Consider the following 132292-nt stretch of genomic DNA (forward strand, 5'->3'; position numbering starts at 1 on the left):
CTAGGCAATGTGGGTGAAGTGTCTTGCCTAAGGACACAACAACAGTTTTTTTTGCAACTGGCGCCCCACTGTGGCACCTGGAATTCCTAGTGGTCTCCCATCCAAGTACTACCCAGGCCCAGCCTGCTTAGCTTCTGAGATCTGACGGGATCAGGCTTTGACAAGCTGGTATGGCCTCAGAAGAGAACTGTGTCAGGAGACTAGAAAGAAAATGATAGACAAGCAGATTAAAGATAAAGGCAATAAGACCGTCTCCAAGCAGCTTGATGTTCCTGTGATTACAGTTGCACATGTTATTCAGAAGTTTAAGGTCCACAGGACTGTAGCCAACCTCCCTGGATGTGGCTGCAAGAAGAAAATTTATGACAACTTGAAGAGATGGATCATAGGAATGGTAACCAAAGAGCCCAGAACAACCTCCAAAGAAATGAAATGTGTACACTGTGTAACTTGTCCGCTGGAAGGTCCGTCACTTGCTTGTCTCATAAACTTAAGAATGTCCATGGAGACTTACAAGTCAAATTACAGGTTAGATTTGTGGAGAACGACTCCACTAACAGCAAGGATGTACAGTGGGGCAAAAAAGTATTTAGTCAGCCACCAATTGTGCAAGATCTCCCACTTAAAAAGATGAAAGAGGCCTGTAATTTTCATCATAGGTACACCTCAACTATGAGAAACAAAATGGGGGGAAAGAATCCAGGAAATCACATTGTAGGATTTTTAATCAATTAATTGGTAAATTCCTCGGTAAAGTAAGAATTTGGTCACCTACAAACATGCAAGATTTGTGGCTCTCACAGACCTGGAACTTCTTCTTTAAGAGGATCCTCTGTCCTCCACTCATTCCCTGTATTAATGGAACCTTTTTGAATTGGTTATCAGCATAAAAGACACCTGTCCACAACCTCAAACAGTCACACTCCAAACTCCACTATGGCCAAGACCAAAGGGCTGTCAAAGGACACCACAAACTAAACTGTAGGGGAAGGCTGAATCTGCAATAGGTAAGCAGCTTGGTGTGAAGAAATCAGCTGTGGGAGTAATTATTAGAAAATGGAAGACATACAAGATCACTGATAATCTCCCTTGATCTGGGGCTCCATGCAAGATCTCACCCCGTGGGATCAAAATGATGACAAGAACGGTGAGCAAAAATCCCAGAACCACACGGGTGGACCTAGTGAATGCAGTGCAGAGAGCTGGGACCAAAGTAACAAAGGGTACCATCAGTAACACACTACGCCGCCAGGGCTTCAAATCCTGCAGTGCCAGACATGTCCCTCTGCTTAAGCCAGGACAGGTCCAGGCCTGCGTGAAGTCTGCTAGAGAGCATTTGGATGATCCATAAGAGGATTGGGAGAATGTCCTATGGTCAGATGAAACCAAAATAGAACTTTTTGATAAAAACTCAACTCATCGTATTTGGAGGAGAAAGAATGCTGAGTTGCATCCAAAGAACACCAGACCTACTGTGCAGCATGGGGGTGGAAACATCATGCTTTGGCGCTGTTTTTCTGCAAAAGGATCAGGACAACTGATCCGTGTAAAGGAAAGAATGAATGGGGCCATGTATTGTGAGATTTTGAGTGAAAACCTCCTTCCATCAGCAAGGGCACTGAAGATGAAACATGGCTTGGTCTTTCAGCATGATAATGATCCCAAACACATCGCCCAGGCAACCAAGGACCATTTCAAGGTCCTGGAGTGGCCTAGCCAGTTTCCAGATCTCAACCCCATAGAAAATCTTTGGAGGGAGCTGAAAGTCCGTGTTGGCCAGTGACAGCCCTAAAACGTCACTGCTCTAGGGGAGATCTGCATGGAGGAATGGGCCAAAATACCAGCAAGTGTGTGAAAACATTGTGAAGACTTACAGAAAACGTTTGACCTCTGTCACTGCCAAAAAAAGATATATAACAAAGTATTGAGATGAACTTTTTTATTGACCAAATACTTATTTTTCTTGTTTTCTCTCATAGTTGAAATGTACCTATGGTGAAAATTATAGGCCTCTCTCATCTTTTTAAGTGGAAGAACTTGCACAATTGGTGGCTGACTAAAATGTTCCACAGTAGGGCCATAAACTTAAAAATGTCCATGGAGACTTGCGAGCCAAATTACAGGTTAGATTTGTGGAGAGGCGACCCCATTCACAGTAAGAATTTGTTTTGTTTTGTTTTTCTACCTTATTTTTGAGCAGTAAATAACAGCTGTAGTTGAATATAGATTAGTTTAATGTCATACTGTGAACAATTTAAACCAAAGCATTAACATCTCCGTGGAATTGTCAACCCTCTCCAGAAAAGTTACACAGTGCACCTTTAACATTATCTGTTGCCAGTTGACGTGGTTTAAAATTGTGCTTTGTAACTTTTCTGGAAGAGGGTTCATCATCTACTTGTGTTCGTGGAGTAGAATGCTCCACAGTGTGGTATTAAACTTTTTTCATGGAGACAAGTAGATGACGCCACCAGGCAATGTAATAGGTCAGAATGCAGTAAGAATATATGTTTTTCAAGGTATTTGAGCATTAAAACACCTATAATAGATAAGTTAATGACATATTTTGGAGCATTCTGGGCCGAGCATGAACAGCTCTATGGAGATCACACAAGTTACATACGTTTTTTGGTCGAAACGGTTAAAGTTTTTATTCATTTTGGCCTTTCATCCACACGGAGCCAGCGTTTCAGGTGGGCAAAAAAGTCTGAGAACTGAAATCTGAGAACCCTGACATTGCATTGTCGTGTGGACAAGCAAACCGCAGCTTTTGGAAATGATGATATCGCGACCCTGTATATTTGTTTGTTGCGGAGGAGGAAGGACTTTATGCGCACTCTTTGTAGTATTGTGTGTCCAGTGACTCTGGCTGTATCCTGCTTACAGCCCCACATACAGGTGTGGCATATGTATTACATAGTTTTCAGTCAGTGCTCCGTTGTCGTCTGGACGTGAATATTTATTGATCCGACATGTGTGTGGACGCAAATTTTTTTCAACCCGCAAAAAACAAAAAATCCAGCAGCGTTGTCGTGTGGATGTAGCCATAGTAGTGTGTATGCATGTACTGCAGTGAAGGTTTTAGAGAAGACTACAGCGCCTTTACCAGTGACATCAAAAAACAAGTTTTAGGATGGGTCGTACATATTTAATAATCTGACCAAAAATAAGTAGTCTTTGTGATTTGGGTGGAGCTCAGAGTAGAGTTGCTGCTTTGTCACAATGAAATTAAGCAGTTGGATCGGGTGTGAGGTCTCAGGGGAAGTGTTGGGGAGTTGGAGTCTGGAGAACTGAATATCTTTGCTTTCTCTTGACTCAGCTCTGGGTAATGTGGTTTGGTTAAGGTTTGGTTAAGTCTGCTCACAGTTAGAAGGAACATTTTTTTTAGGCATCTCATAACACCTGCTATGAAATAAGTGCTAGATATCAACATGTTTAATGCCATACTATGGAGCATTCCAGAAAACACACAGTAATAAGTAATACAACACTTAAATCATACAAAGCTAAACATTAACAGCTGCATCTATTAAATCTTCATCTTTTTGGTCATTCAGTCTTTATTGATATTTTGTAGTGGCATCACTCTGGGGGTGTTCTACATGTAGCCTATGTCTATACAGTGGAATGATCGGTAGTTACCATGGTGACACAATACACAAATTGGCAAACACTGTCAAAACATTTTATGTTGTTTGAAAACTCAATTAAAATATAAAATGGATTTAAACAACACATTTTCAAGAGTTTGTGATGAATACGAGTGAACATGGTCCTGTTTAGGAGTTTGAATTTCAACAAAAAGTGTGACAAACCGTGAAACTGCTGGATAACGCTAGATAAGTTTGTGACTATAATTTTATGTGTAAGGTTTAGCAGCACAAATCAGTTGTAGTTCCAGTTTAGTCAGCTCCTTTCAGTCAGGTTACAATAAAACAACACTGTGGTTAAACTAACTTGAGTAAGAGTGTTTCCGAGAGAACAGTGTCTACAGTTAGCGTCACACCCCCAGGGAAAAATGAATGCACTGTTGCCAATCAACAATTCAAAAGAAATTATTTGGAGATGAAACCCTATCGCAATAGCTTTTCTATGTAACATGGGGTATTTGTGTTTGGATTTCCTCTGAATGCCGCTCGAATTAATTTGAAAGACGGTGACACATGTGCTCGCTCTGGCCCAGTGTCTGCGCTCAGATTTATATCCGAATAATGAGTGTGGGACATAAATATTACACTTAATATCAGACTCTCATGTCTTTCCTCCATGTGTTGGAGCAGCTGTGTGTGCGTTTGGCTGCTGGAATGAGGAATGTCTTACAGAAAAAAATCCAAACCAAAAAGGAGCTATGTACTTCCATGTGAGTATTATTAGGTTGAATGACTCATACTAATCCAAGATGTAAAATATGCTTAAATTATTTTCAAGTTACAAAGTCCATAAACTAAAAAAAACAAGAAATAGTATTCTAACTACTTTGAATACATTTAAGGTGCAACTTTTCTGCTGAACTACCACGGATATATTATTACATTGCCCGTAACGATTCACAGTAGCATTCAATTTATCTTTATCTTACATTTATTGAATTACAATAAAGTAAGATGGATAAGTGTCAGTGGTTTGTCTACATGAAGATAAAACTTTAATGTCATACTGTGGAATATTTCGGACAAAGTACTAAAAACATCTTCATGGAGACAAGCTGGTGGTGAAAAATCCACCAGAAAAAGATACATAGCTTAAGTTTTAAGTTACACTATAATATATATGTAAACACAGCAGAGGATTAAACCGCTTTATTTCATGCATTTAGTTTTCATTAATCATAGAAAGAAAAATCGCACATTTTCTGTTTGTCTCTCTAATTACAGTTTGAACCCAAAATTGTGTGATCAAATGCCGCCATTTATTCTTTAGACCAGTGTTTCCCAAACTTTTTTTCTGCAGATCCATATTTTAAAAGTGACAAACCTTCGTGACCCAAGACAATGGACGTTATTCGTGAATATAAATCTAAACTAAAGGTGGTGACCATTATTGAACATTAATGAGAATATTTTATTATTAACTGAGTGATTGTGTCTCTGAATAATTAGTATTACTCAAGTTTTAAACAATGAAAAACAGTCACTGCACCAGCAATGAAAGGATCCATAAGTCGCCTATTTGGACATTAAATGTAGCCCATTTCTTTTTCTTTTCAGCATTCAATTGAACCAGCCATATTGGAACAAAATTGTCAAGAGCTCTTTCATGTGTCAGAGCTATATATATTGCAGATCTACATGCAGATCACTGCGACCCAAAAAAATCTCTTGCAACCCACCTGAGGGTCACGACTCAGTCTTTGGGAAACTTTAAGACTTTTGGAAAGTAACTGTATACAACCAAATGAAAGAGTAACTTTACCAGAATAGAGATAGTCAAATTTGTATTGTGAAGAGGCCTCCGTATCTCCAGTACATGTGTTTTGTTACTTCTCAACACTTTCTACTACAACTCTACTTCAATCACTGCTCTAAAAATGTACTACCCAGAAATTTCACTTACGAACTTTTCCACTTTTTGCTTCCAGTATTCTTTTCTGAGCCTGAATCAGCTGAGCGATCCTGATCATTACACAATATTCCAGTAAAAATGATGAGTAAGAGGTGACTAAATATAAAAAAGCTCTAAGTGTCTGTGCATGTCTGCTACAGTTTCCCATAAAGATACAAGACCTCATTGGTAACAGACACTTAAACACCTGGTTTGTCGCAAATAATATGTTTTTTGGTTTTGTTTTTTGGAGATAACAGAACTATGTTGATTTCAGGCATTAGAAAGCAGCTGTACAACTACTATGAGCTGTAATACAAACTAAAATACCTTCTTTTTTCAGATCAGGAGTTTGTTTCCATACCTGACAGTTTCGTCTGCTCACTAGTGGCCCTCCTTAGAGTGGTCACGTGATGTTGTTGTGACGTGTCCGCTCAGCTGATTTAAACAGGTTTTGGCGCTGTCTTCCTACTGATGGAGACAACACGACAGCGCCATCTGCAGTCCAACTTCCTCAGGACAGTATCCCAGGTGTGTGAGAGCAAAAAAGCTCCTTCGTCCTGGTTTATAGTCCTGTGGGCACGTTTCCGTATTTCATTTGCCTCTTTAATCCAGCGACGGTGTTTGTTTTCCTCTGTCCCAATAATGTTGGCTCCGTCCCAGTCCATAATGTGGTTTTGTCTTTTACAGTGGTCAGAGATGGCCAACTGGAGTTGTTCCTGTTCTGCTTTGTGTTTTGTTGCTTGTGTTTTGCCTTCGCTGTTTCCTTCTCGCATTCTGTTCTATGTTCCTTTTTTCGTGGACTGAATGGGCTCCCTGTTTCCCCGATGTGTGTTTTATTGCAGGGTTCATATGTGACATTAAATTCATGCTCTGGTTCTATTTTGTATAAATCAGCTGACCGGACACATCACTGCAACATCACGTGACCACTCTGAGGAAGACCGCTAGTCCATCCATCCATTTTCTTCCGCTTATCCAAGGTCGGGTCGCGGAGGCAACAGTCTGAGGAGGGCCTCCCAGACTTCCCTCTCCACACACACGTCCTCCAGCTCTTCCAGGGGGATCCCGAGACGTTCCCATGCCAGTCGAGAGACATAGTCCCTCCAGCGTGTCCAGGAGGCATCCGAAACAGATGCCCGAGCCACCTCAACTGGCTCCTCTCAACGTGGAGGCAGCGGCTCTACTCCGAGCTCCTCCGGTGTGACTGAGCTCCTCACCCTATCTCTAAGGGAGCGCCCAGCCACGCTGCGGAGGAAACTCATTTCGAGCGCTTGTATCCACGATCTTGTCCTTTCGGTCATTACCCAGAGCTCAAGACCACTAGTGAGCACTCGAAACTGTCATGTATGAAAACAAACACTTGGTCTGAAAAAAAATAACCTAATAAGATAACACATTTTTATTGATCCATACATGTTTGAACTGTCCTGTGTTACCCTATATTTGGATCTTGAGAGGTCTGTACATGTTGTTTTCATCTACTGTCCCCTGTCCACAGCCCTTATGTCAAAAAAATGTCAAAAATAAAAACCCTATAAATCAAAATCTGAATCAATTGGAACAGGAACTGGACCGATTTCTGGCTTATGTTAAATGTAAAGTGATTTCCCATCCATTCATCCATCCATCTTCTTCCGCTTATCCGGGACCAGACACTTCCTCCAGCTCCTCTGGGGGCTTCATGAGGCGTTCCCAGGCCAGCCAAGAGACATTCAGTCCCTTCAGCATGTCCTGGGTCTTCTCCAGGACCTCCTACTGTTTTTTTTCTTCTTCTTTTTTTAAGACCACCACTCCAGGGAACAGATGGTCTCGACCTCGACCTGGAGGAGCAGTGGCTCTACTCTGAATTCCTCTCATGTGACTGAGCTCCTCATCCTAACAGAACACCCAGCCACTGCACACCAAAAGGAGCTATGTACTTCCCTGTGAGTATTATTAGGTTTTTAGGTATTAATCCAAGATGTAAAATATTCTTAAATTGTTTTCAAGTTACAAAGTACAAAAAGTAAAGAAGCAAAGAAAAAGTATTGTGACTACTGTAATACATTTACAGTGCAGTATGCAACTTTTCAGGGGAACTACTATGGAGATGTTATTGCATTGCCCGTAATGATTCACAGTGACATTCAATTTATCTTTATCTTACCTTTATTGAATTACATCCATCCATCCATCCATCCATTTTCATCCGCTTATCCGGGGCTGGGTCGCGGGGGCAGCAGCCTAAGCAGGGACTCCCAGACTTCCCTCATCCCAGACACGTCCTCCAGCTCCTCCAGGGGAATCCCGAGACGTTCCCAGGCCAGCCGAGAGACATAGTCCTTCCAGCGTGTCCTGGGTCTTCCCCGGGGCCTCCTCCCGGTGGGACATGCCCGGAACACCTCCCGAGGTGAATTACAATAAAGTAAAATAGATAAGTGTCATCTTTTCATGGAACACATGGCCTCAACCTCGACCTGGAGGAGCAGTGGCTCTACTCTGAACTCCTATCATGTGACTGAGCTCCTCATCCTGAAAGAACATCCAGCCACTATGTGAAGGAAACTAATTTCAACCCACTTCAACCCACAGTCTTGTCCTTTTGATTATAGCCAAAGGTCATGATCATAGGTATAGTGAGTTTAAAAAAATATATATTCAAGATGCAAACTGTGGCCTTGATCACATGCACCAAAATCTGATTAAAATCTGCTTTCTGGACCTTTAAGATTATTTACGTGACAAGTAAACTGCTAAATGTGATGCGAGTAATTAGAAATGATCAGAAAGAAATGATAGATATGTAGGTTATGTTTGCTTTGCTTTTGAAAAGATTTTGAGTGTGCATTTAACTGTGAGATCGTGATAGCATTGTAACTTGCTCCACAGCCTTGTAATCTATTGTAAATTAGAATCTCAAATCAGGTAGCTAGCCCTCTTTTGTACTAAATTTCATGGAGTGTACAAACATTTTCTCTATCTGCTCATCCAAGCATCTCACCCATTTACCTAGTCTACCCTCACAAACGCCGCATACATGTCTTATGAAGGTCACATGAAGTAGATTGAACTAATGCAGGTCCAGTGACTCCAATCACAACTCACTCCTCCTCTTTAGTCACGGATGTCCCCTCGCGTCTCTCACTTCAGTAACAAAAACAACAAATCTTTTCTAGGCTCATCCCACTTTCAGACTCCTAAGCCCTCCACTTTGAACTGAGTTAGTAAAGGTTAAGCCCCACCACTTGGTCCGTAACAGCTGTGATCTTATCTGTGCAGGAGGAAGGGCATCAGGTTTAAAGTGAGCGGAGCAGGTCAGGCCAACAATGGCGAACTGTTGGTGCAGGACTCAGGGTGAAGTTATTACAAGTGCATTCTTTTGTGGGCGAGTTGTAACCATTTAATTAGGCACCACTAGCCTGTTGTCACATGCTTACAAAAACAGTTACAATTGTTTACTATACAAGAGTCTGCAGGCTTGTCACAATAAAGACTTTTTGAGGGTCAATTCATTGTATTATTATTTTTTGTGCATTAGTTGGAAATCTTTGGTTATTTTTCTGTTCTGTTCTGAGATTTAAGCTGTAGAGGGTTGAAATATTAACTTCTATGACTCATTATAGATACTAAAGAACTACTAAAGAGTTGCATGCTGTTTATTTATTGCAGCTCATATTTTTTTTCTTTTTAAATATTGCACATTTAGAATAGATTTTGGGGTAATTCTGCTTTATGGTTTGGTTTCAGTACTGTGTTTTGTTTTTTTGCAGTGCTGCAAAATGACAGAATAGACTACTATTAAGAATATTTAATCATATTTCTATATATTTACTTGAAAATACTGCAAGAGTCAGAAAAGCAATTTAATAATGTCTAACAAAATCAACCAAAAATATATTATAACTCAAGTTATTGTTGTGACTGAAGTAATTTGATATAGTAATTTGAATAAAGTATATAAAAATAAATGGCAAGAGCATAAACCTTTGTGCTGTATATGAGGAGGCTCTGGACTCATGCACAATGAAAATTAGGTCTGTAATTATTTAATGCAAACGTGTCAAACTCAGGCCCGGGGAGCAAATTTGGCCCACGATACAATTATATTTGGGCCACGAGATCATATCACATGTGTATTAGAGCTGGCCCGCTGGCTACAGATAGACTATAGAGACATTATTTATTTAAAATGTTATTATTTTATATTATGCTTGTTCTAGATTCAAAGAAGCAAAACTATTATTAAACATTTATTTTAATAAGAAAAGGTTTAACATTACATTTCTCGAAAGAACAGAAAACATGCAGATGTTGTTGAAATTTTTCAATAAATACTCAGTTTGGCCCACGACTTAGTCCCAGTTTTTAATTTTGCCCTGTGTGAATTTGAGTTTGACACCCCTGACTTTATAGTTTCAAAGATTCAGGTTTAATTATATTTATTTTAGTAGTTTGTTGTGCTATATCATCTGAGTTTTCTAAGATATTGTTGTTGTTTTTTTTAGAAATTAAACGAAACAAAAAAAGCAACAACAACAACAGATTAAATACAATGTAAATGTAAAAATATAAATAAACCTCAATTAAATTTGCAAGCCCTACTTAGGGAACTATAACAATTACATGATTTATTTACATAGAATTTAATAATATGGAATTGTTGTTTATTTTTAGATGACATTTGCTTAAAATACTGCTCTCAAAGGCTAGTCTCATTGTCACAGTGTTGTTGTATCGTACTGCCCTCTGCTGGTGACTAACAGTAAAAGCAAAAACAAACGTCCCAGTGTAGTCTTTCTATTTTGGCAGATCATCCGTCAAAAAGTATAATGATGGAAACCAATATTTAGATTTTTAAATGAATAAGACTTTGATCAAATAATAACGTACTAACAATGCACACATTCTAAATAAGGACAAGAGGCGTTTGGTATGTTTGCGTCATTATGTACAGCTGTTTATTTGTGATTTCCCAGAACATTAGTAATTTACTACATACGTACAATGTAATCAACAAACAATGAATCAACAGAAGAGCTAAAGACAGAGAGACAGACAGGCGGCGGATCTGAGCACGCACAAACTTATAAGGTACGCTTTAATACTATTGGTGTTGTATGGAGCTGCTAATACTTTACTACATCAACAGCGACGCCATGGCAACGGTATATAATGAGTAATAGCTTTTGTACTGCATGGTGGTGTAGGGAAGGGGTCTTATCTTGGGACTCAACTTAATATTTTTTTTTGACATTTTTTGAATATTTCTGAGCAGTAGTTTGAGATTCATGAGGCCACAGCAGCTGCAACTTAAAACAGATTTAGAAAAAAAATGTACTTTTAGTTTTTAGAATGAGCCTACTGATACTGGCTGTGTTCACATGCACAAAATATCTGATCGCTATCTGATTTCCTGAAATTTCGTGTCAGCAGTTATGTCTAACGTGTAATATGATTTCTTTCTGACTGGTCACACCTGCACAAAAAAACTAATGCAGCAAAGGAAACTGAAAAAGAAAATGTTACAGATTAAAATTCATTAGCCTATGTAACAGTTTCTCTAAAAAAATGCTAATTTTGATGATCAGATTTCTCTTGTGTATTTGCCTGGCAGATCCAGAATTATCTCTCTGTATTTTTATACTGATTTATAGCAGTCAGGTCCCCACTTCCTCTGTTGCGTCTCAAGGCCGGTCAAATGTAATTGTCCAATCAAATTCGATTTTCTCAGAGGAGCTCACTGGTCACTGAGGATTTACAAGTAAAATCTCATCTCAGATTAATAGAATTTAGTGTTTTGCTCATTATTGCTGCAGAAATCCAAATTTTTTCTCAGCCTCTTGTGATATACTTCTACTGGACTAAGTTTGTCCCTGACTGGCTAATCCACCTGTCAATCATGCCCATCTTCGTAAAGGAATCAAAACATTCTGGATCCCAGGCAACTTGTGCATGTAAACACACCAAAAATAAGATCTATTTTTCTGATTATTCTAATATCCGAGTTTTACTGGTAAATATATTCATTATCCATTTGAATTTTATAGTTACAAAAAATAAACATTGGATAATTACTGTCAAAATGAAAAATAAAATATACTGATGTTTAAATTTCTATTGAGTAATACATCTTTACATTAACATTAGTAGGCTTATTTACAGCACATGACCTGCCATGCACAAACTACTACACCCATACAAAAGCTGAAGAGTCTAACAAATGTATGGATCTGAAGAGGAGCAAACAGCGAAAAGCTGAAATGTCAAATGACTCTCTTCACAACAGTAGCACGAGCACAGAGCGCCCCCTACTGTGTGACCCCTGATATTGTCCCAAAATAAGGCTGTTGGTTATAGGCACACCAAGGTACAACTGAGCTGAGCAAAATATGTGCATTTCCATAAGTTTTACAAACGTGACGGATGGTTGCATGAGTTACTACTAATACCAGAGATTATTATCACAAAAATGTTAAATAAAATACAAAAAAAAAATAAAATCATAAAATTAGGATGTAGCAGAGACAAAACGCAAATGCATCATTGGCAAAGAACTGCTGGTGAGAGAGGAGTGCACGTAGGACTGGTGCACGAGCTGTAGTGTGTGTGTGGTTGTGAGTGTGAATGAGCAAGCGAGGTAGCAGAGAAAAAAAAAAGAAACAGATAATAAGCAAAACAAAACAGAATTACACTGCAGTAGAGATGCAACAATCCTGGCATAAAACGAAATACATAAAAGTTCAGTATATAGTTTAATATAGTCTTTAAAATGTTGTACCTGTGTTAAAAGTCCTATAGTACACACAATAGACTCTTATGAGCTTTAAGTAATTTTAAAATGTTTTTCACCTCATCAAAAACATATGTCTGAGTAATTTTGAATTATTTGTCTGTCTACATTTCCAAAGGTCAAAAAGCTCTGTTCCACCTCATGATGTCACGCAGCAGTTGTGTGTTAATCGTGTGACTGAAACAAAACACAACTCCAGGCATGTTTTTGATGAGGAAACAACATTTTAACGATCAGAAAATAGCATAACATGGGCTCTTTAAAGGTGAATTATGTAACTTTTCTGACGGAGTGTCCTCCATCTGCTCTGTGGAGATGCTGTTGTTTTGTATCCGTCTCCGTGGAGACAAGCAGGGCAAGTTGCGGGTTACATCTGTGCATTCTCACCGAACGCATGTTTCAGCAATAAAAAATAACTATGACTGAATAAATGCAACAGGTTATACAATAAATGGCAATAAATGACAGGCAAAGCAATGACATCTCCATGGAGACAAGCGGGGTGTGGACCCTCCTCCAGAAATATTACATAATGCAATGTTACTTTCACCTGAAGCAGCTGACATACTTCAAGCTAGATATAACTGTATACGCCATACTTAAAAATATGCTTTTGTTTTACTACTTTGCTAGGTTAAAAATAAGTAATGTTTACATTTTTTATTCTGAGTCCAGTAATCCCTTATAGTCCAGGAGTGGTCATTGGTAGAAGAAGTGTCAAAGGTAGAACTGGACAATGTTAATTAAGATGTATAATGCTCTGAGTGATATAGGTCCTCGAGTTTACAACTGAAATTGCCCTGCTTTTGATTTCTAACACAGTGTCCATATGACTAGCCTACATTTGAAAGCTTCTCAACCTAACTAGTTTTGATTCTTAAGCTACAGAAAGCTGAATAAACTCCTGGCTTTACGTCGCAAGATTTGACAACTAATGGCAGTATGTGATAGTAGAATTTTTGACATCTCTACTGCAACTGCTCTTATAATCTGCTGACTCCACACTTACATCTGCATTAAGCATCACAGCCCATTGCTTTGTCGAGAACAGAAAAGCACTGAAAGCGCGGCAGCCACACAACATTAAGAAGATGTATTATAGTTGAAAAGTCAGAAGGCTCGCTGTGTTGCTTCTGTAGCGCACATACATATCTGAAGAATTGAGCATATTTGCCAAAGAGAAACAGAGGAAGAATGCAGAAGCGTGTGGGATTTGGACAAACAACATTACACGTACGTTTAGAATCTAAGCTGGGATCCCAATGTTACGAGTCCTGTCAGATAGAAAGGTGAGATGGCACAAAGGCAGTTGTGAAAGAGTTACTGTGTTGTTTGTGGCTAATCCTTACGTAGGCTTTGTTGCACTTTAAAAGAAATCGTCACTTACATTTGTGTCTAGTTTTGCCCCGAAGTGTGAACAGACAGAGGGTCATAGATCTTTAGAAGACTGAAGTTTGTGGACGATTAATGTACTCATCTGAAAAAGCCTCGTTTAAGACCATGTTTAAGGCATATGTTTAAAATAAGGGCTGCACAATAGATGGCAAAATTGACAAAAAATGACATTACAAGAACATTTATAGCAACACAAAGTTTAAAGTTTTCTTAAAATATTAATCACATTTTATTCATGATTTCCTTATTATTGTAGTTCCAAATTTAGCCTTGTTTTGGTCCTAGTATATTCTATATCTTTGTACATCAAGATGTTTACATTTTTGTTTTAATTTAACCAAGCTTAGGGTGACCAGACTTCTCTATTTATCTTTGACAGTCAAACTTTTGTCCCAGCAGATTTATCCAAAACCAGTCCCAGTCCCATGTGTCCCTATTTTCTGACCAATTTGATCCCTGCTAGAGTAAAGAAGGGAATTCATTGTCATTTTTTCAGCCAAAATACATAAAAAAGGAGCTTGAAAATTCCCAAATGGACTGAGTACATAACAATTTTTCTTAATCACGCACTCTTTTAACAATTTTATTATTACCAACCACCCCAAACTGAGATTGTCCCAGTTTTTGATTTTGAAAAACTGGTCACGCTAACCAAGCTTATAGTTTTAAAAAGTACATAAAATATCACAATAGTATTATCTGAACGCAAAACATCAGTATCCCAGTTATGATCGGGTTTTTTGAGTATCCTGAATACTGCCATAACCAGAATTTGCCTGATAACTGGGATACTGATGTACACATATACGCACTCACTGTTATGAAATATCATTTAAAAAATATATATATACTGTATATATTATGCAGCCCTAAATAAAATCAATCTAGAATTCTTTCACTGGAATTTCTACTTTCAACTTTTCAACTTAACTAGAAACACTGCTAAAATGTAAGCTACACTAATAGAAAATAGCAGCAAGAAATATGCAGGCTATTTCTTCGTCAAAATGCAAACACGGTACTCCAAACTGCAAATGTCTTCTTTTCTTTAACCATGTCTTGTCCACACTTCCGTAAAGACAACCCTAGCGATGGCTAATTGTAATGCTAACCCAGAGTTGAGGTAAAATTGTCCAGCATCTGAAGAAAGAACCAGAGAGTTAAAACTGTACATAAACGACAAAAAATAGTGTTAAAATATATAACCAACTGTATCCTATTTAACAATCAAGCTGCAACAAAAATATATATGTTTATACTGACTGAGTATGTGCTGAGGGAGAGGTAGTATGTTGGGGTAACTGCAGCGCTGAGTTGAATAGAGTTTAAGAAATGAGGCAGAGAGAGGAGCTAGTGAGTAAAGAAGTTAACATAAAAAAAACAAAAAACATTGGGATCCACTCCTTACACCGACTGCTCTGATGGAAACTGAAATGTAGTTTGAGCTAAAATCAACACTGCAAAGGTTTCGTCAGTATGTATGAGTGTCTGTGTATTGGCTTGTTATGTTTGGTTCCCTTGAAGGCTATTGTACATCCTGTAAATGAGGTATTTGATTCCAGCTGTTTTTGTAATAAGGCTACTGAGGTGGAGCTGCTGACCTGGGTCGATGGCAGGGCGGAGTTAGGGAAACTGAAAGTGAGTTTTAAGGGTTTAAATCATCACGACGTTGATAATACTGTAGAAATTCTTATTGTAAAGGAGAAGTAAGTGCGTACTTTTGGTTATGTCTTTGTGGTTGGTTCACCTAGCCTTGTTTGGAAAGAGCAAGGGGTTTCAGATTGTGCAGTACTATTTTTTCATCACCATGGTTTAAAAGGTGCACTGCGTAACTTTCCCAAAGGAGTGTTCGCCACCTGCTCATCTCCGTGGAGATGTTAATGCTTTGCCCAGCATGTTCCACAACATAGCATTAAACTCTTCTAACTTCATAGAGGCAAGAAAGGCAACTGCACCAAGTTACAAGTAAGGTCTGTGGAGAGTAAGATAGCATTATTTACTCCAAGATATTTATATTTTTGAACTGTAAATATGTAGAAATAAATGTAAAATAAGTTTGTCGCCATACAGTGAAACATTTTAGGCAAAGCAATAACAATCAATGCAACAGAGACAAGAAGGTAGTGGACCCCGCACCAAAAAAAGTTACATACTGCACCGTTAATTAGTTTAGTATTATATAAAAAATGATGTGTATTTTGTATGGTAGCATTTGTACTGAATAAAGTTTGTGATCGGAACCACTTTCAGCCCTTAAAATTATGTCTGAAATTCACACATATTTTCTAGGCTGACAATATCGAATAAAAATCTATATTTTGTAGTGCATAAATACAAGGTAATACTAGTAAATACAAAGAATATATAGTATCAGATAATACTTTTGCCACATTAGCATTAATGTACCATGTATCATCATGGTTACATTTCTGAAACTCTCTTCAAGAAAGTCTAAGAATCCTTTTGTAATTTGATACAAATTATAACTAGTCTCACAATAAGCAAAAACATAGAGTCCATCTATGTTGATGCTTCTAAAATACATCATTGGAAAAGTGCAATATAATTGGGTCTTTTGGTTTTAAGGGTTATTTTAAATTGTGTTTTTGAAGCCAAATGCTGCCAGCTTTATCTAGTGCTGGCAACGTGTCTCATACATACTTCTCTTTCACAAATGATGCAAAATACAAACCCTTAAAACACCATTCTGTTTCCCCGTCTCCATCCTGCTTCCATTTGTTCAAACAGAAATTGCAGATGCTGTTTGAAAGTCCACTTGCTAATCTAAAAATGTTCCGATAAAACAGAACCAGAGGAGCTGCGATGTATGATCGTGACAATGGTACACTTTGGGTTTTAGGAGGCGATATTTTTGTCAGTCTCTGCACTCTACATCCGCCTGTGGCAACATGTCCTTTTTGAAAAGAAAAACAAAAAACTCTGTACAGACTTACAGAACAGACATTGCTTTCTGGAGTCCAAAGTTTGTTTCTGAAAATCCATTCCTGCTTTTGACTACTTCAGTTTCCAGAGTCTGAAGTCCTATCCGACCCCATCAGCCCTTGGTGTGCCACGGTCGATTCCAGAAAAGCAGAGCTGTTGAAGTTAAAGCTATGAATCCTGCTGTACATTGCTATTGCAGAACAAAGAGGTGGTTAGATGGTCAATGGTCAAATAGGCACGCACATGCTGTTGCTATACGAGTCAATATAGGCAGTGTTAGTTTGTTTGATTGTGTCTGACATAGCTTCATAGTTACACAGCTGGGGACCGTCCAAAGACTCTCCTCCAAAGTGTCCCATATCAGTCTCAGAAGAATCTAGTGAAACTATCCGAGTGAAGCTGGAACAAAGTCTCCAAGGTCCACTGCTCTTCTCTGCTTCATTAGAAAACAACGTCTCAGCGCAAGCATAGTAAGACAGCAAACTCTAATAACAGAACAATCTTGTGGGAAAAAACACAATTGAAAAATATGGATTTTCTATATAATTGTCCAGAGCTTATTGATTGACATGAAAAAGAAGAAAGCCGTACATCCATAAGCTGGGAATGGACAGAAGGGCGGCCCTTGTCACGTGATCCGGCCAATAGGGACACACTTGAGGCAGACGGAATGCTTAACCACCAATGGGAATGTCATGTGAGAGAAGTGACCAGTGACTTTAAAGGACCTTCTCTTGTAGCTTATAAATATATTATGTTAAAGTTTACAGATCTACACCCATACCATCTTGGCATCATTTTAATTGTGAAGCCCTTCCTTCGTCCTGTACCAGGTGCTTTTTCTTCCCACAACTTTCCAAATGCTCTGATTTACTGTATTTTTCCACACATCAACAACATTAGGCCAAAACTTTGAGTAATCTGGCCTTGCCAAAAAAGTAGTATCATACATTTAGAAATGTATCATATAAGTGCTAAACGTTGAAAAACAATATTATATTAAGTATTTTAATTATTTACTGATACAATTTATTAATTACCAATATTGTCCTTTCTTTGTTTCCAAGGACATGACCAGTTCCCCAGCCTGGTAAGTTTATATGTTTTAAAGTCAAATTGCTAACAGCATCAGCCCCGAATGAATCCAATAAAAAAAAAAAGCTCACTAAGATCCAGCTCAAGTGCATTCACATCTTCTATTCATGTCAAAACAAAGTCACCCTGACCAGGGCGCACCCCTTCAGTCCATTCAGTCTGAGTTAAACAGAAAAGGCATCTCCTAGTTGCATATAGTGCTGTACGTCCAGAGCATGTCATCAACTGAAATCTTAGTATTTTAGCCTACATTAATCTCTAACTATGTACAAACCTATAGCAAAGTGGTATTTACAGAGTTTGTCCACAAGGGGGGGCTCCAGGCCTGTATGAAGGGTGAGCATGCACTGTGTCCAGAGAGTGAGAAATGATATGTAGTGATGTCCCAACAACATCCAAAACCTCGCTTATGTGGCTGGTGTACAGACAACAGACGTGACCATTTGTGAATGAAAAAACTCCCATACCATTGCCCCGCTTCAAAGACTTACTTAGATACGATACATGTTATATGCTATTGCTACTGTCTCTATATCATGTTTTTAAGGCTAATTAAATACTTGAGTGAGTTAAGGTGTCAGTTTTGGAGATTACAATTTGAATAAAAAAATGAAACAGGAATGGAGAATGGGTAGTTTATATAAAGTCCCTTTAGCTTAGTTGTACTGTTATGTTTTAGGATTATATCACAGTGATGTAGAGGTTTGAAAACAATCTCTGTCAGATTTGATTGTAAGCTTACGCCACACACACGTAAACACTAATACACACGATTACCAGACAAACTATTCCCTGAGGCAACAGCAGCTAGTTGGCTTGGCTCCAACTATCTAGCTCCACTCAGTACAGTTACATGCATGCCTATTTCAGACGATGGGACAGCTGGATTTGACTATGCTGCATACTTTTAGCCTAAAGCTAGTGTAGTACAATTCCCTATGTGATCATGTGGTTACAGGGCTACATAATCAAGATATGGCAAAGATTACAGACAGTGCTACACTAGCTTGCTCTTTAAAGCAGTGGTTTGAAAAGATATATATTTTTGTAACTAACAGAATGAATTTATTTAAAGCTGTCCTAGTCCAAAGATAAGAAAGTGAATCTACTGCCAATCCAAACTCAAAAGACATTTACATTGAAGTCTGACTCAGGCAGTGGGTCCATTTCCTCCACATGTGTGTAACTGCACTGACGGTCTTAGCAGCAGTCTAAACTATTCCGACAAATATTTTGGATTATTCCGAAAACATGGCGTTATAAGTCAGTCATCAGACTTCACAGGTCCAAAGAGCAGACAGTACATGTGCTCCCCTGTTCAGAGCCTGGTAGCGCCCCCTTGTGGTCCATCAATACTCTCATACACTGTACACACGTCACAAAAATAGACTCCTGGCACACTCCGTTCCTCTGCACACATTTGTCTTCAACACATGATAGAGGTGGGGCCTTCAGATCCTCTATGTCAAACAACACTCATTACTGTGCTTCAATAGAAGCCACCATGATTCATTCTCTTAAATATAGTTTTATAAAGATATATCAGCTTATTGTTATATATAGCATTATACATACATTCTAGTTCATGAAGACTCCCTTTTGAATTGAAAAAGGGAACTCCACCTGTAGTAATGTCCCACCTCCTCTACTCATTTCTGGTAATTCTCTTCACTGAGATGCTCTTCTTTACACTTTCTTATCTGGCCATCTGATTTTCTCAAAAACAAACAAAATATCAATCTCACCCAAGTATGTATAAGCCCTGGCCTTTCAAATACTCAATAAAATATCAATGATTAATGATATATAGTAGGTGTAGGAGGCTAATTTTAGCAATGCAGCTAGCATTAAGCTCTAGCTTACTAGTTGTTTTAAGATATGCTTAGCCAATCCTCTCTATCACTGGGATGCAATGAGGATGGAAAGACAGGTGGACACAAAACAAAGGAACACATATGTCCAGGGTAAGTGGGGCAAGACAATCTTTGGGGAGAAATCAGGGGAGTTGATGCTAGCCACAAGGTTAATGTTGGTATAAGAATAATAACTGCAGTATTTTTGCAGTGTATCCGAGCGAATTCCAGCGGTGAGTTCAGAGGAGGAGGTTATAAGGGGTGGCTGTCTGTACGGTGATCCATATTTCTCCTACATTTGCCGGTTTTGGTGGTGGAGAAGGCTGTTGAGTGTTGAGTTATCCGTCCTGTAAAGTCCTGTTGGGGTGTGTGAATGGGAGGGGCCTGAGCTAGGACACTTCGCTCCCGAACACCTCCAGGACCAGGGGGGTGAGCTGCATGCTGTGCTCCGGCTGGAAGGACAGCGAGCGGTACTGCTTGGAGTGCTCCTCGTTCAGGCTGCGCAGGTCAGCGAGCTTCTGGATCATCTTGGCATAGAGCAGGCGTCCTCCAGGGTGGTTGACTCTTATGTAGGCCTGCAGAACATCAGACAGCCTGTCCTGCAGCTGCTCCACAAGGGCGTGGTCCTGAACTCCGGGACGGTCTGACACAAGAGGAAAAAATGTTTAAAATTCTACACCAATTTAACAAGTGATTCCCGTCTGCTCCTAAGAAGCCCAAAAGAAAAGAGCTTTTAACAGTGCTTGCGCTTCTATAATTATATACTATGTCTATTATTAACTCATTGGGATAATGATAATAATAATGATGCCTTGCACTTGAAATTCGCTTTAAGGCTAGTCCAAGCTTCTCAAAGAGCTACACTGTAGTCATTATTCATTCAACCCACACTTATGTAAGCTACTTATGTAGCCACAGCAGCCCTGATGTAGAGTGACAGGCCAAGGGCCCCACCGACCATCACCAAGCAAATTCATACAAGGCAAGGTGGGGGATGTGTCTTGCCTGAGGACACAACAAGAGAAACTGGTAAGGAATCGAACCTGCGAGTGGACAAATGCCGCTGACCACTGAGTCACAGTCCACACTTACAGTTAATGTAAACGTGTTAAAACATGTATATATGGCCCTGTACTATACAGCTGCACATGGCTAGTAAAAAATAACAAAAAAGAACACTCCAGCTGTGTTGTTTTAAAGCATATATTTAGAATCAGGCCTACTCTGCTGCACCAGGCCCACTCTGGTGTTTAATGAAAGTGGGTCACGACATCAGACATGGCTGTAATGGTTTGTCCTGGTGGTAGAGCACAGACACAGAGAGAGAGGACAAGTACCTGGGGAGAGCAGGCAGATGGCCATCAGCAGCACGTGCTCCTCCTCGTGAAGGTTCAGCTTCTTCAGACCCACCTGGAACTTCACCAGAGGCTCCAGCAGCTCCAGAGTGTGACCCGCTGCACACAGCACAGACACAGTCAGAACATACACTGGACATGGGCAATCTGAACTTCTGAGGCTGCACCAGAATGCAAACACACTCTTACACTGTTTTGGAGTTCATTCAGCGTTATGAGGAGAAATATAAACTGATGATGTCTTATAAAAGCCATTTCCAGATTTTGTGCATTCTTGAAACAGACCTACTATGCAAAATTTACTTTTCAGAGCTTTTAACAATGTTATATTTGTTTCCCGTTCTCATTTACCCTCTCGAAGTTTTATTTGGAGTGATTCGTGAATGTTTGAGCAATCTTTAATCGCTCATTGTCAAGAATGCTGCTCTGCTGTCGTCTAGTTTTATTTTCTTAATCATCCAAGCTGCTTCTTCAGGTTATCAAATCAGAATTACAAAAAAGGTATATGGTGCACGAAGATACATGGAGTACAGCGTTATTTCTAACATAAAGTACTGACAAAGATGGTGATAACATATTTAAAAATCTATCTGTCTCTAATCTGATCTATCTACTTCTTGTTTTGCATTTTAGCAGTTCAGTTCTCAAACGTGTTTTCTCATAAATGCCACCGCTCCTCAAAGGGACAGATGTATTATATGATATGACATTGTAGATTAAAAACATTTCTTTCAAATTTTATTTAACATTTCTTTATAAAAAATACCCCTTCCTAGTTTTCCATGAAGGTAGTGGATCCTTGTAAAAAAAAAAAAAAAAACTGCTTAGCCTTACTCACAAAAACACATTTTGGAGTGAAAAGCATGGCCTGTTTTGCTCTCAGCCCTCAATGTGTGAAAAAATAAACCTTGTGTGCTTAGTGGTCTCTTTATTGCTTCTATGAAAATGCCATCTTCACAGTAATTTGCAGAGGAACGTAGTGTGTGGGTGATCCTCCGAAGAACGTTATATAAAGGTGCATGTGTCGTCAGCAGCAACAAGGACGCTTCTCTGTCCTTGAGAGCCTGTGTATGGAGTGAGTGAAGGACTTCATCTGTGTTCTTAATGTGAACAGTGGGAGTGCTGGGGAATTGATGAGAAAAAAACGAGCAGGAGAAGCTATAGATAATCAATACTGTGTCGGAGGGTTTGTATCCCATTGAACATGATGTGTCTTTGAAGATCAGTAAGTCAACGGGGCAACTACTTCAACTTGCTGTAATGAGTGAAATATACATGAAATACGAGCATAGTTTAATTACATTTGCGCATAATTTAGTAATAATGAAAAGGGGTCAGACAAGACGCAAAAACAAAACACGAACTGTCACAAGACTGGATAATGATCTTATAAGAGTTGTTTTTTACATGTGTTTACATTTACTTTAGACACAAAGTTGATTTATTTTGCTGGGTTACACCTCTTGAGAAGCTGTAGTTTTACAAAGTAATGCAACACTGATGGCAAAAACATTAAATAATATCTATCAAAACATTATGAGGATAGAATTGTGAACTAAACCGCTTTTTAAAACTATAAATTATGTCAAAATCTGTTCTCGAAAACGCAATCTTGTGTCTCATGAATAAATCAAACAAATATAAAAACTATTAGCACAGAAGTGTATAACATTATAATATATTATTTGTGTATTTTAGCTATAGCTTTAGCTAAAGACTGATTTTTCTCTATGTAGAGCCTGTAACTCAAACTGGACAAAACAGACGAAGAGTGGGGAGTGCCATTCATAAAAGTGTTGGAGCAAGGACTTGAGCCTAGACCACTACACTATCAAGCACTCAACTTTATAGTTGGTAATACTTTTAAAAAGGAGGAGTCCAGAATTTTCAACATCTCATTTCTTAGTGAGTCAGAGTGTTGGAGACGTGTGGAGACACTTTTTTAAAATATTCCATCCAGTCCTTGTATTTGCAGAGGTCATGGTGCTAGGCTAGTGCATGTTAATGGCCATAGTTATACTGCCACTAAAAACAGTCTTACCCACTCCACAAAACACCTGAAGCAGGTCTATTATTACACCAGACTGCCGATGTGAATGTTTGTGTCGATGGAATAATGTTTGAAATTAAACTAACCTTGCATCGCATGAATCATCGCAGGGACTATTTTCTCAGCAGCGGCGGAATTTTACTTTGCCGGTAAGACAGGTGCTATGTGATATCAGTTCGCCACTGCCAAGCTTTCTATCAGGAAGTACAACTAGCTGTTGCTACTCAGACAGAAAACCTTCAAATGCAAGGTTGGTTTTACTTCTAAAATTATTCTATCAACACAGACATTAACATTGATAGTTTGGTAATAATAGATTTGCTTTGGGTGTTTTGTGGAGTGAGTAAGACTGTTTTTAGTGGCAGTATAACTATGGCCATTGACATGCACTAGCCTAGCACCAGCGACCTCTGCAAATACAAGGACTGGATGGAATATTTTAAAAAAGTGTCTCCACACGTCTGCAACACTCTGGCTCAATAGGAAATGAGGTCCTATGCCCAAAATTTCAGACTGTCCTTTTAATAGTTTTTGTTAAACATGGCATATAACAGTGAGCTGGTACCTTTAGTGACGTCATTGATGCAGTATTTGAAGTCCGGTCCTCCACAGCTCCAGGACATGTCCTCCAGGCTGAAGGACTGGTTGGAGCGCAGCATGATGATCTCTATGGCACTGGACTTCAACAGAGCGATCTGGTCCTCGGGGGTCAGATCTCTGCAACACAACAAATGTACATTTACAAACACACTGTGAGGGATGAAGTACTCAGTTTACTTAAGTAAAAGTGCATATACAGAGGCAAACAATTATTCAAATAAAAGAAACGTATTACATGAAAAAATCTGCTTAAGTAAAAGGATTTAAGTACTCGTGTAAAATATGCACTATATAAGAGTAAAAAGTATTTCACACAGATTTTGATAGTGTTGTTCATTGCATTAAATGTAGTGATATTGATAAAAAAATATATACAGATTTTAGTCTGCAACACAGATCAATTTCTTATTTTTGTATGAATGAATGCAATGAATAATTAATTTTGTGTATTTTATTTTTTTTTTGCCCAAAGCCAATATTTGAACTCAAAACCTTTGGGCAAGTACTTTTTACTTTTCAGTCCAGTTAAACATGTACTGGAGTAGAAAATACAGATGTAAAATGTACTTAAGCAAAGTAAAGATACCTACAAATTTTACTAAAGTACAGTACTTTGCTTCCACCACTGCAAACATTATTCACTTGTGAGTAAAATCTGCAGTATATATATCGTGTAAAACTCAGTAATCACGAAACTGACAACACCATTTGGAAGTGCACCAAATTATCAGTGGAATTATCAGTAAATTGCTAAAATGGAGCCATTGCCATTTACAAAAAGCTTACTCGACTTAATGACTTATAATTGTTTTAGATGGCTCTGCAGTTCTAACGTGCTTTGATGGTGACCCATGGTATTATGTAAAATATATTATCCAGTGTTTGCAATTAGTTTGATTTAGGATTGAGTTGGAAAAATAGACACTTAGAAACATTTATCAGTACTATATTACGCAAAATACTCTTGTAGAGCTTTAAACCATGTTATAATGTTGTTATCTCATCAAAAACAGACCTGGAGTTGTGTTTTGTTTCATTCACAGATGTTTGAGTAACTCTTTTGTTAGTCCATCTACATCTCCAAAGTATTTTTCAGAGGTAGTTTTCAATTTAAGAGCTACCTTTTACCTTCCGTTCAATAGAGATGGTGGATTCCAGGGCTGAAATTATCAAAATTATTCTAGTGAAGGTGTATGGAGCTGTGTATGAAACAAAACACAATTCCAGGTATAATTTGGATAGGGAAACAACATTATAACTAGTGCTGTCGTGCGATTAAAAAAATTGAGAGATTAATTAATTATGATCTGTAATTAATTAATCTAATTAATCTCATTTTAATCCCACCTAAAAATTGCTGAGAAAAGCCTTCAATTTGAGGTATTTTCATTTAAATTCATTATTACATTATTGTGGCAGATCAAAAGAGTGATATAGATTAAAAAAAGTGACTTTATAAAGTCATTTATTGTTTAACAAATCTCTTCAAATTGCCTGTTTAGAACAAGTCTCCATGAATAAGAAACTGTTTGCTGTAAAGTTGCAAAGACGAGGAAATCTGAACATAATAACTTTTGTCTACTTAAAGACAATAAAAAGTCCAGTCTTTCCTTAACCATATTAAAAATATTATTGATAGAGAAATGCTTTATATATGAGATCACTGGTTTTAGTCCTGGTTTTAGTCCTGGTTTAGTCCTGGTTTAGTCCTGGTTTAGTCCTGGTTTAGTCCTGGTTTAGTCCTGGACTGGGTTAGTCAAGGTTTTAGGCTTGGTGTTAGTTCTGGTTTAGAGGCGCACAGGAGGAAGCGCGGTTTACGCAGCGTACGCGAGAAAACGTACGAGGTGTACGGGAGGACAGCAGTGTCCGCGCAGTAACTACGGAAGGAAACGTGGTCCGCGCGTTCTCAGGTTAATGACGATGATGAAGGTGTGTGTTTGTTCGTGTGTGTTTGTGTGTATTTGTGTGTATTTGTGTGTGTGTGTGTGTTTTGTGTGCGTGTCCCCTCATGTGGCAGGTCACTATAGGACAGTAGTGCAGACATCATGAGTCTATGCAGGTTGTTTTCACCAGTGACATTTAAGTTGTAGGCGATTTTATATTTGTTATTTTCTTTTATATTTCACGTCGGGAGAAGAATTTCTAAGACACAAATGTGTTTTTACCTGTGCACTGCTGCCTCTGTTCTACTGGCTCTTCGACCTCGTCCATTGTGTGACTGACGCCGCCAACGTTAACATGACGTTTACATCGCTCTTATTGCGCGCGTTTTGTGTGGGTTTCCGGCAAGGAGTGGAATTACCGAAATAAAAAAATATATAAATGTGTTTTTTTTGTGTGTGTGTTGTTGTCCCAACAACACATAAAAACAGGTTTTATAATAAAGCAACTCGCATACAGAAACAGTAAAGTTAGAGATTAAAAATGAGATTAACGCGATTAAAAAACATAACGCGCTAAATATGACTGTAATTAATTAATCACAATTAACGCGATAATTTGACACCCCTAATTATAACACAGATAAAAAATAGAGTAATATGGACCCATTGAACGCTATGACACATCTCGGTATTTCAACAAAGAGCAGTGGTTGCAAAACATCCCAAAACTGTTTCTTAATTAAGTTCTTTTTTTATGAAGAAGATTTGCACATGAATGGCCAATCACTTCTTTAATGACTACTGAGACTAAATGAGGCACTTGTAAAATAGAGAGAAATGGAGACATTTTAACTATTTTGCACCATTATAAATTCCCTCTTGTTTAAATTGATTTGCACTTGTCATTTTCTACAATCCTATTCAGTGCTTTCATTACGGAGAAAACTGCCACTCCGCCGCCCACAGATGTATTGAAACAGCAATATGCAAATACTTTACAATGCACGTACTGTGGAAATTGCCAGTTTTGTACAGTTAACGAACAGACACTTCTAGAAACTCCGCCATCTGTAGAGTCATTATTAAACCCAATTCTTGTGTACAGGAATCAGGACAGTGCAGAGAGCCGGTCGGAAAGAAGTAGGTGGAATTTTCCTGAGTCTAGTCAAAATAAGAATTCTCGTCACTTGAAACTCACAGCTCATAGATACAATGTTTATCTTTCATCAGTTGTTTTCAGTTTATGGTAACAGGAAGACCACAAAACCACAAAGTACATGTGTGCTGGTGACTCATCAACCCATATGTACTAGAATTTTGTTTTGTACTTGAGCAAGAACATTTTGAAAGGTCCTATATTACACAAAAAAGACTCTTTGTGAGTTTTAAGCCACGTTAAAATGTTTTTTACTCAACAAAAATATACCTGTGTTGAGTTGTGTTTTGTTTTGTTTCATTCACACATGTTTAAGTATTTCTTTGTTATTTGTCTGTCAATATTTCCAAAACTCAAAATGCTCTGTTCCAACTTGTGAATGTCATGTTGTGGTAGTTTTCAAGTTAACAGTTTACTTTACTTTTACTTCAGTAGAAAAAAACATAGTGGAGCAGTTCCTGTATTACCACATGACATCACAAGGTGGAACAGTGTTTTCTGTTTGAGAGACGTTTGTGCGTTAAACATGTGTGAATGAAACAAAACACAACTCTGGGTCTGTGTTTGATGAGGAAACAACATTATAACGTAGATCCGAAAATAACATAATAAGGGTGCTTTCATGTGTTTACATTTTTAATTTTTTAGTATTTGAGTTCAATTCAAAGAAACACTCACATATATGTCATATTAAAGAATGATTGCAATAAAACAATAATGTAACCATAATATTGTGATATTTGTAGCATTAGAGTGAAGACAAATTGTCAGATCTCAATTACACTCAAAATGCCTCCAGTGGTTCAAAGCCACAATCCAACCTCAGCCAAGAAAAAACAGAACAGAAACCACACCACAATTATCTGCTCTTATAATTAATGTTTCCGTCTGTCTCGCACAATATGGTTAACTTTTTTTCTCTTCTTTTTTTAAGTGCAAGTCTTTTCTTGATGAAAAGTGTGTCATTATTAGTTTTTGAATGGGAAAGTGATTTTGCTCGTCTGGCAGTTTTAATAACAGCAGTCAAATTATGTTTTTTTCCTCTTGAAATTGAAATTAAGGTTGCACAATTTATCACAAAAATATATTGCAGTATTGGCTGACACCATAATTGAAACGGCAAGAACATAAATACATATCACAACAACACAAAATTTTACTGTAGTTTGCCGTTTTTGGAAACTAGAATGGACAAAAAGACATTTTATTCCTAGTTTCCTATTATTAAGACCAACATCAGACTTGGGTTTTATACCTGACAGTTTTGACTGCTCACTCGTGGTCTTCCTCAGAGTGGTCACGTGATGTTGCTGTGACGTGTCTGCCGGTCAGCTCATTTATACACGTTTTGGGTTTATAAACCAGGAAAGGGGGCATTTTTACTCTCACACACCTGGGATACTGCCCTGAGGAAGTGGGACTGCAGTTGGCGCTGTCATTCTGCCTTCACCGGTATCAAGACAGCACCAAAACCTGTTTAAATCAGCTGAGAGGACACGCCACCACATCATCACGTGACTCTGAGGAAGACCGCAAGTGAGCAATCGAAACTGTCAGGGATGAAAAACAAACTCTTGGTCTAAAAAAAAAAGAACCTAATAACATAAATTATGGCGAGACCAAATGAACCTCTTTGGACTATCTGCATATTCTGTTATAATTTAAAGATGGACTGTGTAACTCTTCTGGTGGAAGACATGTCACATTTTTTTCTTTAGAAAGATGTTACTTTGCTTGGTATGTTCCACAGTATGGCATTAAATGTCTATTCAGCCTTTGTTTCATCAGAGGGGATTTTATTGTTCAGAAATATCTCTAAGAGCGAGCACACCTTCTCACCAAACTGATCTATATCCTGGCCTATTTGTCACCATGGAGATAGATAAGTCTAATGCCTTATTGTGAAACATTCCAGCCTAAACAGTTAAGTATGGTATATCTTCAAGGAGACTAACATATGGCATAAACTTCCCAAGAAAAGTTACGTTGTGCACATTTAACTAAACTTATTGAACCAAAAATACATGGCAAACATAGCATCTTTTTCTCATGCCGTGCAGCCCAAATAGAAATGTACGAATTTGAACCCTTGGCACTAAAAATAGTGAGACACTGCATGAGGGGATTAGGTCTATTACAAGGCAGTGGGAGGTGTCCCCTTCACACAGACGTCGCTCGTATACTTTATTAAGCTGCTGTCTGGACATGCATACATTTACATTGTGTCTGGTTTGAGCTCAGCATGTGTTTATGAGTCTGGATGTCACTCACGCTGTCATTCCTGTTTGTTTGAACAGATCCCATCTCAACCAATTATATTATCTGACACCTTGTTTTATTAGAGTAGCTGATTATGGTTCAGCAAACACAGCACGCCTGACATTTACATTTACGTATTTATCATATTTATTTATCCATCATATTTATCCATAATATTAAAGTATGTAGTTTTGTCAGCTTAAACTCTTTCACTTTTTTGGCCCTGTGCTAATCAGCTGAAATGCGTTCATGAATGACCTTTATTGTAGTCACTAGCCACACAAAAATAAGACAACAGCCAGAGGCAACCAACTTGTGGCAGGAGATCTGAGATCAATGATTTCTCCCTGAAAGGCCAGTGTGGTTGTGGAGTTTGTGAGATTAAAATCAATACTGGGTGGAAAGAGCGGAAAGAAACAGAAAAAAATTGACACATTTAATCAAGGTTTCCCAATGTCTAAAAAACACAGGAAAGATTACTTAACTTATTCTAGCTGAGTATGTTCTATGATAAACTATAATACTGTATCTAAGATAAATATAATTAATACTGATTACTGTCTGTAATGATGAGTCAAAGCTGTAACTGCTCTGATTCAGCGTCAGACATTTTGGCCAAATATGTGTATGATGATGATGATACTACATTGTTAGTAGGGAAAGATATCTCTATGGGTGATATTTGTACATTTTTACCTACCTTTATATGGAAGATAATTTGTTCCATTAGATTTAGAATTTTCAATATCGCTGAATTTCTCACTTTGAATTTCAAAATCACAATTAAAAAAATCACCTTTTAAATATTCAACACTGATATGTTCAAACCCTCAAATTCAAAAGTTAAAATTCAGAGTGTAAAATTTGCAGTGAAAAATTTCACAACAAAGATCAAAGATGCCAAGGCAGAAGCAATCAATCATAAGTGAGTGAGGAGGACAGAGCTATTTCCTATTGACTTTCTCATCTGTGGGCGAGTTTACACTTAAGAAATAAAAGAGATGAGGTTTTGATGAGGCTAATTCTGACCAATCAGACTGGTTCACTGCACCATTTCCTACTTGTTACTAAGTTAGATCAAATCACTTTGAATTGATTGCTTCGACCTTGGCATCTTGGATCTTTTCTGTTAATTTTTTTCATTGCAAATTTTACACTCTAAAATTCAAAATAAAAAAAAAAATCACATTTTAAATATTTAGCACAAATATATTTAAGCCCTCATATTCAACAGTCAAAATTCAAACACTTAATGAATGTACACTTAAAATCTCAGGAACTAAAATTCAGCATAAAAATAATTACATAATTATTAATTAATAAAAAAATAATTCAAACATTCAAAGGGACACATTAAACGACATTTAAAATAGAAAATCTGATGAAACAAATTATCTTCCATATACCTTTAACATTGCTACAACTTATCATGGACATGGGCCTTGCTATAAATTAAAAATATTATCAATATGGCTGAAAGAATCCATATCCAGACCAGCCCTGACTAATAACATGAGTAAATTGTTTAATGAACTCCACAGTAAATACCTGAATCCTGGTATCATCTTGGCGAATCCAATGACTTTCTGGATGCTGTAGGACACCAGGTCGGCCAGATGGGGCAGCATTGAGAGCTTTGAGTCGTCCTCACTGGAGTCTGGACTGCTGGCCCCATCCTGACACATCATCAGCAGGTTACTGAAGTTCATCTTACTGTCCACAGACTCTGAAAGAGGTCAAAGTGAAGGAACACAAAAAACAAATGAGCTATCAGTGTATTGCACCATTTAAGCTTGTCACAATTATTACTCTATCGATTTAATATATGATAGCTGGAACAATATATTTTGGAGCTCAGTATTTGTTGTGTACAATTTCTGTGTAAAAGAGGAGAGATTTGATGTGTAGAGGGTTGAATAAGTATCTTCTATGACTAATTCTTTCTTCATTCTGCAATTCATTTGTTGCATCTTGTCTTTTGATGATACTGTCTATTTAAAACCGGTTTACTAGGATTATCCTGCTTTATTTTTTATTGTTTCAGTGCCATAAAGTAGTAATAGTATTATCACAGTAGATCTTGCTTCAAAATTTTATATCGTGACAAGCCTAGCAGTACTTCAGAAAGACATAAAAAGTCCAAGTAATTTTCCTTGTTGATCAATAAAGTTTTTCTAAATCTAAGTGTAAGTAAGTATAAACTCACATATGCGTCACTATCACACAGGATCTCTTGTGTTTTTATAAATAGGAGTTTGTAACTAGTGAAGAATACTTTTCAGAGTACAGATGAATCACTGCTCTGGCCTTCACAGGTTTAAAGACACAGGCCCGTGTGTTCAAAGAGGCACTGTGAAACATGTGAGGAGAATGAGATGTTTTTTTCTGTAAAACAAATGCATTTTACAGCCTCCACTATTCAGCTCAGCACTAATCGAGGTCGAGTGGATTTTGTTTACTTGACCACACATTACTGTATTCATGTTTAGATTCAGCAATATGATATTTACCTTATGAAACTGTGTAGTTGGCTTCCAATTAGATAGATACGGTAATTTCCGGACTATTAAGCAAACCTGAATATAAGCCACATCAAATAAATTTTAACTATATTTTAAAACTGTACATATATAAGATGCATATATAAGCTGAATATAAGCTGCAGGTGTCCATGTCTTCAAGAACGTTTTCAAGGCCATCTGCTTTTATCGCCTCTCTTTTTGCATTGAGTCAGTTCGTCACGCTGCCGTCGGCAATGTCTCACCATCAACTCACTGATGCGGAGCTCACGTGCAGCAAATCTATTTCCTTCTTCCACAGTCACATGAATTGCATTTAACTTAAAAGCGGCATCATCTGCATTTCTTCGTGTATTTTCCATAAGGAAAATGAAGTGCATGAAGTGCAAAGTAACTTCAAAACACAATCAAACGAGCATCTTCCTCTGCGCATCACCCAAGTCTCTCTCCAAGCTCTACGGTGCATGACTCCTGCATAAAGACCCTCTGTCCTGTCTGTATCATGTCAGTGTCTAGTAGGAGTTCAGCAGATTTCAGGCTCTCTCGGGGTCTAGTTTAGTTGTATCAATCAGGTATGTGTGGATGTCCAACTACTAAAGTTTGAGATGTTTCTTCTCATCATTTACGCACCCACCTAAATTTAACGCATACGGGTAAGACGTATCACACTCACTAATGATAATTTTGCATCATAACTTATTTTATCACATAAACTGTTTGAGTGTGCTGACAATATCACTAGCTGACATTGCAACTTCATGTTAACCCTAGATCCATGTGTTAACCGCACAGATAGCAGTGCTTTCTGCTCTCAGGCTGAGCGTTTCCGCTGTGTTGCCAAACCATAGACCGTAAATATGAATGGACAAAGTGCCAAACAAATAATCCGTCCATATATTAGCCGCATCGTTTTATTAGCCGCAGAGTTTAAACTGTGACAAAAAATATAGTCTGGAAATTATGGCAAATGTTTCTTTACATGAAATAGATCCACTTTAGAGGAGAGTTAAGATGTACAAACCTTTCAGAGAGTCTTTTCTGTACAGATATTTTGAAGTAGAGAAACTATCTTACCCTTTTCTTACCCCTTCATTTTGAATTGCTTGAGTTGGTGATTCAGTCATCGGTTAAATAGGCCTGTCACAATAATTACAATATTGTCTTCTAAACATAAAAGACGGAACCATCATTTTTGAGGGTCAGCATTTATTACAGGGACTTTTTTTTTTTTTTAATACAATAGGATTTGAGGGTTGAATAAATAACTCCTGCAATTTATTTATTACAGGAGATGTTTATTAATAATACTGTGACATTGATTTGTATTAAAATAGCAATTAGTTTCAATGTTTGATTAATATTTTATGTTTTCTTCAGCAATTGCACTTCAAAGTTTTATTATTTTAACAGGTCTAGTGATAAATCAAGCTTTCTATTAAGCTTCATTAAAAACTGATAAAATCATATCAGCGTCTCTCATATAATGTGACTATAGAGCCTTGAGGGTCAGAACACAGATCCCCACTTTCACAAATGCCAGACCAGAGAGAGTTTTACACTGTGTCCACACACACAGCAGTCAACACAAGTCCAGATTCAGGAGAGACAGTGTTCCTCACCTGGTGAATGGTTGAATGAGTCTGAGGAGGCGTCCGACAGAGAGTGAAGAGAGGCGGCTCTGCTGGCACTGCGGGTCACTGGGCCTTCACGCACCGGAGGCTGGGGACACACAGACACTTTGTTTCACAGGAATAAACAACAGCATTGTTTACACTCTAACACTGGCCCCCTCAAAGAGATGAGCTGATTTCAACACATCTTATCATGTTGTTGTTATTGCAGATAGTTTACATAGTTACAAACTCAAAGGCCTGTAACAAATAATTGTAGGAGATGAAATGCATGAGTCTTAGTTTAAAACCATCAAGAATATTTATATTTTGTAGCTCTGTAACACAACGATTTTCTACATTTGATAAAAAGCAAAAAAAAATAAAATAAAAAATAATCACAAATAAATATGTTTTTGTGCTAATTTCGCAATTGATTAGGGCAGATTTTGGGAATAATTGTGATTGCAATTCAATTTGTGAAGTTTAAAACATAGCATAGTAAGTAAAGCTCTAAACTACAGGTACAAGACTTTTCTATAAAAAGACAGGATATTTTGTTCTTTGCAGAGGACATTCTACTGTCTATATAATTGCAACCTTTGCGATTTTCAACCATCTCAACAGCCCTAACTACCATATAACCATAACCAATGTATTTTCCCATTTTGCACCGCAGACTGCGTCGACATGGGCCAAACTACAACTACTTTTGAATGTCTCTGCAAACGTAAACTAACTCTCTCTAATTTTAGTCCTTCAAAGTGGATTGAACAATAGGCTGGTTGAAGAGAGTGAGTATTTCTTGGCTGGTGACAGAGTGTGGTTGTGGCTGTCTGCAGTTTGATCCACATAATAAATCACAGATAACTGTAGTGGGGCTTCCTCAGGCTCGCCGCTATCTACCGCTTCATCTCATTTACTGGAGACGTCCCAATTGTGAATGAGACAGAAAGAGTGGCCCGTGAACAGTATCAGGTTGAGAACTTGGCGGACAATGATACGTAAACATTGTCTGATCCCTGTGTTACTGGTGTCAGATGAACTCACAGTATAAAGGTAAGAGTAAATACTTGATCTTACTAAGCCTTGAATCTGCCATACTTAAGTAACACGATGACAAACGCCAGATCCCAGTAGGCCTGCGTACAATGTGATCCACCAACCTCTTCATCTTTAAAGGGCCCATATTATGCTATTTTCTGGTCTGTTTTGTTTCATTTGCACATGTTTAACACACAAATATACTCCATATTTATCCAGTGTTCTTCCCTCAAACCAAAACACCCAGGAAGTGCTCCACTGTGTTATAAACTTCATACACCTTCAATAGAATAATTTGTATAATTTGAGATCTGGAGTTGCCAGTCTCTACTAAACTAAGGGTAAAAGGTAGATGTTAACTTGATAAAAGGTTACTCAGACATGTGTGAATTAAATAAACCACAATTCTAGGTTTGTGATGAAGTAACAACATTAGAACATGGCTTTAAGCTCACAAGAGTCAATTTTGTGTAATATAGGAGCTCTACATTTGTTGTAGGGTTGTCAAAACTATTGAACAACAGATCATAATTGATACTAGACTGATTCATCAGCTGGTTTCACTTCGTGGAAATCGTTTGACCGCACAGCATTAGGACCTTTTTTTTATTCAACCAATTGCTGCTATTTGGTCACGATGTATGTAATGCGCCAAATCATGTAGGAAGAAGAGCAATAACGTCTTTCCCCTTGATAAAATTCACCAAACTTTCTCTTTGTTCCAGCTTTAAATCCTCGATCTTGGGAATCATTGCCAACACAGAATATATGGCTTCGTCTACATTCATCTCGACCGCTTTGTTTACTGTTGTGTTATTTTGTGTACCACAAAGGGGACCCAGTCATGGCTTCGCAGCTCTTTGCTGATTGGCCAGTGTGTGGTCTACAACTTCCCGGGTTCTTGCAAAAAGTCTAGTGTATTCCAATTCCTGACCTAGAAACTAGATACTCATTTGAGCATTTTTGAGTTTAGTAAAGTGATGTGATCAAACCTAAATATGTCAGCGTTTTTATATTTTCTGACAACTGCATTTTGCTGTGTTTTTTCTATTAATTCTGATAACTGACAAAAAGTTCAGTGACAAAAAAGAAGAAAAAGATCTGTGACTGGCATTCCATGTTCCAAGGATAATTCTGCAAGTAATTTATCACGGTTTTCAGGAAAATACACATAAACCTCTAAGGTCAAGAAGATGACTCTGGCAATTTTTGTTTATTTATTTATTTATTTTTAAACTGTAAAAATCTTTCTGAATGACCTAGAACAGAGCCAAGGACGCCTACAGATGTAACAAGGTCTGGAGAGAGTAGAATGTAGAACTGGGGGCATTTATTAAATCAACTGATAATATATAATATTTTTTGATATTTATATGTAAAAACATAGATTAAACTCATGATACACAAATTTCTTTATATGAATACATTGTTTCCTTTTTTTTCTGCATAAATTGTTGTTTTTGCATTAACTCCCATGCAGGTATAGTCTTGTGAGTGCAGTTTGGGTCAGATACATACAGATTTTTGAGATTTTGAGATCTTTTGCCAAGCCCCCTTTTTAGTTGATTGGCTAGACATGTCTTTCGTCAACAGAGAATTTTTTTGACTACAGCCCTAGTAGATGACACAGAAAGCCAAAAATGACTTAGAAAATTATGCTATTAAGACAGACAGCTTTCTTTTTTTGTACTTTATGTGTCTAGCTGGTAAAACAGGACTATCTAGCATCTCCATGTTTTCATATAAATAAGTAAGAAACACAACTGACCCTAAACCTTGAGAAGTCTGAGTAGGAAGCATCGTAGGTCTTGTGATGGGCCTCCACCAGAGAAGAAATGATGCGGGCCTGCTCATCGTTCAGTCTGGGTTTCATGGCCTCTCGAGCTGCTTCCTCCTCCTTCCTTTTCATGATCATCTCCTTCTTTCTCTGCACCTCCTCGTCTGTCAGGATAACTGCAAGAAAACAAAACATAGACATTGCTGATTTTAGGGCTGATTGACATGAATCACAGTTTTTCCTCATGTTGATTAATCTTGATTCTGAATTCAGTTTTATTATTTTCTTTTCAATAACAACATAAAAATGGCTTGAAGTATGGATTTCATGAAGATAAACACAGGTATCAAAGGGCCCATATTATGTTATTTTCTGTTCTATGTTATAACGTTGTTTCCTCATCAAAAAAGTACCTGGAGTTTTGCTTTCTTGCATTCACACATGTTGAACTCACAAACAGAAAACACTCTGTTTCACCTTGTCATGTAGCAATACAGGAAGTGCTCCTTCACCAGAATTATTTGGATGAATTCAGCCCAGGAATTGCTACTCTCTACTGAACTACAGAAGAGTAAAAGGTAGCTATTAACTTGAAAACTACCACTACACAGCATCACAAGGAGGGACAGAGCATTCTTGCAAATGTAGACAGACTGATACAATTAAATAAAAAGAAAATTTAAATTAAATAAAATTGTATTGACTGCCTAAACCTAACTGACGTTGAGACATTCAGTGAGTTAATATACAGCAGCCAAATTGGCATCAGGGTGCAACTTAGATGACTATGCTAAATAAAAATGCTTTGCCAAAAGATTTAAATTAAAAATACATGCTGAAACTCGATATCTACACATTGAAGAACAAAACACAGAAAAGATAATCAGAATAATAGAGGAAGACATAATTAGCATCTCCAGTATCAGACTGTAACTGATCCACTGTAATGTAGCTAAAGTACCTTCTTCAGTCAGCCTGCAAAGACAGACAGACACAGCTATGCTGTATGTAAAAATACTTTTCGGATTGGAGAGGGAGAGGGTTAGGAGTTATTTTCCCAACACTCTTCGGAGCGTGCAGATCCTTAGGTTGTGGGCAGGACTCTACAGCTGATGGAGCGGGTGTTGGTTGCTTAAGTGCCTTTTGCTTTATTCATGGGGCAGAAGGAGAGAGTGGCACAGAAGGGACGCCCCAATGGTTTCTACACTGTTTATAGCAACACTCTTAAGGCTGGACTGCATGAGCATGTCTCAGTCCACATATGCCTCCCAGCAGTGCACCAAAGGGTCTATAAGCTTAGTTTTAGCTGGAAGTGTTACAATAACTGAAATATTGTGGTATTGTATTGTTAAAATTTTCACAATAATATCATAGGCTATTATCAAATTACAGGTCTCTTTGCTTAAATTAATAATTACAGTGCAGCAATAAGTAAAAAAACAGAGGTAACTACACAGACCACGATCCTTTGCTCCGTTTCACTGCCAACTACATGAAGAAATAACTTATTAACCACTTTTTAATCTTGATTCTTTGTGACAGCATTATAACAGAACAAAAGGCTTGTCAAGGTATTTTAAAAGGAAAAAGTTGCATTTTATTAATTTTGTTAGCCTCCAGTCTGTTGGTTGAAGATTAGTCATTAGGGATTAAAGTGAAACTAAACAACAAACCAAACAATAAATCAATTTGTTGATTAAACTGTGCAACTGGTGTTTTAATAGGACTATCTACAGTTCCTAGTGCTTTATTTTTGACATTTTTGTGTAAAGAAAATTAGCAGTTTTGTGTCAAAAACTAAGAGTATGTGCTGCTGTCTGGCCACTGCAAATGTTAAATACTTGGTGATATCACACAAGACTTACAATGCAGTGTTTCTGATTAAAAACTTCTGTCTCCGGGGGTGGAGTTTGAAGAGTGGATACCTGTTAGACCAATCACGCTCTTCCTTACACCTCTACACCCAGCCCTCCTCCACCCTCACTCTCCCCTTTAGTTCTCCTGGTACTGCCCAAGTTAACAGCTCTATTTGAAATGTGTTTTTGGGAGGAGCTCAGGTTTTTACTCTCACTTTAAATTGCAAAGTGAGACTCCTCCTTCAAAACGAGTGTGATTCTCCTATAACCCTTTTACTGTCTTGCATTATCTTTCTTCAATGTGATGACCCTACAGTTTTTGGCTCATAGCTTCATGTTGATGGCTATAAACACGTACTATAACAGATGAAACAATAATACACATCTGTGACAGCCACAAGTGAAATTCAGCGATGGTGATTAAGAAAGAAAGTGAAAAGTAATTTGTCGAGTGTAGAGACATTGAGGAGGTGGAAACAACAACTTCAATGGTAAACATGCAATTAGTCCAGTAACTATATAATTAAAACATGGTACATGGCTTGTTTGTTGTCTGTGTCACTATGGAAACACATTCTCAGTATATATGTAAGATGAGGTCCGCCCCGACTTAAAGATGTGTACTAAAAGAACTTTAAAACATCTAAAAAATCTTCTTGTTTTAATTAAGACTTTTTGGGAGTTTTTGGATGATGGTGCCTTAATCCATTTCACAATAAATCATGGCACTCTTCTCGGAAAATCAAAGTTCAATTCACTGAAAGCATTTATTTAAAAAATCATCAAAGACAGCGCTCTCTTTTTCCTGTTATAATCTATGGATCAAATCTGCTTTTGAATTTGGCATTGCTACAAAAGATGATGATACCAGGATTATCTAAGTAAAGAGACCACGGCATTCCCACAGACAAAATGTACGAAGCGCCTTGCTCATAGACACAAACAAAGTACAGTAAAGCTGAGCGTGAGATTCCGACCGTCAACCTCCCAGTTATAATCCCTCTGCACCAGTGCCACTCATTATTTATGGGACTGTGTCTATGCATAAGATAAGGTTGTCAAAAGGAGCAAAAATTAGATAAAACTAATATCAAAACTAGCTTCTCAGTTGGGAAAGTATCATTTCAAAAAATAAAAATCACATAAAAAGGGCAGAATCTGACCTTTCCTGAACACTTTTAGAGTGATCTTGAATTTATTAGAAGTATAAGACCTCATGGTAACATACATGACTTAATATTTTGTATTGAAAAGTATTGAAAATAGCGTTTTTATCATCAATGTGGTGTTGACATCAGTTTTGAGTATCAAAACTATTCCTTAGTATCAAAATCAATGGGCTTTACTGACTAAGCCAATTCTCCACCGGTCTGTGATAAAATGTTTATTTTCTGTCCTTAAAGGGTCCATATTATTCTATTCTCTGATCTAGATGTTATAATATATTATATATTATGATACATTATTATTATATATATATTTCCTCATGACAAACGTACCTGGAGTTGTGTTTTGTTTCATTCACACGTTTAACACACAAGCCCTATATATTTAGGCTGTGTTCTTCTCTCAAACAGAAAACACTCTTCCACCTTGTGATGTCATGTGGTAATACAGAAAGTGCTCCACTGTGTTTTTAAACTCCATACAGCTAGAATGATTTCGATGTTTTCAGCCCTGGAGTTACCAATCTTTATTGAACTAAAGGTAAAATGAGCTGTTAACATGAAACCTATAACTACATGACATCACAAGGTGGAACAGAGCATTTTGAGCTTTAGTGATATAGACAGTCTAATAATAAAGGGTTACTCGAACATGTATGATTGAAGCTAAACACAACTCCAAGTGTCTTTCTAAGAAGGTAACATTATAACATGCCTTAAAGCTCACAACAGTCAGTTTTGTGTAATATAGAACCTTTAAGAGAAAAGAGGCCAGGGACTGCAGATTTAATGAACTCCACGGACTGATACATAAATATACCCATTCTGCCCTTGATCTCCACAGCAGCAGCAGCAACACACTGACCCCTGGATGCAACCTCATCCCTGTATTAGCGCTCTGACGCCGCGCCACACTGACCGATTTACTCCCAGACGGACCGGCCAGGCAGAGACGCCACTGCTGCCAGACCAAACGCCGGGCACCCCACCAAAACCCGCCCAGAAACAGCCCTCATACCTACCTCACACACACCAGCCTTCACCAATCGCACAGAGCGCTTCTTCATCCTGCTCAAATAGGCTTATACTGTTTATCCAAATAGAGACAGATGAAGTAATATTTGACTCTTAGCAAATGCATAAATACATAGACTGTAATGTTGAAATTAAATGGAGCTAAATACTGGGTGCTTACACGGAAATGGTAAACAAGCATATTTGAAGAGGATTTTAGTGATTACATCCTTGGTTGCAACCGCACTAGCAACATTGCATAACCACGCAACATAGAAAACAACTAGCTAAAATTGGTAAGTAAAACCCTCCAAGCCCCAAAGGACATTGACATTAGCTTTCATCTCCTTCAAGCCACCATCATTAATTAGACTTTGGCTTTGCCCCAAAAGACCAAGGCCAAGAAGAGCCACTCCTTGTAAGTATGAATAGGCACAGTTTGGTTAAGATTTGGCACAGGAGAAACCAAGCGAGTGGCTATTCTCAGGGAGAGCTGGAAGGATGGGAGCGTCCGGCCAAGTCTCAGCCCTTGATGGCATCATTAAGGCCCAACAACAAGGGAGCATCAAAGGAGCATCCTGACCACCCCACAGCGCTTGGCAGAGGCTGGCGCATTTACCGAAAGACAGCCGTTGGGAAGGCTGAAGGCGGAATGGGTACAGAGGAGGACTAAAGACAGGTTTGGTAAACACGGGCAAGATGGACGCCCTTTGGAGGAGATGGTTTTCCAAAGGATTTGAATGTGGGCGTGTCTGCGTTTGTGCTGAACATCAGGGAAGGGACTGGAGAACGTAGAGCAAATATGCGCATCTGGCTGTGAAAGGCTAATTCACACCGACACGGTCCTGATGCAATCTTTTCCACAAAGATAACATCTTGATAAAGTTTTGCAATCACCTTATCTATAATTAAAGCCACAGAATGTAACTTTAACTACATTTTCAAAGCATGTTTTTTGTGTGTTTTTTGGTTCTTTTGTTTATAATATTCAACAGTATGGCAACTTAACTGTGGTGAATGTTCTGAAGTATGTTTTTTTTATAAGCTTTATGTATTTGAACAGTTTTTATTTTTGATTTGCTCACTTTATTGTCTCAATTTGTCTGTGCAGCTTTGTCATGTTTACAAAATAACATGGTCTTAGAAGCTTGGACAATACACTTTGAACTTTGACATACTGTAGCACTTTAATCTTTATATCTTGTTTATTTCACTGTGCCATATGTCATCTGTAAAGATTGTCTCTCAACGTATGTTGAGTGTTTTGCACATGTTTTTCCAGAGACTTTTTTTAAAACTACATTTTATTGAATTAAATATTAATGACATGAAATGAAAACAAAACATATTTCCATGTTTTTCCGAGCAAAGACACAGCACAATCATGTAACGTTAGCCTCAAACCTTGACACAGAGCTGTATGCTGTTATACGGTTGCTTTAATTTGCTTGTCTGTTGTTTTTCCCACGACTGCTCCAGGGCATAATGTGCAGAGGTGAATTTAGGTCAGGCAGCGATCAGGGCACTCACACACGCCACAGAGGACCCTAAATGACTTATAAAAACATCATGAAGGACTGGACAAAGCTGGACTGGTATAACATATGATGATATCTCTGTTTTGAAAAATTGGCAACAAGTATTTTTCATTTTGTTGTCATTTTCTACAGATAATATCAGTTTTTGCAAATGAACTCTTCAGATAACCCTGATAATAATGTTGTAATAATGTCACTCATTATATCATCTTTGCTCTGTTTTTCCAAATGACCTCTTGTATATAGCTGAGATATATGTGTCTTACTATGTTTCTATATTTTATTTTTACTTGTACATATGCATTTATATAATTATGCCTTATTTGACACCAGTCTCTTGCTATTTTTAAAAATTATTACCATTTATATTTTTGCTCTTTGTTATTATAGCACAGCTACTGCGTCCAAATAATTTCCCTTGTGGATCAATAAAGTTTGTCGAAGTCCAAGTGTATATATTACTCCAGCCTCTTCACCTGGTTAAGCTGTTGGAGGATGTGAAATTGAGTGCGAGATATTCGTAACACTTTGGGATATCTGTAATAAAGCTTATGTGCAGCCCCGGTGTGAAATGCAGTGAGGCAGAGGAGAAGGTAGAGGGCAGCTCCACAGGCACAGCTTTGCCAAAACGACTATTGAACGAGATGGAGGGAGGGACGCGTTCATCTGAAAAACTGTTCAGACCCTCTCCTGTGAATCTAATCCTCTTCACCAACACACCAGAGGAGACAATATCAACACTATCACTGCAGCACAACTCTGACGTCTCCACTCTACGCCTGTGAAGAGGCAGTTATACAGAGAGTGGTGTAGTAGGTTCACTGGCAGACAGAACAGTGATATATTTGAGTGGTGCTTTATTATGGTGTGATATGGCTTTGTCAACACATATATATATACTTTTAATGAAAATCCTAAATTACAAATTGATAAACTAAAAAAATGTATGTCGTTCTGTGAAATATGTCAAATATGAAAACGACTTCTGTCCTCTATACCTAGAGGTGTAACAATATCAAAGTCTCATGATACAATATCATCACAGTATGAACCTCACGGTGTGATTTATTGTGATATCGCGATATGGTGGAGAGGCTCATGATTAGAAATGTAACAATACCCAAATCTCTTGGTGCAATATTTTTTCCGATATTTTGTGTTGTGCCTTGACAAAACTTAATCCAAAGAACTAAAACTCAAAAGTGCTTAGAACAGTTCATTCATGTAGTCTACACTGAAATGGAGCAAAGGATCACGGTCTATGTAGTTCCCTCTGTCTTTTTTTTTAGCTATTGCTGTACCATAACACTTAATTTAACCAAAGAGACTTGTAATTCGATATATTGTGATTACTATTATAATTATGTGTGAAAACGATATCACGATATTTCAGCTATTGTTACATCCCTATAAATAACTAAATAATTGATTTATAAATATCTTAATAATTTATTGGTGTAAAAAATGCATAATAAAAATAACCAAAACATTTTCAGCACCTGACCATCCTCAGTTTAACCTCTGCCCTTTTTATATCTATCCCTAACACAAGCTTGCCAGAAATACTGTGTATGTGTCAAAATGCCTACTGTTACAAACCTGCTGGCTCCAGTGGCATATAGGCTCAAGATAAAATTCAAAAGCATAGAAGAAAATCTGTTTTGACAATTACATACATACATATGACTAAACAAAAGAACAAAAAGAACTTAATTAATAAAAAGGCCCATATTTTGCTATTTTCATATCTATGCTATAATGTTGTTCCACATCAAAAGTTGTTGTTATGGCCCCAGGCCTCCAGTTCTCTATCTTGTTTTGTGTGTGTTTTAATTTTTTTTGCTGTCCATACTAATTTCTGCAGTGAGAGCCCTTGCAGCTGATTGGTGAACCGCTCTTCTGCCTGGTCTTGGTTGGCTGCTGGATCCTGGTCCCTGACTGGTGGGGCATGTCTACACCGGGCCAATCCCACCTCACCTGCAGCCAACTCCTCCTATTTAAGCAGATCAGACAGACTTGTTCAGGGCTGCTGGTCTTTGAGGTCAGTTTGTCATTTAGTGTCTGTGTCTCTTTTGTGTCAATCACTTTGATTTGTGCTAGTACATGTCTGACTTTGTTTGTGCAAAGTCTAGTTTAGATCTGTTTTGTGTCTTTTTATTTGTCACTTGATTCTGTTTGTGGGTTTATATGACTTTATTTTGGGACACTCGTGATTTAGTTGTGTGTTATCTGACCCTTAGTTTAGTCACTTGTTTGTTTTTTATAGACCTACGTGACCCACAGTTTGGCACAAAACTTGTTATTTGTTAAACAAAGAAACAAAATAACAAGATTAAGTTATTTTGTGTATGTTTTAAACCACTTTTATTATTTTGCCTTTTACTTTCCTGTTCATTATATTATGACTTAATCTATACAATTTTTCACCTTGTTTTTTGTTACCTCCCTGACTTTAGAGAGCTGGATCATAACAGTTGTCTTTTGAAGTTGTATTTTGTTTCATTCACACATGTTTAACACACAGATCCTGCATATTTAGACTGAGTTCTTCTCTCAAACAAAACACTCTGTTCCATTTTATGTCATGTGGTGATACTTGTAATGCTTCCCTGTGTTTTTAAACTCCAGACACTTTAACTAGAATGGTTTGAATATTTTCAGCCATAGAATTGCTGAACCAAAGATAAAGGGTAGGTGCTAACTTAAAAACTACTGCATTCTGAGCTTTACAGATGTAGCCAGATTAATAATAAAGTGTTACTCACACAAGTGTGAATGAAACAAAACACGACTCCGGATATGTTTTTGATGAGGTAACAGCATCATAATGGGGCTTAAAGCTGACAAGAGTCAATTTTGTGTAATATAGAACCTTGAATGCGAATGTTTAGAGACAAGAAGTCATCTTGCATTTACAGCAGACACTGTAATGCCTTTTCTATTTACTTATTTTTGTGTTATAATTTGTTTGAGGCACATTTCAAAGCAATTCAGCAAATCGAACTTAATAACTTATATGGCGCAGGATTGGCTGGAGGAAGGTATAAACATATGGTCCATGCAAAGCCACAATAGCCTGTCTCACTTTCTCAGATCAGATCCACTTAGACTGGAAATCGATCTGGGTGACCACTGTCCTTTGGGTGGTCTTTACATATTAGATTAGGCAGGTGGAAAACAGAGGCCCCCAGACAATAATCCTGGCAGACAGTCTATGTCAGGTAGTGAGGCATTTTCTGCTTGAATGCAAATCAATGGCAAGGAAGGAGCAATGTTGTTGATTATTATTATTATTATTATATTATTATTATTATTATTTATTGTTCTTATTTTGTAATTTTGAATCAGAAATAATGAGAATCAGCACGGGCACAGTACAAGGACAAACCTTTTTAGAGTCAAAAATCACTTTTAATTTTGTTTTTCTATCTGGTACAATGCCATAGCCCGTGATAGTGTTAATAAGCTTGAGTACATATGGGTGAAATAAAAATATGAGCATTCCACTTCATCTGTAAATGTACAATACTGTCATATTTGAGATAAGAAATAGATAAATAAAAGGAGCTACCTCACAAACTACTAATTATGTAACAAGTGAAGTTGAAGTAAACAAAGCTATCCTATCGTGCCAATTAGGGGTGTTCTTAAAATATCAAAATATCAATATATCCTGATACTAAATTTGGTGATATTGTATCCTTATCGTGGGCTGCTGTATGTATACATTGCCAAGAGAATTTTATGGTATAGTTTACTAACTTATTTAATAACAATGCAACAATTTTGATGTTTGTTCAGAGAGGAAACTTGTTGTTACACTTGACATATTCACTGTTTTAATACAACTGGTTTATTCCATATAGACTTTGCACAAGTAGTGGTTCAACAAAGAAATACTGTTGTTAAAATAAATTTGGTTCTTTAAAATAATGATATATTGATAAATATCATGAGCAAAATGTTGATTATTGTATCTAGTATATCTCCATGTTATGATAAATCGTGAACCATGTATCAAGTATCGTATCGAATAGTGAGGGACCCTGTGATTCCCAGCCCTATTGGCAAAAGGTCAAATCTAACTCCCAGTTATCCACAGTGAAGGAGGCTACTCACATTCTTTCATCATGCCGATGTCGATGCAGCGTTTGAGGCGGCAGGCCTGACAGTGGCGGCGGTTGTCCTTGGTGATGGTGCAGCTCCCGTTGAAGGGACAGGTGAAGTTGGCTTTGCGCTTCATACTGCGTCTGTAGGAGCACACATATTTTAAAAGGTGCACTATGTAACTTTTTGGTTGGGGATCTGTCCCTACTTGTTTCTATGGATATGTCATTGCTCTGCCTGGAAGGTTTCACAGTATGACATTAAAAACAGCTCTACCTTATCGTACCTTATTAAATTACAGGTGCTTTTATAGCTCAAAAATACCTGGAAAACAGACATTCTAACTGTGAGCAGGGTTGCCTCTCCACAGATCTGACCTGTATATTGGTCTGGTTTGGTCTCCATAAAGATAGAAAGTTTTAATATCATACCGTGAAACATTCCAGGCAACATCTACATCTCCATGGAGAAAAGCATTTGACAGAACCTCCACTAGAAAAGTTACACAATCCACCTTAGAATCAATAGAACATATGCATATGAAGTTATTGGTGGTTTTCAGAATGACACGATGGCAAAAGGACAAATTCAATTTGTCAGCTGGACAAAAGGTTATTTATTTATTTTTTTGTCCAGTTGACAAATTGAATTTCTCCTTTTGTCATGGATTCTACTTGGATGACTGAAGGATTTTACACAGAATGAGATGATGTATATATATATATATTCTGATGGGAGGCAAGAGCCAGTTTTCCCTATTGATGACACTGTACTTTCCCATGAAATATGCAAAAAGTAAATTCACAAATGTTGAACCTGGTCATTTAGATCAGTGACTCTACCCTAGTGCTTGCTAGGGATATAATAATAACCAGAATACTGTGATATTGTATTGTCAAAAGTCTCATCAAAATATATCAAATTACAAGTTTCTCTGATTAAATTTATTGTTATGGTGCGGCAACAGCTAAAAAACAGAGTGAACTACATAGACCATGATCCTTTCCACTGCTTCAGTCCAATCTACCTGATGAAATAACTGATATTAAAAGTTTTTACATCTTAATTATATGTATTATGACTGAAAAGTAGCATATCCACACTTTTGTTAGCCTACACAAAGTTAAGATAAGACAAAGATAAGTAAAACGAATATTGTTAAAATACTGTATCGAAAGATTTAGATATCGTTACATCCCTAGTAAAAAAATATACCATTTAACTATACATTTTAGCTGCCCCATATGCATTTAGTAATATTGGCTCATAGAAAGCTGTAATGTTGTCTGAAACACTAATTTTGTAGCTTACCACCAGTTTGATGCATTATTCATGGAGTGAATAAATAATGCACTAAATTGCAGCTTTGAGCACCTGGAAAAGTGCTATATAAGACTAATGTGTTATTATTATTATTTATTAGAGCCAAAACAAACCTAAATATGTGTTCTGAGCTCTGTGAGGAGTTGAGAAATGTCAAGGAGAAGGAAGTTTTTCTGTATAAATTTGTATTGGTTAAAATTATGCAAGAAGCTACTGTAAAAGTAGAAGACCATTGGAACAAAGACGACCCACGTATGCATTTAAAAAATGACATTCCAATAGGTTTATGGACATCATATTTAAATTTGGTACCTTTCCTTAGAGAACTATACTGGCTTTCAGAGTAAATATTTCATTCGGATTTTACTTTATTATTTTTAGACTCATCTTAGATTCAGAAGTAGTTTTGCATTCTTGGCTTCCATAGTTGTTCTGATATATCAGTTTCTCCACCACCCACAATTTTCTCTACTGCACAACTCATTAGTGTACGGTCCAGGCACAGTTTAAATTTGTCTAAAATGTGTTATGGATAATATAGAGTCTATTTTACGGAACTGACCTTGAATACTCAAATAGAAGTACAGCTACTCTGAAAAAATATACTTTGTATTTTAACAACCCCTCAAGCTATAACTATTAATTACTTGCTGTAACTGACAATAACAGGTGTTAAGATTACCATTTTTCAAACCAGAGATTTCCAACAAGTATCTTGGGCAGTATGAGTAGCTCTCTAAGGGATTTAGAAATTCTCCATAATTTGATTCATCAAGAGCATTAGCACTGTAAACGTATAGTAACCTTGAGCACTAATGAATGTATAAGGATTTATGTTTTATAGTCATACTGTACCCCATCTAGGCTCAGTGTCACCATCATATCAACTAAATTTCTTGCGACTGCTAACAGGATTAGCTCTCTGCAGGGCTGGGGGATATGGCCAAAAGGATTTTAATCCATTTTAATAGAAGTCAGAGCAGGGACTGCTATTCTTTCAAACAGGGGAACCTCTTTACATTTTCATTCTCATCATAAACTATTATTTAAGAAATTGTAAACCACCCTAAATTATGTTTGCATAGATATCTAATAGTAATTGCACAAAAACACTGTTTTAGAAGTAAGAAAGTCAGGAGTAAACTTGTTTCATAATCCTTAATTTCACAATTTTGCACTTTTTATGCAAATTATTAAAAACCTGGATTAGTCAAATTAATTTGATTAAATGCCCAGCCACTTCTGTTATATAAAAGTAGCTCTAGCCCCTTCCCTCCAAGGTAAAAACAGGTGAAAAACTGTCGTGTTTCAGAGAGCTCACCTGAAGAAGCCCTTGCAGCCCTCGCAGGTCATGGCGTTAAAGTGGAATCCTGTCGCCTTGTCCCCACACACTCCACAGATCCGGGGAGCATTCCGGTCGAACTCCTCCGGCCCGACCACTGACGTCGTCACCGTCATGGGCTCCATCACTGCACAGACAAAACACACCAATGATGCTTAGATCTTTCTCCTTCTGCTTTTGGCTTCAGTTGTGGATGTGAGTATTTCCCCTCGGTGTATAAATACAGGTGTCAGTCCATTAGCATATTCAGTGAAACCCTATCACTCCTAGCCTATAATTCGGCAGACACAAGGACAAAGCTCATAAAATTACAATGATAAAGTGTCAAAGAATTAATGGAAGAGGATGGATCTGTGGCTTGCGGCAGAGATGATTGACATGTTATAGTATGAGATGAATTATTAGTTTACAGTGTTCATTTCTCTTACACAGAAGCAAACATGCGCCATCTGGATACAGCCTATGAATAATGACATAGAGCTGAGTGTCTGTGAGCTGGTGATACACACAAATCAGCAGGCTGCAGGAAAACAAAACTGATCAGTGAGTTGGTAAATTATACCATCATCAAGATCATGTAGAGCGCGTTAATACGAACATTTTAAGACCAAAATGACGAGGCTCACAGCTGCAGTTACAGAGAGGGGTGATCATTTTTCAATGTAAAGTCGAAGGAGCCAGACGTGACCCCATGTCCACTTCCTATTTGGAACACTAGCTATACAGTCTATGCCTCTTCAAAACTACTTCCATGTGCACTTTTTCTACTATAGGTTGGGCAAGATCCTGAGTAGAGACAGATCAATATATCGGGTCTATACACTGGGACTATATTTGGAGTTTTTAATTAACTCAGCCTTAGTTTTAGGCATAGTAAAACTACCCCTAAAGCTTTATTTGAACACATTAGTGCAAATAGATAACTGAAAATGTGACTACAAAGATCTCTTATGGGTCTGAGGTGAAAAAAGTGCTGTAAGTGAGTTTTAGTACATTTTTATTACATAATTTGGGGGACAAAATTTAAATCTGCCCTAGATATCAGCCCAAAAATATTGGCAGAACTCATGATAACATTGGTTGCTCTGGATTCTAAACATTCAGTACTGACATCGGCCATGAAAAACCCATATTGGTCGATCTCTAATCCCGAAACAACTATCAGACATTCGACGCTAACGAAAGGGAATAATGTGTTTACAGCTAGCTCTATGGATTTGTCACAATAAAAATAAAGCCAGAGAAGGCTGCAGTGTGCATGGTCAGTACTGTGGAAAAGTGACACCTTTTGGTGTAAATTTGAGAAATAATTCATCAGTGCCAAAGGGCTGGGTACATATTTTGTGCACTGGCACAAAAACTGTTTATTGTAACCGTAAACTAACCAACAGTGCACTTAGCTCAGTGTGATACTTTTCTAGTATGAGGATTTATGGTGTCTGAGACTCTACAGGATATTTACTTATTGATTTTTGTATTGCGGTTGTCTGTGTACTTCAATGTACTATTGTCTGTGTACTTCAATGTAAAAAATAAAGCTTTGATGATGACAATGTAATTTGAGTAAAGAAACAAGAAACAAATTTGAATACTACTCTGTACATTTGCAATCAAACTCTAAAGAAAATATTGCCACAGATGTGTATACATGTAACACATTTTACTGGTCCTACATCAAAAAAGTGTTGCACCAAACAGATGCAGATCCTGCAGGTTGGTTAAACAGATCATCTTAGAATAACAGCTCTGTGAGAGATGCAAGCAGAGCGTTAGTGGGGCTTCTTCAACCTTGCCCTGAAAGTAGACATCTGTACGCACGCAACCCTATGGAGAGGGCGAGGTTATCTGAGGAGAGACCACCGACAAATGAGGACAAGGGGGGGAGGGGCCCAGCAGGAAGGGCGCTCACGAGCGGCTCACAGGAGGAAGTAGGACAACTACAAGGGAATGGCGAAGAGGAGAGGAGTGAGTGAGGAAGAGGGATGGGTGTTAGGAAACAGGTAAAGTGTAGGGGTTCGCTCTGATAGTGAAGTGATATCACAAGAATTATGGCAGGTGCAAAAAAAAAAAAAAAACCCAAACATTTATAGCCCATTACCTAAATTACAGATAAAGTGGTTTTAACCCGTTATCCCTCATCGCAACTTCTGAATGAAACTCCTGGTGTGTGAGTCTAATCCCAGAGCTCAAACTGGATGAGACTAGGGCTAAACCAGGACTAGAACAAGACCAAACCAAGTCTACATCAGGATTAAACTGGGCTGAAGACGGGACCAGACAAGGGCAAGTGCGAACACATCCTTCCTCTAACAAAGGACTGGCTGTGGTCCTCTAGATTACAAAACCCATCTCCATCTCAGTTTAAATGGGCTCTGTGCAAAACAGCGCTGTTAGCATCATGACTTCCCAGACAATTTTATCTCTGTGTGGTTTTTGCTGAGTTGCACTAAAATGAATAAATAATTAAAGAAAAGGCGGGGAACACGAAGATGTGGGTGGAGGTCTCTGACAACATAAAAGTTAAAAAGTACACAGTAAAATTATTACTTCAGGACACTTTTAGATAATTTTTTTTGTCTCAGTGCTAATGCTAATGCTAATGCTAATTTTGAGGCATAACAAATACTAAAACAACACCACAAACTTAAGCATTTTACATATAGTAATAATCAGGCAGTCTTTATTTAAATTTATTAGAATTTTAATAGGTTGTATATTTTATGTTTTTAAAATTTTAATAAAAAAGTGACTAAGCTTTGAGACACTGTGAGCTCGCTGGCCTTTTTGATTCATTGCAAAGATCTGCTTCACAGTGGTTAGTGGTCCATTTTGTGTGCTTTTGTGCTTTTGAATGGACAACCAACACAATAAAAATATCATATGTTTTCACTTATAGCATTTTGTGAAAGAAGAGCATAAATCTGTGCTTTAAAATGCCTCCATCTGTACGTGAGTGTTTGTGTCTAAACTAGCCTATGCGCCTACATGTTTACAGAGAAGAGGATGAGGGCTGCCGTGTTATAAACAGTGATTTCAGGTTACACAAACAATACCCTCACCATTATTCATCAGTGCCTCTGCCGAACAATACGAGAAAACAGCGCAAAAGGATCAAGGCTAACACAACAGGCTTATCCATTAGGGCTTCTGATTAATAACACAAACTACAAGGATCTGAGTGGATAATTACCGAGCATAGTACTGTTTTCCATTTAGCATGTTCTCTCTTCAGTGGCACTATTTCATAATTAACACAGAGATTTATTCATGGACTAGCTAAAAAATGTGCGCAGAAAAGGCCTGACAGGTCAATTTATTCTCTCAGTATCACACTGCTAACTTTTCGTCTAATATGCGTTTTGGAGTGAAAATTATGCTTAAATGAGAACTTAGTGTAACAAAATCTAGAGATGGACTGATGTAGGTTTTTTCATGGCTGATGACGATGCCAATTGTTTAGAAGCCACAGAAATCGATGGCCATTAAGGTGTGCATGATATTTTTGGGCCGATTTTGATAATTTTCCCCAAATTATCTACACTACAAACTCATCCACAACTTTGTTTTATTACAAATTGGATAAGAGAGCTGTTTTGCAGTACCACCTAAATTGTTCAAATTAAGCTTTATAGATACTTGTATAATATTTATGCATATTTATGCAGCTGGGTGAGCCTAATAAAATATCGGCCACTGCTGGAGATTTAAGGCAGGTAACCGATATGCTAAAAATGGTAAATATCCGCCCAATGTATCGGCCAATCAATACATTGGTCTATCTCTATTGAAATCCCTCTCTAGTGGAATCCTGTACTATATTTTCTATATGCAAACAACAAGTAAATTATATACCCTAACAAGGTGGATCATAAAATGTGTAATGTACAAAATTAGAATAATGTGTATATGGTATAAAACATAAAAGCTAAAAGTGCAAATCAGAGCTTTGTTTACTTTTTAGCTTGAGATCAAACAATGTTTTTTCATGGCCAATAAACTATTTTGGGGCCAATTGTGATTATTTTCCCCAAATTATGTAATTAAAATTTACTAGAGATTGACCACAATCTTTTTTTTTTTTTTTTTTTTTACCACACACGTTTAAGAGAGCTGTGTAGTCATGTTTTGTGCAGCTGTCTCTCCGTATTAAAGTGTTAATATAAAGCTTTGTGTGTATTCTTTAGGCCATAATAAATCATCGGCCTATGCTGGAGAGAGGAGGCTGAGAAAGAGTGAAATGTGAGTGTGGAATTCTCTTGACACATTCACTGTATTTATTGCTTTTTGTAAAAGTAATCCCACAGTTTTCTAGTGAACAGTTTAAATGCTCTTCTGGGGAATGGTCCTGTGAATGAGGTAAGTCTATAAACACTGTGATACCTGCATCAGATTACTAAATTGTTAATATGTTTGTGTATCTGTCCTTATTCAAATAAACAACAATAAATACATACATTTAAGGCTGATTACGCTACAAAGCCCAAATATCGGCCTCATCTCTATCTATCTCTACTTTCAGCTTTGCTTTGACTCATGTATCTCTATGAGTTTTGCTCTTCTACCAGAAACATGAAGGATTTCCACCTTGAGACTCTGCAACACTTTTTGTTTAGCCCTGGTGGTCGATGTTGATGGCTAAACCCAATCGAGTCAGTAATAATGATTGCAATAGGCTGGGCATTGACCTTAGGCAGACACCTACATGCTGTCAGAAAAGAAATAAACATGAATCAAGGATAAACAAGTACAACTTTGCATAATGATGTACTGCTGTGTTATGGCAAAGTGAAGAGAGAAAAAACATAGTGGTGTAGTTCTGGTTGGTTGGTTTTCTGGATGAGGGTCCGCAACTATTTTGTTTCCATGGAAATTGCTTTGTCTGGACTGTCCCCTCATGTGGCATGTCATAATGATGATATGATAGAGTTTACAGGTCAGATCTACAGAGAGGCGACTCCACTCACAATAATAATGCATGATTTTTCAAAGCATCTTGAGTAATAACAACACTAGAAACTGAATACAAGGAAAATCACTTTAATGCCATACTGTGGAACAATACAAGCAGAGCAATAATATCTCCACAGAGTCTAGAACAGTTAACCTTAGGCCGAGTTGTTTATCACCCAGATTAAATACTAGAAAGTGTCTTGAGCTATTTTTCAGTATGTGTATGGAGTATAGAGAAGCTTCAAGCTGATAAAAATCCCAGCATAATTTTAAAAGCCACACCATTTCATTGTACTTAAATAAAAAAATAAAGTGGGGATTTTCATGTTGCCATAGTGATTGGTTGCAGTCAAATATTCTTGCTTTTATACCAATATTAGCACTGGCATGACTTTTAATTTCAGGAGAAAACATAACCAGGCTTTAACCGTATTATTCTTCTTTTTTAGACTAAGACTTAGACAAACTTTATTGAGTCACAAAGGAAATTACATGGACACAGTAGATCACACATTACATTATATTGCAATAACAAAGAGTAAAAAATTAAAAAATTGTAATGAAACTTCTAAATAAGTAGTAATAAAAAGTCAGTCATATTGATTCTTGCGTTTACTTCAGTCAAACTGATGATAGTAAAAAAGTGATGTCACATCACAGAAGCTTAATAGGCCAAATCAGTTTTAAGTTCACCCCTGCTCCAACCTAAAAGCCATCATAATTTTCACAATTAAGCTTTAATGAAATATATCAATCACGCAAATATTATCCTTGGCACAGCATTGTTATTGAAATTGCTTATCAAATTACACACCCTCTTTCCAAGATTAATATCCCAATATAATAATATACTTTGAAGTCCCTTTGTGTAAAGTTATAAAACTGATTAAGGCCAGTCATATTTAGGTGCTAAAGGACATTCAGCGGAACCACCTGTAGCTTCTTCATGCAGGACACGCACTGAGAACATGAGTGTTTTGAGGGCTTATCTCAGTATACAACCAGTGACTGATTAAAGCGCTTAGACAATCTCAAAGGCTTGGACAGTGCAAAACTAACCCATTAGTATTATAAGAATGGAAAGAGCTACAGGTTTTCAACAATATCACAATCCAAGAGGACAAGAAGACAATCACAGTGGATAACAGTGATGAATTTGAACGTAATGTCAGGTGTCTTCTACATTCTGTTCGAATCCAGAAGGGTCTAACTTCTCTCAAATACAGAACCTCTTGAAAATTCTATCACTGAGAATGAAATAACTTCTTTTACCTAAAATAAATAAGAGTTTGCAGCTTATTGATTCTGCAAAAATCTGTGTTGTGTTTGTTTTAGTCCTCTATGTTGTGTTATTTTCCTTTTTTACTTGTCATATTTGTTTTGACATGAACACTTCTGATTGGTTAATCCTCCTGTCAATCACATATATCTGAAATCGAGGAGACGGGATATGGTTCAAACCCCCCAAGTCTTTGTTAATTTTTGTCCAAGCATAGGTTTTGGCTGGCCAGATAACAGAAAATTGCTGTTTTCACCTACCCCCTATTCCCGCCAACAGCTCTTCACTTCTGTACTGTAAAAATTTCTGAATTTTACATTGAGGATACAAAACTGTTGCTGTCGGTACAGTCCAAAAGTGTTTCCACTGTCCAAAGAGCTGTATAAACCTCCATGTTGCTTATCCTGTGACTTCCACCTCCATGTGCAGTGTGGGCTTTGAGCTCTCATAAATCTGAGGTTCCTTTTTCAACAGTCTCTGGAGGGGTTAAAACAACAGGACCACCTGCAAGCACACAGCCATACTGAACATAGTGCTGTGTGCTCATACCTGCCAAATGTCCACATGATGGAATGTTCCATTAAGGACAATGAAGTTTACTGTCAAAGTATTGATTATTCTGAGCAGTTGTGGCTTCATGACGCAGCAAAAAGCGTTGTGTATTACATTTGTGGTTTACATTACTTTTGTCCCGAGAAAAAATGTCAGAAGGTCAATAATAAATATACATATTAAGCACTATTTTCTTTTTTTTTTTCAATAAAAAAAAATAAAAATAAAATAGTATTAAAGCTCAAATCTAACCTGAAAACAAAATTATAGAGCAATTAGCATGTGGCATCTTATTAAATGTAAATAAAGTTGTGATTAGGATTCAGTGAGCAGTGCAGCAGTGGGTGGTCTGCATTAACATGCGGGTTCACAGTGCGGAGGGGCTTTGATCCATTCATTAGTTTTATTAAAGTTTTTTTCAGAACAGGTCCATGCTTCGGTGGTCTGGTTTTAAGGATTTTTGATTTCATTTTTCTATTGTTAAGTTGACATTTTCACAAACCAGCTATATATGAACAGTAAATACATAATTGTTCATTATATAGTATGACAGACATTGATTGTAACAACAGTCTATACAATATAATGTATATTGAAAATTGACCACATATGATATGAAATCAATATCTTATTTCAGCATATATTTTCAGGTTTCAGATTGAAACACTGAATGAAATTTACAACTGTAGGGGAAAAAATAAATAAATAATGTAAATAATAATACTTAATTAATGAGTAAGGTTTTAGAGAAAATGGTATTATGGTATAAATACACCCCCAAAAATATATTTTTAAAGGGAACCCGACTTTTAAATACAGGACGTACTTTGTTGTTTTGTTTTCTTGTTATTTTCATTCAGATGACTTAGAATTTTTGTTTGTGCTTTTTCCCCCTCAAAAGTTTCCTGATTTCCCTGGGTTTGTGGGGTCCCGGCCAGGCAGTGTCCTTCCCCATAGTTTTTGGTACTTGGTGTTCAGCACTACCCATCCTGTATATGGCTAAGTATAGGAGGCCACTGTGAAGGAAACGGAGCCTGTTGCTTTGCACCGGGGTTAATTCTATAGGCGGCACGGTGGGGCGCATGGCCTACTTTTACCACCAGCTGCCTCGCACTGGGCCTCCCCGACACCGGACCACTGTAAACTCCAGCCCAGTACAATACAACAAAGCACAGGCCGCATTACAGTCTCACACGCACACCCACAATCCCACCAGGCCCAGTTCCGACGCACTTTATCTCCTCGTTTGTCTTGATTCTTAAGCCCAAACTTCATAGCTCATGGAGAAAATGGCGACAGTGTTACTCTATAAATCTGGAACATCAAAAGTACACGCCGAACTCACAGAGAAACAGGACCTCAGTGTGGGACATGAGATCAAAGTCGGCGTTTTCTTTGGTTGAGGTGATATGCAGTGGAGTGTTACGGAAATTAAAGGCGGACCACAGGTATAGACCGCAGCCAGAGTCATCTGTGGGTGACTCTGGACAGAGATTAATGCCCCATTCAGGCACGAAAAAACATGGAAAAGAAATATTTTAAGCTAGAAAATAAGGGACGAAAATACCAAACTTGGAGATTTTACATCATATGGACCACCAACAGTGTGTATTTTTGTGTAAATAATGTACACTCAATTTTAGCCTATATGTATACAGTAGTTTATCAGCTGATGCATAAAAGTAACTACTTCAAAAGAAGAAAAAAAAGTTTGAATGACTACATTTAAAACACATGTAATTTAGTTAATGTTTAGCTTATTTGCATAATTTGCAACCATCAAATAAAAAAATGTGTTTGATTATTAGTGTTGGTAATTTATTACAATCCACCATCTACTGTTCCAATTAGAGAGTGGGGCATGTGTTACAGTGGCCAACCCAAACATTTCTACTAACTTGTCTTTTGCAAACTTGTCAAAAGCCTGGAAATAACCTACGGTAACAAAGTAAGGACATAAAGGAAAGACAAAAAAACTCTGTCTATACTATTAATCAACAAGAGAATAAAAAAAACAACTAGCAACAATAATAACAGCCTACATTTTATTCATGTAGCACTTTTGTAAACACTTGAAGACACTGCAAAAGAATACAACTAAAGAGTACATCTTTATCTTTTAACAGCAGTAGCAAACTGCAATGAATTACTTATCAAGACTTTCAACTACCCAACAGTAACTATAGCAGGTAAACAGTACAAGAACACAAGTACCACTGGTCAATATGGATAAAAATGTAATCATGTTCTAATCCCTGTAATAATGTGGTATTTGGGTAAAAATCGTCATATTTCAATTCACACATTTTCTCTTGAATGCAGCTCTATGCTCAGACAAAGACACCTTTTTGTGTGTGAACTTTCAGAAGAACTAGAAGACTTCAGTGCCCTCTTTTTACAAGAAGTTTAAGGACCCATGCCCGAATTCTTTCCGAGTATTTGAGTGAAATTTGCTTTGCCCCGATATTGTCTGTCAATGTGTGTTGTCTGCTTCTAAGAGTTTTATTGTCAGAGAATCAGGAAGCATGTGGTTAGCATGTTAGTTGTTATGAACACAACCGGTCCTCCAAAATTTGTAAAAAGATCCAGCCTTTTCAGTTCCAACACCGATTTCAATACTATGGCTTTAAGTATTTGCTGATACCCGATGTCAGCTGATACCACAGCAGACTAAAAACTGTGTTTCAACTGTGTATTGTAGCTGTGCTCTCAACTGCAGAACGACCAGTAAATAGTCTCATTACATCAGATTATATGTCCAAAAAAAGATATCGGCAGGACTGATATTTGGAAGCTGGTATGTGATCCAACAAATTTTTCAGTATGACCGCCAATATCAGATTCCAGTACTGGATCCCTAAAAAAGACCTTAAATAAACTATGTGAAGTGAATAATTAGGATGCTCTGAATGCATAAGGTTAGGTTATTTATTTATTTTTTCTTTCGTGTTTTAAAACTGCAACTTTAACATAGCAATAAAAACAAAATTACGGTCTGGCCCCAAGAAAATGATGGAACACATTTTTTGACATATCACCCACCCCTAAACACAAGCTCAAGCTATTTTCCTATTTACCTCAGGGCCCATAACTCATGTGTAACAGTATACGTGTGCCTCGTGCATGTACTAAACAGTCCAAACAGACACACTAATGACAGGCCAAAGGGGAGGCAGAGGAGGTCCAAGCAGCAGCAGGTGTTCACTCTGCTCACTTTCCCCCTGAATGTTGCAGGTGGAAATGCACTCGTATGTATGTATAATTCACACATGGAGTCGTGGAAACGGGCCAGCTGTGCAACGGGATACTATGGTAATGGAAGGATACCGCATGGCAACACAAGTGGTAAACACTAAAGGATGTAGGGGCGAGAGCAAAATAAATGGGCAGCGTCAACAGAAAAAATATATTGTTTTTTGTGGGGCCGCACCATATGTTGCTGTCGAATCAAAATCACAATTTCCTCTGCAAATAAGAAAAGATCCTGTTTTCTTGGATTTGTTTCTTGTGAATTTTGAAAGAATCATACTTTTTAAACATATACCACAAATATAATTAACTGATAAACTGGAAAAAATATAATAAAAATTTGTAAAAGCCCATATTTTGGAATTAGTAAAAATAAACCCTGGAGTAATAAAGGTTGTTCTACAGATATATACTAGAATACTAGATCTACTAATGAACTGTAAAAGAAAACATTTGAGGCACTTCATTTACTGCAAAACAAAACTCAAAATGTGTTACTTTTGTCTTTTGACTTTTCTTCAAAATCAGAACAACCTGATTTAAGATTCCTTCCTTATGATGTAATATTGAAACGTGTGGTGACCAGGGCTTGGCAGAGCGCAACATTCCCAATTCACAAGTACCGTCTCTGAACTTTAGACCTTGTTTTTGAGACGAAGGATGAAAACGAGCGGAGAGTGAGGGGCGGAGCCAAAGGGAAAGACGGACAGATGGACAGACATACAAAGGCAGACTTGTAAAGAAAGGAATGAAGGAAAAAAGTTCGAGCAGGAAGTGAGGAATGGACGGAGAGAAAAGACGGTACGAGAGAATGCAGGGAAGCACGAGCAGCTGGAATAAAGAAGAGGAAATGTGGAAAGTCCAGTTGTCGTTTAGGAGCAGCAGCAGCAGCAGGGTACTGAACTGTTTTCATGTCTGAGATTTTCCTCTCCGTTTACAAGTGCCTGAGGGAGTCATGTGACCAGCCCTGATCCTGGAAGCTGTTAGAAACATTTACCATCATCTTGAGAGCAAGTGTGATGACAACAAACAAAGATAACAGGAACAATAAAAAAGGAAGCATGAAATGATTGCATTGTTTTCATTGCTGTCTTTAAACATTTTGTGTGTGTATTACAAGCTTTGGTAATTGCATACTGTTGTTTGGAAAATATTGACTGTTCCCATTTTTTGTGGAAATTCGGTTTCTGATAAGGTGTTAGTGTGCCCTCTGCTGGCAGAACTGGAACTGAACCATGAAAGACAATTCAAAAGTAGACATTTAGCACCAACCAGCATGTTGAGTTGAGCACAGAAATGCTTTGAGCAAGTCCAATGATCCATCCATCCATTTTCTTCCGCTTATCAGGGGCCGGGTCGCTGGGGCAGCAGTCTAAGCAGGAACTCCCAGACTTCCTTCACCCCAGACACGTCCTCCAGCTCCTTCGGGGGAACCCCGGGGCGTTCCCAGGCCAGCAGAGAGACATAGTCCCTCCATCGTGTCCTGGACATGCCCGGAACACCTCCCGAGGGAGGCGCCCAGGAGGCATCCGGAACAGATGCCCGAGCCACCTCAGCTGGCTCCTCTCGATGTGGAGGAGCACCGGCTCTACTCCGAGCTCCTCCCGTGTGACTGAGCTCCTCACCCTATCTCTAAGGGAGCACCCAGCCACCCTGGGAAGGAAACTAATTTCGAGCGCTTGTATCCGCGATCTCAAGTCCAATGACGGTTTATGATTTGTACAGGAAGCTACGATGTTTTGTTTGGTTACAAGTTAATCAGGGAAAACTGGAACAGCGTGATTTGAGGGCATTCAGGACAAGACAACCAACTGCACAGGTTACTTTGCGCCTTTGTGAATTAAGAAACAAAACATTATGACCTGGTTAAAACCCAAGGGAACATTATGACCTGGTTATAACCCAAAAAGTCCCACTGACATGAACAGGAACTGAAACCAACAATCTTTTTTTTACAGATACAACACAGCACATTCTATTTACCAATAGCAGCTATAGTGTATGGGATGGTTCAATGAACAAGCGTGGACTTCCAGAGCAGCCCAAGGTTAAGCTCTCACAACTGATCTTGCTTCTCTGTGCTTTGATCAGGTTAACCTTGCCATTGTTGGATTCACGCCATCCCTCCCCTTAATGTCAACTAATTAGGAATCCATGTGTTAAACCAAGTGCCAAATTCGCTCTATTATTACATCAAGAGGCCTCGGCAGATCTCAAGACGGAACAAACAACTCACTTTTTACACTCTTATCCAAAGATGAACATTATCTCTACTAAAACATAAATGATTACGATCTGTTGCAATCTCAGTTGGTCTTCAGTGATTGTAATGATTTGTTACTGAGACAGTCATCAGCACATAAGAAAGAGTCAATACATGCGGCTCAATCAGAAGCGATCGATGATTATTTCAATGGGGCAGACTAGGTGTTGCAAACAAGAAATGTGAAACATAAGTGGGCAAGCATGGTCATTTTCACATTCTACTTTTATGTGAAAATATTAGGGACGCACAGATAGTGATAATGGTACAGAATATTGGAGGGGATCCACGAAAATTTGCAGGATCGGGTATTGGTTCTGTGATATTGGTTTGGTTGGGCTTTTAACTGGATGTAATGTGACTATTTACTGGCTGATTTTGGCCTGGAAAGTCTCATAACATTTGAACTTTTATTTATACAAGACAGTTTAGTTGTTACTTGCTGGATAAATAACAATTCCACTTCTGTAATAAGTTAGCTGTGTTTTGAGAAAAAGAAATGGCATTTTATTACCCTACATTGGTATCGGTTAATATCGGATATCGGCAGATAATTAAAGCCATAGTATCGACATCGGTATTGAAACTGAAAAAGCTGAATCTGTGCATCCCTAGATAATATGCAGTAGATCTGGACTTTTAAAAATAGCTTCAAAGGGTTATCATATTTCAGGCAATTCTTGACTAGTAATCATTTGAACTGGCCCATATTACCTTAAGTTGTACTTTCTACAGCATTTTATTTAATTTTCAAATCTACCTTGATGAGGCCAATATCAAATAGTTTGTATGCCATTTTGAGAATCTAAGTACAAAAGTCTGCTGGCTCATTTTGATCGATCTGCTCTCTGCTTTGTGTGTTTTGATATGTGGCTCTTGAAGAGAAATGAGATGAGAAAGTTTGGCTTAGATGACTGGTTTCTCTTTGAAGAACGACAATCTGCTTTCTATAAATCTGCAAAATTGTCACTTGTATGTGCCAGTATTTTCTGAATCTGGCATACTCTTGATGTTCCGATGATAAGTTTATACGACTGTTAAATAAACACCATCACAGTTGTACTGTTTGGTTGGGTGCACGGGAAGAATCAGTGAATCAGTGCAATGTAAGTACACAGATCCTTATGTATGAGCATCAAAAACAAGATGTCACTTGAAGTTCCTGATAAACAAGCCTTAAAATAAATCATTAAATGAAAGCTACGCTGAGCAAACATGGCATTGTGTAACTCTAGAATACTTCAGCGACCAAGGATCTGTAGAAAGCTCTTCAGAATACAGTTCAGAATACAACCAGACAGCATACTTGAAGTAGACTGTATTGGTTTATATTTGATTTTACAAGTTATATTTCTCAATAACAGATAATTGTTGTTGATGCCACTGTAGCTAAACCTGCTTCAGTGAATTGCATGTCAATTTCCATTTAGGTCTAATCAAGCTGGTGAGTCATACTTTCTCAAGAGAACAGTTTCATTAATATGTTATTATAAACAAAACAGCTGTATAATATCTTTATTGGATGAGCACATTTATGACAACAATTACACATTTAGTAAATTAACCATGCTGTATTAGAAAAGAGAAATTATTTATGTTTTGAGTTACTGAGAACAATTAGCCAGGTCACTTTCAGGGCAAAAACACAGTGGTATCGTTCAAACACATGTTCAAAAAAACTTTCTGACATCGCCTTGAAAGAGAGTCGACAACAATTTCAATTTCATTTGCTACAAAATTTAAAAAAAAAATTGCATGTACAGGCTGCTTCCTTGGTTGCCAACCACTTTATGTAACAAGGTTTGGAACAGACAGAACGTGTAGTAAGCAGCTTGGTTCTTCAACATAAAATGCAACAAACTCAATATCTGAAATATTCACTAAATAATAAAATGATAACTACAACTTTAATATTATGTTCAGGGGTAAAATTATGCAAATGACACTTACACAATACCTCACTGTCTAATGTTCCCCAGTAACTTGGAGCCAACCCATAATCTTGGCAAAAGCTGTCATTTGTATAAATCTTTCTAGCTCAATCCACAGTATCATATTATACAGTGATAATGTTACAGCTAATATTAGGATAACCATATATTTTAAATGGATGTGATGAGCTGAGGAAAAATAGTAACATGAGATGGCAATGACTTTGGAATTCCCTTTTTGTTAACATTCCAAACATTTTTTTAAATCACAAGGCAACGGTTATTACAATTTTAGCCTCAGCTTTTGAGTATTTTACGAGGGCTGCATCTCTTATCTTTATAACTAGATTATGAAAAGTACTTGCATCACAACATCAAAATAACTCACCGATCACATCCATGGAACAAAACAGAAAATAGAACTGACTAACCTTGCGCTCCATTCCGGGCTCTGGGCTAGTGAAAGCTCTCCACCGTGGACAAATTAAACAGAAATCCTCTCCAGTGCAGCTAATCACAGCTCTTCCTTCCTCTCCTCTATTCTTTGATACTCCCAGCGCTGTTCACAATGGCTTCACACCTTCACTCCCACTACGACAGCTTCCTACCGTTGGGTATTCTTCTCCACCATGCATGAGTCACTGCAGAGTACTACAGCCAGAGTCCACAGCCAGCACTCTACCACGTACAGGCTAATGTTTAACCTGATAATTGGGGTCAACTGGGTAAACTCCACCGGAGCAGCATCTGGGACAGGTCTGACAGAATGCACAGTTGGCAACCGGCACGTCCACGGCAACAGTGAGCCTGGCACGATAATTACAATATCGATTTATCGTTCAATATATAAAAACTGGAAGAAAATTTGTTGGGGCTTCATATTAATCATGTGTACATTTTCTTTGCACTACTGGGAGATTTTTGGTTATTTTTTGGCTGTATGATAAGATTTAAAAGGTATCCAGGCTGGCGCCACCTAGTGCTTCCACTCAATTTTATTTCCCTCAGGAATCGGAATACACTAGATGGTTCGCAAAAACCCAGGAAGTGCGAGTTCACACCAGCCAATCAGCGAAGAGTCATACATTTTGAGATTTAAAGCCGGAACAAAGACAATGTTTGGTGACTTTTATCAAGTTGAAAGACGTTATTGCCCTTCTTCCTTAAGGATTTGGGAAAAGCTTAATATACCATTTTGCCCCGTTAGCAGCGCATTGCATAAGTCATGACCAAATAGCAGCAATTTATTAAATAAAAAAAGTACCTGCCCACTGTTAAGCGAACAAATTCTAACGCTGCGAGGTCAGACGGTTTCTACGAAGTGAAACCAGCTGATGAATCAGGCTAATTTAAAGGTGCACTGTGTAACTTTTCTGTTGGAGGGTCTGCTATCTGCTTGTCTCCATGGTGATGTTATTGATTTGCCTGGGATGTCCGGGATATTTCTGAAAACTGCCGCAAAATGCATGATTATCCTAAACAGGTCCACTTCTCTACTTCTTGTAACTTGGGTTGATGTTGTGACCTGCTTGTCATCGTGGAAATAGTTAAATTAAATGCTATACTGTTTCAGGAAATGCTGATGTTTTTAACAATATTGTAGATTTGGAATTGTGTGGTTTAAATCTGCTCTTGTATTATTGCAAGTGGCATAAAGTAGTTTCAGTATTATTGTTTATCATCTATATTTACTTCAGAAATATATCGTACTTTCAATTTTGCTATCGTGACAGAGCTTTGCAACAGGCATAAATGCTGTAACTCACTAAACTGAACCAATTCCATGGTTGGGGGTGATCTAAAGAAAGAAAAAATGGGCACAGAAAATCCAATGTTCTGCAGAAGACAATAGATGAATGGATAACATCACCAAAGCCTCATCCAGTGTTCCATTGGCTTCAAGAGGTTTCCAACACTTCCACGTTTCCAACTAAAATATGACATGCAGAGGGTTGAAAAAGCTAATTCTGTGTCTGATTATTGCTTCAAATGGTAGGGCTAACTTAGAAATGCAACAATACCAATACTGGTTCTATAATTGGGTGTAATAAGATCATTTGCAGGTTGATTTTGGCCTAGAACGTTTCATATTTTTTTTTACTTTTATTAATATTAAGTTCTTCTGAAGTTATGAAGTTGCATAACACATTTGGATCTCTGGTGTAATAAGATAACCGTGTTTATTGGAATTGAAAAAGGTGGACTGGTGCATATTTAAGGGCTATACAATTTAGGAAAAATACCTAATTGCAATTTTTTCTGGCAAGCACTGGGATTGGGATTAGATTTGCAATTATGTAACAATAGTTCTGCTCAAAGCTCACGTTTTGAACTTGTCCAGAAGAACTGACAAAAAAGACTGAAATATGAGCTGACAAGAATCACATTTCAGAAAATGTTTGTACAGATTTTAACTACAGGATTAGCAATTTTTATGTAGAATAAAACAGGATATTTCGTCGTTTAAGCAGGAAATAGTGGGGTACTTAAAAAATTGCATATTTTGTGATTTGCTAATTGTGCCCATTAAAATTCCAATTTTGATCTGATTGCTATCTTGCAGATCTAATATGGTATTTTCTTATTGACAGGCATATTATTAAATTGCAGTGTGGTGAATCACTGGCTGAAATGATCACTGTCTCCGTTGGCTCATGTAAAACTCTTAATTAGAAGTTAATATTTTAAATTAAAGCTCATGGTTGTGTTTCAAATCTTGTATCTAAACTTAAAAACATAAGCACAACACATAAACTCAACACTTTTATTGTAACATGAAATCGATTTCAGGACCTTCTTCTGGCTGTGAGCTGACAACGAGCCTCGATTGTTCACTGCCGTCTTCTCAGCAGGAAACTGTAGCTACATTTTACGCTATGTTACCAAACCTGATCAATACAACGTTTACTAGTCTGGTGACTCACTTTTTCTCTTGCGAAACTTACGGTCAAAATTTGGCAGGAACAAAGAGCCTATCCTGGATTTTAGATGCTGTAGTCATCCATCTGGCTCAATCATGTGTATTCAGATAGTTTTGGTGTTGTTCATAAACTTTTGTAACTCACTCTGGAGTTGTTTTGTCCGTTTTTAATTGAAAACGAATGAATATAATTTTCAAAGTACAATAAAAAAGGCACAGAAGAAAGAGACAGCAAGAGGAGGGGAAATTATCTAAATCGCAGTAATATTGTGAATGCAAAATATATTGAGTCACTTTATAAAAACTGTGCACAAAGAGTTGATTAAAGTTTTCCAAATAAGGGTATACTACATTTTTGTTGATAATTTTACAGTACATATTTTTCTCTTTGCTTTCTCAGAGTTTTTAGCCATGTTATAGTTGTGTTTAGAGGAACTCGTGCAAGTTTACTTATTTTCAAGACATCATTTTGCCAATCAACTCTTTTTTTATATCTGGCCACTGTTCTATACTCACTTCGTTCTCCTATTTTATTTTTGCATTATTTAGCCGTAGGATTCGACCCAATGGTATACATGAAAAACAATCTGCTACTCAGTGTGATCTGCCGCTAACCATAGGAGTTACACGGTTCTTTGTTGTACTGACCTTTACGGCACTGGGTACCACAGAAAGTCGGCTGACTTGTTTCTTTTATTAAGTCATTTTAGATGAATATTGCAATTTAGAATGCCTAAAATATAACAAAATGATCCATGGGCATCATAGATGATAAATATATAGGAGACGCAAGCACAATACGTTTTTTTCAGCATTTGACTTATTATTGTCTTATATCGTTACCGTGATTTTCCATATGGATTTTTGTCAATATCATCCACCCCAAATGTCAATACCACTTTTTAAAATAACACGCAAATATGTCCATGCAGAACCTTCCTTCTTCACAAGCCTTCAAGTACGCAGCTGCGATGGTATAATCAGGTCTAAAAATATGACACAATTACAACAATAGAAGAACAGAATAGAAACAAACATTAACACCGATCGTAAGTGGGAACCTGAGACACAAAATACCCTCTGGGCGAGCAGACCTGCACAAAACGCACACCCTACAGCGCACGTCTGATGCCATTAGTCCCCGCCACTGTCAAAACAAAAAGGTTACAGAAGTTTACAACCCATAATTCCCTTCATTTAGCAAGAATGTGCAAAGCTGCTGCGGGATAATGGCAGACTACAGGTCGTATATGCTTATGTTAGAAGACTTAAACTTTGACTACCTTTATTGATCCACAAGGGAAATTACTTGGAGACAGTAGCTCACACATCATATGATATTAGAATAACAAAGAGCAAAAATAAAAATGCTAATTCTAGGGATGTAACAATAACCGAAATATCGTGATATCGTATTGTCAAAGTTCTCACAATAATATCATGGACCATCACAGTATATTGAATTACAAGTCTCTTTGCTTAAATTAAGAGTTATGGTGCAGCAATGGCTAAAAACGATGGGAACTACATAGACCATGATCCTTTGCTCCATTTTAGTGTAGACGACATGAAGAAATAACAGTTCTAAGCACTTTTAAGTCTTAGTTCTTTGGATTAAGTCTTGTCAAGGCATTTTAAAAGGAAAAAGTAGCGTAATAACAGTTTTGTTGGTCTCCACAAAATATCGCAATAAATATCGTACCGTGAGATGTTTATCATGAAAATATCACACAGAGAGATTTGGATATTGTTACATCCCTAATCGTGAGTCTCCCCACCATATCGTGAGCTTTGCCATGATATTGCAGTAAATATCGTACTGTGAGGTTCATACAATTTCGTAACGTGAGCCTTGGATATCGTTACACCTCTAATAAATTCTAAATAAGTAGCAAAAATATCAAGAGACTGGTGTCAAATAAGGCATAATTATATAACTATCTGACAAGTAAAAATAATATATAAAATAAATATCTTAGCTATATACAAGAGGTCATAAGGAGAAACAGTGCAAAGACAATATTGATGATTGACAGCTGTATGGACTATGGTACAAATGTGTTCTTGTGTTTGAGCAGAGCTGTAGGAGGCTGTTGCAGAATTGGTGTCGATACTGTCACTGCACCGTAAAATCATTATGGCAGATTATGATCACGATGAAACCGTCTTGTTTTGATCAACACAGAATAAAAAAGTCTACCGTCATAAAAGCGTATCATTAGTCCAAGGACAGATAGTCCAAAGCAAAGTTCAAACTGGCACTCACCAAACAGGACAGCTATTTTTACATCTCATCTATGTGCCAGGAGCTCTCATAAAAGTACAGCACTGGTGACACACTCCAAAGGAACAGTTTGATGTTTTCATCCTTATCATCAGTCAATAAGAGTTGGTATAGACGTAACAAGGGAGCAGAAATCTTACTATATAAATCAAGTCAATCCTAATATATCACAATAGAATGGAAATTACAATTGGAGTGGGTTCTCAAATCACAAAGGCTGCACTTATATAGATAATAGGGTGTCCTCTGAAAAGAACAAAATATCCTGTCTTTTCAGAAAAATGGAGTGTAATCTCCATAAACATGGCCTGAAATTGATGAGATTCTTGTGTAATGTATTAGTGTATTTCAATCTTCTTCTTCTTCGAAATGTTAATACCTCAGGAGTTGGTTACATTGTGCACTCTGAACAGTATCCTACTTTTAAACATATTTATAATGTAAATGCAGTACTGGTAAGAACAATTGCATTCTTTTTTAAATTGTGCAGCTCCAGAATATATTGTCTATTCATTTCCAACACAAAACCAAAAAGTTATAAGTTATTATTGTCAGCAGCGATGACTGTTGACATAGAATTTTCTGGGACAGTAAACAGAGCATGTCAAACAGAACAGATCAGTTCCACCCTGGATCCAGACTGAATTAGACACACACTTCACACTCAAAACAAGGGACTAGAACACAAAATACAATACAAAATAATAATAATAATAATAATAATAATAATAATAATAATAATAATAAGAGTTTGTGATGCTGCTCTTCAAAAGATCATTATACAAAAAAAACAAAACAAAAAAAACATGTTGTAATGTTACTACCACATCAAAAACATACCCGGACTTGTGTTTTGTTTCATTCACACATGTTTGAGTATCCCTGCATTTTTAGGTTGTCTAATACCATTGCTCAAAATGCTCTTTTCCATTTCGCGGTATCGTGAAGTGGTGGTTTTAAAGTTAGCAGCTATTTTTAGTCTTAATTGAAGTGATATTCTCTACAATACACTACAATAACCTCAAGTTGTTGCGTTTAAAAATATATATTTTAGCTTGACCTTTTGTTCAGCCGAGATTGCCACAGCGAGTCTACAATATGTTCTGGTGCACTGAGGAGTAAGGAAGTTTCAACAAAGCTAAAACAACTGATGTAGCTTCAAATGGCAATCTAGTGACGGTGTATGGAGTTTAAAAATACAGGAGAGTGCTTCCTGTATCTCCACTCCATGACATCACAGGGTGGAAAAGAGTGTTTTCTGTTAGAGAGAAGACGAACACAGCCTAAATATGCATGATCCATGTGTTAAACATGTGTGAATGAAACAAAACACATCTCCAGGTCTGTTTTTGAAGCGGATACAACACAGATCCAAAGGTTGCGTAATATATATAGGCCTTTACAGGACTAACCACTCTATTTATATTCAAACGTTATTGTGTTTCATACAGTTGATGCAATAACTCATGTCAAAATACCTAGTCAAAAGGGTTTGAAATGTGATCTATTACCACACTAGAGAACTGCTGTTTTGCAGGAGAAAAAAAAATGAACAGGGGAAAAAAGGCCCAAAAAGCACCTTTCCTCTGATTTCAACACCCTGCTGCTGCTGGTGAAAAGATGCCAAATACAGGAGGGCTGCCCTTTGCCAAAATCCCCATGTTGGAGTGAAGGGGGCACCAGTCCAAAAATAACAGATTAGCTAAGTGAGACGTCAGGTGACCTACACGAGCACTCCGAGGTGGAACCAGATCAACAGCTTTTCCTGCAAGCTGTAAGAATCAAACAGATATTCAGGTTTAAGAGCTCAATATGGTCACACTTGTAAATCCACATATTTTCTTTAATCCATCCAAAACACATTGTCTGACAGAATATTCTATTAAATGAGTCATTTACTTTCAATGGAGAGGAACGGCTATGTCTACAAGTGTGGAGTAGTAAAATCAAATACATTTTCTTAGTGTAAAACAATAACATAAGCAAGAATGTAGAAAACAACTGTAGTATAGATGCCTGATATAGGTTACTTCCCATAATAAAAGTTTCTAAGAAGAGTGCTTCGATTTCCCATTTTGGCGTAGGAAGGAAATGGAGCCTCTTTTATCATGGTGTCCTTTGGCTGCGAGTGACCGCTCCACCGCAGGATAAGCCCCGTCGGTATGCAGTTCAAACCCACTTGGGAGGCTCAAAGGTAGATTCCATTGTGTGTTATTTTATTGTTTCCATGTGTTATAAGGAGCAGAAGGAATCTAGCAGATACAGTGATGTGCTGTTACAATAACGCTTGGCAAGTTCACATTCAGAGGAAATCTGAAAAATGTTCTTTTTATAAAAAGATGGACCAATGACTGATTAGCAGGATAGACACCTAGGCTTAAGTAGGGAGGACTTACTATCCAAAATATTGAGACTGGAGCAAACCTCAACAATGTTTGTAAATATTTTGATACAGGCAACAGTGAATATGAGTGGCGTGTAGAGCCTCCCAAGAAGAAGTGATCACATTCCATCTGTGTGTTTTAATTCCATTTCTACTCATTAATGGTTTGGGTGAACACTAGGAGACGGTGATATGCAAAAAAAGCACATTTTACATTTTACAGTTTGCATCACTATTTATATTGTATCACAAATCACAAAACATGCAGTCTTTTTTCTGCCATTAAGGGGTAACCAAAGCCATGTGCTACATCTGACAGGTTACACTTAATTGTGATTGGGTAAATCCAACTGTCACTCAAAGAAGCTGGCCAATAGGAGTGGGGAAAAATGTCTCTGAGCGGAGATCTACATTAAAGCAGAAAGCTCCCACTGCAGCACTGTTGAGAATATACTGCCAGGGGACAGACTCAAAAGTGCTTTTCTTTTTTATTGAAATAAGGAAGTGTAATAATCACATACAAAAACATATACAGTGAGGAGAAGAAGTGAGGAGCAGGGGACGTGCTCGGAGATTCTCGTAGTTCTGCGAGGATTCACGTTCGACGGAGTCAAGGCGGGGGGGGCCACTTGTTGTCAGGGTGGCCGCCTTAACTATAAAGTGCTGCCGGAAACACAGATATAACACTCCCAAATATAAAAAAAGAGAACTCTCTTCGGGTTGGGTGTCCGTCATGTTACACGGCTGGTAGATGGACTCTGTAAACACCTCAGAAAGATGTGTAGAAATGTAAAAGTGTTGCTTGGTTCAGCTTTAAACAGAAAAGCACTGAATTAAAAAGCTAATTGTTACAGGATCATATCATATCTTATTATGTAATTTTTTTTATGTTTGTTGAAATGCTCAGTGCCACACTAAACCAGGTGCCCCATTTAGAACAGCATCAGAGCTAAAATTACACAGCACAAAATTAGCCGCCTGGAGCCTTTTAAATAGGGGCTGCCCATGTCTTCCCAGTTCTGTATTCTGTTATGATCAGACAGTTGGGACAAAAGCGCACCAATAACTGTTCAGCTTCTTTAGGGCACTATTGTAAATCTAGGTCTCAGGAGCTGTTCCACCAACTCGTCTAGACTGCCAAGTATGCAATGTAAATCAATACACTCCCAACTGCCTCAAAACTGCCATTTAAACTACCATCGGAATGTGGAGTGTGCTTTACAACAGTTGGTTAAACACTGGGCTCAAACAAGAAAATAAACCCTGAGATAAGAGCTGAAAGATAAGTTTGGCAAGTGCTTCCCAAACTGAAGTGATGGGGTCAAAGGATGGACTTAGACTTAGAAAAACTTATTTGAACCACAAGGGAAATTATTTGGATAAAGTAGCTCACAAATCACCATGTATTAATGGTAATAATAAATTCTAAATAAGAGACTGGTGTCAAATAAGGCATAATTATCTAAATGGATCTGTACAAGTAAACATAAAATATAGAAACACAGTATAGTAAGACACATATATCTCTATATATAGGGAGAACCAGAGCAAAGATGAATTAATGATTGATATTATCTGTTACATAAGTAGGGCTGGGTATCATTAAGAAGTTGCCGATACGATACATAACTCGATACATAGGGCACGATACAATACATCTCAATACAGTGGACTTTTGTTTCGATACAATTCAATAAAATTAATGGCTAAATCATGGCTGTGATACTAAAAGTCTTTGTTAAACCACTTCTTGTGCAAAGTTCATATGAAACACAAACATTTTACTCATCAAAACAGTTAAAATGTCAAATGTGCTGCATAAACAAGTTTCCTTCCTCTAAACAAGCAACAAAACTGTAGCGCTGTCACAAAATAATTGAGTAAAATATACCAAAACATACAAAAAATATACCAAAAAATTACTACGGTATTCAATATATTGCATGATACTCTATGATATACTGCTGTTTTATTTTGTATTTTAGCAACACTATTTCTTTGTTAAAGCATTGCTTGTGCAAAGTTAATATGAAATACATCTATTGTATTAAAACAGTCAATGTCATGAGTACTGCATAAACAAATCTCAAAATTGTAGCGCAATCTCCAAAAAAAAAAAAAAAAAAAAACTAAAAAGACTCTTGCCGATATATCGATATAGCAGCTCACAATAACGATACTGAATCACCAAATTTAGTATCAAAATATATCAATAATTCAATATTTTTGCACATCCCTTCTATACAATATTAATAAATAATAAAATTTGTATATCAGTGTGATTATAGTGGTGAAATTATTCGAATCATGAATCCATTTAGAATGCATCAAAGTTATTCATGAACATATATTGTGTATTTTTAACTTGAAGTATTTTATTTTTATTAATTTTGAAAGAAACAGGCTTTGTGCTTACCCTATCGAAGACCTTTAAAAAAAAAAAAAGTGTAGTAAGTATTATCATGACCTAACAATTTAAAGCCAAAAATACTCATGGCTATATATCGATACAGCAGCTCACGATATCGATACTGTATCATCATCATATTTAGATATTTTTGCACACTCCTATACATAAGGGTGAGTTGTTGTGCAGCTGTATGGAGTATGGTGTAAATGTAGTCCTGTATCTCTCACTGTGTAGGAGCCTGTTGGAGAATGAGCTCCTCTGTCCTTCTATAGTCTGGTGCAGTGGGTGAGCGGGTAAGGATGCATTGTCTAGTGCGAGTCCACTAAAGCGGAAGGGTCAGTAACACAAAACAAAACATGACATTGGACACAAATCAAGCAAGTATAGTGGACAAAACAGCTTGATTTGTAGAGTGTTAAAAGCATTGAGTCAGGAGTCACTTTGAGATCTGTGTAACCACGCAGGCTTAAATTTTTAATAGCTCCACTATCACCACAGATGAAATGGACACCTCATGGCACTTTCTCTAAATACAAAAGCGCCATGTTTACCGGCATGAGAAAGAACAAATATGCTCGGTTTGTATGCATTGTGAGGACAAAATTACAATCAACTCTGTATATACAGGTAGAATTAAAATGTATGCTGTAATTTTTTTTCTTACGTAAAGGTTTTGGGTTAGAGTCACCAGTGGTTCGGAGACTGGGCCAATCACAGGGCAGTATTGTGGTTTGGGTGGAAGCTAGGGATGGGCATGATTAGGTGATTAATCGATAATTGATCATTAAGAATTTCATCGATTACGTTCATTTTAAATCGACAAACCGAATGTAGGTTGCTGTGTGTAGCGTGACCAAACAGGGGTCCGTACATGAAGCTCTCTGCACTCAGAAGGAGCAAGACACAAACAGTCGGTCAGTCTGCAACGTACTGAAGTGCAACGATGATTTGTACAAGAAAGTCCACGCTTTCCGTTCGGGACAAGTGTGAGTCCATGTGCACAGTGTACAAAGCAGCACATATGTTTCGGTGTCCAGTGGGAAAAAGCTTTGCCAGGTGAGAGTCGTGCAATGTAGATGACGAGTCCCCACCTCCCGTACGGTGTCCTGGTTTTGACAAACGCAAATATGGTCACACTAACCTGTATTCCACTGAGTCATGTCTTTTAATCCGACAGAAATTGACCGCATCAGCGACACAAGAGCTGTATTTTTATCTTCGCTTAGTTTATGCAATGCATAACCGATGCGGTTTTAAGTTTTGTTTCTGTGAGAGTTGCGCAAAACTGAATTAAACACATTATAATATAAAACGGATAGATGTGGCTTAGAATCGTTACGGTTTATATGTCATAAAGTTGAATTTATTTATGCAGATTAGTAGTGCAGATAGTAATAATAATGATGATAATTTTAATATAAAAACTTTAATGATTAATCGATAATCGATCGTAAATTCTTCCGACGATCGATTAAGAAATTTTCACCGAATGGCCATCCCTAGTGGAAGCCAAAGGTGAAGCATCTAAATGAACCAAAACAAACATGGCAACACTGATTAACATACTCAGTCTTATTTTAGCAGAAAAACAGACTATTTTGTTTTGGAACAGCGTGCAGATGTAAGTGCTTTGTGCATTTTGGAGGCGCTTTTCTTCTCAACTGGATTTCATAAAAGTTTGATCTTTTTCGCCTTGTCCCCCTGATGACGCTTCGCTCAATCAGTTTCAAATATTCATCTGGAAGTAGAACTCCATTCAGAGAGCTAGATTTACAAATATGGGGTCTGTCAGATTATGGAAGTTGTGGAGCTAGTTGTATGAAAGACAAGAAATTCATTTTCATTTAATAGATTTCAAAAAGAGAAAAGACCCAACTTGAGTATTTTACAGAGTCTAGGAGCAAGAACACAAAGACATGTTCCATTCTGGATGAGATATTCTGTTGCTAAGAGACAACTTTACACTGTTAAAGATCTGTCCCAAAAATGTCTAAATTAGATTATACATAAAGCCTACGCTATATAGTATTATAGCAGTGCTTTTTAAACTTTCTCATGCACCCCCTTGGAGGATATAAAATAAATCCATGCTCTCCCACAGCCTCAAGTATTATCAGAATAATAATAAATATAAAAGTTGCATTTTGCACTATATAAATGCCTAAATTAACAATAATACTGCTATCAATGGCATTTAAATCCAGTGCTTGTGACCATCTTTCATTGGTTTATCCAGGAACATATGAAGTGGCACAGCACAGAGCTTCAGTGCTCAGTGAATAACTTCTATCAGCGTCTGTGCAGTGCTGACTCGTATGAATGCGGTCATATTTCACATTTACCACAAGTGACACGTGGGATCAAAGTAGAGAGGAGGCAAAACAAATGCAATATATAGTAGGGCTGGGAATCACAGGATCCCTCACGATTCAATACATGGCTCATTATACGATATTATCACGATATGGCCAAAAAACAGACGATAATTGACATATTGCATGATACACTGCTGTTTTATTTTGTCTTTTAGCAACAATATTTCTTTGTTAAAGCATTGCTTGTGCAAAGTTAATATGAAATACATCTATTTTATTAAACAAAACAGTCAATGTCAGGAGTATTGCATAAACAAGTCTCAAAATTGTAGTGCAATCTCCAGAAAAAATTGCTAAAAAGACTTGGTGATATATCGATACAGCAGCCCATAATAACAATACTGTTTCACCAAATTTAGTATCATGACATATCAGTATTTCAATATTTTTGCACATCCCTGCTATATAGTATTAATAAATAATAAAATGTGTATATCTGTAATTATAGTGGTGAAATTATTGGAATCATGAATCCGTTTAAAATGCATCAAAAGTTATTCATGAACATACATTGTGTATTTTTAACTTGAAGTATTTTATTTTGATTCATTTTGAAAGAAACAGGCTTTGTGCTTACCCTATCGATGACCTTTTACCAAAAAAAATGTGTAGTAAGTATTATTATGACCTAACAATTTAAAGCCATTGTCATACCACCCCCATCCACTCTGATCTCCATTTCCCAATTACATTTTTGGGGTCTCCATAAAGAGGGAGGGGAGGGTTACGCCGGGACAAGTTCATGCAAATGTTTTAACCACAGCCAGTCTGTCCCTATTATAAAATTACCCCAAATGTGAAAACAAAAAAATTCCACCCACTACCTGGCATCCATTTATGAGCGAAAATAACAGGCTTTAGTGGAAAACAACAGGCTCGGACAGAGAAAATGACTCATCCCTCGCTCCATCCTTTCGCCGTACGCTTTCTCTCTTCCTCTTTTCTAGTTAGCGGCATCGGCACATCCTGTACATCACAACACAAATGGGAACATAGACGGCAAAGAGGCGGACCACACGTTCGAGCTGCCTGTTCCGGGAATATTAATTGACAGACAGGGTTGAAATTGTAAGAAAAAACATTTTAACAGACCTGCAGCACTGACTTCACAGGATAAAGTGGATAAAAATAGTAGTTTGATATGGGTTTATTCATCCAGTACCTACCTACCTCCTATATTGTAGTTAAGTTCACAAATCATCTTATCACTTTTATAAAAAAATTTTTGAATATATATATTTAAAATGTTTCTTTTAATTGATTTAGTAACCATGTAGTAACTAGATAGAAAATATTAGTAAAAGGCTAAACTAAAATAGGGGTGTGCAAAAATATTAAAATATCGATATATCATGACATTAAATTTGATGGTACAGCATCGTTATTGTGAAAATAAAATAAAAATATTTATTGTATCAATATTTTTCTGTATCTTTTAGCAATTTTTTGTGACAGCACTCCAATTTTGTTGCTTATTTAAAGGAAACTTGTTTATGCAATACCCTTGACATATTCAAATGTAATATTTCAATCACTTAAAAATAGATGCATTTCATATTAACTTTGCACAAGTAGTGGTTTAACAAAGAAATACTGTTACTAAAGGGCATTTGTTATTTAAAAAACAGCACAACGTCACAGAGTATCATGTGTAATATCATGAGCCATGTATCGAGTATTGTATCGACTCATGATGGACCCTGTGATTCCCAGCCCTAATTTAAAATATTAACTGACTATCCATAACTTCCCATCACATAATATATTCCTCTATTGACATTTATTGAGAACCTTTGACCAATCAAAAGATAAAATCACAATTTGTCAATTATCAATCAATTATAATCAATGGCAATAGTCAATATCACTTGAGTTTCATTGACTAGTTTGCGAAAGCTGTATTTGTTTTTTTGTTTTTCACTATTTTGCAAACCAACTCATCTGTTTAATTCAAATTTCCATTGCATTTTACTCAAGCGACAGCAATCTCAAAAAAACAACATCCAGACACAGTCAGTGGGTGTCTCGGGGAATTGTCAATATCTCTGCTGTTTGAGTCCTCACCTGTTCTTAGCATGTCCGTGTGCCTGTTAAAACAGCATAAGAGGCTTGTTTATCCGTTAGATGACAGAGCCTCCCGCAGAGGTGAGCAGCAGGGAATCTCAGCGTGTGTAATGTTTGTGTGTGTTTGTATGTGCGGTGCCCCTGTGGAGAAAGCTGCTCGGCATCACGTCTCTGTCCACGGGCCATCTTACTCAACTGAATTTCCAGGGACCAGGCATCACGTTGCTTCCAGTAACTCACTATAGTACAAAGCACATGTATTTAAATACTGGGCCATGCACAGTAACACAAAGTTGCCTGAATCAGTTACAATTTTTTTTATTTTATTTTTTTTACTTAATTACATACCAATGTAAATAAACAGGTTAGTAGGACAGGTCTTGAATGATTACTTGAGAGAGAAGGGTTTCAGAGCTACTTCAAAGGTTTATGGCTGGTCTGATATGGATTTTTTGAACTGATATTAATATATGGCTTGCTGCTACACTGGTATTTGCTGATAACATTTTGCTTTCAAAATCCATAGCAAAGCCAACAAATTGATCTTAATCTAAAAGTATAAATTACAAATTAACTTTTCACTTTTGAAATGTATATATTTATCTGGGATATAAAATCATAAGTTACATATGTTTTGCGTAAACATACACCCATATTTTTAGTCCAATTGCTCTTCTGTTTCCATTTTTAGTCATAGTTTGGTCAAAACATCAGACAATTCTGATGTACTGGGAATAACACACATGTCACATATGTACTGGGACAGGGTCAAGAAAATATATTGGTACCAAATACCTGTTATTTCTTTTTTTGGTGCCAATATGTGCAGCACACCTCTAATATCGCCCATACCTAATCAGCTTGGCATAGTGCACTAACCTGTACTTGATTATGTATGATTACAAAAAAATACAGGAAAAAAATGAAGGAAAAGTCCCATAATATGCTCGACTGACTTTTATAAGCCTTGTTGTTTCCTAATTAAAGACACATTCACCAAGAACTTAAAACAGCAAGAATAGTCAGAAGTCAATAATCCTGACACTTGAGTTGCCCCTTTCTTCTCCTCAAAGCCAGTAATACCAGACCAAAAGTGCAGAGGAAAATTTGTCGCATTAAGGATGATGACACACCCTTGAAACCTTCCACAACTTTCGCATTTCTCAAGAAAAATAACTACCATTTCCAGTACAAGCAGCTTCCCAACCACAGTTTAGAATCAGGCCGTAAACATGGACGCCCAATGTTAAACTACTGGTCTCAACTTCCACATGAAAGGCTGACTCAGAGTGGCGGCACCAAGTTTGTGGTCAAAAGCAACTCAGCTACAGACTTAGACATTTTTAAATCTAGATGACTAATTTATTACCCGTATTTATGGATTAACAGTGCACTATGTAACGTTTTAGTTGCGGGTCCATCACATGCTTGTTTGTAAGTATATATATCATTGCTTTGCCTGGAATGTTCCACAGTATACAGATGTTAAACAGCTCTACCTTACATTTACTCAATTACAGGTGGTTTTATAACTCAAAAATACCTTGAAAAACTGGCATTCTGACTATGAGCGAGGTTGCGTCTCTATAGATCTGACCTATAACTTGGTCTGGTTTGGTCTCCATGAAGATAGATAGAAGATAGAAATACTGTCAAACAATCCAGACAAAGCAACTCAAAGCATCTCCATGGAGATAAGCATTTGACGGACCATCCACCAGAAAAGTTAAACAATGCAGCTTTAACTGTACATTTCCGACGCCTGCATAGATTTGACGATAATCACGTTCCAGCATCTGGGTATGAGGTAGGAGAAGAGGAGTGGGTGGAGTCTGGTTCCTGAATTGAGTTAGCTGTGGTTCTTGTTTGTTGCAGTCTTCTGTGGCTGGAGGAGCATAGATCTTCGGAAAAGAAAAGTGCTGGTCGCGGCTGTCGGCAGCTGCTCCACACGCATTTATTTACACTCCCTCAAAACAGAGCGGCGCATGTGGCGGACAGAGGCAGTGGTGTTCTCGAAGCTGCACAACACACCCAAGACAATAGCAGGATTCAACAAAAGCACTTAGCTCGGTTAGCAATGGTTAGCTTTGTGATGGTACACGTAATGGCCGTTTGTATTGATTACAGAGTAGAATAAATACACAGTTTAGGTTCCATAATTAAAGGTGCACTGTGTAACATTTTGGTTGAGGGTCACCTGCTTGTTTCTTTGGATATGTCATTGCTCTGCTTGGAATGTTCCACAGTATTAACGTTTAACAGCTCTACCTTACATTTATTAAATTACAGGTAATTTTATATTTAAAAAATACCCAGAAAAACAAGGACTCTGACTGTGAGCGGGGTTGCCTCTCCACAGATCTGACCTGTAACTTGGTCTGGTTTGATCTCCCTCATGATAGAAAGGTTTAATATCATACTGTGAATCATTCCAGACAAAGCAATAAGTTATTCATGGAGAAAAGCATTTGACGGACCCTCCACCAGAAAAGTTACACAATGCACCTTTAAGGTCAGTGTTTCTCAAAGACTTTGCTCAGACTGTGATGGCACAAATAATTTTTATAATATTTTTATAAATGTGATTTTTGCCTATATTTCATATTGAAGTAAGTATGTAAGTCTTTCAGAACAGTACAGTTACTTTTTATGGTTATGACAATATAATAAGCAACAAATTTAGATTTTGTGATGGCAAAGTATAGTCTATAATACCACCTGGCAGATAAAGTTAAAATCACTCCAACATGTTTCGGTTGCCGTGATTTAAACTTTATCTGTGGTATTAAAGGCTTTTAATTATTTTGTACTTTTTGAGTGCCTGAGTCTTGAGCATCGAAAGGACAATTCAGCACAATTTCTGTATATCTAAGTAGCACTCCTGTCCTCCAAAGTTTTGCAAAGTATAGTCTATGTTGTTTTTAGTTAGTTTAGTGTTTATTTGAAGGGACAATGTTCAGAGACATTAAACTGATAAAAGTTCCACACCAGATTAAAGCTAAATAGCTAAAAAGCTAGGTTCCATCTGCAGTCCCTGAACTATGTGAGAATATTCTAGCCTATGGGGGCCTACCATAATCTCCTTTATTAATGGGAAATACTGAAGGTTGAGGTGAATATGGGTGTGGGTTTTTTCTCTCTTTTTGATAGGCTGTTATAATAGTGAAAGACATGCAGTAACTAGTATTTGCATACAGTTTTAGGTCTTTAGTCTATGCCCTAAAAGTAATGATTTAAAAAATAATTCCCAAACATTCTCATTTAGAAAACCAAAAAAAAAAAAAAAAAGAAATGCCAAGAAGAAAAAAAAAATTCAATTAGTATTCTATTTGACCTTTTCCCAGCACGATAAATTGCACCCTTTATCAAAGCAAGATTTATGTTCACTCATTACCGCTTTTAAGAAGAGGCGTGCATCCCGCTAATGAAACTACAGCACATCGCATCAGGTTTGTCAAGATGTTGTGTACAGTTTTGTATCATGCTTTTGTATATTAATGGAGAATTGAATCATAAGGAGGGTTTTAATAAGGCCTGGAAGATATTACCAAAGTGCTCAAATGTGGATGACATCTAAAATCTCTTCAGGCATGGTTTTGATGAGGGAACAACATTATAACATCGTAGAAAGTTTAAAAAAACAAAAGAAAAAAGAAAAAAAAAAAGTCGATTTGGCATAATACCCCTGCTAAAAGAATTTGATTCATTGGTGGTAAAGTTTGAACTGATAATAAAGAGATTAAATATGGTATGCATGATTGTAGTTAACGTGCCCCTCAGGGATGAATAGTTGTTTTGATTGATCAATTGAATCCACATGGAGGGACATAAATTACTCTTTGACAAATAAGATGTGCACAAACTATCCTTACGCCTTACTGATTTTTGTTGAAGAAAATTGGGTTACAAATAAAACAAATCACCAAAAGAAGTATGGCGATAGTACAGGAGAAGTATTTGTGGAATGGTGGTGTTATGTAAGTGCCGGTGAATCGGTCAGAGCAGCTTGTGGATGGCTCCAGTGGAAAGAAATGTAAGCCAGTAAGTTTCATTTTGACATGTTAAACTGGTAAAACAAAACAAAAGAAACATTAAAGGAGCAACTTGTGTGTGTAACTTTTCTGGTGGAGGGTCCATTCAGTGTTTTTCCCCATGGAGATGTTAGTAATTTGTCTAGAACGTTTCACAGTATGGCATTAAACCTTTCTATCTTCATGGAGACCAAAGCAGACCAAGTTATGGGTCAGATCTGTGGAGATACTGAGACAGAATGCTTGTTTTTCTAGGTATTTTTGAGCTACAAAACCACTTGTAAGTTGAGTACATGTAGGGTAGAGCTGTTTAATATCATACTGTGAAACCCCGCAACGCCGCTCACAGTCAGAATGCCTGTTTTTCTAGGTATTTCCCAGCAATAAAACCACCTGTAATTGAATAAATGTAAGGTTGAGCTGTTTAATGTCATAATGTGGAACATTATAGGCAGAGCAGGGACAACCATAGAAAAACGCAGGTTTCGCAGATGAGCACAGATGATAAAATAACTGTCTTATGTTTCGTCATTTGCCCGATTAGGAATATCAGATGGTCGCCACAAAGGTTCGATTCTGTTGTTTGCTTCACTCTGGTGCGAACAATTTCCTTTCCTGGCGAAGCTGAATTAAAATACCTGACCTCCCTGCAGTCTTTGGCATGTGGCCAGCGGTGGGGCCACTCAACCTTAGTGAGGGTTGCTAAAAACATCTATCTGACACCGGTAGAGAAAAGCCCTTGAAGGATGTGTGAACACTGTAAAAACAATCACATGTACAATAATAATGGTATCTGTTGCTTACATTAGAACATATGGAGCAATTTAGAGCAGACTGTTAAAAGGTACAGGTACAAAAAGTATATAGCAAAAAATATAACTTTTCATCTACTGACAGCTCTATGTGGTAACCATTTCTCTCAATAAAGCAGAATCTCTTTTTCAAGAGAGACTTGGCCAAGGTAGCAGCCAAGACAATAAATACAAAACAGTAAAATCACAAACTATCACATTATCAAACCATTCGCATCTCTCAAGAAAAACACACAAATACATCCCGGTCACCACACTTCTCTCAGTTTTGTTGAACTTATCAAATGACACCATAGTTTCCAATTTAAGGTAGTATTTAAGATATATATTTATAATGCAACCTAGACAGGCAGGGAGGATCAGAATAAGGAAACGCCTACCTATCATTTTGGATAACTGTAGAGCTCATTGTCGTGTGAGCAAATAGAGTGTGTAGCAATCAGAAGATGCTTGGGTCTGTGAAAGGTTGTGCGGCGTAGCTTTCCTGCTGTTGTGCTCCCTTATAAAATTGTTATTCCACTTGAGTCTTGTATCCGTCAGCCACACTTGGATGACGTTTATAGGCTCCACACCGTAGTGGCCGCCGTAAGCGCCATAAGCCGTGAAAAGCCCAAAGCGACTCTGAAAGAAGCGGGCGAGGAATTAGAACAAGAGCCACAGCAACCCCTTCTCCGAGGTGTGCTAACCGTATCTGATCTGCTCGGAGTCAATGGGCCGCGCTGTGTCATTTAATTATGTGGCGCTGCCCGGGTTGGAAAAGCTGTGCCAGGGTTTGTTCTTGTGCTCAAACAGCCAAGTACGTTTGATTGGTCAGCTCAGGACACAGGACCTTGGGCTGACTGGACAAGCAAGTGGCTGGAAAATACGGGGAAATTGTAGAGGTTTGACCGAGCATCACCTGATAGATTACCACATTTCTGAGAGGTTTAGTGGGATAATATGCTAGCAGTTACTCAGATATTTCATTACAAGCATTCTTAACAAGAGGCAAAACACGCCAGAATCATGTCATTTCATCCCCTTCTTGCCCTGTGTGCCATTTAGACTGGCACATACGCAAGAAGTGGTATGTCGGATAAGTGAGATGTGCAAAACAGAACAAAATCAAGAGATGCTAGCAGGGCTGCAGTATTAATTACTACTCTCAATTCTAATGGGCACAATTAGCAAATCTCAAAGGCTGCAATTTTTATTAAGCATCATAATTTCATCCATAAACCAAAAAGTCTATTCTAATCTGCATAAAAGCTGCTAAACCTGTTGTTTAAAACAGTTATTTTATTATATACATATATATATATATATATATATATATATATATATATATATATATATACACATATATATATATACACATATATATATACATATATATATATATATATATATATATATATATATATATATATATATATATATATATATATATATATATATATATATATATATATATATATATACATATATATATATATATATATATATATATATATGTATAGCCAATCAGTTTTGCTGATACTTTTGGGGCAATTTTGATTTTAAATTTATTAAAAACTCACTCACAACATATAGGAAAGCAGTGTAGTCTTATTTTGTTCACATATCTCTTCACATTAAAGTAGACCTTTGTGCACATTCTTTAAGCAGCAGGTCGACCCAAACAAAATATCAAACTCCTTCTGTCAGAGTTAAGTACAACGATATGACTGGAGAGAAGCGTCCAGTAAAATCATAGACAGCGTTCGCCCAGCTGACTCAGAATACACACTGTGAGGTAGGTACAGTGGACAACTCAATGTACCACAGAAGAGCTGCAACTCAACATACAAACCACATTTTAAAGAAAACATCTGTAACCTCTGTGTTTCATACTCATTGACTAGTTTGCTTTCAGCATTTAGCACAGGAATGAAAGCTTCTGATACACAATGTTCACTCTCCACACAGATTCCAGCATCAAACTTTGTGTAATTTACCAAAACCATGACCAAAACCATTTTTAGTTTACTTCAAATTCAACTAAAAAAACTTGACCTAAAAAAGGATACAGCCAAGAAATAGATATACCCAATATAATACAATGTACAAAGTAAAATTTTATTTCTACTCACATGCTGTCCACTGGCCCTTTAATTTGCTTTTGAGAACCATTCACAGCTAGAAATGTCCACGCTGATATTTGGGTAAGCTCCTTGTACATATCCAGCAGGGGTACCACTAGTGCCTGTGTGAAAATGAGTGCATTGAGATGTGATGGGGCCTGCTGTACCACTTCGGTCTAATTTTAGAAAGGCTGAAGTACAAGTTGGACGAAATAGTGGTGTTGAATGACCAGATTAACTGACCTTACACTTTTTCTATTACTTGCAGATGGACAGTGATGATTGCTTTTTCCTAATAAAGGTGGGACAGAGACATAGCAGTTGGCACCTCTGACTTATCTTTTTATGATGACTTTTCATTTTTATGATTCTCTTAATTTGGTGGGATACGAACTGCTGTAAATATAAATTATAGTTTTACACAAATCAAGAAGCAACTTGTGAAGAAAAGTTGAAAAATATGTTGAGAATTACAGGAAATAGAGAGAGTATTACAGAGTGCATACTGATAACAACACACTATTGAGAAATCTATCCAAACGTTCAGCAAACTTTACACACAAGAAACACATTTTTGTGATAGTTTAAATGCAATTTCAACAAAATAAAGGTGTTTTCTTATTATTTTATTTGTCAGATAATAATTTCTGGTGAGTTAGAGGAGTTATGCTAAGTAACAGCTGTGGAATTCCCTAATACTAGTACCAACCAGGAAGTACATTTTAAACCTAAAAATTTACCAAATGTTCTACAAAATCTTGAATGATCTTAACTGTATTTTAGTAAAATGCGTAGTCCAACCTGTCACAAGCACTTTAAAGTAAGTAAGTAGTAGTGGGTTTGATATTTGGATTATGTGGGTCAGGGTTATCAACGCAATTGCACAGAACAACATTGTCCTGCAAAGAACTTCTGCTCAAAATCCAATGGTTAAGATTAGAGGCGAAAAATTCAACTCTGGCTGCATCGTACTGTGATCAATCCAAATTCAAAAACAGTTTCAGGTGGTGTAATGGCGCAGAGCTTCAGCCTCACGCCAAGAAGTTCATGGGTTCAACTCCTGGGCAGTGTAGGCTTTTCTGTGTGGAGTTGCCAAAGAAAGATTCTGAACTGATTCTGAACATTGACGAACCTTGATCAATGCCTGCTGCAACAAAAATGTGGAAAAACTAGGTAATACAACTAATGGAACACTCTAAAACTCCAATTGATACTTTGAAGTGACATCAAGCTGCGGGTGCAGTTCTTCGTATTTTGATGGTTGAATGTTAATCGGTTACCACCAAAAAAGTTTAGAAGTTTAGAAACTCAAGAAAAAAAATACAAAATGGATTTAAATAACACATTTACAATAACTTTTCCGGCCGTGATAAATTCTATTTGCATGCTTGTTTGTTTTCCTTGCAAAAAGGGTGAATGTTAGAAGGCTTCTATCACTCTCTGACTCCTCTTGTTTAAGCATAATGACGCTTGAACCAACGTGCGCTGTGTTTATGAACACAGCGGATGTGCGTGTAGTCTGAGTGCAAAAAGCGCCGCTGTCTGTGCGGCTAACATGAAGCCGCAACACAAGCTAGCGCCACTGTCAGAGTGACAAAACAGTTCATCGTCGAGTGTCCAATCAAGTCACAATGCCGAATCAACACTGGTGAGCGAGACACGTCTCAACAGCCACATGCGTCAAATGCACCGAGCGCGCAAAGAACGAGAGGAAATGTCTCAAACCCCAACAGCCGATAAACCCATAACCGAGCGACACCACTAGCCTAGCCCCCAGGAGAGCCTGAAATCCACTGAAACCCCACAAGACACCAACACGATACCGGACAGGACAGAGGCTCCCTCATAGCGAAATAGCATCCTGTGTCGTGGGTTAATACGAACATTTAAATGACCAAAATGACGAGGCCACAGCAGCAGCCACAGAGAGAGTGGCCACTATATACCAATGTAAGTTGATTACATTAGGCTGGTCCTATGCTAAAAAGTCTGTTTTATTTAGGCCTATTGTTTTTGGTTGTCTTACAGTTCCTGTGTTAAATGTTATTTAGAAAGTAAGGTTTATTGATCTTTGAAAGGGTGTATTTGCATTTTTATTCCTGAAATTGGTCTCAAAATGTCAATATTATTGTTTATCGCAATAAATTCTTGGTCAATTAATCGTCCAGCAAAATCTGTTATCGTTAGAGGCCAGCGCCACCTAGTGCCTCCTAGTGCCTCCACTCAATTTCATTTCTCTCCAACGACTAGGTCAAGAATCAGAATACACTAGACGGTTTGCAAGAACCCCGGAAGTTGTAGACCATGCACCGGCCAATCAGCGAAGAGCTGTGAAGCCATGACCTCAAACTCAACCGCCTGTCTGGGACCCTTTTGTAGTACAGCACAACAGTAAACAAAGCAGTCGAGATGGATGTAGACGAAGCCAGACATTCTGTGTTGGCAAAGATTCCCGAGATCAAGGATTTAAAGCCTGAACAAAGAGAATGTTTGGTGAATTTTATCAAGGGGAAAGACGTTACTGCCCTTCTTCCTATGGGATTTGGGAAAAGTTACCAGATACCAGTTAGCCCCATTAACAGTGCAATAGATACATCACGACCAAATAACAGCGATTGGTTAAATAAAAAGTCGAACAAATCCTAATGCTGTGAGGTCAAATGGTTTCCATGAAATGAAACCGGCTGATGAAGACTACCTGTTTAGGTGTTTGATTTGCAAAAAAAAGTAAGAGTGACTAACTGGAAAACTGTTGAAGGTCCATGTCATTCAGCTCTTTCTGATCAGATTGTGTTAAAACAAAGCTCAGATTAAAGCCTAACTTGCGTTTCAGACAGAGCAGAGCCTCCAGTTAGCATCACACCCTCGGGAAATCTCGATGACATCAGCTGCAAAGTATCAATACAATAATTCGTTATGCAATCATCCATTCTGCAACATACCACCAGTCCATTTGTCCTCTTGCGCAGTGCAAAAGCCCACATTGGCAGTTCTCTCAGCTCCCTCACTTCCTCCTCGGTAAACAGGACAGAGACAGACATACTGAGGCGCTTATTGGCGGCTCAAATTGCGACAAATGAGCCAAAATCTGTGCGTAAAAGTGCCTGAAATGTCTCCTACTGTCCTCACAGGCGGATGTAGTAAATTTGGGCCCAGACATTTCGGTTGTGTTGTTCCGCGTCCAGCCGAGGATCAGCGCTTGTAATAGTTCTCTGTTTGCAGCTGCAAGCAATAAGTAATTAGAAGCAATGACAGTTTGTTTCCTTCAGAGTGGCTGCATTTCGGGACGGCCAATTCTGTATGTACATCCACATGAGGCGTGTAAAAACGGGAGCATTCCACACAAAATTAAGTTAAAGTCAATCTGTGGAGTCGCTTGTTTTTCTGTTTGTTGAGAATGGTGGAGTGTTTGTGTGCTTCGAGGCCTTGTTCTAAATCCAGGCTCTGATGGAGGCCAAATAACTTTATAAACAAAACAGTTGTTCTTGTGCAAATGTGCTTATCAGATGTGCGACTAAAACCTTGCATTAGCCGTTAAATGATTTTTGTTTATTACTGCTCGTGTAACTTTTTTAGCCAGAGGAGAAAGACATCTAATATTTAGATTTGGCAATTGTCCTTGCTAGTATGCCATCATTAGATAACCTTGGATTTGCTGCCAACCAGATAAGTGTTGTGAAAGGAATACTACAATAATAATCTGAAGGTAAACTAAGTAGAGAGAAGGAACACTGTGCTTTAGTGCAGTTTAGTACTAGATAATTATTAATTGGGCTTTTTAATCAAGGTTCATACTAGTGTTGTAACAATAATAAGATTTCAAACTTGATTTCCATACTAAAAGAATTCACTCAATATTTGATACGGATTATGATACCACAATGAAGATTAAAATTATTATTAATAATAAAAATAATAAAATAGAACTTTCTTTATCATCTTATAGCATGAAGTGTTACCCCCAATTAACACCAAAGCAGTAACAGCACATAACCACAGCATATAAGCAGCTTGTATCGCCATCCATTTTAACCGGTTGGACAATTTACACCTGAAGTGTCATAAGTGTCATGCGAGCATTCAACAGCTGTCATTTCGCTATGCACCACTCTAATTAGGTTGGAGTTCTACTTTTTCATCATCAAGGGATCGTCTCCAGGCTTTTTAGCAGGGCATGACAGGAAATAAACACGTAGTGTCAAAATAAATGTCCAATGCCCTTTTAAAATAAGTTCTCTTAAACCACTACAGTTGCATAAACACCCTGCGTCGCATCCAGGAGCTTTGGGAATGATTTGTGATGGAAAGTTTACAGTCGTGGAAGATAAATGTAAAACACTTTACGGCATCAGACAGCAACTTTACTAGAACAACTTCTGAAGGAAAAGGCACATGGAGCAGACAACTAAAGTTAAATGGTGGGTAGCTTAATTAATGCGAGCACCGCAGATACGTCAACTTTTGTGTTGTGATTTAAAATATAATTCATCCAATCAGCAATGAATACATAAACAATGTAAGTTTAGTATTTAAATGTGAGAATACACAGAGGCTAGCGTCACAGGAGCAGTCTGCTGTCTTTGGTGTAAATTGACACTTAAAAGTATGTGCATATGCAACTCTGCCTACGTGAGTGTCGCCAAACACCCCTGGTGTAAATTCTGGGTTATATTCATTTTGATAAAGCTCAAAATCATGCCAAAAGCTATTCAGGAAAGCTCAAATTCTGTTCTGCATGTGTTTTTTGCAGTATTGATACTTGCTCAAAGTTTAGTTTTGATATTTACCTCCGCCAAGGAGGTCATGTTTTTGCCGGCATTTGTCTGTTTGTTTGTTTGTTGGTTTGTTTGTTTGTCTGTTAGCAACATAACTCAAGACGTTATGGACCAATTTTGATGAAATTTTCAGGATTTGTTGGAAATGTGAAAAGGAAGAACTGATTTCATTTTGGGGGTGATCCGGAAGAAATCCTGGATTCTGGATCACTTTGAAATTTTAGTTAACATTGTAGTAAATGGGGCCAAAAATTTTGTTTCTCAATATCTCGATTAATTATTGACCAAACCCCATGAAATTTGACTCAGGGGTGGACAATGGGATCCTCTTTCATATTCCAAAGGCTGATCCGGATCTGATCCAGAAGACTGATTTTATCGCAATTTATATAAAAAATGGGGGTAGTCCTTGGCGGAGGTCTGTGCTCTCTGAGTGCTTTTCTAGTTATTTTAGTGTTGATGAGTATCTGATTTTCAACACTTTTGACAACCCTTGATCAAACTTAATATTTTTACAAATAAACCTATTAAAATTTGTTGTTGTTTTTGGAGGAAATAAAAGCAACCCAAAGAAACAAAGCATTTTAACAAGCAGGAACAGGAACAATGTAAAGAGTGGTGGCATTTTATTTTAAATCGATTGCAACTATCATTTTCTCAGTTTGTCCTCAGCGACCTGACTTGAAAAAACAAACTTGTTTGGGCTGATTCCATCTGAGATTCAATACTGTGGTATATGGATACAGTCGATTTTTACATTATGGCTTTCCTGTTAATGCATTAACAGTCTAAGGATTTATACAAATGTTACAGAATATTACACTGTAGTGTTGTCATAATACTAAAATGTCAAACTTGAAAACATGTATATACTCTCTAATATACATATAGTCTATGTGCTCTTACTTATTCTGATGCAGCTCAAGATCATTCTAAAGCTGTTCAGGAAAGGTTAATTTCTGTCCTGTGAATGTGACTTTTTAGTATCAATACCTGCTCAAATGAGTATCTAGTTTTGATCCAAGTCTTATTATCGATTAGCGTCTTGATTTTTTATACTTTTGACAACCTTATTACATTAAAAATATATCAAAAGTATGTTGAATTCAGTCTATTGTTCTGTTAAAATCTGAAAACTCTATTCCTGTTACATGCTGATTAAATAATTTAACTTTGTAGAGATCTTCAACGAACAAACTACCACTGATTCTATAGTAACGTGTCCAGGGACCATATAATCACTTTAGGAGACCACAAGCCACAATTACTAGAGTCAATTTGGCCCTTGGAGATTCCACCCTCTGAGCAAACAATATGATACACTACATACTGAAGCAGGAGGTGAGCAGGGCAGAGAGAGAGAGAGAGAGCGCAACTGTAGTTTAAAATTTGGGCACACCATCTTATTTAATGTTTTTTTTTCTTACTACTTTCTACATTTTAGATAAGTACGGAAGACATCTAATATATGAAGCAAAATATATGGAATTATTTAGTAAAGAAAACAGTCGAATAACGCTACAAAATATTTTTGGACAAAGCAAAGGGTAGTTAATTTAAAGATTTGGTTATATGTAATTTTTTTTTATATTTAACTTAAATAAAAGATGCATGGTGTAACTTTTCTGGTGGAGAGTTCATCAAACGTTTTTCTCTATGGAAATGTTGTTGGTTTGTTTCACAGTATGGTATTAAACCTTTTTATCTTCACGGAGACCAAACCAGACCAAGTTACAGATCAGATCTGTGGAGACGTAACACCGTTCACAGTCAGAATTCCTGTTTTTCTCTGTATTTTTGAGCTGTAAAACCACCTGTAACTGAATAAATGTAAAGTAGAGCTGTTTAATTTCATACTGTGGAACATTCCAGGTAGAACAATGACATATTCATAGAAACAAGCAGGTTACATAGCGCACCTTTAACTTCTTAGAAAGTAGCAAGCATACAGAAAAAACACTGAATGAGAAGGTGAGTCCACACTTTTGACTGGTAGTGTGTATTAGCAATGAAAACCAAAAATTATATTGAATTTTTATAGCTTCTTTGTCTTTTAAAAGGTAGAAAGCGAGTGCCAGTTTGAATTGTTTTGAAGGTAAACATGTGATCTTAAATGCACTGCACAGCTGCCAGATTGGAGACCAAGACATGAAAGTTGATTTACCGGCAATCGCGTCACAAACTCGGATTGAGGAAGCCATTTTAGAGCCCACTGAGACTTGATTTTAAGAGCAATTATAAATCTGAGTCCCGACTTAAAGCGGCCAGATGCAGCCCGCCTCCTGTCTGCCTAAAAGAGAGGAGCGATGGATGGGAAGGACTATAAAACGCATTCAGAAAGGGAGCTTGGTGATGACGGGTGCTTAAAATGCCAACAAGGAGGAAATAATAGAGTACAAATGTCAACTGTAATATTTAGTTTTCTGTCTAAAAAGCAGAGAGCAGTGATGGCGAAAGTGCAATACGCGACCACGGACACCTCCAGCACAGCCTTTGATAACCTGTGTCATCACTGGTTATAATACTCCTTACAATGGTAGCATGGTAAGACTTGAATGAACAATACTACACTACCAAAGAGGTCTTTATTTGATTATTTTGAGTCTTCTTTCTTTTTTTCACAACATCAAGCTACTTTTAATTGCAACTCATGCCTTTTAATGATACTGTCTATTTAAAAATGGTTTACTGAGATTATCTTGTATTATTATTAGTGTGCCAGTGGCATCAAGTAGTTTCAATATTATATTATTATATCTTGACAGGGCTATACTTGGAATTAGTTCTACAACAACAGCAAGAAGACTGTCCAAAACAAAAGGCATATTTTAGGTTACACACACAGGCACACACACACACACACGCACGCACACACACACACACGCACACACACACACACACACACAACACACACGCACAACACACACGCACAACACACACGCACACACACACACACACACGCACAACACACACGCACAACACACACGCACAACACACACGCACAACACACACACATACAAATCAACTGAGGAAATATTGCATTTTGTCAGAATAACTTTAACCAACTGCAATAATTTTGTTAGTAGAATATCTTCTGCAAATGTCAAAATAATTGATAAGGGAAAAAACTGACATTCATGGAAATCTTTGGTAGTTAATTTAAAAAAATAAAAAAATCTTTGGCAGTTCAGTCCTTTCTTAAAAAAAAGGTCACTTTGACCTGAAACATCATTTCAATTTGTTTTTAATATTGTACAGCTCTATCATGCTACCATGCTACCTATTTGACAAAACTCTTCTAAACGCCCCATACTTAAAAGGTGCACTGTGTAACTTTCCTAATACAAGTCGTGCATATGGTTGTGTCCATGGAGATATGCTAGGGAGATTGCTTTCTTTGGAATTTACCAGAGTATGGCATTAGAGTAAGTTATTATTTAATTAGAGGTGTTTTACAATAAAACAATACTTTAAAACTTTCTCTACAAATCAGACCCATACAATTGGCATGGTTCTTGTCTCCATGGTAATAGATAAGTTTAATATCACAGTGTGAAACATTTCAGGCCAAAAAACATTTCCATGGTGGCAGACGCTCCACCCGGAAAGTTACACAATGCATCTTTAACTATGGATTAGTGATTGTTAAACGCTAAGATATGCCTTTATTAGTCCCACAGTGGGGAAATTCCAGTGTTGCAACGCGCAATTTCAGAACAGCAGGAAAAGGTAACATACAATAAAACAGATAATAAATAATTTATTACACACTAAATTTTCTACTCTTCTAAAAAGGAAATACAGGCATTTCAGCAATATTTAATAAACCAGCTTCAATACAACAAACTGGTCAAGTTGGACAAAACAAATACACTTCAATGCAGTGACACATGTTGAACGGCATTCTGATGGTTTCCCAAATAACCACAGAAATGTAAATCTGGCAAGCCGCTGTGTACCATACCACATTATTCACCCATTCATAAATCAAAGTACACTCTGTCTCAGCTCGACCATGCTCTCTCCCTGTCCAACAGAATGGAATTGGTGGAGCCTGCTTTGGGGGCCATGGTGAGTTACGACCAATCCCCCCCTTGGGCTTGTCCGTGCCTCCCCGCCTACAGTAGCATCGGACGAGACCCACAGAGGAATGAAAGGGCCCCTGAAGTGGGCCTCTCCGGCACAGAGACGCAGACATACAGGAGCTGAATCTCATTTGAGTGTTTTATGTTTCCCGTCTCACTGCGGGGCCATTTCACATAACACGCACCACTGTCCACACCCACCCGTGCTCTTCCATTAGCCGAGCCACTGGAGCTGCTCTAGAGTTTCTCTTACAGTATGGTGCCGCGAATGTGGTAATGCTAACGGAGTTGTGTACTGATTGATAAATTCATATAGTTCATGTAGAGACATAAGGATGCAGAGGGACAAAAAACATGTCTGATTTATTTTTTGTCATAGTAAATATTAGTAATGAGAACTCTAGCTTATACATTAGACTTAGTTTATATTTTTGTGCTCTTCATATTTTTTATATATTTTTCCTCTTTGTTATAATAATCTATCGTGACGTGTGAGCTACTCTGTCCAAATAAGTTCCCTTGTAGATTAGTTAAGTTTGTAATTAGTTTTGTCACAATACTCAATTTTGATATTAAGGAATTCACTCAGTACTCGATGCCAACTACAATACCACAATAAAGATTAAGAATTGCTCAGTTTTTATGAATAGATTGTAATTTTCATACACAAAATAAAGTATCATCTTAGCATGAAGTCTTATATTTGTTCTGATAACACTCAAAATCATACTAAATCTGTTCAATCTTTGCTCAAATACTAGCTCAAATGAGTATCTATATTAGTTTTAGTATTCATTGGTGTCAGCTTTTCCCCCTTGTAACCCTACTAATAATAATTTCATGGGCATTTTTTGAAGTTTGATGCTGAGGAAAAGGCTATATACTGACTTTGATACCACAGTGACAAAACTCTTTATACAACAGAATGAAATGTCAATGCAAAATATGAGTTTGATATCTTTGTGTGGTTCTTCTGATATTCATTCAGAGGTTTCACTTTGGAGTGTACATCATTTTTCAAATGAGTATCTGTTTCTCTTTTGATGCTGTGTATTGATTTTTTTACAACAGTACATATTTGAATTTTATGGAACAAAAAATATTCTCGTTTAATTCTAAAACACATTCCAAACTCCTGAATACTTTCAATACAAAAAGGCAACCAAAACAAACAAAAGGCTCAAGTTCAGGTTTCAAGTTTACACACAACACCAGCAAGGGATGGGACAATAAACAATAAAATTCACTTAATCCAAAAATAAATACATAAATAAATAAAACTGCCTACAAAGATAATCACTATTTTATCACCAGAATGTTTCAGCAACTAATAATTACCATCATACAGTCAGCAATTATTTAACCCTGATAATCGTGACAGCAAAATTGAATATTGTACAATGTCTAAACACAACAGGTGAACAGTTTCTTCCCCAATGTCACAAAAAGAAAAAAAAATACCAAAACAACCAACCACACTGTCCGTCCATGTTATAGCGCTTCATGCATATCCACACACACACCACCAGGTTTAATAAGTGCCTGTACTAATGATCCAGGCGTGGCCGTAAAAGTTTACTCGGCCATCAACGTAATTAAAGAGGCCCGCTTTAAATCAATGGCAAAGTAGAGGAAATACAACTCTTTCAGGACTCAAAATGCGTAATATGAAGAGATATGTTGTTAAAATATTTTGTTTACGTTTTTGTGGCGAGTAGAATTCACTGAAAGATTGATTGCTTTATTGTTAAGCTGAACTTTTCACTTTTTTAAGCTGCCCTCAAGCGTGTGCTCTGCTTTAAGACAGGTAAAAACAAAGGGGCCTCATGGTATTAAAGAGTTGTGAAACTGGAACGAGTCAAGTTAGGATCAGGCGGTTAGCACATTGTTTACGTTGAACTACAGATGAGACAAGATCTTGCAAGATAACGGTGGGCAGGATTTGATGAATACGTTTCTGTATTAAGATTTGAATATTAAATCTGGATAATAAATACCCTTTGTCTTATTGTGAAAGGTTGTGTTTCCCATTAATAGATAGAGAGATTTGTGGTGCCCCATAGTGTAATTTTTACCCTCATAGTCTAAAAACTAGCTGAGCAAAAAAAAATTATAAAACAAATTATACTTAATGCTTGGAGTGTTATCATAAATGCATAGAAGTAACCATTTTTTATTTGCAATCAGTGTTTTTTTGTTCGGTACAGACAATAAGTGGCATTGATACACCAAAATATTGTATTAAAAAAAATTATTAAAATCAGATTCGCAATATGTTTAAAATATTTGTAGGGAGCATTCATATTTGAGAGAAGACTAAAATATGCACTGGTAAACTAATACAAGAATGCATTTCAGAAGAGGATTTTCTGTAAAAAAAAAAAAAAAAAAAGAGAGGATATTTTGTTCTTTGCAGAGGATATTGTATTATCAAAATAATTGCAGCCTTTGCGATTTGATAAGAGCACAAGCTCAAATTTCCTTGTGAAAGGTAAACCGAATTTTGTGATGATCTGTGAATGCCGAATTTAACAAATAAAGAAATAAAAGAAATCACTCTGGGCAAAAAATAGAGCTGCATGACATGAAGGAAAATAATATAATATGAAGTTTAACTACACTGGAATAATACTTTTTTATTTATTGTTATACCATTTTGAAATATAGGACAAATGATATCAACAGGGAGCAGTGTTCTTACAGGTCATGCAGGCTATAGCCAGCATGTTTTTCTCATATGACGTATGTTTTTCTCATACCTATTTCAGAAACAAAAATAGCAGTGTGTACAGACTCAAAGCATGACGTAAATTGTCTGCAACTCTTAACATTATGATTTTTCATATTACAACTGAAGTACTGTATCACATGTGTATTACGCATAGATTATGGGGCCATGGATAAGTTGGGGCCTAAGGGTGCTTGCCTACTTTGGAAATATCAAATGTCCACCTCCCAGCAAAAACAGCCACACATTCTAACCCATGTGAACTAATTAGCTAGTTGCTGTTTGCTTGTTGCCAGTAGAAATCATGTCACTACTTTATAATAAAATACTGTCAAAAGTATTGAAAATCAGATATGAATTAATACTAAAGCTAGTATTGGAATTAGATACTCCTTTGAGCAAGTATAGATATTAAAAGTCATGTTTATGGGATAGAAATGAACCTTTAATTTAATAATAGATTTAGAATGATCTTGAGCTGTATCAGAACCCCACATAGACTAGTAAACGCCCATGGACCACTGTGGAACCAACTTCAGATATCACACAGGCTACATGGTAATATTAAAGAAAGTACTAGGATTTAATATAAAAAATAGCATTCAATTGTCAAAATTTTTTTTTAAAATTATGATCGTGGTATCAGAATCAGTACTGAGTATCATGTCTCCCCCTTAGTATCAAAATAGACTTTGAAATTTCAGTATTGTGACAACACTTCAATAAAAACAAATGAGTAAGCATCTCACGAGTGGTTCTGATTAGAGCGGCAAGTATTATTTCATTGCAAAACCATAAATCCCCAGTATCATGTTACACCGCATATCTGCTCCCATATGGACACTACATGACCCTAAATATGACATGAGACTCCATTGACATGTGACTCCAAACCCCGGGGACCCCTCTGATGACAACATACAATGGCCCTGTGCAACACTAATGTTTCTACTCTGCAATTACCTCCCATAAGGAATCCATTAGCCCCGGTACTGCACACTGGTATTAAGACGCCGATGCTTGTCCAAATGCTATGCAGCCTTCTGTTTCCTTCCTTCTCTGATCTATTCTACACTCTACATGTCCTTTCACTGGGCCCGTCCAGAAAACCCCAGGATCTGCCAGTGTAAACACCTGCTATCTGTTGAGGTCAAAATCCGCCGTGGAGACTCGTGAGTGACGGCCTTTGTGCAGGATAAACAACAAAGCATGTTTATTGAATGGTGGTTGGACCATTGGAGAAAGATGATGACAGGCTCTGGTAATCCACGTATCAGGGTATTCTAAATATTGTATGTGCTTTCTTATGTAAACAGTGAGGGTGATACCCGTAGCAGACCTATGCACGCTCACGCTACACCTATTGAGAATAAAAGCATCGTAAAAAGAAGAGTTATTTTCATAGATCTATTTTGACGGGCGGATGAATTTGACCTTGTGCCTGTTCCGTGTTCTACAAATTGATTTCAAATATTTAGTGGTGAAACCTGGCATGGAGTTTTAAAGGGGATGGTGAGTTTTTTTGTGGTAAGAAAAATGGGGCTAGACGACTTTAGCTGGCTGCAAAACCTTTAAGACAAGAGATTTAATGGTTAGTTTAACAGACTCAGCAGAGTTAAAGTAATCTGCCATGTTTACTTTAATCCCATACTTTAAAATCAATTGCAAAAAACACACAATTAATTTATGATTTTGATATAAAAGGCATTTTCAACACACAAAAATAAGCTTGGGACAACATTAAGACGTGCTTATCAATAAATGCTTATATTGCTTGTTAAGTCAACTTTAGGCATATCACGATAACACATTTTGAAGTTTGATATATTGTTGAATATTCCAAATGGATAAGATAAACAATAATACTGAAACTAATTTATGCCACTGGCACGACTCTAAAGCAGATTTAAGCCGCAAAAACTATTCTAAAACGTAACATGTAAACAGCAGAATTAAACACTAAACCCTATAGTATTTAGTTTGCATCTGTAATGAGTCATAGAATTTATGGCTTAAATCTTATCATAGAGCAAAAAAAAAAACAAAAAATGTATTTCTCACTAATACAAAGAAAATATACACCCAATAAATAAATACTGACCCACCCCAAAAAGTCCAGCTTTCATATACTGAATGATAAGTCGATATAGTAATTATTGTGACAGGCCAAAAGTCGACCGTAAATTTCTTATTCTCAACCACTGTATCACACAGCGTCTCACCACATTTCAAAACCATGACAAAATTAAAAGACCCAGCCCAGGTAACTTATTTCAGGACAGCTTGTGTTTAAGCATGAATTTAACTGCAACACTAATGTGCAACACCTCATTTTCAAAGAATTGTTGCTCTTCCATGAAACCAAAACAGGGCTATTTACGCCTCTGCCAGACCACCACCTTTTTACTCCTTCCATTTGCAAGAAAAATGTGTTTTGAAATGGTCCCAGCATTTGTGAAAGGTACACAGAAGGTGAGGAATAATGGAGGACTGAAATATCCCACGCTCAAAAGGCTGCAGTAGCGTACCGGAGAATGTCAGTGGTTGGAGTGGCACACACACACACACACATTCCATATTTCTGGGAATTAGCTTACATCTCAAAACAGTACGCTGCTACGAGGGGCCCTGCATCTGTTATCATTTTACAACCTGCCTGTAACTCAGCAGCCTCCCCTGTACAATGTGCTCCACTAAGCACCTCATTATAGAAAGAGTCTTTTGTAGCGCGCTGAGGTAATGGGAGTGGGAGGGACTTTTAGGTGAACGTATCAAACATCCACAAATGACGGAGTGAGTGGTCTTTTCGCCACAAAACCTGCAATTTCCGGAATGCCAGAGCAGAACGTCCCCTGATTGATTGACACGGAGATGTTCGATCGTCCAGCTGCTGTTCAGATGGAAACTTATTGCACAACTTTATAGAAACATGAGTCTTAAATTTGCAAGAAGGAATTAAATGTGGAAAGCTACATTAAGTAATCTGTCATGTTAGTTTGGGGAGAGAATCTGTCTTAATATTAGCTACTGAGCAGCTAAGTGAAAGTACAGTGAGTTCTGCTGTGCTGAACAAATATACACTGCTATTACAACTTAGGCCCGTCGAGATAATTACTATTATCGACTTTTTGTTTAATAAATGATGGATGGAGCAGACATTTTTGGAGGTCAGTATGTATTGTGGATACTTTTTTCTTTGTACTGGTGGCAGTTATTTTTCTCTCCTAAATTAGAATAGAGTTGTAGAGTTGACTAAATAACTTCTATGACTCACTAAACTATCTACTTAAGTCAGTGAAGTTTATTTTTAACAATATTGTAAATCTAGAACAGATTCACTATTACAAGTACCACAACTACCAAAACTACAACAACAACAACTACTACAACTATTACTAGCAATTGTGCCTTCATCGGCATTAATTAAAATGTGCTGTTATAAATGTATTTTTCAAAGTTAAAAGTTGTCTGCCCTCTTTAGAGAAAAGTTCAACAGGTTTATTAAGTTTGAAGTTTTAATTAAATTAAGTTAGAAATTCTCATTATAAGTCCTATCATTATTTTCAGCAAACAAACCTCTCCAAATCTGAAGCTGCTAAAACCGCTTCTAAATAAATAATTATAGTTACATTCTGAAATGCAACTGATTTCAAGGTATAATTAAGAAAACTCAAAATTATCAGGCTATCAGCTAATATTTTTAGATGCATTGTTCTCGTTTGCGCGAAAGGGAAAACAATGATTCACTTTAGTTAGAAATGTAATATTTTGCAGCAGTGGAGATTTGGGTTGGAGACCTGTTATCATCTTATTACAGGGTGTGCAAGAAAATCAACTCTTGCCAAAATGTTTAAACTCTCCCCTCAAGCAACCAAACCACAACCAGCTAAACAACACCAAAGTTGTTAGGGTTCTAATTGCACCAGAATGAAGGAAATAAGTTTTGTGTTTAAAGCACAGTAAGCATCCTGTCAAGAAACAAAGCTGCATAATTGATATTCTAGAGTTTTTCATTCATTAGCCTACTCGATTGAAAATGTCTGTGTGTCTGATCAGATCCACAAAACTCCACAATACTGGTGATGCAGCAATATGCCATGAAGTTTTTTTCCCAATTCTGTGCATGTTTATTCATAATTTGACCACTCTGTTGTCTATGTAAGCATGTAACAGCCACTGTCCCTTTCTTACCATCCATAATAACACATGATTTGTATGAAGTATGCGTATGTCAACAATATACCATAAACTTTTTTTTTCCATTTCTGCACATGTTTATTCATAATTTGACCACTCTCTTGTCTATACAAGCATGTAATTGCCACTGTCCCTTTCTTACCATGCATAATAACACATGATTTGTATGAAGTATGTGTGTGGCCTGGTTATGCATGACTGCCTGGACCAAGCTAAGCCCAACCTCGTGTTTTGGACTCTCCTCAGATCCATGCGTACAAGTCCCTTTGTCTCCCGCGCCTTGCAGCAGAGTAGAGCAGCCAGCCTCCTCACTTCACACAGTGACACCTCCCTAGCCTCTTTGCACAACCACAACATACCTCCTACACGACTCCCCGGAATACAAATACACATACACGTCCTATTCAGCGCAATACTATCATCTTCATACGATCAGTCCATAGGCGTGAGCAGTGGGTTTGGTGGGGTTTTGCGCACAGATTGTGTTATACTGCGGGCAGGCGTGCACATGTGGAATGTTCAAGGAATCGCCGCCGCCTGGATAAAAACACACAGCGGGGCATGGAGAGTGTAGAATGAGCTAAAGATGCCATAGGGATGTACAGCGTGTAAGTCATGTGGCGAAACCCGCATGTAAACATTGTATCCCGCTCAAACAAAGACGAAATAGCCCCTGCGGTCATTAGGCACAGCGCCTAGCATCACAACACTGCGTGGTACACCCGAGCTGAGACATTGTCCCTTACCTGATCTGGCATGTCAACCTTTACTTTGTCCAGTCCTGGAATCGAGACAGTTTTCCGAGAGGTTAAAGTTGTGTGCGGCTTTAACTATTCCTCCAAGCTGAAAAAACTTTGTCCTCGGTATAAAAACTGTCAACAAAGAAGAAAAGAGGCGTGAATTAGAGACTGGTTAAGTAATGGCCAGACGAGTGGGATTGGCGTGGAGCTGACCACGATGACGTACTGTTATTAGTAGTAAAATTACGCAAAAAACACAATTTAATAAACCAAGATAGCATGCAGATTTGTATCGCTTATAAAGTTCAAATAGTAAATTACTTTTTGCTCCGAAAAACGAAGTAGATGCGCAAAATAGATGCAGATATACGCTCGAATAAACTTTGACAATAGGCTCCAAAGAGTGCCTTAATGAATTGCCTAACTTAATTTAGCTTAAAATCACGTTGCTAAATAGTAGCTAGAAAGAGGCCGAATTAAAGAATAATCTACTCCAACTATCCCTGGTTACTATAACTTTACAAGCCCGCTGTTTTAAGGCTGATACTTAATGGAAAATATAATCAAACGTTTCCCAAACGAGGTTCGCCGCCTTTCTCTATTCACGAGGACACGTAAACGGGGCTCGGACACTGCATAGCAAAAGCAGCAGTAGCAGTCCTAGCACTAATGCAGAATTTCCAAACACACAGAAAGAAGCATAGAATAACCGAACGGCTGTGGAAATGCTCATGAGTTTTGTTTGAGACTGAGTGGGACGTAATCTGTGAGTTTGCCATGTCACGCTACAGCAGCCCGCTACACACCGTAATAACACTGCAAACGCCACGGCCGCCACCGCACTCCACACTGGCCCGAGCAGCGCGTGTGTCACTCGGCCTGAAAGCACTTCTCAGCAAAAGCGAAACAAGAAAAGACGAAAACTGCAACACGCGTCCACTATCCAACCCGCCCCACCCCACATGCAAAGCCATAAATACGCGGGGAAAGTACAAATAACTTACATTAGTCCACGCAAAAAGACACGCAAGTAGACAGACACAGTTAGTCCAGTTTTTAGTTCTGTATCAACATAGATGGACAGCACTTCTTAGATAGTCCCGCCCCCCAGTTTACCAGTCAGGCATTTCTATACATATATATAATCCAGACAGCGGCCAATCACAGCTCTCGACTCTGGAAAAGAGCGACGTTCATTGGCTGCAGCGCTTTTCAATCCACATCTGAGCCGCCAGCTCTCTTCCAACCATATAGGGGTGTGTCGTGACGTAGCAAAAACCACTATAAGATAAGACAATTTTTTATGAATTTTAAAGAGTGCAATAAAATAAATAATAATATTGTAATAGATTTTAAATATTTAAAATAAAATGGATCCACTCTTAAGGCTAGTGGTCAAATGAATAGCACTCTATCCACTTCTAATTCGCCACTTGAATTATCTGAGCCTATAATTATCGTAATCATTTGGAAATCATATTTTCTTACCTATATAAATACCTATATTCTATAAATAAATACCGTATTGTGTAGGCTACAACTGTAATCTGCAATAACAACTGATCAACAATTTGTTTAATTCTATTCATAAATATAAATATAAATAGGAGGGAAAATATTATAATGTCATAATGATATTGTATTGTAGGCTTCTTATATGTTAATTAGTATTAGTATCTTATATTATACCATAGCTGACTAGCATATTTGGTTTAGTCTTTGTGTAGATGTTGAAGAGTTAGGATATCATTTCATTTTGACTACAGAAAACTGTGCATATCTCAAAGTGCATTATGTATGAATCTCTGCTTAATAGTTCCAACAATGTCGATCTGTCTGATGTGGTAACCACAATAACTGTAATGAACACACAAAAAATATGAAGAATAGGTATAAGGCAAAATAACTTTGGGCTAATTGCTTTGTGTCTATATATATGATGTCAGCTAATTTGTTTTAGACAGATTTAACCGTACAGAAATGTCTCACTGTGGTATGCAAAGCTACCCCTGGGACATTTTAATATAGAGCTTCAATCACCACATTAGCCACTGCACAATTAGGATTCATTATATCCATCACTTGTTTATTCGGGCTGGATGCATTTGTGCAGTGCTCGTGCTATTTGAAATATAGAACATTACTTTTAGCGAATGTAACCCGTGACATTTGAAAAGACTGCTCATTAGGGTCCCATGGTGTAATCAAAGTTCTGTGCGTAACTACAGTCATCACAGTCTCTTATAATGAATAATAGTGTTGTAGCCTTATACTTTTCTCCACTTGCATAGTGTTGTGTGATTGAAGTCTATTTTGAGAGTGTTTGTATTTTTATTTTTGACTGAATATTTTGAATTTCTTGCTATTTTTGAACTGTGTGCTACAACACTGGAATTTCCCCATTGTGGGACCAATAGGTCCTCTTATCTTATCTTTAAACTGAGCAAAAATGTTTTGTCATCTATCTTGTATAATGCATGTTTTATGAATTCAGACTGTTACAAAAATATATTATGAGTCATTTCAGTAGTTAAGAAGGGCATTTCATAATGTAAAAAAGAAACAAACAAAAGATGTTCATAATAATTTTCTATTCATTTGCATGAAACAGGCTAGATTGCATGTCTTAAATAGCTATTGTACAGAAGATACTGTGTGCAACTCATATAAATGGTGATATAAACCAAAAGTCAACATTTAAACAATGTACATTTCACAGAATAAAAAACTTTTGGTCCTAAAGTTGTTAAAAAAAAGTGCTTGTTTGCGAAAGTAGCTGAAACATGTAAAGCAGGTAAACAAAGGAAAGAGTTTAAACTGAAGACTGAATGAACCTTTATGAAAAATGTTACAAAAGAAGTTCAAAACAACACCAACAACAGCCAATATTCCAATGACCCAAGTTCATGAAGTGCTTATTTGACATCAATGGTTGACAGAAAGTTAAGAATTAAAACCTTGTGTTCCCACCAGGGCACGTTTAGTGAAGGGTTGAACAGCGTATGCCCTATTTGTTTCTCCTTGACATGATCTAAGTCTTTTTCTTTTCTCTCCATTTAAGCACACAACCAATCCAAGGAACTATTTTTAACTGCCCCTTGAAAAATACACCAAATATCTTTTATAGTGATTGATTACTGAGTGTAGATCAGTATGCTGTTTATTAAGTAGTAATGATATAGCTATATTATAGACCTGATTCAGCCCTTTTATATCTAGTATAATCCTGTTTAGTTTAAACCTGGTTTTGATCTAGTAGTGTGTAGAGTATATAGATTATAAAAAAGTAATTGCTACAAAAGTGGTTACATCAAACAGACCTACATTAGAATCTTATCGCTGTCTCCAGCAGGTGTGACAGAAATTCTTGTGATAGTAATTTATAGCAACTCATTCTAGACAGTTAACTGTAACTACAAGATTTGTGGCCCTCCCCTATAGCGGCATGCAAATACAGGGATGAAGAAAAAAAAAGTAGTAGAAGCTATATGCAGTAGTATTCATTTTAAATATTTTATATGTTGCTGTGTTTGTTTCTATGTTGCTGCTGGCGAACTTTGACTTTCCATCAGGATCAATAAAGTATCTATCTGTTTATCTATTGTTCATGTAACTAACTATAACTAGCTTTGTATGGCTCTACTCTATAGCATCATGGAAAAAGCAATTAATATGGTGAAGGTTAAGAAGTAGCTGTAAGTACACTAGTATTAACTTTAAATATTATTTCTATGTTGCTATGTTGTTTCTATGTATCTATCTGGTTACAAGTACCTGCAATTAAATTTGTATAGCCCTGGCCTATAGCATCATGCAAAAAAGGCAAATAATGCGGTGCAGATAAAGTAGTAGTTGCTATGTTTTGCTAAAATGTTCAGTCAAAGTAACACTAAAAATATAATGTTGCTGCCAAACTTTGAATTTCCTTCAGGATCAATTAAGTATCTATCTCAGTATCTACTGTTCATGCAAGTAACTGTAACTAGACTTGTATGGCCTTAACCTATTGCACAAACCAAAAAAGGCAAATAATGTGAGGAAAATAAAAGTAGTAGTTGTGCATTAGTACCATTCATGCAAGTAACTGAGACTTGATGACTCAGTGACTCAATCCTTACCCTATACCAGGATGCAATATAACTAATAGACTCCAGAGTAAACTATAGTGTACATAAAGCCTGTTTGCTCATGTGTCTGTGTTTTCCATAGAGTATAGTGGTGCAGAGTGGTTCCTCGCGCCCTGCCTGTGTGTGCATGTGCAGGAATCTAGGCCATCCCTCGTGGCTTTGTGTCTGGGAGGCGGATCAGTCTATACCAGGCCCTGCGCTGTGTATAAGCATGCGCACAATAGTGCCCCCCCCTCCCCTTACTATGTCTTCAATGGGGAAATGCAAGGGGTGCAGTGAATGGTTTTTCCCACAGTGTAAACTATCATAAATATATTTCAGTAAGTTTTAGATTTGTACAGCAACTTAACCTTATGTAATATAGATAAGTATATTCTACTAATATAGCACTGTGTATTGTTTATACTTGAACATATACAAATTATATTTACTTTTATTATAGTTATGTATTTTGATATGTATTCATTTATTTATTATTCTTTTTGCTTATTACTACAATTTTATTTATTTATTTTGTTTGTTTGCTTTTTGTCATCATATTGTAATGTGTGAGCTAACTGTCCAAGTAATCTCCCTTACTTGGATTAATAAAGTTAGTTTAAGTCTAATTTGCATCGAAGCTGTAGTTTAAGCAATGAAATAAGATTTAAAACTTAAAACACTTTAATTTCGATTCCATATATTTTTATATAGCCCAAAATCACAACAGCTTTCACCTCACAGAGCTTTACAGAACTGTTGATTCAGCCAACAGAAACAGTCAGAAAATCAATCACTAAAACAGTCATCAGTTGATAAAAGACAAGTAGAAGTAGGAGTAAATATTCAAAGAAAATATCAATTCAGTAGTACAAAAAACAGTACAGACTGAGTAAATGTACTCTCTCTACTTCTGTTGTTAGATAACTATTGCTACAAGCTAATACTATCAAAAATACTACTAGTAAAACTACCAGTCAGTGGTGGAGGAAGTACTAAATTTTATACTGTAAGTAAAAGTATTAAAGTATCTGTTTAAAAATGCACTTAAATAGTAAAAAAGTGAATTTAAGATCAATTAAAGCTTCAAATATTGTGATTTTTATACTGGTTTATGCTGAATTTCATTCAAAAGAAACAACTGAATTTAGATGTATATTCAATTCCTAATTGTTTTTATTTGTATATTTTTGTTCGCTCAAAATATGATGATGTTAAAACTAAATCTTCAGCCTTTTCAGTAGGTCTCAAATGATCATAAAAAGTACTTTTACTTTTCAGTCCAGTTAAAAAATTTAGTGGAGGGGAAAGTACAGATACTTGCTCTCAAATTTAGTGAAGTAAAAATAAAAACTACTTCAAAATGTTAAGTAGAGATTCTTACATTTTTTACTTAAGTACAGTACTTTACTACTTTTACTTGGTTACACTCCACCACTGCCAGTTTTGTAATTCTGCTTGAGCCAAAACGAAAGCACTGCTGTTTCTGCGAGCACTACAAGATTGGAACTGCAACAACTGCTGTCTATTATCTTAAACCAGGCTTTGTTCCTTTGACCCCTGTATCAGCAAGACATGTTTTCTTGCTACTGTTTTTCTACATTTGTCTGTGTAAAACTCTGAAGATGTTTGTGTCTACATGGAAGTTGTTTTGCTGATCCCAATCTCTCACCGTTCATCTGTCAACACACATCAAGTCCCAAACAACTTAAATTAACTTTCTTCTTCTTTCAAATACCAAGCAGGATTGCACTTTCTGAGCATGTCTACACCAAGTTTCTGTCAGAGGACATTTGACGATTAGCAGGTACGACTATTTAGCGTACACTCTCCCTTTAACTGTGAATGCCTGCTCACCTCCGCCTCGCTGTCTCACCAGAACATCTTCCTCCGCCCCCAGACACTTTCTCCGCACTCGGAACAGCTGGAAAAGCAAACAGCAGTCGAGGCCGGGCCCACTGGAGCAGGCTCGTCTCTGGATGAATGCGGGCTTTAGATACGGTTTTGCACTGGAGTCGCGAAAAAAAGCACCAGAGACCAAACAGTCGCACAAACTTTAGGGATTTACACAGCGGCCAATGAATATATTTTCAGATCAAACTTGCAAAGCGGGGTAAGAAGACTGGATTACAGGGCAAGCTTTAAAGACAACATTCTTAAGCTTGACAATAAGAAAGTAACGGTTTATACTTGTTTACTTAATTTCTAGATGGATTTGATTTGGTCAGATTAAGGTTGCAAAAAGTATTACAAATCAGATTCGAATTAATACTAAAAGTCATATCGAATCTAGACACTCATACTACAAGATACTACAAAAAAATCACATCAACAAGATATAATTTGATCTTTCCTAAACAGATTTAGAACAATATTGAGCTTTATCAGAACTTGTGAAAAGCCATATGGGACCAAGTCGTTGTTTTGCAAGTCTCAAGTCTTTGACCTCAAGTCCAAGTCAAAGACAGGGTCTCAAATCAAGTCTCGAGTCACTGGGCCATAAGTCCAAGTCAAATCTGCTTAGAGCTTCAAGTCATTTCAAGTCTTTAAATCTAAGTACCAAATATAGCTTAGATTTTTGCTATTTATATGACTTTTAAACTAAATTATACTTAAAAAGTCATGGTATATTTATATATGAGTATTTATATAATAGTTGTAGAAATGCTTATTTTTCCTTTTTAAATGTCTTGACAAGATCTTAGTGCAAACCGCCATGGTCAGAATAGAAAAAAATAAGATTTTAAAATACAGTTATTTTGTCATGTACATTCAATGATACCATATCACAGTACTTTCCAAAATAACAAATAGCGAAGTGGGTGGGACATGTTCCAGTTTGTTCCTGTAAAATTCAGCACCACATTTATCAACTATACAGTGAAAAGTATTTTCTAAAAACATAATATTTTTTAGGAGAGGCATCAAGTCTTCTCAAGTCACAAGGCTCAAGTCCAAGTCAAGTCCCAAGTTGTTGTGCTTCAAGTCCAAGTCAAGTCCCAAGTATCAGTCCATTTTATCAAGTCACGTTTCAAGTCGTAAACATAGTGACTCATGTCTAACTCGAGTCCAAGTCAAGACTTGCAAGTCCCCACCTCTGCCACATGGTAACGTAATTATATTATGTGGAAAATGACAGTCTAAAACAAGAGCTTCAAAAAAATAAAGATCATTGCAGTATTGGAACTGGTATCACATTATTTCTTAGTATTGAAATTTGAGTATTGTGACAGCACTCAGATCAGACTAAGTGGATAAAGTGTTGCCGTCACTACTATTTTATGTAGCTTTTAATGTATTTTTGTTTTGTTTCTTGTGTATATATACTTATTATTAGGTACCTACTTACCTAAAATGTAGAATGTCCCAAAAATCATCCACAGTAGACTCCAGATAACAGGCTTCAATGTTCTGTGTAACTGGAAAAAACTGGAAAACACATCAATGTCAAATGCATGTGAATGTGAATGCTTCCAAGTTCAGTATACGTTGAAGTCTAAGGGCTTTAGTAGCTATAATACGACTGTGAAAGTGCATTTTGAGAAACTCTGGTAGACATAAACTTTGACAAAATTTACTGATCCACAAGGGGAATGACTTGGACACAGTAGCTCCCACATCACAATATAACACTGCACTAACAAAGATTAATTTTTTTTTTTTTAATGGTACTAATAATACATTCAAAATCAGTAGCAAGTAGTGGTAATTGAGTTATATTTAGTAGGTTATATATTGTACTGTAATACTTATTGTAATTTGTTTTTTACATTTGTTTTTTTTGTGTGTGTCCTTGATCAAATACATAAATAATAAATAAATTAAGTCCACATTGTGAAAAAAAAAAAAGCAGAAGATATTATCAAGACCATATGTGTAGAGTAATTCAGTGGAGAGAGGCAGTCTGTGTTAGGCTTTTATTTCCTCAATAAAGTTTCATGTATTATGGATTCTAGGCAAAACCGAGAGGATTCTTGGAAAAATATAATGCAACCCAAGGCAAATGCAAGTCTCTATATTCAGTAATAGTAATAATAGTGATTTTCCTCTTTTGAAAAATGAAGTGTGCTGCTCAAGGGCACAGAGACACCAAATAAGTGCAGTGAATAAGATTGAAACCTAGATTTAAGCTTAGACATAGAAAAACTTTGAAATTTGAAACAAGGGAATTTATGTATTATTTTTATTTATGATTTTTTTTCTATCCACAGACAAACCATCCATAACATGCAAACATAGGCTACTTTTCCAGATGACAGTTCAGGTGAAGGATGAATAAAACGCAGAAAAATTTTTCCTACAGGGACAGGTCTATTAGTTAGTCAAATTACAACAAAGTGGCTGCCATTGCATCAACATTCTCTTACAAAACATACTGTACATTCATAGCATAGTGCTTTTAATACCAACTTGGCAACCTCTCATTGCAAAAGTACCACTACTATATTACAAATAGCCATTTTATTGCCCAGTCGAGAATGAAGTTAATATTAATCCCAGAGTTTTTCCATTTCTCTCCCATTTTAAGCAGTCATATTTTTCCCTCAGATCATTCACTACAGTTGACTTGGAAAACCAATGTCAAGCTGCATTAAAAGAACGAATACCCCGTTCTTTAAATTTGCCCTTCTGTGTTGACTCTGGCACCGTGCATGAATCGTGTTATATAATAAGCACGCTGGCGGTGCAAGGGGGAATACTTGTGAAGGATCATTTCCACTTGTTGCTGCTCTTCAGGAAGTTTTTAATGTGAAGTGGAGAGCTGAGGGAGTGGAAGCCCCCCCTCCTGTCCTGACACTTCCAGGCAGACACAATGCAGTCCACAACGCCAGGGCAGTGAGGCTATAAATCACTACTCACCACCTGCTCAGCTCCGGTCAGCAAAAACTCACTCCACAAGTGCGTAGCAGGGTGGGTTGAGACATCGAGGGGCCCAGGAGAAGGATTCTGTGGATAAAAGTTATACAAGATTTGATTATCTGAATGCCAACACAGACTGGGCTGTTTGTATTATTTAAAGGGCCCATATTACACAGTTTTTTAAGATATGTTATAATGTTGTTTCCTCATCAAAAACATACCTGGAATTTTGTGTTTATTTTCATTCACAAAACACACAAATCCGGCATATTTAGGCTGTGTTCTTCTGTCAGTGCTCCAATATATTTTTAAACTCCATACACTCTCACTAGAATTGTTTGGATGATTCCCTGAAATTGCCAAGCTACTGAGAAAAAAAAGATAAAGTTCAGCTGTAAACTAGAAAACTACCACGTCATGACATCACAAGGTGAAACTGAGTGTTTTTTGAGATGTACACAGCAGAGGTGGGGACTTGCAAGTCGTGACTTGGACTTGAGTCAGACTTGAGTCACTATTTTTAGGACTTGAAACTTGACTTGATAAAATGGACTAAGATTTGGGACTCGACCTGGACTTGAAGGTCAGTGACTAGGGACTTGACTCGGACTTGAGCCCTGTGACTTGAGAAGACTTGATGCCTCTCCTAAAAAAATGCATGTTTTTAAAAACTAATTTTCTCTTTTACAGTTGAAAAATGCAGAGCTAAATTTTACAAGGAACAAAGTGGAACATGTCCATCCCACTTCCCTGTTTGTTACTTTGGATGTAACTGAAGTACTGTGTTGTGGTATCCTCAAATGTACTACAGTAATATGCAGTACAATACAGTACAATACACAAAATCAGAATTCTTTCTAGTCATAATGATCCACACTAAGAGCTTGTCAAGATGTTTAAAAAGGAAAAATTTGCATTTCTACAACTCTTATATAAATACTCATATACAAATATACTATGACTTTTTAAGTAATTTTTTTTTTTTTAATTCATAAATTGCTAAAATCTAAGCTATATTTGGTGCTTTGGCTTAAAGACTTGAAATGACTTGAAGCTCAAAGTAGATGACTTGGACTTGACTTGGACTTATGGGTAAATGACTTGAGACTCGACTTGGACTTGCCTGTCTTTGACCTGGGACTTGACTTGGACTTGAGGTCAAAGATTTGAGACTTACTTGAGACTTGCAAAATGATGACTTGGTCCCACATCTGGTAGACAGTTTAATAATAAATGATTATTCAAACATGTGTGAATGAAACAAAACACAACTATGTTGAGGAAACATAACATAGATCAGAAAGTAAGATAGTGTAATATGAGATCTTTAATAATCAGTATACACATAATCTATTTTTCTTTCATTGAAAAAAAAAACCTGACTACACAATGACCAAAAGATGTTTCTATTTTTCCTGTATTTACCACAGCACTGAACAGGCCCACTCATAGATTAATTTGCTAAACATAATGAACACAAATTCTGGCATTACTTGATTTCTTCCTCGGCGGCTTGGGGAAATGTAATGAGTTTCACTTCAAATAATGTATTAATGACCCAATAATTTGAAAATATATACCGCATCAAGGCCAAATCCATTTATAACACTTTGGGAGTATATTGAATGAGGCGGCTCATTTTGTTTGAACATTATTCCTGAGATAAGGTTACAAATGTGATTTAGTTTGATTCACAACAAAGCTTTTATGTTAACCTGATTTAGAGGAAAGACACTGAAAGATGCTCTCTTTAGCCAGAAACACCCTGTTTCACATGCATTCTTTCAATGTATCTGTTACATTATTCATCATCATCTGTAGATCAGATCAAAGCTGGTATTAACTATTAATTAGAATGAATCTGGACATGCACTTTGAACATATCACCAAATAAAGGCATTGAATAGTGTACACTTTCAGATATTTCAGCCAATAGCCTTGTTGTTGTTAATTAAGGTGGATGAGGAAGTGTTCTAATTGGGTCCTGGCTTGCCTGTTTTGTCCTAATGTAGACTTCATTTGGTTCTGTTCTAGTCCTGGTTTAGTTATAGGTTTAAATCCAGGTTTAGTCTCAGTTTAATCCTGATTTTGATGCTGTTTGAATGCACAAGTATGAATGCACCATAAATAAATAACTATGGCACTATGGACAGCCCTTATTACGCTATTCTCTGATCTGTTTCCTCATCACAAACTACAATACCTGGAGTTTTGTTTCACTGACACATGTTTAACACAAAAACCCTGCATATTTAGGCTCAGTTCTTCCCTCAAACTGATAACACTTTGTTCCATTTTGCGATGCCATCTGGTAATACAGGAAGTGATCCCCTGTGTTTTAAACTCCATACACCTTTATTAGAGTCATTTGGATAATTTCAGCCCTGGAATCGCCAATCTCCATTGAACCAAAGGTGAAAAGCAGCTGTTATGGTGAAAAACTATCACTACATGACAATGAAAGGTTGAAAAGAGCATTTTGAGCTTTGGAGATGTAGACAGCTAGCCAGGCTGGCGTGGCGCCACCTAGTGCCTCTGCTCAATTTCATTTCTCTCCAACGACTAGGTCAGGAATCGGAATACACTAGAGAGTTCACAAAAAACTCAGGAAGTGCGAATTTGGGCACCAGCCAAAGAGCCATACATTCTGTGTTGGCAATGATTCCTGAGATTGAGATCAATTTAAAGTCGGAATAAAGAGAATGTTTGGTGAATTTTACCAAGGGGAAAGACGTTATTGCCCTTCTTCCTACAGGATTTGGGAAAAGCTTAATATACCAGTTATCCCCGTTACTGGCGCATTACATACGTCACAACCAAATAGTAGTGATTGGTTAAATTAAAATAAGTAGCCGCCTACCGTCGAGAGAACGAATTCTAACACTGCGAGGTCAGACAGTGAAAACCAGCAGATGAATCAGGCTAGTGGACAGCCTAATAACACAGGATTACTCAAACATGTGTGAATGAAGCCAAAAACAACTCCAGGTTTGTTTTTGAGCAGATAATAGCATTATAACATGACTGAAAGCTCACATGAGTCAATTTTGCGTAATACAGGACCTAATAATACAAGGCTGCATCCTAAGTAGCCCTTCAAACCCAGCAAGTCTGGAAACATGCTGTAAAATCATCTCTACTTGTGCCCTTTGGTTGACTGCCTGTGTTCCATGAAAACTGCTCGTTTGAGTGGACAGGAAGCGAGGGGAGACAGATGAGGCTGGGTGGAGCTTTGCAGATGGATGAGACAATAGAGTGAGCGTCACCGTTAGACAGGCCTGATCAATGTCAGCCTGTTGCACAACACCAAACTGCTCCTTCTTTTTGTCCTGGGCCCTCTTCATTCTTTCCTCTACTCTGCATGCATTCTCTGACCACACTCACATCACCACGCAGTCCAAACAAGGAAAAAGTGTCATGACCAAATATTCCAAACTTCAGAGATTTTGCACCCAAAGCGTTACAGACAAAGAGAATATAATGTGCTCTATTGTGAGCTGGGTGCGCAGAACGCTAGCGACCTCCCTCTTTGTCTGCTTCGGCACGACCTCTGACCCCAAGAATTCATCACGAGTGGCCAGGAGTAGACCCACATCACAGCCTCTTTGGAAACACTGCACAACCCCCCCTCCCACAACAAACAGAGCTGTGGGAGGGACTGCAGCAAAACAGATGTCTCGATTTCGCTTTTATTTGCCACACTTAATCCGATGAATAAAGGGGTCTCTCGGTTTATTTATATGCTATTTCAGGACACTTTGTAATATTTTGTAACTCAAAGTTGCATCAGAAGAGATCATCTAAGGCTGCACTATGTTCACATGCAAAACATAATTTGGTTGATGTTGCCTTGATTGCTGCAACCGGTTTTAACTTTAAAAACGGATTTCATTTGAGTAAAAAGGATTAGAACTGTTATAATATTCTGAGAGCCATATTGCACTGCACAGCTAAACCGTAGATGGCTTCAGTCATTCAGTCAGTCAAAAGTGAGTTTTACTTAAGATCATTCAGCCCTAATCTGTGTAAACTAGTTCAATCCAGCCCAGGTCCTGTGACAAGATTTTTCTTTTGTCTGCATGTTTCCAGCACAGCACAGAAGCAGTATAGTGCACCATTCCAACTCATGATTCCTGCAAGAGTGTATGCTATAAAGAAAATATTCAACTTTGAAATGTGTTTTCTTGAAAAGCTAAAAGCATGATTATGTGAAATTGACTTTTTGGAGCATTCTGTGTTATGATGTTTCCTCATTAAAAACACGCCTGAAGTGGATGTTTGAGTAATCTTGCAATCTCTCTTGGGCACTTTATGAACCCTCCTTAATGCTTTGCAGTACAAGCCCAAACCTTTTGTACAAGGCTCAACCTACAATGATGCAGTGTGCTGTAGTTTCATTAGCAGACTGCATGCTGATTGTGTTATGATGGCACTCTCAAGGGGTTGTTCAGTGAATATAGCATTTTCAAACAATAAAAGGTAACACAGAGATCTAAATACACTACCAGTCAAACCTTTTAGAACACACTTATTCCATTGTTTTGTTTTGTTTTTACTGATTACTGTTGACTGAACTTTTAATTCATGAAAGTGTCCAACTTTGGCAGATATAACAGCTGAACACTTGTGGCTTATACTTTTTACAATAAAAATCAAATATTCTTCAGAAAGTTCCTCCCAAGTCTGTTGCAGAAGTTCCCAAAAATGAGTGGCACTTGTAGGTTGCTTGGCTTTCACTCTTCTGTCCAGTTCATCCCAAACCAACTCGATGGGGTTTAAGTCCGGAGACTGTGCTGGACACTCCATGTTTTCAAGTTTATCATCTTGTTCTTTTTTCCTGAGGTAGTTTTGGCAGAGCTTGGACTTGTGTTTTGTTATCTTTTATCTTTTTTTAACCTCTGGCTGTTCAGCACTTCCCTTTATACCATTTCAAGCTGTTCATTGGACTTGCATGACTTGAATTGCAGTAAATAACTGGAAAAATTAAGGAGTTCTAAAACTTTTGACCGGTAGTGTATGTTTTTTCTATGTTGGTTGTGATAATTTATTTGTTCGGGCATATGCTATAGTATTTATGCATGTGAAATGTTCATGTCTATCGGTATTTGTTGCCAAATTTGATGTCCACTCTCAAATTCAAATGCTTGCACCAGACTAAAAAACTTTCATGTATGCACAATCTAATGCAACTGTGCACCATTCAGTCTGCAGGAGCATGCAGATTCTCATGAGAACGGCAGGCCAGGAGCTTCTTAACTGCTGTTATGATACAAACCTCATCTATTAACCATAATGTCTGCATTTTCAGAACACTGCACCAGCCGTCTCGATCCTGTGCGCTTTGGTGTTTATTTATACAGACTTTGGTGGAATTTCTGACCCGTTTTGATTGAATTTCAGTGAGCTATGAAATCATACCATTGGTTTGCTGTCTTCACTGGCCATTCCCAACATGCTTTTTTATATAATACACCACATAGCCCACATTTGTTGACCATGACTGGAAACTGACAGTCAGAGAAGAAAAACAGAACTATTGTGATTTATTTTTAAACAATGTCTGGGTTAAGAGCTACCCCTGCCCTGGTACAAATGAAACCACAAAAATCAAATATGAAAGTTTGGGTTAGCAGCTACAACTAAAATGGTCTTGCTGACAGTCTTAGAACTGCAAGAAATATGAAGGAAAGGAAATATAGAGAAATAACACAGCAACAAAAAGACACACTATAATTGAATCCACTTGCCATAGTAAACGTTGTACTGACTCACTTAAAAAGGCGCTTTCACTTTCGGATTTTATGAGACTTTGGCCAGCTGACATAGAACTGTTATTGGTACATTATTTAAAGGTGCATTTTAACTTTTCTGGTGAAGGGTCTTCCACCTGCTTATTTCTATGGAGATGGAGTTATTACTTTGCTTAAAATGCTGCACCATACGGTGTTAAAGACCTTTTATGCAAACGTTTAACCATGTTATAGTTGATTTCCCTCACCGTGTTGTATTTGGAGTGAATGTGCATGTCTGAGCAATCTTTAATTACTTATTTTCAAGATGCCATATTGCTGACCAAACCTTGTATTTCATCGCCACCGGCATAAGCCCACTGCTCTGTACTTGATGATATGAGCAGGATTGGACATTTCCTTTTGATACAAATGAATAAAAATCTGCAGGTATTCAACAAAAGTGCTGAATCCTTGTTGTGATGACATTTACTGCGTTGTCAGCTCCCATTGTGCACCACATAAGTCAGTGCACATGTTTCTTTTAGTAAGTCGTTTTATAGGTACATTAAGAAGTATATAAAATACTTGTGATAAAAAAAAATGCAAATTCTAACATAATGAGCCACCTGGCCAACTTACAGGTCAAATCTGTGGAGAGGCAATGCTGCTCACAGTAAGAAGCCTGTTTTTCAAGATAAGAAATTATAAATCTGTAAGAGAATAAATACAAGATAAATACGTTTAAATCCATATTGTGAAACATTCCAGGTGTGGTGGATACCTCTGCCACCACTCCACAGTGTCAGTATTATTTCATTTCATTTCATTTACATTAAGTTAATTACATCACACATTCCTTTATTTAGACTTATATTCTTACGTGGGTGCACACATGTTAGTTAATCTAAGTCTGATTTATTTACTTACACTTGTTCTTTATGTTTTTTTGAGTGCCAGATGTAGCTTGATTCATCAGCCAGTTTTACTTTGTTTCACTTTGTACAAACCATCAGACTGCCTTAGATTACAAACTGCCTTAGATTCCGTTCGCTCAACAGTAGGTGGGTACTTTTTATCATTTAACCAATCGTTGCTATTTGGTCATGACGTATGTAATGCACCGCTAACGGGGCTAACTGGTATATTAAGCTTTTCCCAAACCCCGTAGAAAGAAGGGCAGTAACGTCTTTGCCCTTGATGAAATTCACCAAACATTTTCTTTATTCCGGCTTTAAATCCTCAATCTCGGGAATCGTTCACAACACTAACTATATGACTCTTCACTGATTGGCTGGTGCCTAAACTTGCACTTCCGGGGGTTTTTGCGAACCGTCTATTGTATTTTGATTCCTATCTAGTTGCTAGAGAGAAATGAAATTGAGCGGAGACACTAGGTGGCACCACCCTGACTAGGATGGAGGACCCTCGGGAGAGACCCTCGGAGCACTATTTAGATAGTTTTACTAAGTTTGTTTGTTACCTCCGCCAAGGAGGTTATGTTTTTGCCGGCGTTTGTCTGTTTGTTTGTTTGTTTGTTTGTCTGTTAGAAACATAACTCAAAAAGTTATGGACCGATTTTGATGACATTTTCAGGATTTGTTGGAAATGTGAAAAGGAAGAACTGATTTCATTTTGGGGGTGATCCGGAAGAAATCCTGGATTCTGGATCACTTTGAAATTTTAGTTAACATTGTAGTAAATGGGGCCTTTTGTTTCTCAATATCTCGGTTAATTATTGATCAAACCCCATGAAATTTGACTCAGGGATGGACAATGGGATCCTCTTTCATATTCCAAAGGCTGATCCAGATCTGATCCAGAAGAATGATTTTATCACAATTTATATAAAAAATGGGGGTAGTCCTTGGCGGAGGTCTGTGCTCTCTGAGTGCTTTTCTAGTTTAGTTTGCTTTTGCTGCACTTTATTATCACTTATTAGTTTCTGTATTATACTTATTTGCTTTTTTGTTATTCTAAGTTAGTAGTTTTAGTTAATTATTTAGTATAATTCACCCCTCTAGTGTTCAGCTTTAGTTGGACCTTAGGTATTTAAATACCCCTGTTCTTTGTCTGGTTGGGTTAGTTACCTAATTCGAGCCTTTGTTAAATTATCTCTTTTTTGAAATGAGCAGGCAAAGCTATAACAGCAATAGCAGACTCATACAACAAAACAGTTTCATAGTGCTGTTATAAATTTAAATAAATCTGTACAACATTTAAAACAGGCACCATTAGATCCACTAATTGCTCTTATCCATTATGTTAACAGTGTTGCTTGGTGTTAATAGCTTTGTGAATGAATGCCTTTAATTAAATGAACACGTGTTTGTTGTTACTACTTAAAATAGATCCATGTATCTTCAAAGCCAAGACTCTGAATAAATAACTCTACATACTTTTTATCCTCATCTGGTGAGTTGTGAATGATCTGCTTTTGTCTTTAGAGGGCAAACTGTCAGGAGCATCAAAGTCTGGGTATGAATAGCTTATGTTGCTATGAAGAACTGACCTTGTTATTTCACATCGCATTGTATTAGATTCAGTTTTGTTTCTATTTTTGTTTAGAATAATCTGTCTTCAGGCAAGTGGGAATAACTACACCTTTGTCATATACAGTACACTGTTGTTTAAATTAAAGGAACTGTATGTATCCTGCGCTCTTACAGTTTTTAAAGGGCTTACACTACACTATTATCTGTTCAATGTTATAATGCTGTTTCCTCATCAAAAACATACCAGGAGATGTGTTTTGTTTCATTAACATCAAAAGGTAGAACAGAGCAATTTAAGATTTGGACAGACTAAAGCATTGTTTCCCAAAGACTGGATCTTAACCCTCAGGTGGGTTGCAAGAGATTTATTTTGGGTCACCTTATCACAATCTGCATGTAGATCTGCAATACACAGTTCTGACACGTTTTCTGTGCTCTCAAAAATTAAGACAAAGCACAGAAACAGACTAAATGCTGCGCCTGATAAATGCGTGTTCCACTCTCCTCCTGCACCCCAGACTGGAACAAGACAGGCCCACCTATCTCATTAGAAATGCTGAAATGTTATGACATGTTTTGAATGATTTCTAATATTTTTGTAATAATTTTATTGACTATTTTGTTCCAATATTGCTGGTTCAATTGAATGTTGAAAAGAAAAAGAAATGGGCTACATTTAATGTCTAAATAGGTGACTTATGGATCCTTTTATTGCTGGTTCAATTTCATTGTTTCCATTGTCTTGCATTGTCTCAGTCAACAATAAAATATCCTCATTAATGTTCAATAATGGTCAAATCCACCTTTATTTTGTGATTTACGAATAATGTCTATTGACTTGGGTGGCGAGGGTTTGTAACTTTTTAAAATATGGGTCCCCAGAAAAAAGTTTGGGAAACACTGGACTAAAGGATTACTTAAACATCTGTGAATGGAAAAAAAAAACAAACCTTGAGGTATGTTTTGAAGAAGTAACAACATTACAACATGGCTTAAAGCTCACAAGAGTACATTTTGCGTAATATAAATCCTTAAAAAAAAATCTGAGTTACGAGTACCTTTATCTGCATTTAGAGAATACCCACAAGTTTCCTCATTCTTATTATATGTATTTGAATCAGACTGGTTAATGTTTGGCTGCAGGTGCTTGAGGTTTAGGGGGTGACAATTCAGATCAGAGGAAGTCTTTTACTAAACCAACTGGATTTCTGCTGTGAAATTTGCAACCCAAATAAGAGATTATGTGAGGCTCTTTTTGACTGGATTATCATTTAATAAAATTATAACACAAAACAACCTGACCATCATCATCATCCAGTGGTGATGTAACTGAAAATAAATCAGCATTACAATTATTCCCTGGAAAAGCTTATTATAATTGATTGATTAGAAAGATTGAACATGTCACAGTTGCACACAATGATGCTGTGACAGAAGATACTCCCCAAAAAAACTGAAGTAAAAGTATCACATGAAAAAAATCTACTTATAAAACTATTTAAGTACCAGTTTAAAAATGTACCTCAAGAGAAAAATGTTAAAGTATTTCATGCATATTTTGAGGTCTAATAAATTTCAGATGTAGTGATTTAGATAATGATTTGTGCTGAATTTTACTCAACAGAAACAACATTTTTTTTCCTAGTTGTTTTTATTTGTATATTTTTGTTGGCTGAAACTACACATGTGTTAAAAATAAACTCCTTAGTCTTTTCAGCAGGTCTAAAACTATGATAAACAAAATACTTTTACTTCAGTGCAATTCAGAAATGTAGTGGAGTAGAAAGTACACATACCTGCTATAAAATGTAATAAAAGTTAAAAATACCCATTGTAAAACGCATTCAAATACCATACAGATACTTAAATTTTTTACTTTAGCACAGTGCATTACTAGTTTTACTTCGTCACATTCCACCACATGAACATGTCAACCTTGTATTTGTGGGAGACAGTTATATGCACAGCGATGCAAATGGAATTTAAAGTCAAAATCTTACGAACAGTTCTTGTAAATCTGAACAGAAATTACTCTCATTGCTTACATTATAAAGATGTTTGCGTATATACTTAGACCTGCCTAGCTGTAAATCCCAGGTGTGAATAGCCACTTCTGATTTTATAGCGGCTACATTCCACATACTTTCACCAAATATATCTTGACCCTTGGTTAATATGTCCGGCTTCGTGTGTCTACCTCAGTACTGGGCTTGAGTGGAAGGAGAGTAAACAGGGAGCTCCAGTGTTTACCGTGTATTAGGTCTATGTTTCTGCAGCATTCATGAGTGGACACATGTGACACACAAAGCCACACAACCAAACACACACACAGGGAGGGAGCGAGGTCACAGGGAGCATGTGACTACCGCATGCAAGCAGATGAGGTGAGTTAATGCAGGGATGCTATAGGTCACGGAATTAGGAAAAATGCCATGGAAAAAAGGAAGTAATTTTTCTTTGTTCTTATTCTTTCTACATTTTATATATGTACAGAAGACGTCAAATATACACTACCGGTCAAAAGTTTTAGAACACCACACTTTATCCATTTTTTAACTGTTTACTGTTGACCAAAATGTATTCTAGACTTTCGATTCATGACAGTGTTCACCTTTGGCAGATATAACAGCTGAACACACTCGTGGCTCCTTCTGTTTACAATAAAAAATATTCTTCAGAAAGTTCCTCCCAAGCCTGTTGCAGAAGTTTTCATAAGTGTGTGGCACTTGTAGGTCACTTGGCTTTCACCCTTCTGTCTGGTTCATCCCAAACCAGCTCGATGGGGTTTAAGTCTGGAGACTGTGCTGGACACTCCATGTTTTCAAGCTTATCATCCTGTTCTTTTTTCCTGAGGTAGTTCTGGCAGAGCTTGGGCTTGTGTTTTATATCTTTTATCCTTTTTTTTTTTTTACCTCTGGCTGTTCAGTACTTACCTTTGTAACATTTCAAGCTGTTCATTGGACTTGCATGACTTGAATTGCAATAAATAACTGGAAAAATTAGGGTTAATCTAAAACTTTTGACTGGTAGTGTATGAAGCAAGCTGTATGTAATTATTTAGAGAATATAAAGAAAAAAAGCAAAAAAGTAAAATATATATATATATATGTTTTAGGGTGGTTAATTTTAGGTTTTGGTTGAGAATGTTTTCCTTAATTTAAAGTGTTTTTGTTTTTTTTTGCTACATAATTCCAGACATCTTAAACAATTCCATACATTTGTATATCAAATGTAGAAAGTAGTGGTAGTAACATATAGAAAAAAAACACCGAATGAAAGTCCAAACTTTTGATTGGTATGTGTGGTAAACAAAAGGAATTTCACAAACAAAAGTTAATACTACACTATAACTTTCTGGTAGTGGCAAATCATCTGCTTGATCCCATGACAATTTTAAAACCATACAGCTTTGTGGAGCTATAAGCCAACACAGTAAAAACACCTGTCTTTTCAGTTCAATAAAACTGTCAAAAATGATAAAAGGTACATACTGTGGTTTTAATTAGCTGTTTGATAATGAAATAGATACCATGTTTATAACAAAGATTAAAGGGGGAAAAAAATCAATGCCTAGAAACAAATCAATACTTAAGGCCAGTGTCAACATTAGATAATCATTTGAATCAATACTGCAAAAAGAAATGATGTAACTGGACCAACTTCTGACCTTTCCTAAATCGTTTTAGAAAGGTCTTGAGCTAAATCAGAACTAGTACATAACAACATGGTAACATAATCTACTGTTATTTTGCAATGTCTAAAAAAGTTATTATTATTTTTAAACAATGTGGTATCAAAATCAGTATTGAGTATCAAACCTTTTGCTTAATATCTAAATCAAGTTGGACATTTTAGTAATTTGGCAATTACGCAATACTTAAATAAAATATTAAATAGATTACTGTATTAAAGGTGCACTATATAACATTTTTAGGTGTTATTGCTTTGCCTGGAACAATCAATAGTATGACATTAAAGGGAGAGTCTAGAATTTTGGACATAGCACCTCATTTCCTAGTGAGCCAGAATGTTGGAGATGTGTGGAGACACTTTTTAAATATTCCATCCAGTCCTTGTATTTGCAGAGGTCATTGGTGCTAGGCTAGCGCATGTCAATGGGCATAGATAGCCTGCCACTAAAAACAGTCTTATCCACTCCACAAATCACTTGAAGCAAATCTATTATTACTGCAGACTGTTGATGTAAATGTCTGTGTTGATAGAATAATGTTTGAAATAAAACTAAGCTTGTATTGCATGAATCATTGCATGTTGAGGGACTATTTTCTCAGCAGCAGCAGAATTTTACTTTGCCAGTAAGGTAGGTGCTAGGTGATATCAATCCACCGCTGCCAAGCTTTCTATCAGGAAGTACAACTCGCTGCTGCTGCTCAAACATAAATACTTCAAATGCAAGGTTGTCAAGGTTCGACACAGACATTTACATCGAATAGTCTGGCGTAATAATTGTTTTGCTTTGGGTGCTTTGTGGAGTGGGTAAGACTGTTTTTAGTGGCAGGCTAACTATGGCCATTGACATGCACTAGCCTAGCACCAGCGACCTCTGCAAATACAAGGACTGGATGGAATATTTTTAAAAGTGTCTCTACACGTCTCCAACACTCTGGAAACTAGGAAATGAGGTCCTATTTTCCAAATTCCAGACTGTCCTGTTAAACTTTGCCATAGAGATGAGCAGTGACACTATGGTCCCATGGTCCCAGCCCAAGTTACATGAGCAATAGAAAATATGATATAAAGATAGAGCCATTTAATGCCATACTTTCAGACAGTTAAAGCAATAACATCTCCATGGAGATGTTGCCCAAAAAAGTGATATATTGCATATATACTTTATACATGTACAGTTTAATGTAAAGTTTAATAACTGCAATTGTTAGTTAAAGGACCTATATTTCTGATCTATGTTATACTATTGTTTCCCTATCAAAAGCATACCTGGAGTTATGTTTTGTTTTGTTTCATTTACACATTTTTAACATGCAAATCCTGTTTATATAGGTAACTGAAAACACTCATGTGATAATACATGATGTCAAACACTATACACCTTCAGTAGAACCATTTGGATAATTTCAACTCTGGAAATGCCAAACTATGCTGAAGTAAAGGTAAAAAGTAGCTTGAAAACTACCACTACAAAGTGGAACAGAGCATTTTGAGCTCTGGTGATAAAGACACCCTCATAATGCAGGAGAACATGTGTGAATGAAACAAAACACAACTGTGGATATGTTTTTGAAGATATAAGAGGATTATAACACGCCTTAAAGGTCGCAATAATCAATTTTGTGTAATATAGGACCTTTAATCCAATCAATTTTCACATTGATTTAAAAATACAGGGATGGACAGAATACCAATGAAATCTCACACTGGATCCATGTGAAAATCTCTGACTCATCTAAATATAAATATATGCTTTATGGTGGCTTTGCGTGTGGTGTATTGTGAGTGAGGGCATTTACATGTCAAGAAAACATCCACTAGCAATCCTAACATTTCCTCCGAGCATGAGTTATAGATAGAAAATTACACAGCGCTAAGCCAAGAACTCGGGAGTCAAGCCTGCACACACACACACACACAAACAAACACACACAAATATGAACCAATGGGACGAAACCAGAGGAGCGATTCAAAAGTGACAAACACACGATAAAAACACACCGACAAATATGGAACTGTCCTCGCTCCACAAATCATGATGCTCTGACTGACAGCTGGGACTTCTGTTGTGTAGGCTACAGGTCGAGTACAGAGCATAACTGAAATGACAAAGCAGAGAAGAAAATGTATGTGATGATGTTACAAATGAGGAACAAGTTGTTTTAAGTATAATATTGTTCCTGCCTCTACCACAGGCTGCATATATAAATGGACAGAGCTAATCCACTAGCCGCCGTGTTCCAAATAGGAAGTGAGGATAGGGACATTTCAGGCTCCACCAACTCTGGCTCCAATTGACTTTACACCATAGACTGCTGATATGAATGGACATAGCTAACACACTAGCCGCTGCATTCCAAATAGGAAGTGTTCATGGGACTCTTCTGGCTCCTTCTGACTCTGGCTTTGCTGTGAACGTTATCATTTTGGTCTTGAAATGTTCACATTAACCCGCTCTACATGATCCTGAATTATTCATTCCGCCAAACTTCATTTGAGTGGTGCTGAGTTTTGATAATTTTGGTCCTAAAATGTTTGTATTAACTTGCTCTACATGATCCTACTGTTTATAAGTTCCTATTCCTAATAGGGAACTTGGCTCCAAATTAGTCCCGGACATTGCTTTGCCCCATGAGCTTCATTTGACGTCGCACTCACTTTGCTCACTTCTTTATACAGTCTATGCTCTATACCGTATGATTTAGAGTTGGTTTGTGACATGTTTAGTCTTAATATGGGCTTGTTTTGGTCCCACTTTAGTCCTGATATACTTGGACTTAACACCTAAACTCCACCCACAACCACAAACAGGCATCCACACTTCAAACTCCGCCCCTGGTGTTTGTACTCAGAAACACATGACTTTAATCAGGGCAGTCCTGCGTGATGTCACTAGTTACTGGAAACTGCAGAGGCCATTGAAGGCTGCACAAACTGAGATTTAAGTGTTTGCAAATTTACTTAGCTTACATTAATGTTGCAAAAAAAAGTACTAGGAGCAGTAGATAATACTATAAAAACACCAACTCCACAGTTAAGTAGCAAAAAAGGTGGATTTAGTGTTAAGTTCCACTTTAATTCTAATTTAGCCATGTCTGTTTTTTGTGGGTAAGCCTGTCGCAAAAATGCTATTAAAGGCTAAAAAATATGTTAAAGTTTATTTTAAAAATGACTCACTCAAAATCCCAATTGAAATTCACCATAATGACACTCTATTTTCAGTGCAGCCATAATAGCCTATAATAGCCATAATGCGCGTCAAAAACTGAGTCATTGGAAGCTTCAAGGGTGTGTTTTGTTTCATTCACACATGTTTGAGTAACCCTTTATTGTTAGTCTGTGTACATCTCCAAAGCTCAAAATGCTCCGTTCCTTCTTGTGATGCCATGGAGCAGTAGTTTTCATGTTAATAGCTATCTTTTACCTTCAGTGAACATAGACAATTCCAGACCTGAAATTATCCAGATGATTCTACTGAGGGTATATGAAGTTTAAAAACACAGTGGAGCACTTCCTGTATTACCACGTGGCATCACAAAGTGGAAAGTGGACTGTTTTCTGTTTGAGAGAAGAGCTCATCCTAAATATGCAGGGTTTGTGAGTTAAACATCTGTGAGTGAAACAAACCACATCTCCAGGTATGTTTGCGAGGAAACATTTTAATATAGAACAGAAAATAACACAATAGGGCCCCTTTAAAATGCTTTCCTTGAATTTTCATCAGCACACACACACACACACACACACAAAACCCTTCAGTGTTTTTCTTTAGTAGTTACTGATTGCACTAAAGCTGTTCTAATGATCCACGTCACATCTGCGTTTCCAAAACACCATTGTTTTGAGCAGCAAAAACACTGGGAACTTTCCCCGACTTCCAGCGCTGCATGTGTCTGTGCTGTTGTGTGTTCACTCTTATGCAATGAGCAATGACTGGATTTGAATATTTTAAACATTTAGTAAGCTGGGGTGGTTAAATAAAAATGAGTAGACGTATCTTGTTAGGATACTAACAATAAATCTGACAATGAGCTTCCTGACAAAAGCTAAAGGTGCATTGCTTGTTTGTATGCCATTTCTGCCTGGAATGTTCCACAGTATGACATTAAATAGCTCTACTTTACATTTATTCAATTATAGCTCAAAAAAAAAATAAAAAAATAAAAAAATAAAAAAATAGAAAAACAGGCGTTCTGACTGTGAGTGGGGTACAAACTCCACATATCTAACTTGGTCTGGTTTGGTCTCCATGAAGATAAAAAGGTTTAAAACCATACTGCAAACCATTCCAGACAAAGCAATAACATCTCCATGGAGAAAAGAATTTGACAGACCCTCCACCAGAAAAGTTACACAATGCACCTTTAAATCATTCATAGAAGAGGGGAAAGGGTAGGCATAAGAATCTATTTTTCACATTGCGAGGCCATAATACATTTTACTAAAAGCACCATTCAAAACACCCAAGGACAGGAAAAGCTAAAAACACTGCACATCACAGGGATCTGGCTCCTTTATGGGGACAAAAATCATGTAAATTCTTTATTATTAGGGGCACAACATGATTTGTGGGTTAAAACGATGTTACAGTACAAAGTTGTAACCGTTTAGGGTTAGGATTGGTTTCCAAGAAATTAATAGTTCTTCTCCAGGAAACAAAAATAAGTCAATGTAATGTTCCTGAAAAGCTTTCTGGGGACATTACATTGACATGTGTTTCCTGGAGACGAATCCTAACCTCACTACACAGTTTGTCCTAAACTCCCACCTTAACCTCTTTTAACCCATATCTCAACTTTAAAACAAGCTTTTGATTTATTAATGAAGAATTTACAACATGGAGACTGGATTTCTTTTTTTTACTTAAAAGCAATCTGGGTACCCATAACCCAAATGTGTGTGCAGATTTTACTTCTGACAATGCCCACACAAGAAATAGGCTATATGCTAGGTCATTTTAGGACAAGGCATTAAATATTAACTACTATAAGCCTATGAGTGCTGATGGCAGATGACAGCATGGTTCATTTTAAATATATGGTCTGCAAGCTGACTAAACAGTGTCTAAGAGATGGTGTTGGGAGCTTGCAAAGAGTAAATTTGACTACAAGTGTTGGAGCTAGCTGTATTTGTTGCATGCTAGTGTGCTTAAGAGGCCAGGGATGGGGGAGGTTTAGCTGCTGCTGTCACCATAAGACTCTAGCAGACATTCAGACAAGCTGTGACCTGGCTTCAACTCCTTTACAAATGTATCTTTTAACTGCTCTGGATAATATTTTCAGAGATGCACACAGACTGACAACTCCATTAATATTTGATGGTTCTAAATGATTGCTTACATGGCAGTATGTACTTAACTGAGAGGATAATCTATATTCAAACATTGACATTGTACTTACAGAATGTACTTTGAATGTGATGTAACTGTTTGGGACAGGTACTTCAAAACATCAAATTGGATCAAACACAGGAAAAGATATCTTAAAAAGAGACTAAGTAAAGAATTGCATGTTTCTGAGAATAATACATCATATTTCAACTTTAATTTTCATGAAATATTAGGGACAAATATTTCATTCAAATACTGAAATGTTTGTGTACCGCTTTGCTCCCTGTGTTATATCATTATTGGTAGTATGGACTTTATACCTTACTACACTTACACAGTTACTACGTGAGTCCGTTAAGGTAGTGATACTGATCGTAATATGAAGATAGAATCATGGTAAACCTTTGAACTTTTGTTATTGTATTAAATTGCGTTCATGACATAATAATATTCTTGGAGCTGAAGGACGGTTAAGAATTTTGTAGTCTAATTTAGTTTAACTGTCAGACTGCAGATGTCTTATTGTGATTTATATAGCCCTGTAATCAATGGGCCAAAACAAAAACTGGCACAAACTTCAATGTATTCTCTGCCAGTCTAAATATACAAAAGTTTTTTGGGTTTTTTTCATAATAGCTTCAAAAAGTGGTGCCATTATTCAACACAAACGACGTGATTGTTGTCAGCTGAAAGGACTATAAACCATAAGATTAATACGGCAAGTTGGTGAGGCCAATCCCAAACAAATACTGTATTGTTGATCAACAATTGTGGATCTTAACACACAAACCCTGCATATTTGGGATACGTTCATCTCTCAAACTAAAAACATTCCATTCCATTGGCATTTTGTGATGTGGTAAAACAAGAAGCTCTTCACTGTGTTTTTAAACTCCATGCAGCTTCACTAGAATCATATGGATGATTTCAACCCTGGATTTGCCTGAACTATAGGGAAATGGTAACTGTTAATTTGAAAACTACCACGTCACAACATTGGAACAGAGCATTTTGAGTTTGGAAGATGTAGACAGACTAATTCAGGACTACTAAAAAGCGAGGAAACAAAACACAACTCTATGTACGTTTTTGATGAGGTAATAACATTTTTGCCTGTAGTCTGTAATGTAGTTTAAGACTAGACTGAAAACTCACTTCTTCTCCATGGCATTTAGTCAGATTATCTTGATGTTTTTATGGTAGTTTTCACATGTTATCTGTGCATATGTAAATGCATATGTTCTTCTGTTTTTGTTAACTTTTATGCGTAACACTTTGGTCAGCTGAAGTGGTTTTAAATGTGCTTTATAAATAAACTTAAATTGAACTGAACATGGCTTAAAGTTCACAGAGTGACAGGTGCATTTAAAGAGCCCATATTACGTTATTTTCTGTTATAATGTTGTTTCCTCACCAAAAGCACACCTGGAGTTGTGTTTTGTTTCATTCACACATGTTTAACACACAAATCCTGGATATTTAGGGTGAGTTTTTCTCTCAAACTGAAAAGGTAAAAGGTAAATATTAACCTGAAAACTAACACTTCATGAGATCACAATGTGGGATAGAGCATTTTCAGCTTTGGAGATGTAAAAATTAAACAAATCACAACTCCTGGTATGTTTTTGATGAGGTTACAACTTTCTAACATGGCTTAAATCTCACAAGAGTCAATTTTGCGTAATACAGAAACTTATTATAAAACCTAAGTATACATGAATTGGGATCGTATTGCAGTTATGATCTAAACAAAACAAAAAAAAAAGATATGACATGATATTTATACCCATATCACCCATGTTCCCTACTATATATTGACACATTTCATTAAAAAACAAACAAACTATCTAAATAAATACATAAAGTTATCAGGTTACTAAAGCGTATGGTGCGTCTTACTTTTTACTCCACTTTTCTACCCAATATAAAAACCATAGCTGTAACTGTAGAAATGCCTTTCCTTTGCTTCCTGCATGAATTCAATCAAAAGAACATACTAAGAGACAAAAGCTGTGACATTTTTTGACAGTCTCACCACACAAACCCAAAGCAGCCACAATGTTATCTGTTAAGGCGGAACTGCAGAGTTGTGAAGATGCATTACCCGACGTGAACTTGAGCAGCGTCACCTTAAATAACCCCAGGCTGGCACAGGTACAGGAGTCTTATAGCTCACTCTATACTGAAGCAACTTTGGCTCCCACACCGGCTCTCTCATTCATGCTTTGACAGCGGAAACGAAGTGTGTCAAAGTTACTACATGTTGATCCACCAGTTCAGCTATAGCAATGTATAGTATGCACCCTTGGCACCGCTGTGGTAAGGCATACAACTGTAGTGTGGGACATGTCAAGGCTAGTATGACTGCAGCTAGAAAGTATACTGTAGTGTTGATTCAGGGGTTGCTCGGGAGTTTGCAGTGAAAAATGAGGCAGCGGCGGTGGTGTGTAAATCTAAAAACAAAAGACCAAAAGAACAATGAAAGACAGTTCACAGACTGCTCAAGGATTCTGGGCATTTCCCAAGAAAAATATGCAAGGACGTAATTACAACTCAACACACAAGTGCATCGTGTGGTCAGCCCCACCCCTGCACTGCTCCTGGACACTTGAATTGAAGAATTATGACAGACAAAAAAAAAAAGAAGTAGAATTGTTAAGTAATGATAATTAATAGGTTAAAGAGGATATATGCATATTTTTTCAAGTAATAACAGAAGACATATTATGCCTCTGTCTGCTGTATAGTTATAATTAGTGATGAGAAGGAATATAAAATAAAAATATAAAATAATGAATACCTGTATTAAAATATATTTGGTAACATATTCTGATACATAGGCCAATCAGAGTACTGTATTCTGAATAATTAGAATATTTTTTACATTAAATTGCATTTAAATTATAGTGTAAAGATGCAACATTAGGATTGGGTATCATTAAGAAGTTGCCCATACGATACATACCTTGATACATAGGTTATGGTACGATACATATCTTGATACTTTCGATTCGATACAATATATTTCAAATCAATTTGATACGGTTCAATAAAAAGGCTAAATCATGGCTGTGATAATAAAAGTCTTTGTTAAACCACTTCTTGTGCAAAGATAATATGAAACACACACATTTTAATCATCAAAACAGTGAATATATCAAATAAATGAGTTTCCTTCCTCTAAACAAGCAACAAAACAGTACAAAAAACAAAATAATTTAGTCAGATACACCAAAAAATACTCTTGGCAATATATCAATACAGCAGCCCAAGATATATATACATATTAAACGATACGATATATCAATATTTCAGTATTTTTGCACACCCCTACACAACATAGGATTAAAAACAGTTTTATGTTTATTTCACTATTTGTTATGCATTTAATTTACTTACAACACTGGTTATAATCTATGACATGATTTTGGACATTTTAAAATCGCAATATTGATCTAAAACGACTTAATAAAAGAAACCATGTTAGAAAATGACAAAGAGACGCACAGTTGACAACACCTCTGATGGATAGCTGCAGATCACAGTAGAATAGTACTTTTTTTTAAAAAAAAATTTAATTTATACCAAAATGACTACAAGGCCTTGCGTATCACAGATTACAAAAATAAAATTGGACAATGAAGTAAGTACAGCAGTGGGCCTGTACAAGTGGCAGTCAGAATGGGGGCAGATCGGTGTAATGACATTTTGAATACAGAAGTATAAAGATCACTCAAACACGCATAAATCACTCTAAATGCAACTTCGAAAGGGTAAATGAGAAGGGGAAACAATTATGGTCAAAAGCTCTAAATAGTCGATTTTGCAGGTCCACTTTAAGTCAAATCAGTTTTGTCCCAGTACAAAGCGTTTTATTCTCAGCAAAACAGGAAGTGCGCGTCGTTAGCAGGCTAATGTTTGTTAGCTTTAGCGTGACTGTAAACCTTGTTGTGTCCTCGAGCAGTTGTGAAAAACACTTATAAACTCAATGCAGTGAATAATTAGGATGATGTGTGTTGGTAAAGTGAGCAGTAAATCTGGATTGCAAACAGTTTAAAATGAACTTGTTCTGTTTTTTAGACAGTAAAAATCAGGTACCTGTAATTTGACTTGGTGGTATTTCATGCTTATTTATAGACGTTTAATGCCATACTGCGCAACATTCTACACAAAGATGGCAAAAGTGCATTATGTAGCTTTTCACTTGGGGGTCTATCACCTTCTTGTTTGTATGGAGATATTGCTCTGCTTTAAATGTTCCACAATATGACATTAAACAGATCTGCCTTACATTTATCCAGTTATAGGGAGTTTATTGCTTAAAAATACCTAGAAAAATAGGCATTAAGACTGTGAGCGGGGTCACCTCTCCACAGATCTGACCTGTAACCTTGGCCTGGTTTGCTCTCCATGATGATAGAAACCTAAAAAGTTACACAATGCACCTTTAACATGCATGGAGACAAAAAAAAACTCAGAGAATAAAAATCCATTTGAAATGTTAATCTTCTCTAATGCTGAAAGACTGATGAAAGAGAGTAAATTCAATATCCCCAATGTTATTAAAATGAAAAAGGGCTTGGGACATTCTCTACAACTGTCTGTTGCAACACTACAAGATACGCCACATTACCGTTTTGGTATGTTTGGTTACTGCTTTAAGTAAGTTGTGAAGAGGACAGCTCAGAAGTCATGTATTCTATTTCTGCCTCGTCTTTTTGTCAAATTCACAAATAACTGTTTTGTTTAAAGGGCCCATAATAAACTATTTTGTGATCTAGAATTATTTGGATCATGTCAGCCTTGGAATTGCTAATCTCTACTAAACAAAAGATAAAAGGTAGGTGTTAACTTGAAAACTACCACTTCATAACATCACAAGGTACAACAGAGCATTTTGATCTTTGGAGATGTAGACAGACTAATAATAAAGGAATGCTCAAACATTTTTGGTGAAGAGGGAGCTGAGCCAAAAGGCATTGGTCAATATTCGTTCCTACCCTCACCTATAGTCATGAGCGTTGGGTAATGACCGAAAGGATGAGATCACGGATACAAGCATCCGAAATGAGTTTCCTCCAGGTTGGCGCTTCCTTAGAGATAGGATGAGGAGCTCAGTCACACGGGAGGAGCTCAGAGCAGAGCCACTGCTCCTCCATGTTGAGAGGAGGCAGCAGAGGTGGCTCGGGCATTTGTTCTCGATGCCTCCTGGCCCCCTCCCTCGGGAAGTGTTCCGCACATGTCCTGGTAAGCCCCGAAGGACATGCTGGAGGGACTATGTCTCTCGGCTGGCCTGGGAACACCATGGGGTCTCCCTGTAGGAGCTGGAGGAAGTGTCTGGGGTGAGGAAGTGTGGGAGTATCTGTTTAGACTGCTGCCCCCATGACCCGGCCTCGGATAGGCGGAAGAAAATGGATGGATAGATGCTCAAATATGTGTGAATGAAACAAAACACAAATCTAGGAATATTTCTGATGGGGTAACAGCATTATAACAAGGTGTAGAGCTCTATTTTGTGTGATATAGAACCTTTAAATAATAATCTACTCTAGAATCATGGCTTGTCGTGGCGTGATCAGTGTAACTTGGTTTGTCCAGCTGCGGGTTACAGTCCTGACTCATAGTGTGAAGTCTGCGTGATGAATATCAATGTGTCTTTAGCGTCATGCTAACACCTAACAGGTGCGTGATGTGACACTTCTGCTCTTAATTACACATCTATTAACCGCTGAGTGAAACAGGGCTGTTTGCCGTC

General features: G+C 37.2%; 1 protein-coding gene and 1 pseudogene across 2 annotated transcripts; both read right to left on the minus strand.

Annotated features, from left to right (window-relative positions):
• Positions 1 to 65: 65 nt before the first annotated feature.
• Positions 66 to 182, minus strand: LOC129412489 (5S ribosomal RNA; annotated as a pseudogene).
• A 10267-nt stretch (positions 183 to 10449) lies between these two features.
• LOC110157973 (vitamin D3 receptor A) lies at positions 10450 to 101431 on the minus strand. Of its 2 annotated transcripts, XM_020922384.2 has the most exons (10): positions 101333 to 101431; positions 100335 to 100460; positions 48178 to 48325; positions 45546 to 45676; positions 35844 to 36028; positions 33041 to 33140; positions 30451 to 30628; positions 23570 to 23721; positions 20937 to 21053; positions 10450 to 20242 (listed from the first exon to the last, which is right to left on the minus strand). In XM_020922384.2, the coding sequence occupies exons 3-10, from the start codon at positions 48321 to 48323 to the stop codon at positions 19989 to 19991; spliced, it is 1263 nt and encodes a 420-aa protein (XP_020778043.1). In that variant the 5' UTR covers positions 48324 to 48325; positions 100335 to 100460; positions 101333 to 101431; the 3' UTR covers positions 10450 to 19988. The 2 variants fall into 2 exon arrangements, with proteins under 2 accessions (XP_020778043.1, XP_020778044.1); XM_020922385.2 differs by lacking the exons at positions 100335 to 100460; positions 101333 to 101431 and adding an exon at positions 62854 to 63094.
• Between the last annotated feature and the right edge of the window lie 30861 nt (positions 101432 to 132292).

This window comes from Boleophthalmus pectinirostris, unplaced genomic scaffold (genome assembly GCF_026225935.1).
Source record: "Boleophthalmus pectinirostris isolate CB_2022bp ecotype Guang Dong unplaced genomic scaffold, ASM2622593v1 HiC_scaffold_8, whole genome shotgun sequence".
Classification (NCBI taxonomy): Eukaryota; Metazoa; Chordata; class Actinopteri; order Gobiiformes; family Gobiidae; genus Boleophthalmus; species Boleophthalmus pectinirostris.

What these genes read in the sequence shown, in the direction of transcription:
- LOC110157973 (XM_020922384.2), bottom strand. Translation starts at nt 48,323, where the DNA reads ATGGAGCCCATGACGGTGACGACGTCAGTGGTCGGGCCGGAGGAGTTC. An exon ending in CAGACTTCTCAAGGTTTAGG is followed by an intron (nt 33,141 to 35,843) that starts GTCAGTTGTGTT and finishes GTGTGTCCCCAG; the next exon opens with CCTCCGGTGCGTGAAGGCCC. An exon ending in CATCAATGACGTCACTAAAG is followed by an intron (nt 21,054 to 23,569) that starts GTACCAGCTCAC and finishes TGCTGTGTGCAG; the next exon opens with CGGGTCACACTCTGGAGCTG.